This window comes from Adiantum capillus-veneris, chromosome 22 (genome assembly GCF_014529385.1).
Source record: "Adiantum capillus-veneris isolate H3 chromosome 22, ASM1452938v2, whole genome shotgun sequence".
Taxonomy (NCBI): Eukaryota; Viridiplantae; Streptophyta; class Polypodiopsida; order Polypodiales; family Pteridaceae; genus Adiantum; species Adiantum capillus-veneris.
The window spans coordinates 10,317,931-10,462,109 of record NC_140952.1 but is presented as its reverse complement, the minus strand read 5'-3'; the positions used below and the strand labels follow the sequence as shown (position 1 = coordinate 10,462,109).

Sequence of the window (144,179 nt, the reverse complement as noted above, 5' to 3'; positions counted from 1 at the left end):
TCAATTTTTATTTTGTAGAGCAATGTGCAACTATTGTAAAACAAACATTATAGGAAATACAAAATTCTCCATCCTAGCATAACTCTAGTTTACTTTCTCCTTTTGCACAGCAAAAGCTGATTCACTTACTCACATAGTATAGTGATGTATTCTCAAGTGATTTACCGTCGGGTTTACCCCATACACGTGATGTGCAGCATGGCATAGATGTCTTGCTAGGCACTAAACGGGTGAGTAAACCACCTTATCGTATGGGTGCTAAAGAAGCCAAGGAGATTGAGAGTCAGTTGACTGACTACCTCACCCGTGGTTTCATTAGACCTAGCACTTCGCCTTCGGCATCACCAATTCTATTGGTAAAAAAGAAAGATGGTACTATGCGCATGTGCGTAGATTGTCGCGGATTAAATGCCATAACCATCAAGAACAAGTATCCTCTTCCTTGAGTGGATGAGTTGTTTGATCAACTCCATGGGGCAAGATACTATACAAAGATAGATCTTTGTTCAGGATACCATTAGGTGCGTATCCTTTTGCAAGATATCTCCAAAACTGCCTTTAGAACACGGTTTGGGGATTTTGAATTTTTGGTTATGCCTTTTGGTCTAACCAATGCTCTAGCTACATTTATGACACTCATGAATAGTGTCTTACATCCCTATCTTGGAAAATTTGTTGTGGTTTTCCTTAATGACATTCTCTTTTACAGTAAGACTGAAGATGAATACATAGAACACTTATGATTAGTGTTCAAACACCTACGAGCTCACGTGTTGTATGCTAAGCAAAGCAAGTGCGATTTCTCTAAAATAGAGATACATTACCTCGGTCATGTGATCTCTTATTCTGGCATCAAAATGGACACTGACAAGGTCGCTGCCATTCTTTGATGGCCACATCCCAACACAATTGAGGAGCTTCAAATATTTTTAGGCATGGCTGGATTTTATCGACAGTATATCCATGATTATGCCAAAATTGTTGTTCCTATGACGGATCAACTTAAAGAAAAAGGTAAGACATTTTCTTGGGAAGAAGCACAGAAACACAGTCTCGAACAGCTCAAGGTAGCTATAACCACTGCTCCCATTCTAGCAATCTGTTTGGTGGCTAAGTCAACAATGATGGACCAGTCAAAGATGCTATTTACTATTTTTAGTAAATGCTAACAAAGCTAGATGATGCGGATGCGAAGTAAAGATGAAGATGAAGCAAATATAAGAAACACATGCAGAGAAGAGTTGGAATTGATGACTATCTATGGAGTTACGGTCACAATTGACAGTCACTTAAGTTTTAGGATTTTTTGTCAAATGACCGCAAATGCGGGTTGTAATTATGTTTTGGGCTCATCAAGAGTTCCAAGTTGTAAACATTCAGCTATATTTAGATCCTAGGCAGTGCAGATAGCAGATTAAGTGAGTTTGGCCAGTTGGGTGCCCCGCCACTTCTAAAAAGCCTAGTGAGTATATAACTCAAAACACACAATGTGAAAAGGGATTCTGACTCACTTGAGATAAGCTTTGTGAAGAAGGTGTTTTAGGGCAAACTACTCCCCTGTTCATGCTCACAAGCACGACACAGACAACATACTTATAATGCGATGACACGACTAACCCGTAGGTGCACAAAGGCAATCTCGTTAGCTTGTCAGGCTGAGACCAACCTACACATACGCACTTCTATGATGCATCAATCAATAACCCTTGTTGATTGCAACCCACTATATCCCTAAACGCTCATAACACCGTTTACACATCAACTGAACTCGAAATCGCTTTAAACTTGCTAGGCACCATCCTCTCACTAAGATATACTTACCTATAAGTCTAATCTCACCATATTTTAACCCTAGTTATCTCGAATACAGTCGGAATAGACTCACAGGTCATAATCTAAAAGTGTGTGAAACCTAAGTCTATGAGTATCTATGCGTAGCTAATCTCTCCCTCATTCCATAAAGTACTTGATTGTTGAAAACAGACACTGTTTGTGCTACTACAAGAAAAACAAGCTCGTGGAAGGATTGCTCGCGAACAGTGTGAAAATGCGAATGCGTGGCGTGGACTTGTAGCTCTCAGAGAGGCTACCGCGATGGTGTGGTTGCTTTGTGAATCCGGTGAAGGAGATGCGCGTAGCGAAGAGGATAAGGTCACTCTCTCTCTCTCTCTCTCTCTCTCTCTCTCTCTCTCTCTCTCTCTCTCTCTCTCTCTCTCTCTCTCTCTCTCTCTCTCTCTCTCTCTCTCTCTCTCTCTCTCTCAGACTCGTACGACACAGGATTAATCATTCAAATGTTATATCCCAAAAAATGGTTCTAAGGTGACCTTTATACTTCAGTCACCTTAGCTCAAAAAATGTACATGGGGTTCTACTCATCATAATTACAAAGTGGAAACGCATATGGGTCTCGGCTGACTAATTAATCTTTACATGACCCAGATAAGTGGATCAAAAGGATAAGACGTCTTTGACATAAAAATGGGAATTTGATAGGCTTTACAAGGTGGCTCATTACAAAAGTTGGACAAGTTGGGCTCCAACACTCCCCCCCTCCTAGTTCATGCCTACCACAACATGATTGGCTTTGTCTTCAATGTCTTTGTCTGTCTTCCTGGTTTATTTGATGTAGAAATGCATTGTATCGCATAGATTCGCTCGCCTTTAATGGGCCAAAATTTTTTGACTTGTACATGAAGAAGCCAGTGTAAAATGCTTCTTCAAATGTTTGGAAATGGTAGCTGGGCAAAAACATGAGCCGTCTGAAGTATGCATACAAAACTGGCTCTGTAGGTGGCCCACTTAGATCATATGATAGCTCTGATATGTTTCTTTTTGTATTCATGAACTCTGACTCCAGCTTTTTGAGAACACTGTGAGACAGGCCAAAAAGGTCCGAGCTATTTTACAAAGCATTTTGCAGGACAGTTCGGGAGAGCCTCCGAATTCCGCAATGGCGCCCTAAAGGGTTTTCACCATGTAAGAACCGGATATTCTCTCTCCTTCGGGGCCAGTCCTGGAAAAACTGGATAGTTCAGCCATGTGGGATTTCTACTTTGTAAGGCTTTATGTTGGCTATAAGTATAAGTTATGGGTGTTGGGCAAAAGGTTCTATCATCTCTGAGCTCAGGTGGTGCATTGACTAAGTGGATTAGGTTGTTAGGATGATCCAAAAGCCACTGACACCTCCACTTTGACTGGCTATCTACTATTCTGCTTTGCTGTTCTCGAACCTGTAATTCTCCTTCAAATAGTGGCACTTTTTCTTCCTTTGCGAGCTGTCGTTGATGTGTCAATGTTTCATATTTCAGCAGAGCATAGGGTAACATCAGGGCATTCCACTCTTCCCGTAGCTCTATTGTTGTCTTGCCTGATCTGGAGAGTCCTTGTAGCATCTCCTTCTCTAGTTTCATGGCCTTGTACCACATCATCTCTGATTGCTTTTCCATTTCTTCGGCCAGCTTCTGCTCTTCAAATTTTTTGACTGAATCTTCGTCTTCTTCTTGGTTGTTGGAGCTAGCTTAATCAGTCTGTGTATCTGGGGCCCCATGGTCCTCTGATCCTTCCTCATAGTCATCATCACCCCCATATAGTTCTGCCAGTCCAGCCAAATCCGTGGCCACTTGCACCAGGTGCACTCACACCTGCCCTTAGGGTTGCCTTGCAGTTTGGAGACTTGAATTTTGTGCAGCCATTGTTTGATTATTGATTTGGAGTGTTTGAAATTCCATCTCCTTTTGGGCTGTAGCCTCTTCTAACTCTTTTACCCTGATGTGAAAATTTTCATTTTCTTCCTTGATGGAGTTGGAAACAAGGCTTTCTATTTCACTGTCATGAGCTGGTCCTTGTTGTTGTTCACTTTGTAAGTCCGAGATTTTCCTTTGCAATTGATCCTCAACTCTAAGCGCACTTTCGGCTATCATTAATCTCTGTTTTCTTTCTAATTCCAGCTCTCTCTTCAGTGCCGCCCCCTCTTCTTGCGGTTGGACCACTGGTGTTGCTGGTAGCAATGTTTTTTGTTTCTTTGCTCTTTCTATCTCCCTTGCATGTATGTGTGTTATTTACTGCTCTCAAATCCTTCACTTCAATTTGTAAGTCATCAATTACGACTTGCAAATTTTTTACTGTCTCCAGGGAATCTTGCTTTTCTGCCATCAACCTCTGGATTTGTTCATCTCCGTCGTTGACATCTTCAAGAAACACATTGATCGTATCTTCACAAATGGCATTGAAACTTTCTAACTCCTGTAAATTTTCCTTGAGGAGGTTTAATCTGCTTTTGAGACCCAAGATCTCAGCATCTTTAATGCTGATCAGTTTAAGGTTGTCATCTCTTTGCTCCTGCAACTTCAGAACCTTTTGATGGGTTGTTTCCAATTTCCTTTTGTTTGCCCTGTTCTGATTGGCTAACAACCGACTGTGCAGTCTTGTTTGGTTTAGTAGAGTCTCCATTGACTCTAAATCCAGGTTTATAGTAGCTTCCAACTCAATTTCTTGAGAGGAGGAAGCTTTTTCTCTTGTCAGATCTACCTCTATGTTCTTGCCTTTATCAATGTTTGATATTGTTCCAGTGTTTAGATGGCCATCTGTCCTTTCTTCTTCTTCATTGGGTGCTGTAGGAACCCTCTCATCACGATGTGAGCTCTCTGAATGCGGAGGAGAGTCAGCAAGTGGAGTTGATTGCCTTTCACTTGTCTCTGGCCTTGGAGATGGAGGTGGTGTTTCCTCATCTCGTTTAGTTGGCCTCAATTGATCTCTCAAGGTTTGGAGATCCTCCTCTTCAAGTGGCAATTCTGGCTCATCCGTAGCATTCCTCTCTTGGATGTATCTCTCAAACCAGTCCAACTCAAAAGTTGGATTGTGTTTATTCTTTGTTCTTAATGTGTAAGTGCTACTAGAGGGTCTCCAAGTGGCGCCTACATCGCCTCGTAGAGATCTCTCTAGTACAAAGCCTTCTAGCATTCTTTCCATCTTTGCTACCTTATGCAATCTGGTGTTGTTCTCCATTTCCTCTTTCCGCTTCTTAATCTCAAATCTTCTTCTTCAGCTTTTCTTTCTTCTTCCATCTTTTCCTGTGTACTTCTGGTGACTCTTTCCAGCCTGCATCCTCCAATGGTGTTAGTAGAGGCCGGTACTCGCCTTTGTGATCAATCTTCAATATTCTCTCTTAACACCAGCCAGTCGTTTTGTTGAGGAGCAGGTGGTAGCTGATCTGCCGCGCCTATGGCCTGGTATATTATTCTGGTGAGGACTTCTCCTCCTGCAATGTAATTTGGCTTGTCCTGCCGTAGCTTTGTGACTTCCTCAAACAGTATGATGCATGATCTATATAGAACTCATGTGTCATTCCCATAGCCCAGGTCATTGTTGTTGAGATGACCCCATGTGGTGTAGTGTATCTAGGCGGTCTCTTGCTGTAGCTCAACAAACATTGACTGTATACCTGTGTCAGTTCTCTTACTTCCGGGCTTACTATGAGTTCAAAAGAAGGCAGTTTGGATCTTTGCAGGTAGACTGTGAGATTCTTCCTTCTTTCTCTAATGTTGGCTCCTTGATTAGACAATTTTAACGCTTCTTTGATGATTTCCTTGGTGATCTGAATCTCCATCATCTCATTATCCATGCCTGCAACCCTACAAGTTCCATCTTCTTGGATAGTCTCAATTAGTTGTTGTACCCTCTTGAAATCTATCCCCACTAGTGGTAGTGAAACAAAGTTCCACAAGCCAACTTTCTTTAGCCGTGACCTTTGCGGTGATCTTTTCAGGTAGTTTTCTGCCTCCTTGGGGATCATTACTGTATCCACTAAATTTCCTTATTGTCTAAGTGTATGAGCAATCCTATCGTGATAGACTCAACATCTAGTCATTTTTACAAGTTTTTTGATGTTAGTTGACCACAATGGTGTTAGTAGGATCTCCTAGACACACACATTAAGTTTTAACCAATTTGGAAAAGTGTACTCCCTATTTGCAGCACTTAGCTATTTCTGGAGTCGGAGTAGACCACTTAGGTGATGGTCGCCGTTCTTTTTGGTCATTGTATGACTCAGGCTGACTTTCCTTTCCTTTTGACCTTCCGTCAAAGCAGTCGGTTGTTCTTTTGGTGCTTACATCACCAAGAACAACCATTTGGACGTCTTTCTGGCATGTTGCTGGCGTTTGCCCTCGTGGAAGATCTTTTTCTTGAGTGGTCACATTCCACCTCGTAGTTGACCTCTTTTGGATGTACCTTGTCAAATTTGGTGTCATTTGGTCACTTGGTCGGCCCGTTAGAGTATCGTGACGCTTTGCGCAGTTTTTGTCAGATAGGGACTTTAGGCTCTATTTTGACTGACTTTTTCATGGTCTAACCATTCAGTTGGTTTGTCGAGGTTATTGGCTTGCTGCTTATGAGTTTTGGCTCATTTCCGATCACTTTGGGTTAGTTGTCCTTCTGCAGGCCCTATGAAATTAGGGTTTTCTGGGAGGCTTCCTTCGTGTTTTCCGAGGTCATAGGCTTGATCCCTAAGCTATAGGCATTGTGCCTTTCAATTTTGGTTCCATTTGGTGGCCTCTAGGTCTTCCTAACAACCGGTCTACAGTATGTGTGCACAGGTTGTGATGGTGGGGACACGATTTCTGGGCGAGCAATTTCTGGCGAGCGCTTTTTAAGAATCGGGCGAGCGGATTCCCAAAAGAAGGGACAATCTACCCATCTCTCTCTCTCTCTCTCTCTCTCTCTCTCTCTCTCTCTCTCTCTCTCTCTCTCTCTCTCTCTCTCTCTCTCTCTCTCTCTCTCCAGCTAAAATTTGATTGTCATTTCACAACCAACTTACGTTCAAACAAAAAACACCTTGGAATCATTCAATACACTATTCATAAGAGAAAGTTCCTTACACACAATTACAGTCTATTTCAAATAGCAAACCCCAAATCTATGAGTTCCACTGCATCCAAAGTAAATACATATGGGGGTTGATACATCATGGGTGACGTGGAGGAAAGAAGGGCGGTGGGGGGCCATATCCTCTGGGAGGAAACAAAGGTCGTGCCAACGGGGGCAGTGCACCAAATTGTGGGGGAACTACTCCAAATGGCAAAGGGTGTGAACTATATGTGGGGGGGGCTGCAGGTAGTGAAAGAGGCAATGGATCAACCCCGGGTGGGGCCTCATATGTGGAGGCAATGAATGCACTGGGAGACGGTCCAGCTGCACGCCATGCCAAAAATGGGGCTGTGAAAGTGGGATATGGTGCTGCTATTGCCCCGCCCTGACTGCTGAGTGGTGTCGGGAATGGTGGGTCAAGCGGATGAAGATGCTCGGACACCTACTGCGGTTGCTCAGTTACCTGAGCTCTGACACTCCTATAAAACATCAATGTCGAGCCTAAATCGGAAGGTAGGCGTTGAGCTGGCTCTAAACAAGCACTGAAAACTGCCCAATCCTTCTCACAACTGATGCAATGTCTACGTAGTAGTAAACATTGTGTTGCCAATGTCCCAACTCCTGCAAAACAATCCAACACAGCATCTCCCATGTCTGTGAAGGTACCTAGTAGCCATCTACACAAAAAAAGTTACCTTAAGATTTATTATACCTATAATTTTATAGGAACAATAAAAACAGCTAACAAAAAATTCTACCACCTGGCAAACGCTGGACTCCTCTCAACACCTCTACGAAAAGGCCGGCCCATACGATCAAGCATCCACTGTGTGGAATCTGATCCTGGTAACTTCTCCCACAACATGTCGTCATCTGCAGAGAAGCCACGTACATTTGCTGCAATCTCTCCATCCGCTCGATCGTACCTCAGAAGCTGACACCCACCAGTTCTAGGGGGTGAAAAAATGGCTAGCAACAAAGTACCAACCTGCGGGGAGCAAGTAAAACATTATTTTTTGACCCACGAACATCAAAGTTACTATTCATTATCAAAACAAAACAACAACATACCCCCTCTAAATAGTCCTGAACAGTCGTACAACTAGCATCCGGTAGCCGTAAGTACAATATCCTCAACAGCTAGAAACCAGCTCCCTCTGCCTTCGAAGTGACGATGGAAAGATGTTCTGCACGACATGTCAAAACTCTATGCTAAATTATTTTTTAATCTAAACACTTTTAACATTGGCAGGTTTCGGAGGTCAGTATCTATTTTACGTAGAGGGGTTGACAAAGAATCTTTTGGCATTGATGCACTCCTAAAACTGAAGCGAGACTGCACATATGAGTTTTTCCATGGAAGCCGGTTTCATGGTCAAGGTATGGAGGGGGAGAAATGTTATGTCTTCAAAATGTCCACAATTGGTCCGGCATCCGGTGTGGACCTAGTCAACCGAATGAGACAAGACCGGGATGGTGATCTTCGACGTGCGTAGATCCAATTTGATCACACCAGACGTGTTAACAATTGGGTGACTATGGCCTGTCATGTCTATGATCCAAGGTACATGGCCTATCTTAAGAGCTTTGTGGCTTTCCATTTACTCTCTCTAAAAAAATTTGTTTGCAGCATGCAAGACCTTTTGACTATTGCAACTTTGGAAATGAAACAGGAAGACATGGAAACGCAATGTTTGTTTTGGGAGTTCCTTAATGATGTAATGATATCATGTGGGTGTGACAAAGAAAATTTCTTTCGCTACATGGCTGATGAAGCTCAAGCAAATTGGAATGCAGTTCGAATTGTTTTCAATGGTGGTGACAAGACCAATACAATGAGAGGCCGAGAGAGTTCTTGTCTTTTCCATTGGAAGCAAAGCTTGAATCAACACACAATGAAGTATGTGGTGAAAGCTTCTCAATACACACACAAAAAAATGTGTGAGAAGTGGAGGCAAGCACCAACAAAAGAGGCTGCAGCAGCAGAGGCTCGTCTGATATGCCAATGGTGGCGTAACAGTCATTGCATAGACCGTAACATTCCATACATGGATTCATGGCTTAGTTGGTGGGAAATTCGTATTGCACATTGGGGTGGCATAAGGGATATCACAAACCCCAAAACACAGTATAGGTTCTAGTGGGTAGTATGTAGTTGAGCGCAAGGTCAATGAGGCAATGTGGGCCATACGTCGAACTCCACAAGGTAGTAGGGTCACATGTAGCGGCACACCAAGAGGCGGACCCAGGTGTGGATGCAGTATAGCAGGTTCTAGCCTTGGTATACTAGCCCCATCGTTTGAAGGATATCGAAAACATCCAAATGGTGTGGTGCGTCAATGGTTTTGGTTTTTTCCGGATCATTTCTTGCATTGTCATATAGTAGACCAGAACATTGAGCCACAGCCTCTTCATCCACCACACACTTGGCCCATGCATGTGGGCACCAACCTATCGGAGGATGAGGTGCAAATATTGCATGAAGGGGGGTATCAAGTGGAGCTAAGCAAAGAATGAGTATGTAATGTAACGCCAGTTGCTCAAGATCAAAATATGACAAACTCTCCTTTCAAGTCAAAAGATGCATCCACTCCTGAAGGCAGTGCAAGAGCCACAGTGCGAGATGGTCTACGTGTACGGTATCGGACTTCCATTTCCGAGGATTCTGCTCGCAAGATCAGTCTAGCGCTAGCCCTGAGAGCGAAGGTCATAGAAGAGATATGTGCAGCAGATGGTGTTAGTGAGGTCTTCAAACTAGAGACGAACAGTGAAGATGGTCATGTCGGGATGTACAAAGTTTGTATTAGCAACCAGCCATCGTGCACATGCCCAGACTTCATGGAACGGGTGTCAAAGCAAAAACCATATCTTGCATGTAAACATTTGTATTTTATTTATCTGCGTGTGCTAGGGCTAAGCCAAAATGAGAACATGTTTATCCATCAACTAATCCTGGCAGATGTTGATATCTTCAGGGCACTAAGTCGAAGCCAGACTTATCCAGGCATGGATGCATAGCATTTGACAATGCTCACTTCTTCTTAGTATGCTTTACCTAAACAATTGTACTACTTTCTAATTTTATCTTAGGATGGTCACATTGGGATACATTCATTTGCAACTTTTTTTCATGTTTGAGTACTGGTTGTTTATGTGTCAAATCATGTATAAAATAATATAATATTACCGCAGTGGCTATAAATTGCCATAACTTGAGTTATTTTTTGTGAAAGCGTCCACTAGCTTCCTAGCACACCTCTCCTTCTTTCACTATGTCCGACGATCTTGCGAGTAAAATAAAGTCTGCCTCGGATGCCATGGAAGCCATTCCAAATGGAGAGGCATTGTATGGAGCCGACTGGTTTCGTCAGGCTCTCAAGGCAACCATCAACGTGTATCGCCTCTATCAATGCCGCAAGGAACTCAATATGCGGAGCTTAATCAATTTGAACGAGACGGGACAACTAGCTTTCTCTTGCTGGAAGAAAATTGGGCTCATCACAGAGGAGGATGAGGAGGAAATGAGGCAGCAGCTAAGCAACGTGGTGAATCTTAATATGCCAATCGAAGGTAGCACATCAACTACTAAAACCGGGCCTTCCAACAGATGAACACTTCTTGTTTATGTAATGCAAGTTTAATAAAATGTAACTTTTTTATTTTTAATGGGAGTTCTTGTTTTAAGTACCCCTGTCTATATTGTTTTTGAAACAATTTGTCTAGCTTACATACCTATAGTTCTCTCTCTCTCTCTCTCTCTCTCTCTCTCTCTCTCTCTCTCTCTCTCTCTCTCTCTCTCTCTCTCTCTCTCTCTCTCTCTCTCTCTCTCTTTGAGAGAGAGAGAGATAGTCCACAAAGAGGAAGGGAGAATCTTTTTAGGAATGTGCTCACCTGATTCCTAAAAAGCGCTCGCCGAAAACTGCTCGCCCAGAAATATCCCCCTGATGGTGGTGCTGGCGAGATTTTGCGACTAACTGAAGTAAACAACACTTAGAGTCAGTGTTGACGAGCATACCTCTCATATCTGATGTTGATCTGGTGATCGTGCATGATGGATGAGCTCCTGGAAGTCTCATATGCTGTAGGGAGCTCTCTCTCTCTCACAATGGAAAATGACTCAAATGAGAGATTCCTTGCCTAGCCCCCCTATATGTAATCGAGACTCTGACACGAAATTTTCCCATCTTTTACCTGTGGCCATAACTTTTCGTGAAATGCGGTTTAGGCTCGCAAATTTCCTTATTTGGAACTCGTTTGCTCCAGTTCTACAATTTTTGCAGATTTCTCCTTTTGGTGGTCCCGTCATGACGGTGGCCATTTTTGCCCTGTCAAATTCGCACTCCATATTTTTTCTGTGTCTTCTTTACCTTGCTCTGATCAGGCGTCTCTTCTATTGTGTTTTTATTTGGATTATGGATTTTTTTCTAAATTTTTTGCTAGAAAATGGCTAAAATAAGGCAAATAAATCCCAAAATAACCCGAAAATAGCAATTCTAACTTGTAAAAATATCAATAAGTAGCAAAAACACTTTGAAGCTCACTTTTCTCTCGTCTATGTACATTCTCGCTCTCAATCGTCAAGCTTGGCCTATTTTTTGCTGTTTTTCGACGGTTTTTGGCCAGTTTTGACTCGCTTTATAGTATAGACACATCCCTAGGGGCTCATATATGTTGCCCTCTAATATATGACGTGAGTCCGCATTTTGAATGCCTCCCCCCCTCCTGGTTGGAGTCCTCCCGGACGACAGGGTATCGTCAAGGGTATGTGCTGTGCATGGGCGTTAACTCGTGCTAATGCAGGCCTTGTAAGGTAGCCCTATATGCATGCACAGTCAATGCATTTAGAAAAAATTTATGTTGTGTAAGAGGAAGGTATAAGCGATTCGCTTATTGGCATTCATCGTTGAGGTTTCCTGTAGTAGCCTGAGTTGGCTGGCAGATTTTCTTGGCGATAAGAAGTTGTAAATCTGCCGCTCTTTGTTTGATGGTTTTCCAAGGTTTTTGAACTTGTGTTTGTGGCTCCGTTGAAGTCAATATTGTTGTATTCTTCGTTGCATGTTCTGGTTGAACATTCTTTCGTTTCCATATCTTTTTGATGACTTTGGTTGTACAGATCCTTGTGGTTGTTGTTGTGGACGCTGCGTGTTTCCGTGTGATGGCTGTATGATCTAGCTTGTCATTGACAGTTGTAGACAATTGTTCGTTGGTCTTCTTGGGCATCCATACCTGTGTTGTTGGCTCGTTCTGAATTGGTAATTTTGGACGCCATACCAATATAGTCTGTTGTGGATTTTGTTTGTTAATAATTGTTCTTTGAAGCTTTGCTGGATTTTGGTGTTTTGTCCTTTCTTCTGTCAACTCGTTTACAGGAATTAAGCTGTCTTGCTTGAGCCAAACTTGATATTTCCGCCCTTGATGAAATTGTGCCTCGGCTAGATCTGTACGTCGCACCCAAACTTGCATGGTTCCCTGCATGATTGTTGGTTTTTTATAATACATTTCTTACCATGTAAACTTTGATTCTTGTTGATTAATGCTTTGCGGATGTATTGACTCATGTCTCCACGTTGACATATATTTAGCATATGATAAGAAGGGTTTTGAAGAGTTTTCATTTCTCAACAGTGCTTCATTAGTACCCTGTTATGTTTCATCCACGACACTGCTAAGATACACGGCGTTGCTGATCTAATTGGTGGCAGTACATGGAACTTATTAGTGTACGTGTGTCCCTACACTGTGACTGGTAACATAATAGACCACAACGTGGTCACCTCATCACTCGATGCTACTTTCAACCTGTGTTTATCTGGGAATTTCGTCATTGGTCCAAGTTTCTAAAAGAGCTCAAAGCTGATGACACTCAACTTTGCCCCAATGTCAAGCAATGCATAGATTTCGACTTGTTCTGTGCCTGCATATGCTTTTATGTAAGGACTACACCACGTATTTTCTAAATTGTCAATGGTGCTATCATCCTGAGCCATAAAGTCTGTTATTATCTTTGCTAATTCTTCACTTTGTAAATCCGCTTCGATTGTTTGGAATGTTGAAAGAGGATATTCTTCCGTCATCATTGGTGTGACCATGTTTATTCTCCTTAGAAATTGCTTTCGCTTAGCAATGCATTCCTTAGCTTCTTGTTGCGGTTGGTCCTGAATTTGTTGTTGTTCCTGTCTATAGGCTTTGTTGTAATGCAATTGAAACAACATTCCAGGAGTTAGAGGTAGATGATACTTTTTCAAACGACACCCACTAATCCAATTCGGCATTTCTTTTCCATCTAGTGTCGACAGTTTTACTGCTCCCCTAAACAAGATTTCTTGGATCAAATAAGGCCTCATTCCTCTTTTCTTTAGCTTCTTGGCATGCTATTTAAGGGTGTATACCAAGACATAGTCGCCCGTTCTAAAGTCCTTGTTTTTGACATGTTTGTCAAAAAATTCTTTCTTTTGTCTTTTTTTTTTGCATAAATGGCTGCTACTGCATTGAGTTGTAACTCATCTAATTTTTCAAGGTCATCTAACCATTCTGAAAGCTCATGGCCCGTCCAGCCCAAGTGTTTAGCTACCCTTAGTGTGGGAATCAAAAATTCAATAGGCAATATTTTATTTAACCCATACACCATATTAAACGGTGTAGCATTGAGTGTTGTTTTATATGCAACTCGATAAGCCCACAATGCTGAATATAGCATTTGATCCCAGTCCGTTCTTGTTTCACTGACCAGTTTCGTAAGAACTGTGCACAATATTTTGTTGGTCGCTTCTGCTTGGCCATTGGCTTGTGGATCGTAGGGTGCAGATTTACAATGAATTACCATAAACTCAGTCAAGAGATGTTCGATAACTTCATTTACAAAGTGTGTCCCTCTATCACTCACCAGCTCGATTGGAAGGCCATAACGTGTAAACACATATTCATATAATAATTGTGCCGTGGTTCTAGCGTCTGCTTTTGTTGTGGCTTTTGCTTCCACCCATTGGTCATATAATCAGTGGGGGCCACTATGATGTATTGTGCTTGTGAACGATAAGCTGGTGGAGTAATAGGACCAACAAAGTCCAATCCCCATTTAGCGAATGCTCGAGCACTCATCATTGGTCTTAAAGGCATGTCGTCTCTTTTAACTAGCACCTTAGTGCGTTGACATTCATCACACCTTTTCACGAATTCTGTTGCATCTTGAATCATGGTCGGCCACCATATGCCTGCAACCATAATGATTTTTACGGTTCTCTCCACTGAAAAATGAGCTCCTGCTATGCCTGCATGAGCTTGCTCCAATAATGGAAAGTAGTCATTTTCATGAGGAACTAACCTCAACTGGTCATCAGTTCCTCTTTTACACAATTGGTCATTAATGATGGTGTACCTATTCGCTTCGATTTGTAAAGCCTTTTGTCTGGCTTTAGACGAATCTCCTGGTAACTCCTTATTAGTCAAATATTCCACAATAGCATGACTCCATGCGGGTGCTATTGTCACTTGGTATAATGTGGCATAATCCACAGTGGTATTGGATGTGCAAAAGTTGCATTTCTTGATGTAATTAGCTACATCGCCTGCCATTCCAGGCCAATACACTCCAAGTCTTCTTAATCGTTCATAGGTCATTTGATTTCCTCGATGGAATCCCCCTGTCTGTGTATGGGCCTCCTCTAGATACGCGTCATACTCCTCTAGGCCTATACACAACCTTAGAATCCCATCGTTTCCATGATGATACATTCTTTCCGCAAGCATTGTGTAATTTTGTGTTTGTCTAACATCTTCCACCGTGTGTCTGTCGTCAAGATTCATTCCATATGTCAACAACGGAATAATCTGCTTTGACCATTTTGGCACCATCTCTATATTAAACAGGTATGCGTCTGGGAGATCATCATCTACACCAGTAGCCTTTTCGCCATGTAGTAATCGAGAAAGGTGGTCTGCTCTTTGATGAGTTTTTTCTTTCTTTACTACTACCGTAAAATCAAACTCCAGCAATACAATGAACCATCTTACAATTCGTCCCATGTTACAAGGTTTGTTTACTAAGTACAAAAGTGCCTGATGATCCACAAAAAATGTGAATTTGTTCGCAAGGAAATAATGACGAAATTTCTTTACCGCATATATCATACCCAATCCTTCTCTTTCAGTGGTGGTATAATTCTTCTCTGCACTATTGAATTTTCTACTAGCATAACTGATGGGAAAATCTGTATTACCCTCCCCTGGTTGTGCTATTGCAAATGCTGAAGCATCTACATGTACATGGAAAATCTTTGACCAATTTGGTGCTTTTAGAATTGGTGCAGATACCAGTGCATCTTCTAGTTTCTAGAATGACTCCTCACATTCGTCGGTCCATATGAAGATCGTGATTAGACTATACAAGGGTTTTGCTATTACAGCGTACATGTAGATAAAACGTCGATAGTATCCACAATGTCCCATAAATGATTGTACCTCTCGTACAGTGTTTGGTCTTGGCAATTCTATGATTACCTTTACCTTGTCTTCATCAGTGGTAATTCCATTAGCCGATACTATGTGACCTAGGATCTTACCTTGCCGTACAATGAATACACATTTTTCTGGGTTGAGGCAAATCCTATATGTTCTGCATTTTTCGAATACCTTTCTAAGATGATCTATATGGTCTTCTCTCAATAGAGGATAGACACACAAGTCATCCATGTAAATATCCAAGAATATTCGCAAGTATTCTTTAAAAGCGTGTGTCATTAATCTCTGAAATGTGGCTGGAGCATTGGTCAAGCCAAATGGCATTACCCTAAACGCATATATGCCCCATTCTGTTGCAAACGCTGTTTTGTATTGATCTTCTAGTTTGACCCCCAATTGGTTATAACCAGAGAATCTGCCCATAAAGCTATAGGCCTGCTTGCCTGCTACTCGTTCCAGGATGTGTTCCGTGATAGGAAGAGGATAGTTGTCCCTTATTGTTGTTGCATTCACCTTCTTGAGATTCACACACACTCGTAATTTCCCGTTTTTCTTAGGTACCACCACGATCGGCAACACCCAGTCTGTGTGCTCTATCTCATAAATAAATTCAGCCTCCATAAGTTTTTCTATCTCTTCCTTGATCCTTTTGGTGAATGTCTCATTGTACGTGTATGGGCGTTGTTTGCTTGGCTTTGCATCCGCCTTCAGAGGGATTGAATGTTCACAAATGTTAGGATCCACCCCTTCAGATCTTTGTATGACCAAGAAAATACATCATGAAATTCTTTAAGCGTTTTGATCAGTAAGTCCTCTTCTTCCTGGCTTAGATCAGTAGCAATGTAAGCAGGTCGAGGACTTTCTCCCGGCTCTGCTAGGTCTATTTTCTCGGCGTTCTCTGGCCCATCATAGGACTCGTTGGATTTAGGCTCTCTCATCGGTTGCTGGACCACCAATTTTCTTTCTTGAATGGTGTACTTACAATAGTGAGGAGGTACATCTATCTTTTTACTCCCATCACTAGCGTTCGATCCATCGCTACTTTCCATTTCAGTTGTCCATACATTTTTCAGCTTTTGTTTCAAATCATTGTATTTCTTTTTCCGCTCAACTTTCGTTATAATTGGATCTCCAAAGACATCCAATATTTCTGTTGCAACTCCTTTTTTTGCCTTGCTGGTTTTCTTAAGTTTCAACAGTCTTGCCTTAAAACCAGGGTCTTCAGCAACCTTAAGAAATCTCCCTAACACTTTATCCTTAGCACAATCAACAGCATGAATGTTCATAAGGAAATGTGTCTTACTCGTGAACTCAAGCATAGGTCTAAGCCTAGTTTCTAGATTGTTATGGTGTCGCCTACTCTTGTATCTTTTTTGGCATCTCACACTTTGGTTCGGGAAGTTGTAAAAGATGTCATTGTCTTGAACCTGATGGTTGTCTTCCTCCGTATTTTCCGACTTCTCGTCATCCACATTATCTTCATTTTCACATTGATCAAAAGAATCATAAATTCTTCTCCATCCTGCTCGATGTTTTTTGTGGGGATGTCCACATAACCCACTATCTTAATATCAAGTTTTGTTTCTGTTTGATTGACCCTTGTATTCTCGGTGTCTCCTTCGTTCTCGTCTTCCTCCACAATTTTGCTCAACATGTAGTATGGTATGATATCGTAGCCATTCTCGTCACAAAATTTTGTGGGAGTGACTTCATTGACGCATACATCTAATGTAGCCAAAATTTGAGACCATTCTAGGGGTTCGAGCTTCTCTTCAGGGAAGGGCTCTCGTATATAGGCATCGTCTTCCAATACCCTCTCTAGTGTCCTTTCATTGTGGTCGAATTCACTACATTGAGATGCTCCGCACATCCATATCTCCTTTTTCTTACAAAACCACGCTGGGACTTCTGATCCACTAATGGTGACTGAGTCGAATTCTTCCACAAGTGTTCTCGTGACATCATGGTAGCTATGATTCCTCATATTTACACGTGTAGTGGTTTCAACATGTCTTAGATACAAATAATCGTACCCCCAGTCCTGCACCATCTTGAGTTGCCTCATGAATGGCCTACCAAGGAGAATTTCATAATTGTTTTTCTTGCCGAAATCTACTATGGCAAATGTATGTTCGTACTCTATGCCACATGAAGATACCACAATTGTCTCAAGCAATCCTATAGGCCTTTCTATGTGCCCATCCGCTAGTTGCAATTTCATTCTAGTTGTTCGTATTGCCGGTTTTCCCCATTTTTCCCATAGTAATTTGGTAGCAATGGCAATGCCAGCTCCACTATCAAGTATGGCCTTAGTCTCTATGCCGTTATACTGGACTGGTAGAGTAGTGTTGCCGGCTGATTATGGTAAAAGTGCTCTAAAATGGTCGTTTGAAAGACGATTTGAGTGCTTGGTTTTGCATTGGAGACCTTAAGGTAGGGGGAAAACACAGATTTGGTCCAATCCCAAAAAAAAAAAAAAAAAAAACCTAAAAACCCCAAAAAACAAAAATCTGAAACCAAATCTGCAATTTTAAAAAAAAGCTTGACCTCAAGACCTTGTTTTGCATATGCTCTAGAGCTTGTATGTGAAATTTCAAAGCATTTGCATCAGTGCTTGTGCAACTAAGTGGGAATTTGCTTTTTTTGAGTGTAAGGAAGTGAACTGTGAAATGCTTGAATCCAAAGGAAAAGAAGTCCAAATTGAATGAAACTTTGGGGATAGGTTTCTAAGGGCATTGGGAACCAAACTGTCCAAAAACAGAGCAAAAAATACTTTCCAGTGGCTCTCTGCCTAGTCTATCCCGATAGACTAATGAATTGGAGATAGACTCACAATCAGGCAAAACCCCTCATACCACAAGTAAAACATATCAATACAAGGTTGCTCCTAAAAATTGAGTGTACTTGGACACCTGCTTGACCACTAAACCTCAAGTCTGGTGTTTAAAGTCAGACTTCAAAGACACATTGGGTAAAGGGACTTGACCAAATTTCCAAACCTTATGAAACTTGGTATACATGATCTACAGAAGGTAGGGAACACATCTGTGAAGAGAAAATTTGGAAAAAGTGTCATTTTGGCATACTTGGTGAGTCTATCGCGATAGACTCAGAACCCAGTGATAGAAACTGAATTTTTCAAAAACCTTTGTGGCATAGCTTGGAAAGGTGCTATCAAGGACACATAGAAATTTTGAAGTCATTTGGACATCAAAAAGTGGGTCTAAGACCATTTGAGAGGATTCAACTTGTAGAAAACACCGAATCTGGTCTAACTGACAAAGTAAAAATCCAAACCACTTGAAAATTGGCAGGAGGACTAAGGAGAGGTGTTGGAACACAATGGTATAGTCAAAGTTCAAGTTTGACCTATAAAAGGGGTACTGGTTGAGTCTATCGCAATAGACTCAAAGCAGGGCCAAAGAAATTGAAATTTTCAAAACCCTCTGGAGCATAGCTTGTTTAGCCTCTCAGGAGGTTACACACAAAATTTGGTGGATTTTGGACATTGGGAAGTCATCCTAAGTCTATTTTCTAGTGATCAGATAGACTCAAAATTCTAGAGTTGGAGTTAGAAACCTAAGAAAAAGTCCAAAACAAGTGGAAATTGGTGAGCAAGATGTACAGAGCATAGGGAACACAGTGGTGAAGAGAAATCTAGAAAATTTTCAAAACTGAAGAACTTGCTGAGTCTATCGCGATAGACTAGGGTTTTTTCACAAAAAATGAAATTTTTGAAAACTGACCTTAGAGCCTTGTTCTACATGCTGTTGTGAGCCTATGGTTAAAATTTGAGTAAATTTGGAGCATTGTAAAAGCATCTAAGTGGATTACTTCATACGATCAGAAAAGAGACAATTGTTTGATGCAAGTTACAAAGGAAAAGTATTCCAAATTGCTTGAAACTTGGTGAGTAGTATCTCAAGAGAAGGGGGAACTCAAATCTGTAAAAACAGTTGAAAAATTGTATCCCAGTAACACTCTGGTGAGTCTATCACGATAGACTTAGGAATTCACTGTAGAAAAATCAAAATTCAAATCTCACTTCAGAAGGCCCATTATACCCTGTACACAAAGTTTGAGTGCATTTGGACATCTGCAAGGGGTACTTGGTGAGTCTATCACGATAGACAACTGAGGAAAAAATTTGAGAAATTTTTTGAAACCAAGTATACCACTGGGTTTATCATTGCCTAAGGAGTGCACACACCAATTTTGGGCTCAAACTGGCCACTTTCAAAAACATCAGATAGAGCAACTTTCCAAATTACATCTCACTGTTTTGGTCATAACTTTCACATACGGACTCCGATTCCAAAACTTTTTTTATCAAAACGTAGCTTGAGAGCAGCACTACAGATCTTAGAGTAGACTGACCAAAATGGTTGCCATAGGCATCATTTTGGTCAGTTTTGAAAAAAATGATGTTTAAGGCCTCAAAATGCATCTGGAAGTCACGGGTGTCCAAAACCGACAATTTGAGAGAATTGTGAGAAAACGCTCACGGTTTTGGACATAGTTTTGGATTTTCCCTGACCAAAACACTTGAACACATTGAGAGAGGTATTACTACAGCAAGCTAGGTCTATTAAGCCTAGAATTCATGTCTACATCAGACTCAGACTCAGACTCAGCTTATACAAGCACATGGATTGCAGGGATAGATGAGCACCCGCCCAGAATAGATCTTCCAAACCTACAATAGATAAAGACAAATTTTGTGAAGAGAGTTTGGACGTATAACCATGAAAGTGAAGGACTATATAGGTATATTAATGGAAATCAATTCAACCTTTACAGTTGCTTAGAGCCTTACCCAGATGAGCTGACAGAGTACAAGCTCTTATATGTCTATACATATGAGGTCGACCGACAATGGACATCTTTATTTGTTGACAAGCATGGACGAGAATATAGAGCTATAGAAAGCACCAATCCGTGAACCAAATTAGAGATGAGTGGATATTTGGTCAATGAAGGACCTCAGATACATCCACCAAACACAGGAACCTCTAAGAGAATTCCAAAGAGGAGACCTGTTAAGTATGGAGCCTGATTTACCCTTGTAATTTTCTGTGGTAAAAGCGCACATTTGTAAGGCCCCCATTATGAGGAGAAGACATCGTGCGTGAAGGAAAATCACTCACCGGAAACCAAAATTTTCACGGACAGGAATCATGGGCAACTTTAGAGGCCTCGGGGGCGGAGGCCCCTGAGACTTTTTTTTCGCCGGAATATTATGGCCGGACGGAGGCCGGACGGAGGCCGGAAAGTGGTCGGAAAACAACCGGTCGGTTGGCCCGTGGCCGGTAGTCAATGGCCGATGGTCGGTGTTCGGAAGTCAATGGCCGGTGGCCGGTGGCCGAATTCAATGGCCGGTGGCCGAACTCAAAAGCGGACTTGTCTTCTCAAGGACGGCCACACATGGGCGGATTGGAGGGTCCAATTTGGACTTATTCGCACAAGGGCGGCTACACATGGCTGTCTCTCATAAGAGAGGGCAACCCTTTTGGCCTATAAAAGGAGGCCATTTCTACACACATTTCATAGTGTGAAGTTGATGCAACAAGGTGAGTGTGAGGTGGTGAGAGTGAAGCAAGGCGGGAGCTCCATTAAGGGTATAATCCCTTTGTAAACTACTTCTTGTTTTGAAGTACTAAAGCCATTGAGTGGCTGCTTTCCCGTGGACGTAGCCCACAATGGGTGAACCACGTATATCGTGTGTACTCTCTCTCTCTCTCTACTCTATAATCTCGTGTATGTAAATCTATCTCTCTCCATTAAGTAATCTACTTAATTATCTATTTAGCTACGTCTTATTTCCTAACAACTGGTATCAGAGCAAGGTTTGCTCGTAGCTAATTTATCTCAAGGAAAGGATTCCTTGAATTGAGTGGGAGTTATGGCGGAGGAAGGGAAGCTCAAGATTGAGAAGTTCAACGGCAAAAACTACCAACATTGGAAGATGCAGATTGAAGACTATCTCTACCAGAAGGACCTCTATTTGCCACTAGGCGGTCTTGCGAAGAAGCCCGCAACAATGGCAGATGAAGCATGGATTGTTCTTGATCGAAAGGCACTAGGAACAATCCGGTTAAGCTTGGCGTCTACGGTGGCCTTCAATGCTTCGGAGATGAATACCACGGAGGACTTGATGAAGTCACTTGACGACTTCTACGAGAAACCATCGGCATCCAATAAGGTATTTCTTATGAAGCGCTTGTTCAATCTAAAGATGGCAGAGAATGGTTCAGTTGTAGAACACCTAAATGACTTTAACACAAACATAAGTCAACTTCGATCGGTGAAAATCAATTTCGATGACGAAGTGTGAGCTCTCCTTATACTATCATCTCTACTAGATAGTTGGGACAGCCTTGTGATGGCTGTAAGTAATTCTATCTCTGGTACAAATACTCTTAAGTTTGATGATGTTGTGGGTGTTCTCCTAAGCGAGGAAATGCGAAGGAGAAGCACAGGAGAATCATCAAGTGCTGCACTATCATTGGAAACAAGAGGAAGGCCTAAGGAGAGGTTCAAAAACCAAAAGAGTCGTGATCGCTCAAGGCGGAGCAAGTCACGCACAAAGTTAGTTCTTGAATGTTGGAACTACAGCAAGAAGGGCCACGTCAAGAAGGATTGCTGGTCCAAGAAGAAGAAGGAGACAGAGTCTCAAGACAACAAGCCACCATCGGAGGCCAATGTGGCAGGTAAAGTAGAGCAAGATGCTCTAATTCTCTCATTAGACAATGTGTCTAATTCCTAGATAGTAGATTCCGGGGCTTCATTCCATGCGACACCACACAAGCAACATTTCCAAGACTACACCAAAGGTAATTTTGGGTATGTATAATTGGGAGATGATGAAGCTAGGTACAGTTTCTGTCAAAACTGCTAACAAAAATGAATGGAAGCTTAAAGATGTTAGGCATGTTCCTTCTCTTCGCAAAAATTTGATCTCTACAGGACAATTGGACGATGAAGGTCACAACATTGCATTCGGAAATAAACGGTGGAAGATCTCAAAGGGATCTTTGGTGGTTGCCAAGGGAGAAAAAGTCGGTACACTTTACTTGTGTACTGTTAGCACGCAACCTTCAGCTTGTGCAGCAACTACAAAAGTTGACAGTGCGGTGTGGCACTACCGACTTGGGCATATGAGTGCCAAAGGAATGCAAATCCTTCAAACAAAGAAGCTTCTACCAGGTTTGAAAGAAGTGGACTTAGAGTTCTGTGAAGATTGTGTTTATGGTAAACAAAAGAGGGTAAAATTTCAAAAATCAGGAAATGAAAGAAAAAATAAAAAACTTGAGTTGGTTCATTCTGATGTTTGGGGTCCTGCAAGTACACCATCACTTGGTGGCTCATTGTACTATGTAACATTCATAGACGATGCGACTAGAAAAACATGAGTTTATGTCATGAAGAATAAATCCGATGTATTTTCCATATTTCAAAGATGGAAAGCCTTTGTGGAGAATGAAACAGGAACCAAGGTTAAATGCCTCAGATCCGACAATGGAGGTGAATATTGCAGCCAAGCTTTTGAAAGCTTTTGTGCTAGCAATGGCATTCGGAGGCAAAGGACAACCCCAAGGACACCTCAACAAAATGGGATTTCGGAAAGGATGAACAGGACAATCATGGAGCGAGCACGAAGCATGCGTCTACATACAGGCCTACCGCTTGAGGTTTGGGCGGAAGCTGTAAGTACGTCTGTGTACTTAATCAACCGGTCACCCTCAACGGCATTGGATGGGGGAGTTCTAGAAGAGGCATGGACAAGTAAACCGGTGAATTATGCATTTCTCAAAGTGTTTGGGTGTGAGGCTTTCATGCACATAGATAGAAGCCTAAGATCAAAGCTAGACGCAAAGTCCAAAAAGTGTTTCTTCATTGGCTATGGAGAAGGTGACTTTGGGTATCGCCTATGGAATCCTGAAGATGGTAAAATCTTAAGGAGTAGGGATGTAATTTTTAACGAACAAAATATGTACAAATATTACTTGGAAAGAAAACAAACAAAAGAAATAGGTGATGAGTACATGGAGCTTGAGGATGGTGAAGACTCAAGGACTGCAAACGGTGACAATGTGCAACAACGTCAACCAAATGAGGAGCCTCAACCTATTCCCCGAAGATCTACAAGAGCAAGTAGACCTTCAGAAAGGTTTGTTCCTTCCTTCAACCATCTCTTGATCTCAGATTCTGGAGAGCCGGAATCATACGAAGAAGCTATGCAACATGAATCCAAAGAAGAATGGACGAAGAGCATGCAAGTGGAGATGGACTCACTACATCGCAACCAAACATGGGAGTTGGTTGAGTTGCCTAAAGGTAAGCGGGCACTTCAAAACAAATGGGTGTACAAGCTGAAGGAAGAAGAAGGTGGGAAGAAAAGGTACAAGTTTAGGTTTGTGGTAAAAGGGTTTTCTCAAAAGAAAGGTATTGACTTCAATGAAATATTTTCTCCTGTTGTAAAAATTAACTCAATTAGGCTTGTCTTAAGCCTTGTGGATGCTCATGATTTAAATCTCTAGCAAATGGATGTAAATACGGCATTCCCTCACGGTGACTTAGAGGAGGAAATCTACATGCTTCAACCAAAGGGGTATGAAGTAAAAGGTAAGAAGAAAATGGTTTGCAGATTAAAGAAGAGCTTGTATGGTTTAAAGCAAGCATCAAGACAATGGTACTTGAAGTTTGATCGATGGATGTTGGATCATGGATTCACAAGATGCAACTCGGATCACTGCGTCTACACGAAGAATTTGGGAGATGGGAAATTCATCATCCTAATGTTGTATGTTGATGACATGTTGATTGCAAGTGCTAACATGCAGGACATCAAAGACCTAAAAGAGGAGCTGTCCAAATCTTTTTCAATGAAAGATTTAGGTGCTACAAAGAGGATACTTGGTATGAAAATATCAAGGGACAGGACGAAGAAGACAATAAAGCTATCTCAAGAAGATTACATCAAGAAGGTACTAGAAAGGTTTGCAATGCAAAATGCAAAACCAGTTTCTACACCTTTGGCTGGTCATGTTAAACTAACAAAGGATATGTGTCCAAAGACACAAGAGGAGATAGCCTATATGTCTAAAGTTCCATATGCTGCAGCGGTAGGTTCTCTAATGTATGCTATGGTCTGGACAAGGCCAGACATTGCACATGCAGTGGGAGTTGTGAGTAGGTTCATGGACAACCCAGGTAAAGAGCATTGGCAAGCTGTGAAGTGGATACTTAGGTATCTAAAAGGGACAACAACAAATGCTTTGTATTTTGGAGGAACTGATATTTTTCTAGAAGGGTATGCTGATGCAGATATGGCAGGTGACAAAGATACTCGAAGGAGCACTACTGGCTATGTGTTCACGGTTGGAGGCACAGCAGTAAGCTGGGCTTCAAAGCTGCAGAAAGTGGTTTCACTTTCTACCACGGAAGCAGAGTATGTAGCAATGACGGAGGCAAGCAAAGAAATTCTGTGACTTCACAGATTCTTAGAAGAGCTTGAATTCAAACAAGACAATTGTGTCTTGTACAGTGATAGCCAAAGCGCTATCCATCTTGCGAAGAACTCAGCTTTTCATTCAAGGACAAAGCACATTGAGGTGAGATATCACTTCATACGCACTCTTGTGGAAGAGGGACAACTAAATCTAGGAAAGGTGCATACAAGTGAAAATCCTGCAGACATGTTTACAAAGGTGGTCAACAAGGAGAAGTTGAGCTTTTGCTCATCTTCAATCGGCATTCAAGGATAAGAAGCCATAATGGAAAGCAGTCACAGGTTTGGTTTGGAGATCAGTCTCCAAGTGGGAGATTGTTAAGTATGGAGTCTGATTTACCCTTGTAATTTTCTGTGGTAAAAGCGCACATTTGTAAGGCCCCCATTATGAGGAGAAGACATCGTGCGTGAAGGAAAATCACTCACCGGAAACCAAAATTTTCATGGACAAGAATCATGGGCAACTTTAAAGGCCTCGAGGGCGGAGGCCCCCGAGACATTTTTTTCGCCGAAATATTATGGGCGGACGGCGGCCGGAAAGTGGTTGGAAAACAACCGGTCGGTTGGCCGGTGGCTGGTAGTCAATGGCCGATGGCCGGTGGTCGGAAGTCAATGGCCGGTGGCTAGTGGTCAGAAGTCAATGGCCGATGGCCGGTGGTCGAACTCAAAAGCGGACTTGTCTTCTCAAGGGCGGTCACACATGTGCCGATTGGAGGGTCTGATTTGGACTTATTCGCAAAAGGGCAGCTACACATGGTTGTCTCTCATAAGAGAGGGCAGCCCTTTTGGCATATAAAAGGAGGCCATTTCTACACACATTTCATAGTGTGTAGTTGATGCAACAAGGTGAGTGTGAGGTGGTGAGAGTGAAGCAAGGCGGGAGCTCCATTAAGGGTATAATCCCTTTGTAAACTACTTCTTGTTTTGAAGTACTAAAGCCATTGAGTGGCTGCTTTCCCGTGGACGTAGCCCACATTGGGTGAACCACGTATATCGTGTGTACTCTCTCTCTCTCTCTCTCTCTCTCTCTCTCTCTCTCTCTCTCTCTCTCTACTCTATATTCTCGTGTATGTAAATCTGTCTCTCTCCATTAAGTAATCTACTTAATTATCTATTTAGCTACGTCTTATTTCCTAACACGACCACCACCTGGATTTCCTCCTAGAGCGATAACGAGAGATGAAACGATACCAGAGAGGAGTATGGTTCAATTCTTTGCACCCCAAAGTATAAGACCATCTCAGCTAAGAAAATGGGTAAATAGAAAGTACAATGGCATAGGAGACCCATACGCCCATGTCTCGGCTTTCAAGCAAGTCCTACGAGCAGAACGAGTAGAGGACTTCCACACGCAGTATGAGGGTTTTGGACTTACATTGGAGGACAATGCACAAGCATGGTTTGAACTATTGAACCGGAAAGATTTCACAACCATTGAGAAAATGTTGGATGAATTTGTTCAAGAATTCACCAAGAGGGGCATAAAACATAACACCCTTCCTAAGATTCAGGAATTTAAACAAGGCGAAACAGAAACATTGCGACATGCAATATTGCGTTTCAAGCAATATGTTGCTAGATGTCCTACCCAAGAGTTACCCACGCCAGAACGTCAGATCCTATGCTTCATCATAGGGCTTAGGAATGAGAATCTCCAAAAGGACCTATACATGAAAAGATACCAAACCTTGGAAGAGGTGACCAAAGCGGCGGTTGACCTAGTTGACAATTGCGAATTCTATGACGATGGTCAGAAGAAGATGAATGATGCGAGTGAGAAAAAGAAAACCGATGATCTTGAGGATCAAAGAGGGAATCTAGGACAAAACCAAGTAAATGTTGAGGAGCAAATCATAGAGAATGTGATGCAACGCATCAACCACTCTGACAGAGTACCAGCCTATAGAATTCCTCAACAACGAAGGTGCATGACATGTGGAGGGGACCATCCGATGCAACATTGTCCCGACTATAGACCTAAGACTCCACCGGGGTTTGAGCATGTTATGTATCAATCGCCTAGATATCATCCTGTAGCAGAACAAGTGTTCTTAAGTGAAAGACCCATAGCTGCTAGAAATGCATATGTGAGTCATGAGCTTCAAATAGAAAGAAATGTGGTAGATCAGAGGCCACTCCAAGGTCAATATCAATTATTGACACAACAACCAATACGTCCATGTGACAGATGTGGTAGTAGTGATCACTTGATTAAGGATTGTCCACACCATAATATAATGATAAATGTATATTGTAATGAGTGTGCAATCACACATATGATTTGGATTGTCCTAAGAATCCAAGAAAGAAAGGTAAAATGCAACCACATGTTACCTTTCCTTCTACCAGAAAATCAGAGAAAGAACGAGCCGCAACAAAAGGAGAGACGACAACAACAACAGAGCAAGAAACAATTGCAAAAGAACAGGTGCCTAAACAACAAGAAGATGAAAGTAAGCAAGTTGCTCCAGTAAACGTTGTCACAAGAGCACAAGCAAAAGTGCAAGAGCAGAAGCCTAGAGATGGAGAGACTAGTAAGAGTTCCAAAAGCCGTAGAAACTCTAGACAAGCAAGAAGGACTAGAATGAAAGCGAGACTAGAAAGGGAGAAAGGAGAAGAAAAGGCTGTTACAGCTGAGTTGGAAACAACTCAAGAGCAACAGACACAGCAAAGGGAAGCTGAAATCTTTAAACCGGTTGAAGCACCCAAGAGTGCTAGTTCAGGAGGATCTGTCCTAGTGGACAAAGTGAATGAGCCTTTAGACGCAATTTTACTGGCTTATGAGGCTAGATTGGCAAATATACAGACCTTAGAACAAAGATGGATGACCCATCCTTATCCCGAACTAGAGAAGCAGAGACTAGAAATGTGTAAGCAGCTCATTAAAACTGCTCAAGAATTGCTAGAACCACCTCCACCAGAATTGAAGGATAGGATAGTCACCCCAGTGCACAAAGATGAGAGCATTAAAGTAGACGAATTGCCTAGAGAAGAGGTAGATCATAGGGAAGAACCATTGCCAAGGTCGCAAGACTCAAGGGTAGTCCAAAATACAACAGATGAATCAATGAGGGATTTCCCACCCTATGTTCCTATAGTTGAGGAGCAGTGGCCAGAGGAGTTATAGAAGGTTGTCCAAGATGCCCAAAAAAGAGAAGAGGATGCTGGACCAACACCATTTCCTGAAATCACATTAAATAGACCACAAATGAGTGTTGATGTGAGGTCATATTATGGTGATGTAGGATCGATAGCCTCCGAAGACAGTAGACCTGCATCGTTAAAAACTTTGCCACAGTACATGGGAGATTTTGAGGCAAAGTCTGAGACTGTGAGAGTTCCATCACAGAGGCTAGGGGGGACAAAAGAATTGGACACAAAAATTTTGACTGACTTGCTATGCACTCCAGTGAAGTGCACAATTACGTTGGCATAACTTTTGAAAATCAGGCCAAGTATGTGGACGGATATAGGAAAATGCTTGGAAAAAATTGGGATCAAAAGCCCGTTAAGGTTCCTGGAAAAAGAGCTAGATGAGATCGAGAAGCCTAGATCAAATGTAAGACCGGTACCTCTGAACAAAGTAGGAGAGTACTTTGAAGGAGAAGATGGTAATGCCACTTTGCCGGTCGAGTACAATGGGATTGAAACAAAAGCTATACTTGACAACGGAGCAAGAATTGCCATAGCAACAAAACAAATATGGGAGAAATGGGGTTGGCCCGCCTTTAGAACAACCAGAATAAAATTAAAGTTAGCGGATGGGCATGTGGAAAGACCCATGGGATTGCTAGAAGCGATAGTGGTGTCTTCTTGTGGTATAGAGTATGCGCATACTTTTGCCATAGTTGACTTTGGCAAGAAAAATAACTATGAAATCATCCTTGGAAGACCATTCATGAGACAACTCAAGATGGTACAAGATTGGGGTTATGATTATCTATACTTGAGACATGATGAAACCACAACACGTGTAAATATGAAAAATCATAGTTACCAAGATGTAACTAGAATGCCCGTGGAAGATTTTGATTCTGCAACACAAAGTGGATCAACAGACCATCCGTGGATGGGTAAAAAGAAAGAAATCTGGATGTGCGGAGCATCGGAGTGTAGTGACTTTGGGAGAAATGAGAATGCCTTAGAGAGGGTCTTAGAAGATGATGCTTACATAAGAGAACCTTTTTCGGAAGAGGCATTAGAACCGCTAGAGTGGACCCAGATATTGGCTACTTTGGATGTCTGTGTTAATGAGACCACACCAACAAAATTTTACGATGAGAATGGGTATGACATAGTCCCCTACTACATGCTAAGGGTTATGGGTGAGACAGATGACGAATCTGAGTATGAGTTCGAAACAGGGTTATCAGCTATGGGGATAACACAAAACCAGATACCTAGCCCGAATACTGGTCATATAGAAATAGGTGCTCTTTGCGATCAATGTGCGATAACACACTTGATTACAAACTGTCCAACTCGAATGCATAGTACAAAGGAGGAGCCACAAGTCAACGAAGCAAAGTTGCAAGAAGAAGGACTAAGATCCAAAGAAGATGCTTCAGGTCCAGCGCCTACAAACGAGCAATATGAAGACTTGGAATCAATCAAAGAAGAGGTGCAGCAAGTGACAGGAAGTTCAGACACTATTAGTGACATTTCAACAGTTGAAGCCGAGGAAGAAGAGCCTATGACTCTACATGAACCAAATGCTGATTTTGTCTCTCCAAAAGACATATGAGAGGAAATGGTGGTCAAGCAGGAGCTAGAACACACAGATGAACTCAGAAGTGTGAACAATGAAGAAGAAGACGACAAGGAGTCCAGGCCAAAGATTGCTCAAGTCACTCAAGAGAACACAGGCAATCTAGTACCAAAGAAGATCGACTTTTTGCTAAGTGCACAAGATGGAGTCAAGATGAATTTTATGGCAGAAATTGATACAAATTCCACGAGTAATGTCATGTCATATGGCATGTGGTTACTTCTAGGTAAGCCAAAGCTTTATCATATTCAATTAAAGGTAAATCTCTCACCTGAAGTAGATGTTATAAGTATGGGGATTGCAGAAGCTACTCTCCAACTACACTCACAGAATGTCAAAGAAAAATTCTTGGTGGTAGACTCTCAACAAATGGGAACACACTTGATTTTGTCCAAGCCATGGGCACAAGTCTTTGAAGATGAGCGTGAATCTTCAACAATGGTCATCACGACAAGCTATCAAGTGGCAACAGAGGTCAAGCCTACAATAGTTCAAAGATTCTTGGCTATTGAAAAAGGCAAAGCTAAAGTAAGCCCACAGTCTCTAGCCCAGCCAATGCAAGTGCAAGACAAAGCCTCTATATCAAAAGCCAAACCATCAACAAAACAATGGAAACCCAAGAAAAAAGTCTATCAACCAAAGTTTCCATCGCCTGAACGTCTCCAAAGGAAGTCAAAACAGGTCAACCAAGTGCTAGTATCCAAGGCACAAATTAAATTTAATGATCCAATTTGGATACAATCACAGGAACAACCTCAACAAGCAAAGGTAACAGGATGGATCACATCAAGCGAGTCAATTATTGCACAAGGCTACAAGAAAGGAAATTCAGATGTTTGGGTCAACAAGCCCAAGATAACAGCCTGGCAATATCCATCCCATGCCAACCAATCAGTCAGGAATCAACAAAGCCGTCAACGTCAATCACATAACTCAACCAAGAGAAAGGACAAGTACAAAAAGCAAAAGAGAAGGTCTTCCACTGGACAAATTAACCATACGACAAGTCTGGGTAATGAAATCAGAATTCTACCAGACTACCCAACAAAGTCAAGTGAAGATCACCTCCAAGAAAGTCCAAAGATTCATTCCAGTCGAGTTACTCGAAGCATAAGGATTCTATGAGGGTAACTTTCAAATCTGGTTACCTAAGGTAGTAGCTTATCAAGGAATCACCAAGTAAAAGCAAGAAACATCAAGAAATGAAGAGTAGCCACCCGCTACACCCAAGAGTACTACAACCTATAGATGGATCCCTCGTCAATTACTACAAGAGCAAGGCTTTTACAAAAGTAACAGCCATATTTGGAAATTAAAGACAAGGTACCATCAAGTCAAACAAGAAACAAAGCAAGTGGCAAAGGAGATAACACCACGCCCAAGAACAATGTGGATTCCAAAATCCACGATTGAGGCTCAACAACAAGAAATATACACAACTCCTTTACAGCCTCTTAACAACAAAAAGAAAGCAACGGTAAATGTGGAGGTCACAGTTTTGAAGAACACTATCTGGAAGAAGAAGACTTCATCAACCATTGCTTCAACATCAATACCTGTCTCATCAAGCAACCACAATTTGCTACCAAGGAATGAAGAGCAGATATATGCCAATGTATTGGACAACATGGCATCTCAAACAGAAACTAACGAGAAAGGCCTAAACATCAAAAGCATATGGAATTGGATTTCAGGCCATGATTAGGTAAGTCCACGTCGCCATTAAACTTACGTGGCATAAGAGTCTAGAGTCGGGCAGCTAAGCCACTAAATGAGCAAAGTGTCAGACCCAAGCTTCAAGTTAATATTTTTCTGTGGTCTATGAGTCTAGCTAATAGGTATAAGCTCAAGCTGGAGAGTTGAGCATACATAAAGTCATGTCGCTAAGGCTGGAAGAGGTGAGCATAAGAGTCAAAGTCCATATAATATATATGGTGGAGAAGGCAAAGTAGTCCAAAACAAAAACACTCACGCACTTGACACAGTGAGGAAGAGTGGAGAAACCTCGACAGCAAAAACCCTTCTTGTGAGTAGTGAAAGCTTTTGAAGCACTCATGCTATATGTTTTGCTCGCTACACTAACTCCATGAAGAACCCATCAATACTCTTCTCTCGCACCACATCTTGTTTAATATGCATAACTCTGTGCAAGCATATAGATGTCCCATCATTGGACATATGCATTAGGCACTCTTTTTTATTCCACCCATGCACTTACACAAAAAAATGACGATGACCAAGCAAAAACAGGTTTTATAAGCCTTTGCTCAACAACAATGACTCTGACTTCAAGCTACTAACACTTATCCATGTATATCAAGTCCATACTAGTAGCCATATGGCCATATGTACTTTAACTCAGCATAACTCTATAACATCAGAACCTAAGTACGTATAGCCTTGCATTTAATTATGATTAAAGACATTTTTTCCCACTGGGTTTTTCCCTTTAGTCTTATCCAGGTATCTAAGACCTTCATTTTGTATATACGCTACATTTTACTTTTACTCTTTTATTTTTTATAACAACAAAAACAAGAAGAACCACGATATCCCCACACTACTAATTGCAATCTATTGACAAGTCAAAAGGGAGAGGCTAAAAAATAGCTTGACAAAGCTTCAAGTCAACTTACAGGTACAACTGCGAGATAACAACCACAGGAAAAGAAAATACTAGAGCTACAATGACAACGACCTGCTACACCAACAGGTCGATACAACCTCATGCAATTCAAGATACAACAACCAATCGGAGGGGGAGAGTTTCAGGCTTCAGATACACTACAGGTACAACTTCAAGGCAGCTTTAACATCACACAAAGAAACCAACTACAGAAGAGGCTGCCACAACAACTTCAACCAACACCAAGACATCAAGAACTCGTCAAGGCCAGCAAAGACATAGGGTCTTGTCGGGGACGACAAGAATTCGGAGGGGGAGAGTGTTGAAAGGACGCCCTTTCAACAACGTTTCCATAAATATTCCATTAAAGATTCCCCAAAGATTCTGTAAAGATTCCACATGAAGATGGTGATGAAGTAATGAAGATGAAGATGGATGCTGTAACATGAAGATACGAGTTCATGGACGTCATCAATATCCCGTTATTATTATTTTGAGCCATTACGGCCACTTTTGTAATGTTTACGGGAACCTCATATTTTAAATCGGCACTTGTATTTTGGCCACAGATGCTTGTATAATGAGTAAAGCCAACTCAGTTTCTTGTAATTAAGCTCTGTAGAAGCCTAGGGACAATTCAGGTCATTTGGCCGGACATTAGGTTTGAAGGCTTGGTATATAAGCTAAAACCTAAGGCTTTGTAAAGGACACATTACATTATCTCAATTAATATACAGTCGTGGGTTTTGCAACACACGGTAGTGAGCTTCACGCACACACACCGTCGCGCAGACTAATCACATTTCAGATATGAGAGGAGCGTGTTAGCATCGAGAAGCTCTCCGCGTCGACGCAAGCAATGCAAGCCGAGGACCACATCGCGAGCCCGCCTGCTACGAGCTATATTTGGTCGTAAGTACCTCAAACGACATCCGTTCTGAATGATCGAGTAGTCGTTAGAATCATGGCGAGAAACTCTTCGTGTTGATGTCTTTGTAGATCAGTTCCGGACACTTTGGAAATTTCTATTTTGAGTCTATCGCGACAGCGATTAGAGGTCTTACATGTATGGTTTTCAGGGTTTAGGTGTTTGGCCACATAGGATATGTCCTTGTGAGTCTTACCCTCCGATTTCGAGTCATTCCGATATGATTTGAAACTGTTTCGAGCTTGTAGTGTTTCGTAGGATGCGTTGTCTGTTTCTTTGCTTTATGGTAGTGTTATGGTAGGATTAGTGACTGTAGAGTGTTGTTCGTGTCTAGCTCAAGGTTGACAACCCAGAGATTGCCTCCATGCCCTAGTCGGGTCAGCTACGTCCTCGGATTGACAGTTTGTTGGTCTGTGTTCTCGTTGTGCTCCATCGTCCGTCACGGCGTACCCGCTAGCAGTCATTAAGCTTAGTTTCGAAGAACTTAAGAGGCGTCCTTATACCAAATTTTTCAAGACATTTTCCCACTTCCGTCGACATGCTTGGCCTAATTTTTAACAATTCTGCCAATGTGATTGTACACTTGACCGGAGTGGACAACAAGTCTGTCAAAATTTTAGTGTCCAATTGATTTGACCATCCTATCCTTTGAGAAGGTACCCTTAGAATTTTTGACCTTGCCTCATAGTCTCCCATGTATGGTGGCAGAGTGCTGAGTGATGCTAGTTTGCTATCTTCGGATGCAAATGAACCATTATCCCCTTGAAATGATTTAGCGTCTAAATCCCATGGAGGCTTATTCAAGCTCAACTCCGAGAAAGGCGCTCACTCGACTGTTTTTGTCTCATATTTTTCTTGAGATTTTCTCACCGTTTCCCATAGCTCTTTAGGCCAATTTTCTTCCACAATGGGCGTATATGGTGGAAAATCTTTCAGTGATTCATCGGTGCTATTAGGCACGATTCTTGCATCCTCTACATCAGGCAAGGATTTAACGTTTTCTATCTTGTCAGGTACCCTTTGTTTAGTTTTGATAGGTGTTTCATTGTTTGGTGGTTTGATTATTCTATCTCTCACTTCCATAGGTGGAGGCTCTAGTAAGGCTTTTGCAGTTTCAATCAACTTCTTGCACATCTCTAGTCTCTGTTTTTCTATCTCTGGATATGGATATGTCATCCACATTTGCTCTAGATTCTGTCTGTTCTTCAATCTTGCTTCATATGCTTGCAAGATTGCATCTAAGGGTTCATTGACCTTATCTACCAATACAGACCCTCCTGAGCTTGCGCTCCTTGGTCCCTCCGTTGATTTTAGAGAGTCAAACTCTCTTTGCTGTTTAAGTTGCTCTCAAGCTATTGTTAGCTCACTTCTACAGCTTTCTGTTTTCGCTCACGTCTAGCTTTCATTTTCGCTCTTCGTTCTTTCCAAGGATTATCACGACTGACGCTAGACTTGCCAGTCTTGATTTCCTCTTGATTTTCATCGTTACTCTTGGGCTGATTGTCATTTTTCCTTATTTGGGCTCTCGTCAAGACCTTGATAGGAATCGTAGTTTTGTTTTCTGACCCTCCACTGGAAGGCAGTGCTCCCAGCATATTCAAAGTAGTCTTTGCTCCTTTGCTTAGGTTCTTAGGGCAATCAGGAATCAAGTGAGTAATTCCACACTCGGTGCAATATGCGTTGACCCTGATGATTTCATCATGAGGACAGTCCCTCAGCCCATGGTCTCCACCACACTTGTAGCATGGTCTCTTAGGCTGTTGAGGTGCTCCTTGAGATCCTCTTTGTTGGTGTGCATGCCTCTGCCCGCTCATGCCTCCGTTGGCTATGAACAACAATGTTCGTTCATCCAAGCTATATCTTCCTTCTCCCGCTGCCTGTGCAGCAGTTGGTGGTCCTATATTTCCTATCATGCTCCATGGTTCTGGTGTGGAGGGTTCTTCCGGTGGATAATAGACAGGATTTGCATCATATCCATTGGGATCTTTGTAGTATGCATGCATAGGCACCAAATCCTTCTCTTCTGATTTGGTTACTATTGGTGTGTATCTTATGCTGACTGGTCGTAATCTTGGTAGGGGTGGTTTTTGTCCCAACAGTGGTTGTGGTCTTTCTACACCTATAGGTCCTAGTAGGTTTCCTATTTGATATCTAGGCATCGATGGAACTTGAGAAGATGTCACCTAAGCTTGGGGAGCATATGGTCGTTCTCTCACATATCCCTTGTTATAATAACATTCCTCCGTCCCATGGTTTGTCCATTTTCGTTCAATCACACACCATTTTGGCTGTTTAGCTTGTGGTTTGGCATACAAGTTAATCTTTTTTAGCACTTCTTCTACAAGATGCTCTCGGCTTACAGCTACTTCTCCTTTTGGTGTTGTCTTAGCAAACTTGCTTCCACTTTGTTGCGAGGAGGAATCATCGTCGAGATCCTTGAACTCACCCTCTTTGTAGACCGCACAATTGTCCACAAGGTAAAGAGCCTCCTTGGTTAACTCATTCAACGTCGTGCTCCTCTTCATATGTAAGTCTTTCTCGAGATCTGCATTCCTTAGTCCTTGGATAAATATAAGCATAAGTCTAAACTGAGTTGGCAGTTCTTCCACAGGGCAGATTTCAACATATCTTTTTAGTCGTAGGGCTGCCTTTCGCACAGATTCTCCATCTTTCTATTTGAATTTATGGATTTGTGAGACTGTATTATGAGCTATTTCCCTTTGTGAGAATTCCTCGATAAACTCGTCAAACACTTCTTCCATAGACTCAAAGTCTCTTTGCTCCACAGAGTCAAACCAAGTAGCAGCATCATCCTCTAAGGTTAATCCAAACCCTACAAATTGGGTAGGGAAGTCTAACACCTCTTCAGCTCTGATTACACGCACAAAGGCTGCTACATGATCTCTCGCATCCCTGTTTCCCGTGTATTTCTTGTTTACCCATTTTTGCACTTCAAAGGGTCTATTCTACGATGGTCTACAAATCTCATTATTGGATCTCCACTTCCTAGTCAATATACCTCCTCTGGTCTTCTGTAGTGGCCAGGTTCCTCTCCCAGTGGTGCTCCTAAGCCATAATTTCTAACAGTTTTTGCAAGAGATGGTTCATCTCTCCGAACTCGTTCTAGGGGTGCTCTTCCATGCTCTGTTGACCCTTGAGTCTTTGGCTTACTCTCTCCTTGATATTGTGAATAGAGTGGTGGTTCTTGTAAATCCCTTAGCCCTCGTGCAACTTGATAACCATCTCAATTTTGATCGTGTTCTAATGTAGCACTCTGTCGAAGCCATGCCTGCAACGATGGCTGGGTAGCTGGTTGGTCCTGGTAGTTGAACGTTGGTTGTCAGGTAGAATGTGAGGTCACGTCATACTCTTTTGAAAAGGGATTTGTCGACTTGCTAGGGGTGTAGGTGGCTCTTGGCACTTCGTCGGGGGCATATGTTGATGCTCTTGGAACTGTTGCCTTTTCTACCTCCTCTGGGAGAATGCGTTTGTATTCTCACCCGTACCTATCAACAAAAACAATATCCTTCCCCATAGCAGTTTCATAAGAGAATAAGTAAAGAACCTTGTCTTTGCTTAATTCGTTTGGGTAGGGTTCCTTGCATCGAAAGTAAGAGATTATTCCCTCGCTCTCATGCTTGTAAATCCTCACATTCTCATTATAGGTTGAGACCCTGGTTGTTTTCTTATCATACATAAAAAGCGCTCCAGGTCGATCAATGTTAGGAGGCGGTTCTTGGGTTTCTGAAACCATTTTCCCTTTTGCCACGTTATCTCCATATCTGTTATAATCCTCAGGGTTACTAACTATCAGATATTGGTTCCCCTTTTCGTCTCAGAATCTATCTCCATCATCATAGACTTAAATTATCTCCATTCTCTGAGCCGGTCTTTCTTCAATACAAATACACTTGCGTCCTCGATGGTCAGAATAAACTAAGGCTCCCCTCGAGTTTGTTCCTTCTAAGAAGATTATAGTGAACTTGGTATCGTTTAAAGGATTTAGGGAGGTGCTTCCCCCTGGCATTGGTCCTTCACCGTAGAAACCTCCTGGCTGTTGACTCCCCATCATGAAGAAGGACTTGTCCGACGAAGTGTCAGTATCACTACCCTCCTCAATGATCGGTGCTAATGGGTCTAGTCTTGTCTGAGTTACACTCTCTTCAGTGGATGTGGTGCTTACTTGACTTTTGACACTTTTAGCTCCTGACTTAAAAAAGGCTCCTGACCTTAAATACATAAGAATGAAAGCTGGGTTGCAAACTTAAAGCTTACCTGGACTCCTTCTTCCTTTGCGGCTCTGTGATGATCTCCTTCTGGGATCTACACAAGTATGGTTAGTCTGTTCACAAGGGTTTTCCTTGAACCAGGAAAAATCTTTCAATTATGTACAACAACCACATTTTCATGAAAACTAGTCAGTCTTCTGGTGGTCCAATTTCAAACGTGAAATGATGGTTGGGATCTATGTGAAGAGTATGCCTAGCAGTATAGTCACAACTGGCAAAAATTGTCTGAATCACCCCTTTTCGAGTCTATCGCGATAGACTGACAGATTACTCAGCATAAATTGTGACTTTACCTTTGAGTTCCCCTTACTCTCTAGAGTCTATTACTTAAGTTTTATGAAGTTTGGACACTTGGTTTGGGTTTTGGGCCAATTTTAGTGTTTTTGCAGAGCTTGATTCTCTATCTAGGCCTTAGATTCACTTTCAGTGATCTAAACACCTTGAAATTTGGTGTGTATGCTATTTAGGCTCTGCTTAAGCTCTCCCTAGGAGGAATTTGAAAAGTAAGGTCCTTAGCCCCTACTTCCCGAGTCTATCGCGATAGACTGAGCAAGTTCTCCGGTGTTGGCCTTTTTCACAAGTTATCTCCACAGCTGGTTCCCCCACTCCCTGTATAGTGCATTGACAAGTTTGTGCACTGCTTGGACATTTGGTCAAAGCCTTCTTGCCCCGGTCTCTGAATTCAGACTCTAAAACACCAGTTTTGAAGTTTTGTGGTCAACATGGTGTTCAAATTCACTCAATTTTTGTGAGCACCCTTGTATGATGTGTTAAACATGTGGTATGAAGGGTTTTTTCTAGTTGGTGGTCTATCTCAAAATTCACTAGTCTATCGCGATAGACTCGCCAGAGAGCAATTGGGATGTGATTTTTTTACTGTTTTTGGACAGTTGTGTTCTCTGTGCTCATATAAGTCTATCCCCTGAGTTTCACTGAATTTGGACTTATTTTGACCTTGGACTCAAGCACTTGACAAATTTCACTTTTCTATGGTAATTCACAACTCAAATGCACTTAAAGTGATGCAAATTTGATGACACTTCATCTTAGGCTTGTGAATATCAGTTGTACCGCATGACAGAATCAGTTTACCCCAGGCTAGTGGTTATATCTCTTCTTGGCCTCTCTAGGTTCACTTAGTGTTTTCTTATGACAATCACTTGTTTCTTTTTGTTGGTTTTGGTCGCAATTTTTACGTTTTCTCAAGCGTTGGATCATAAATTCAAATGTCTACTCTTTTCACCCCCCTTAAAGAGTATATGGTGTGGGTTTTGCTTTCAAGGCAAGCAAACAACCTTATTGTTTCTTCTTTTTGTTTGTTTTGCATTTTTACAGTGTTTTTCTACACTATTTCTACACAACCATAACAAGCACTCAAAACCATAAAGCCATAGCTCCACATTATCCTACCTAACTAAATCTAACGAGTCACAGACCCTCGGCAAGACACAGGCTTCCTGGCTATCCACTAGACCTCAGGATACCCTATCCTGGATCTTGTTCTAATAGTTTAATCTCTCTCTAGTCGAAACTAAAGTAAGCTAACCATCACACGAGTGACGTAGATCTCCCTACTTAAGGTCTTGTGTCCCCGGCAGCGGCGCCAATGTTTTAGGGCAAACTACTCCTCTGTTCATGCTCACAAGCACGACACAGACAACATACTTATCATCCGATGACACGACTAACCCGTAGGTGCACAGAGGCAATCTCGTTAGCTTGTCAGGCTAAGACCAACCTACACATACGCAATTCTATGATGCATCAATCAATAACCCTTGTTGAGTGCAACCCACTATATCCCTAAATGCTCATAACACCGTTTACACATCAATTGAACTCGGAATCACTTCAAACTTGCTATGCACCATCCTCTCACTAGGATATACTTACCTATAAGTCTAATCTCACCAGATTTTAACCCTAGTTATCTCGAATACAGTCGCGATAGACTCACACGTCATAATCTAAAAGTGTGCGAAACCTAAGTCTATGAGTATCTATGTGTAGCTAATCTCTCCCACATTCCATAAAGTCCTTGATTGTTGAAAACAGACACTGTTTGTGCTACTTACAAGCAAAACAAGCTCGTGGAAGGATCGCTCGCGAACAGCTCAAAAATGTAAATGCGTGGCGTGGGCACGTAGCTCTGGAAGAGGCTACCACGATGGTGTGGTGTCTTCGTGAATCCATTGAGGGAGATGCGTGTAGCGAAGAGGATAATGTCACTCTCTCTCTCTCTCTCTCTCTCTCTCTCTCACTCTCAGACTCGTACGACACAGGATTAATCATTCAAATGTTATATCCCAAAAAATGGTTCTAAGGTGACCTTTATACTTTAGTCACCTCAGCTCAAAAATGTACATGGGGTTCTACTCATCATAATTACAAAGTGGAAACGCATCTGGGTCCCGGCTGACTAATTAATCTTTACATAACCCAGACAAGTGGATCAAAATGATAAGACGTCTTTGACATAAAAATGGGAATTTGATAGTCTTTACAAGGTGGCTCATTACAAAAGTTGGACAAGTTGGGCTCTAACAGAAGGAGATGGCTACGGAGTTCTTGAGCTTTCTACGCGTGTACATGGACAATTCGGCGTCATGCCAATAGCTAAACTCTAACCTCTTCTCTCTCATTTGCTCATGGTGTAATCAATGCTTGATTAATCAAAGATTAGTGGCTGATTTGTTGATTAATCTCTCTCTTTTTCATATTTTCCTCTTGTTTAAGCATGCTACTAAGTGTGTGTAGGCTTGTGTAGAGTGTTGGTGCCCGGTGTGGTCATTCTATGCTATTTTATGCTCATTGTGTGCTTGATTAGAGTTGGATTAGTGATTGACTAGAGAGTAGTGTGTGATTAAGCTTGTGTGTGAGAGATTAGGCCGAATGGTAGAGTAAGTAGTGTGCTCACTCCTCGTAACAACATCATACCCACTCCGTAGATTTCTTTGTGTGTAGGTTTCACCTTCTAATCCTCCATTTGGCACGCACAAGCCACTTGTGTGTTTCCATGCCCTAGCCGGATCCTACTCCTCGGATTGACATTATGTTGATGTCATCCCTATGCTAGGATGACGTCCCAACATTGGCACCGTTGTCGGGGATCGATAGCCTAAGCTAGAGGTGCCATTGGTGTGATTAGGAGACACTAATTTCCCTAATTTTTTGTTAGTTTTTAGATTAGGTGTGTTGATTAATTGAGTGGTTTTTAGTGTGATTAGTGCTTGGGTTAGAATTGATTATGCTTAGAAAATCACAAAACAACCCACACACATCATTAGTTTTTGATTTTGATCACTAATTTTGACCATCAAATTCACTAATTTTCCCTAACTTTGATGGTAATTTCCTGTTGATTTATAAGTGTTTTTTGTGCTACACACAAGTAGAATGTGAGTTGGGTGTATGGAGAACATGCCTATGTGATCCACACACTCATATCCTACTCCATTTGTGCGCAGATCGTAGCCGAAATCACCTATTAATCACTAATTTTCACTAATTTCATTCACTAATTTTTTACTAATTATTTGGGCATTTTACAAAGTGCTGATTTGTATTGATTATTTGATGCACGTCCATGATGATTTGCCCTCGTGCTCACCATTTTTGACCATTGTCGTCGCAGCTTTGGGGAGATATGAAGTAGTTGTGGCCAAGTAATCTTTGGTCCTTGAGAACTCACATCAGCTGTCAAGTCATAAGGTTGTGTCCGAGATCCCATAGGGAAATCAGAGATGTCAATTTGAGACCTAGTACGGGTCTTTCTCTTCTTGGCTTCATCTTTAGTTGCCCGAGATGTACTTGCTTCATTACTTACATCCTTTCTTGTTTCTTTACTTACTTCATCTTGGACACGCACACGCTTGATAGGCATTGTAGCCACTTAATCTATTGAGGCGGTCCGGGGCGGGCAACAAGAGAGGCGACCTCTAAACACCCCTCAAGGCTCCCGTGCTGCTCAATTGGGGCTGGGGCAACCACAAGCACAACACAACAACAAACCCACAGCCAAACCCAAACAAGATAGGGGAACCACCTAGTTATGGTATGCGAACTAGGACGCAAGAGAGATTTTGGCACAACCAAGAAGATGCACCACACAACACACACAAGCAACCTCACACCAAGACACACATGAAATGGACCAGAGAGAGCTAGAGCAAAGGGAAGAGAGAGAGGAAAGGATCTTGCGTAATACCTTATTTGTGACTTGCAAATGGAGATGGTTCGTTATGATGCTATCGTAGAACTTGTACAAAACTCACTCAATGCTTAGTGATTGCTAATCATTGCCAAAACACACACACACACTGTCTTAGGGTGTGGGAGACCTCTCACCACAATACCCTCTTACAATGGACACAAAACTGGCAATGAAAAACACACTAAAACACTTTCTAAAATCAAGATCAACCGATAAAAACTCAAAATACACAAGTCACCTTGAATTCACCAAACCGTATTGCACAAATGGAAGGACGAAGATTTGAACGTCGAATCACGCCTTTGATGCACCCAACCTCAATTTATTGATGATGAAGGAGCATATACAATAGTGGTTTTTGAGGTTTGTGGAACTCACGCTCTCTCACTTGCAATGTGTAGCTTGAAGGCTTCTCTCACACCAAGAGTGAAGCTCACAAGTGGTTGCTACACCTAAGTCTCTCCTCAGGCATAAAGTGTTGGGGTGCTATGTGAGATGTTGGAGGTTGTTTTACAAGAAGGAGAGGGGCCTATTTATAGGTTGGAGACCCCTCATTAAGATTATTGGAAATCCTAATTTACAAGCTAACAAATCAGGATTATGATTTTTTTGAATATCAAAACATTGCGGGCCTTCTTTGTCTGCTTGAGTCATGGGTGTGGGCTCAAAAGAGAGGATTATTGATGGTAGATAAGGTGAAAGTAAGTAAGGAGAGAGAGAGAGAGAGACAGAGAGAGAGAGAGAGAGAGAGAGAGAGAGAGTTACTATACACATGTCTTGAGGTGAGGTGTCTTTTATGGTTAGGTCAATGCTATTTTGTGTTAGTATGTTAGTTGTTAGTAATCACTAGAAAGTTAATGATATATTTACAATGGGTAGAATGGGGTGGATGGTTGAAGTAAGATGGTTGAATGAAGTGAGCAAATCCTTTCGATGGTGAAGCTTGAAGAACTTTTGGACTTACTTGTGTAGGTTCTCAAAATGACTATCGATCTTCTTCGTCGTCTTCTCTTCTTTACGCCACCGCCGCCAAGGTTGATTATCACGATGAAAATGGTAATTCCATTGATGAGATATCTTGATTTGCAGAGGTTAAGCATGGTACACATGCTGAATTTATGTATATATATAAGGGTTAAGATGGAATTGTACTTTGGAGATAATAGAGAGAGGCATAGAGATGGTGTATGTACATGGAGAGCTCATATGAGAGCTATGGAAGTAAGAGGGGAGGTTAATGGTGAAGAAGGTGAGAGAAACCATTGAAGGTGCAGGTTTGAGTGAGGGATTGAGAGGAATGTGTGTGTGTGTGTGTGTATGTAGAAGTGTGGAAAGAGGTGAGAGAAGACTATGGGCTACTTGTGAGAAAAGTGGGCAAACTAGGGTCCACTCAAAAAATCATATCTCCCCTTTGGTAGCTCCAAAACTCATGAAAAAATTTGAGGTGATTATTCAGAGCGTGGGCTACATTTTCTATTTTGACCACTGCTCCAAATTCGGAGTGGAGATAGGTGCCAAAATTCTCACCAAAAAGCCTTTTTTTATGCCTGCAAAAGTCTTTTAGTGGCCCCCTCCTTTGTTGAATTTGTACAATGCATCCAAGAGTGAGCCCCTCCTTTGTCATATCATAATACAAAGCATCCAAGTTGTCCTTGACCCATGCATGGAGGAGGATTATTGGTGAATAAAGAAATATATACATGGTGAGACTAGTGTATGGACTATTCATGGACTTTAGCTCAATGAGCACATGGTGTTAGAATAATGAGTAAAAATAATAATAAAAATATGGAGGAGTTATGGATATGGAAGATATTGGAATCATATGATATGGTCCCTCTTTGAATTATTTTGGGTGAAAGAGGAAAAGTTATGCAAGTAAATAATATAATAAACGTGACCAATGAGTAGAAATCAATTTTTTGTTTTCACAAGGGTGAGGGTGAAAATGTGGGAGTGATTTGTATAAAGGAAAAATATGAGGTTAGAGTATGTACATATTGGCAAAAAATATAATTATGGTGTAAGAGGATGAAAGAAGGTGTACATAGGTTTAATAAAACACACACCTAAGTAGAAATATTTAAATAAAATACCAAAATAATTATAAAAAATCCCTATATTTAGGCCATATATACAATGAAATATTTACACACAAAGAGGCCATAATATACTTTTATTTGTTTTTTTTTTATTTTTTTTATTTTTTTGGCTCACTAGCCCAGTGACTAGCTAGCAGAGGGTTTTTAAGAAGATATGGGAAAAGCCCCCTAACTCACACACGCCTATGTACAGTGAAATGGTAGGGATAGCCATAGCGTTTGGGTGAATTTGGTAGGGTGGAGTAACTTACTATGGCAATTATGGAGAGCCAAAAAACGGCTATCATTAGCCCCCCCCCTTAGATAATGGTACATTCATGTACCATTTATCCGATCATACAACATGTATATTATGTAACGTCTATCTTTGTCTGCTCTTATCTTTGAAGAACCTTTGTTGTATGATTAAAAAACCTTGTGTGATATGGAAGGTTCTCCGAGCCAATAGCAAGATGAAATGAAGTGACGGAGTAAACCTCCTCCATTGAGAAAGTTTCCATAAGCACCCCCCAGGATCAAAGATCTTGAAATATCTTTCCCAAAGCGAGATGTATGGTATGGAATCACTTACTGATTTCCGTTGAAGAAACTTGTAGATTTTACTGTTGTCCATCATTTCATCTATCACTATGAATGTGATATAAAAGATTGGTTGCTCTTCCTCCTGTGTAAAGTTGATGTATCTGCTACGATCTTCAAGAGCTTGTATGAGAAAATTCTTGAACTGTAGCTCATAAAATTCATTCAACCTAGGTAGGCTCATCAACAAGTAAAAAATTCTATGACCTTCATGATTTAGGAAAGCTTGATTCATGCTTCCAGCTGCTATTGGAAGATATTGCAAATAGTTTACCACATAAGTAGATAATAGACAAAGGTTTCTATTGCTTCCAATACATTGGAAGAGAATAGATTTTGGTACTGATTGATGAAATATCCACATGTAGCAATCAACAAGTTTTTCATCTATGATGAAGACCAGAAGCATCACAATGTGCGACCTCCATACACCAAAGAACCAAATGAAGAAGGTTTGAAAACCTCCGTTCATCACCAAGTATTCATGTCCTCCTCCACTTAAGAAGGTATGGTGCCCTCGATGAAAGGTATATGTGAAGAGAGGAGAAGTTGACTTTGAAGAGGTGAAACCCAATGTGAAGATGATTGGGGCTTCCAAAGTTTGGATTTTCTTGCTAAGAGATTGTCCCATGAATGAAGAGCCACCCACTAAAACACCGTTGAAGAGAATGATACCCTTCTGACAGTTTCCTTTTATGATTTTATTTTTTACTACTCTCCCTTGTTCTTCATCCACTTCTAAGCCCCCCCTTTGGCAAGGTTGTAACTCCTCACATCGTACCACTTCAAAGGTTGATGGATTACTGTTTGATTTTGTGAAACATTTGGCTTCTTGCATGATAGGTTCCTCCAAGATTAACATACATGGGTCATACCAATGCTTTTCAACATCCTCAAACACTCCTTCAAGATTATCCTCACATGGATTCAACTCACACTCTTCTACTTTGTTTTGGAGTTGGCTTTCCATGTACACAATCATCTCTTTATGATCAATGTGGTCTATGATCTCTCCACCTATGATTTCATCTTCTTCTTCACTCTCTTCTTTTAGACAAGATACACTCTCAGAACATTCCATAAGATCAAGGTTACCTTCAAGGTCTTCATTCTCCATAGAGTCATGTTGCACAAAAGCTTCGTCTGCTCGGACTAAAATTGATCCTCCACCAAAGGGTTGGATATATCCATTATTGAATCATCAATGCCATTTGAGATATCTTGTGTCGATTTTCGCATGCTTGTGATAAAAGTAGAAGAAAGAGATTCCACATTTGAATCTTGGCCACACACTTTAGCACTTGAATAATCAGCTAGAATGTAAGTAACTTCTTCAACATTTGTCGGAGTAGAAGGAGACAAGTATGGCAAAGGAGATGAATCCTTGATAGAAACACTTTCATGATGGTTGGTTCTTCCAGCATGATGGAAACCATTTTTGATGTAGAAATACTTGTGAAACTTCCTTCGGGCAATAGTGACCGCTTCTTCAAAGGTAGAGGGTCCACTACAAGTAACCTTAGTCTTTAGGAAAGGAGACAAACCCGAAATAAATTGATCCATTTTTACATAATCTGGAAATGTAGAACTAAATCCACATCCTTCCCATTGACGAGAAAAAATATCCTCATAAGCATAGTAGTCTTCACCATGTTGTTGAAGTCTCCATAGTGAAGCCCATGCTTTCTCCATTGTTGGAACTTTAGAGAATCTGGCCTTCAAAGCTTTGGAAATTTGGGTATATCCATCTTCAATATGAGAAGACATACTCCAAAACCATTGCTCAGCGTTGCCTCTAAGGCATAGCAATAGAAAATCCCCTTTTTCAATGTCATCCCTTTTACCAAGGATATGACAAACCATTCTAAAATTAGCAAGAAAATCATCAACATCTTCTTCTGGATTTCCGAAGAAGATTGGGATATCATCAAAGGTATAGCGTTTCATAGTCTCTCAATGCTAGAACCACACAAAGATTAGTTCCAAACAATCATCAACTAACTACACAAAGTTTTGAAAGGTCTTTCAGCATGAATTCTAGATTCTTATGTGAAAATGTTTTTTTCCTTTCTTATGTTATGCATAATCCGAAACATATTCTAGATCAATTTTTGTTTCCTTGAAATTACTCTCGGTCATACATGTTTTCATGATTCATAAAATCTACTTGATTATGTTGAAATTCAAGCATTCATGCAATACAACAACACTAAGCACACAATCGCTCCTCCGTGGGGGCACCAAAATTGAGGTGGTCCGGGGCGGGCAACAAGAGAGGCGACCTCTAAACACCCCTCAAGGCTCCCGTGCTGCTCAATTGGGGCTGGGGCAACCACAAGCACAACACAACAACAAACCCACAGCCAAACCCAAACAAGATAGGGGAACCACCTAGTTATGGTATGCGAACTAGGACGCAAGAGAGATTTTGGCACAACCAAGAAGATGCACCACACAACACACACAAGCAACCTCACACCAAGACACACATGAAATGGACCAGAGAGAGCTAGAGCAAAGGGAAGAGAGAGAGGAAAGGATCTTGCGTAATACCTTATTTGTGACTTGCAAATGGAGATGGTTCGTTATGATGCTATCGTAGAACTTGTACAAAACTCACTCAATGCTTAGTGATTGCTAATCATTGCCAAAACACACACATACACTGTCTTAGGGTGTGGGAGACCTCTCACCACAATACCCTCTTACAATGGACACAAAACTGGCAATGAAAAACACACTAAAACACTTTCTAAAATCAAGATCAACCGATAAAAACTCAAAATACACAAGTCACCTTGAATTCACCAAACCGTATTGCACAAATGGAAGGACGAAGATTTGAACGTCGAATCACGCCTTTGATGCACCCAACCTCAATTTATTGATGATGAAGGAGCATATACAATAGTGGTTTTTGAGGTTTGTGGAACTCACGCTCTCTCACTTGCAATGTGTAGCTTGAAGGCTTCTCTCACACCAAGAGTGAAGCTCACAAGTGGTTGCTACACCTAAGTCTCTCCTCAGGCATAAAGTGTTGGGGTGCTATGTGAGATGTTGGAGGTTGTTTTACAAGAAGGAGAGGGGCCTATTTATAGGTTGGAGACCCCTCATTAAGATTATTGGAAATCCTAATTTACAATCTAACAAATCAGGATTATGATTTTTTTGAATATCAAAACATTGCGGGCCTTCTTTGTCTGCTTGAGTCATGGGTGTGGGCTCAAAAGAGAGGATTATTGATGGTAGATAAGGTGAAAGTAAGTAAGGAGAGAGAGAGAGAGAGAGAGAGAGAGAGAGAGAGAGAGAGAGTTACTATACACATGTCTTGAGGTGAGGTGTCTTTTATGGTTAGGTCAATGCTATTTTGTGTTAGTATGTTAGTTGTTAGTAATCACTAGAAAGTTAATGATATATTTACAATGGGTAGAATGGGGTGGATGGTTGAAGTAAGATGGTTGAATGAAGTGAGCAAATCCCTGCGATGGTGAAGCTTGAAGAACTTTTGGACTTACTTGTGTAGGTTCTCAAAATGACTATCGATCTTCTTCGTCGTCTTCTCTTCTTTACGCCACCGCCGCCAAGGTTGATTATCACGATGAAAATGGTAATTCCATTGATGAGATATCTTGATTTGCAGAGGTTAAGCATGGTACACATGCTGAATTTATGTATATATATAAGGGTTAAGATGGAATTGTACTTTGGAGATAATAGAGAGAGGCATAAAGATGGTGTATGTACATGGAGAGCTCATATGAGAGCTATGGAAGTAAGAGGGGAGGTTAATGGTGAAGAAGGTGAGAGAAACCATTGAAGGTGCAGGTTTGAGTGAGGGATTGAGAGGAATGTGTGTGTGTGTGTGTAGAAGTGTGGAAAGAGGTGAGAGAAGACTATGGGCTACTTGTGAGAAAAGTGGATAAATTAAGGTCCACTCAAAAAATCATATCTCCCCGCTGGTAGCTCCAAAAATCATGAAAAAATTTGAGGTGATTATTCAGAGCGTGGGCTACATTTTCTATTTTGACCACCGCTCCAAATTCTGAGTGGAGATAGGTGCCAAAATTCTCACCAAAAAGCCTTTTTTTATGCCTGCAAAAGTCTTTTAGTGGCCCCCTCCTTTGTTGAATTTGTACAATGCATCCAAGAGTGAGCCCCTCCTTTGTCATATCATAATACAAAGCATCCAAGTTGCCCTTGACCCATGCATGGAGGAGGATTATTGGTGAATAAAGAAATATATACATGGTGAGAGTAGTGTATGGACTATTCATGGACTTTAGCTCAATGAGCACATGGTGTTAGAATAATGAGTAAAAATAATAATAAAAATATGGAGGAGTTATGGATATGGAAGATATTGGAATCATATGATATGGTCCCTCTTTGAATTATTTTGGGTGAAAGAGGAAAAGGTATGCAAGTAAATAATATAATAAACGTGACCAATGAGTAGAAATCAATTTTTTGTTTTCACGAGGGTGAGGGTGAAAATGTGGGAGTGATTTGTATAAAGGAAAAATATGAGGTTAGAGTATGTACATATTGGCAAAAAATATAATTATGGTGTAAGAGGATGAAAGAAGGTGTACATAGGTTTAATAAAACACACACCTAAGTAGAAATATTTAAATAAAATACCAAAATAATTATAAAAAATCCCTATATTTAGGCCATATATACAATGAAATATTTACACACAAAGAGACCATAATATACTTTTATTTGTTTTTTTTTTGTTTTTTTTATTTTTTTGGCTCACTAGCCCAGTGACTAGCTAGCAGAGGGTTTTTAAGAAGATATGGGAAAAGCCCCCTAACTCACACACGCCTATGTACAGTGAAATGGTAGGGATAGCCATAGCGTTTGGGTGAATTTGGTAGGGTGGAGTAACTTACTATGGCAATTATGGAGAGCCGAAAAACGGCTATCATTAGCCCCCCCCCCTTAGATAATGGTACATTCATGTACCATTTATCCGATCATACAACATGTATATTATGTAACGTCTATCTTTGTCTGCTCTTATCTTTGAAGAACCTTTGTTGTATGATTAAAAAACCTTGTGTGATATGGAAGGTTCTCCGAGCCAATAGCAAGATGAAATGAAGTGACGGAGTAAACCTCCTCCATTGAGAAAGTTTCCATAAGCACCCCCCAGGATCAAAGATCTTGAAATATCTTTCCCAAAGCGAGATGTATGGTATGGAATCACTTACTAATTTCCGTTGAAGAAACTTGTAGATTTTACTGTTGTCCATCATTTCATCTATCACTATGAATGTGATATAAAAGATTGGTTGCTCTTCCTCCTGTGTAAAGTTGATATATCTGCTACGATCTTCAAGAGCTTGTATGAGAAAATTCTTGAACTGTAGCTCATAAAATTCATTCAACCTAGGTAGGCTCATCAACAAGTAAAAAATTCTATGACCTTCATGGTTTTTAAGAAGATATGGGAAAAGCCCCCTAACTCACACACGCCTATGTACAGTGAAATGGTAGGGATAGCCATAGCGTTTGGGTGAATTTGGTAGGGTGGAGTAACTTACTATGGCAATTATGGAGAGCCGAAAAACGGCTATCACTATCTTCATCTTCCCTTTAGCTATTTCTTCCTGGTTGCTTCTGCCCTTGACGACCTCCTCCATCCTTATGATGCTCACATTTGTTTGAGTAGTAGGGGCTTGAGCTTGAGCACGAGGTGGGTGCAAAATTTGAGGTTGCGGTTGCTCTTGTGCTTGAGCTCTAGCACGGGGAGGACTTACTTGTTGTCGAGGACCTCTGACAGGGTAGTCATATCTTCTGGGATGAGGGCAATTATACATGCCGTGGCCATTTTCCCCACAATTGTAACACAACATTTCCCTTGCTTGATGTCGCATTGGTGGCCGATTCCCACCATTCCCCTCAATAGGCCTTCTTGCACCCTGCACAAGATTTACTCTCAAACCCTCTAGCTGGTTTGTGAGATTTTTTATTTGTTGGAGCATATCTTCTTGTTGACCTCTATTGAGTCTGGTGCATTAGGCACATTTGGAGGTACGTGAGAAGCTTCCATAGTTGTGATATTGCCTCCCAAAGCTAGCTGGCCAGCTTGGGCTTGATAGAGAATCTTTCGATTCTTTTCCCTAGCAATTCTTAAGGCATCTTCAAAAGTATTTGAAAATTTGCTCTTTACCTTCTCCCTTAGCAAGGGGTACAAACCTGAGATAAATCGATCCTTTTGGAGGCAATTGGGAGCTCGCTCACCAGGGTTTAGTGAGTCTGACCATTGCCCCCAAAGTTTTACAAAACCTTCCTCATAGGTTGCATAACCATAAGGGTCAACTTGATGAAGGGCCAGAAGCCGTTGCCATAGTTCTTCTGTCGAATTGTCTTGTTGAAATCTTCGTAGGAAAGCCGCCTTCAATCCCTCCCAATCAGCTCTTTGGACTGGATCTAGAGCCTGGAACCATACCCCAGCTTCTTCTTTGAGCACCAAAGGAAAAGATCTCAATTTCAATGCTTCGTCATCCCTCCCAGAGACAAGGAAAGCCATCTCCAAGTTATCCAAAAAATCCCTAGCATTTTCCACACTATGCCCAAAACAATTAGGGAAAGCCATCATAAAATGGGTTGCCTTCCTCTCAATACAACACAAAGATGAAAACGTTTAGGCCCAAATCATATCTTATTAAGGGTAGAATAAATGGACTGATAGATGCATTAATCTCAGCTAGACGACGAGGGCCTAGTAAGTTCCTTATGATGTTTTGGAACCTAAGCTTTGTGCTAGCTATTATATGCACAGTTTGTCTAGCAAGAGGTTGGAAAGGTCCATATAAATCCCTATGATTCATGGAGTATGCTTAAAGCAAGATGAAGATGTGAACATCAAAAGATACATTATACTCCAAAATAGGAAATATTATAGGGTGAGGGGACAACAATATCTCTCTCAACCTCTCAGCTCCAAAATAAAAGAGAAATCTTTGTTTGGAAAAAAATATTTCTATCAATGCGCACATTCACCCTAATATTCTGAACTGATTGAAAGTTGTAGAAAATGGGATTATTCATTGGTGCATTAAATACAAACTTCCATGAAGCACTTCATTGAAGTTCAGCTCTCTTGGATCCCACCATTTGAGAGATGCGAAGAATTTGCTCACCAGTGATTAGCCTAGCTTTGGTGTGACCATCTTCAGCTTTGTAGAGTTCATAGGGTTCAATGGATACCCTCTCAACCACCTTGAGCCTTCTTGCTAGTAGTAGTTGGAGTGCATCACCATATGTAGCCTCTTGCCAATACCGCACACCATTGATGTGTAGCTCCCCCTCCAAAAACTTGTTAATACCCGAGTTTGAGAGTACTTTCACCACCTGAAGTCGAGGCTTCAAAGGAAGTGTCTTCACACTAGCCACGAAGCACTCAACACAATGCTTTGACCTAGGGACTTGATGACTACAAGATTTTCCTTGAAGCAAAGAAGGGTGTATGTAGTTAACTCTCTTTACCCACATGCGTGCCGTTTGTCGATAAAGACGCTTCTTTTCTCGAGCTTCTTGGGAAGACCATAGTGGAAGTCTTGGAGAATTTGATGGACCTTCCTTCATAGGATTGGCAGAGCGCTGCTTGAGAACTCCTCATTGGGGGCACCAATTTATGACGAAGGAAATTTGGAATGGCGGCCTCTACACCAAAACAAACTCCATTGCGCCACAAGGGAAATGAGATGAGGGCACCACCTAGTCTTGGAAGCATGGACTAGGACCGCCTCACACACACACACACACACACACACACACACACACACACACACACACACACACACACACAGAGAGAGAGAGAGAGAGAGAGAGAGAGAGAGAGAGAGAGAGAGCACTATCACTATGAATGAAGCATTAACCTTAGTGTGTGTACAAGGAATGGATAACTTCAAGCACTCCCAACACAAATAGCATGTAGATTACTAAACAACAACTCAAGAATTAGCCAAAATCACATCAAGCACTCTCACACACACATAAAAGATCTCTCTTAATTAACACAAGTAAGAGGAGGGAAGGTTACTAGCATAAAACAATTTGCACTCTAGAATGTGCAAGAGTAGAGTGAATGAATGAGCTTTATGGGCTCATGATGAGTGATACAAAGACTCAATGGGGCTGAGGGAGACTTGAAATTACAAAGGGGGGGGGGGGCTCTTTATATAGGAAAGAGAGTGATTAGGAGTGAGGTTAAGATCCAAGTGCAATTTGTACAAATGAAGCTTGATTAGGGACATTCAACCAATGAAGAAGCTCCTTCCAAGTGATTTGTTGACCAATTTGCAACTAATTGGCTCCATCATCACTTGTGTTGTCTTCACTCCTTCCTCCATAGCTTGAGTCCAAGAGCTTCCTTATTTTAAAATGTAAAGAATCTACATAAAATCAATGCATATCTAGTAATAATAGAAAGGGGTTGAATGAGAACTTATGAATTACAACAAGATTAAGCATGATTTGAGAGGTGATTAGAAGAGGAATTTGTGATGGTTTTTTGAGCTTGAGAGAGAGGAGGAAGGAGGGGAGGGTGAGAAGACTAATGGATGATTTTTAGAGAAGGACTCAATGTGGAAAAGGAAGGGTGTGTGTGTAAAGGTAATGGGGGTGGTCTCCACCACATTTGAAAAAACTGGCGTCCGCCATTTTGGCCATATCCCCTAGATCGTAGATGCAAAAATTATTAAAAAAATATGGTCGAAATCTCCAGCTCATCAGCTACAACTTGGATGAAGACAACTTTTCTTGGATCGGAGTGGAAGTATTTTTTTAAAATCCAGCAAAATAATGTGTCTGTTTCCTTCCTTTACCAAGTCTTCCACCTGGGTCCCATATGTTTGAATCATCATATGGCTCCAAAGCCATGATGATATGAGCCACTCATGACCCTTGAATCATGGGTGCATGGCTCCACAACCACATCATATCTTTTCTTTTCACATTTACATATTTTCCCTTCCCTTTACCACTAGGTTCTACCTTTCACCTCCGGTGAACTAGTCAAGGAAAAATTCCCATCAAATCATTTTTTGAATTTTTCCAAGAGGTTGTTCTCACTCTTTCTTTTATTGTAAACCTCTAGAAGCAAGGAAAACCAACAAAATATAGTAAGCAAAAATTTGTGATAGGCTCGGATCATCGTGATGGAAAGCAGTCATGTGTTTGGTGTGGAGATCAGTCTCCAAGTGGGAGATTGTTAAGTATGGAGTGTGATTCACCCCTTGTAATTTTTATTCTAAAAACGTACATTTGTAAGACCCCTATTATGAGGAGAAGCCATCGTGCATGAGAAAAATCACTCACCAAAAACCCAAAAAGTCACGCCCGATTGAGAGCTCAGAAATATTTCTTTTCATTCGAATATTATGACCGGATGGCGGCTGGAAAGTGACAATGATCAATCGGTTGGCCAGTTGTCCGGTGGCCGGTAGTCAATGGCCAGTGGTGGTTGGTAGTCTATGGTCAGTGGTCAAAAGTCTTTGGCCGATGGTTGAATTCAATGGCCGCTGGACGAGTTTGAGGTGGTCTACGGCTAAGAATGACCGATTTCTAGGTGGGCTTATCTACTCAAGGATGGGCACACATGTGTGCATGGAGGATTTCTACTTGGATTTCTCTGCACAAGGGTGGCTACACATGGTTGTCTCTCACGAGAGAGGACAATCCATTTTGGCCTATAAAAGAAGGTCTCTTCTACATACAAAATGGAGTGTGGAGTTGGTGAAGCAAGGAGTGTGCGAGGTGGTGAGAGTTACCTTTGTAGTCTACTTCAAGTTTGAAGTGCCAATCCATTGAGTGGGTGCTTTCCCGTGGATGTAACCCACATTGGGTGAACCACGTATATCATGTTCTCTCTCTCTCTCTCTCTCTCTCTCTCTCTCTCTCTCTCTCTCTCTCTCAAAATTCTCTCTCTTTTGTCTGAAAATTATGTCTCACGTTAAGTAAACCACTCGAGTCTCTACTTAGCTACGCCTTTTCCCAGGAGAAACAAGATGTAATATAATAGAAGAGGGCCCAGCTTGGGGAGAGATGAGGCTAGGTTGAGAGGAGAAAACATGGTAGGAATGTGGTCTTTCTTGGTGTGTTTTATGATTCACAATTTTGAGATGCCTTCTTCATCTCAATGTCCCTCACTTGTTCATAGACCTTAGGGAGAGCGACCTATTGGTATTAGTAGGGTATCCTTCAAGTTCTATGGTGTTTCGAGATTGTTTGATGGGTGTTCGGCTCTAGAAAGCGTTGTAGGAAGTTTCCTCTTGTGCACTCTTGAATGCTGTGACTTAAACAATTGGTAGAGACCTCTGTAGGAATTAGTTAGGAATCGGTCGAGTGTAGGTTGACACCTTATGCTTGCTTCCACGCGCTTGCGGGTCGAGCTTCGTCCTTAGCTGACATTACATGTTAGGTGAGTTCTCGCTGTGCTGACGTCCGTCACGGTGTATCCGTCCAACATACACTCAAATCTAGAATAATGAGAAAGGTGAAACTATCACAAGATTAAGGACCAACTTAATCAACCTAATTAGAGATGTTAAATATCGCAAATCGAATGCTCATAGAAGGATAGGAGTGGTCAATAAGCAAGAAGTCATCACACACACTCAAATCTAAAATGATGAGAAAGGTGAAAATACTTCATGACATAATGGAATATAGAAGAAGTAGACTAATGAAGAAAGTAAAGATTAGATTAAGAATGCTTCTCTAATTACAATGGATTAGCATTAGCCTCTTAATCATGGGCATTAAGCTCAAGGCTAGGCCATCCATAGAGTGAACACTCAAGAGAGAGAGAGAGAGAGAGCTCTCAAAAGCGGATCTTCAAGAGTGGATACTCAAGAATGAAGCCTCCTTGCATAAAGGCTTGCACCACAATCCCTTCTACTATGGGTTTAAGTTGAGCCCTCTAGCTAGCATATACAACTTTGGAACTTCCAATGAACCCAATAACTTAGACAAAGTGACTAGGAAATATTGTGCACATCCATAGCATATCTCTCGCTTGATGCATAATTGGTGTAGCCTGTGTTAGCCGTTGTTAACATTCCCCCCTTCCTAATTTGGTGCACGTCCTCGTGTGCCGGTGATGCAAAACATGGTGACATGGTAGAAAGTAAGTCCATGGAAGAAATGTTGAGCTGCAAATCATAAGAACAAGTAATGAGCATCAAAGGCCAACAAGAATGAATAAAACATGAAGTACATTGAACAATCATGCAAAGCGATTTTTGCTTCTAAAAGATAGGTGAGTCATAGTAAAAAACTAAACAACATGAAGCAAAAAAATGCATAGCTATCATGAAGATTAAACCACTTGAAATTTCAGTTTTATGCATGAAACACAAGCAATCAATTAAGACCCTAAGCTAATGCAAGTTCATAAACTTACTAGCCTAAAAACTATGTGTGACCAACTTAATAAATCATTCAAGTCTATCATGTCTATGGGCTATAAAAAAGCTCCTAATCTATAGTACATTGTCACAGCTTTTTGAAGCTCATGGAAGTTTGATTTTGTCATTCATAGAAAAAAGTAAAGCACATCGCAAGGCTACCACCCCAAGGCAAGTATAGGTTCAACTCTCGGCTTTTTGAACCCTCAAGAAGGTGTTCCAAAAGCCTACTAGCCTACCAAGGCGACAGCTAACCCTTATCAGCCCAGGGCATCGATTTAGGGCCTTGACCAAGCGAGCCAAGGTGGTTCCCCTCGCCTACCAAGTGCCAATAAGTCGCTAGGCCTCACATAGACATAACATAACATAGAAATCTTCTTTTCATGTGTCTAGTAGTATTTTTGCTACTTTTTCTTGACACTTTTTTGCTTCATTGTTTCATTTTTTAAGCACTATTTTATTACTTCCAACATGAGAGTATTTATGAAAATTGGACTAAGAGACTAAGTCTGATCATAGCTCTAGGTCATGTTAAAAATAAATGGAGTATTAAGACTATCACTAAGAGTCTAGAAGTAATGAGAAATGAACCTACATTAACCTAAGGTCAAGGCCAATTACCTATGATTAGCACACATAAAACCAAATTTTTTGATGAGTTAATATTCACAAAGCAAAGTGTTGAAACTTTAGGATGCCTAGCTTTTGAACATGAAAGAACCATAGCTTAGAAGCAAAAATTACTTAAGCCAAGCATAGAGAATGGAGAGATGAACAAAAGAGAAAAATCATGGAAGGATTTCACCTATTCATGCTCTTTTGAGCATCCTTGAGCAAGTATCCCCCTTTGTAGAGAAGTCTCTTGATCCTTTTATTTACAATCCAAGCTGATTGAAGCTAAGTGTAAACACAAGCTCCAAAGGCCTTTTATTGAAAGCCAAAAACACACAAAAAACATTAATGAAAACCTAAAGCTAGGGTCTTGCATACCCGAATTTGCCAAAGGGAAAAAACCCAAGGGAAAAAGTGCCTTTGGTTAAGCACATGGTGCTCTTTATAGCAAATTTTTGCGTACACATCAAAAATGAGAGAGAAAAATGCTTCTTCGTAAGCAAATTTTGCAATGTTCAACTCTCATGTATGATAAAAAGTTGAACATTCCTATGGCAACAAGGTTCAAGCTTATTTTTATGCTTTTAGCAACGGATTTGGCCAATCCTTGACTCCCTCTCCGACGTTTCACAATGCGAAGGACCCGATGATCAATTGGAATTCGTCATGAAGACAAATGTGACAGTCGAACTAGTCGGGGGCCCAAGTCGTATCCGGACAATCTTTAGTGGTTGTCGAAATTATTTCCATGGAGTTAAAAAAAAATCCATCTTATTCCATTACTACCTACACATACTCATAGTTATCCTGCTTGGATACCTAATCCTAGTACTTCTTCGCTATTATACATGTATTGCTTTCATATACCCTTAAACACAATCGAATGCTCATTGATGCATCAACTCAAATACAATTAGCTTTTACCCCTCATTTATTTAGCCACGCCTAGCTATAAATTATTCAAGTAGAAAAAAAACCTTGTCTCCTAGTGACGATAAAAAATCAAAAGTAGAAGAAAACAAAAACTACCAACATATTGTTAAAACACACTTAGCTTTGGTAGATTGATTCTAAAGTTCTTCGTATCTATACAAATTTGCAAATCCAAGAACGTATCCATGGCTCTGATACCACTGCTACAAACGGAATACGCGATGTCCATGCAAAAAACGTAAAATAACACGTTACAGACAATAAAACGATAGATTTGCATACCTGACGCATCGCATAACCATAATCGAGATTGCACATGACAAAGAGAGACAGAGAGCGAGAGACAGCGAGAGGGCACGTGTAGATGCACCTCCTAGAGTGGAGTGCTACACCAGCACGACGAGAGAGAAGAGAGGAGAGGGAGAAAAATAGACACAGGTGCTGGGTGCAATCTCCCCTCGTGCAAGAGTGAGCATTTTCCTCTTGCACGTATTTATTTATAGATTAGTGAATGCTCAAATGAATACATATTGATTGGCCGGGCAATAATTGGCCATGGCTCATAAAGAGCACTTAAATGATAAGATATATTATCCTTTCGCATAACCCTTAGCCTTTTCCACTTGTCAGCTGCACTAAACAATAAAATATCAATTCCATTACATTAAGTGCGGGAATAGTGTTGATTTGAACCCTTGGCTTGCATCCGCCAGATGAACCAATTTTCTCGGGTTCACTTGTGTTGTCGATGTGTCTGTGGCTTCCACCATTTCCTCGTCACGATCATTCTCCCCATGGGTCTTTTGGTTCCACCAATGTGGCATTCGGGTTATGTGGGATTGTCGTAGCCGCCTCATTGCCTTGGCGGAGTGGCAATGGGAGAAGGCGAACCATGAGACCTTGTCTGCCAAAACATTAAGTATTCAACGCCATGGACACCAACTCCATAGGTTCTACCGATTTGTGGTTGCTCGTGGTCACCAATGTTACAGGTGTGTCATATCAAAAAATTAAACAGAATACTTACAATATCACACACATGTATAATACAAAAGACCAAAAGAATCATTGCACACACAGAGACAATTGAAATAATATTGACATTCATTGGAGCATATAGAAATGATGATAATGATAATGATGATACATCACCCACAGGCCACGCCTATCTTTATAGATTCCATCCCGCATATAGGTGCGAACAATTACACTGTTTCCGATTAGACACATACACCCTTTCAATACTCGACTAAGCTTCCTTTGACCTAACAGTCCACGATTACTTACGTGCTTATAGTCATCATTATAGCCATGCTATAGATTCTAAAAGAAAAAGCACACAAAAGGAAAAGCACGTGCAAGCTCTTATGGATTAGGAGCTTTTTGTGACCATGGTACTGGAGCTCCTGGATTTTGACGGGATGTGAATTTTCTTACGTGCATGCGATCTTATACATGATTGCACAAATCCTAGGATATAGTTTTATCACTTTTTGTTATTGGTAAAAAGAGTAAATACATCACTAGAGCCTTTCCCATTTGGGTGTTAGTATACCTACAATGCCCACCTGTTAGTTTTGCCCACCACAATATATGTTGCACAATTTGTAAGGCCCCCATATGAGGAGAAGCCAATAGTGCACATATATTTGGTGGACTCCAGCTTGCACATTGATGAGGTCTTTATTTGTGATTGTAGGTGGTACGGAGGAAATTCAAGAGTCCAACCTAAATTTTCAAGAAAGACTAATTGAAATATGCTTTATTGTCAGAATACCTTGGTTGGACGGCGGCCGAAAAGTGATCGGAGACCAACCATTTGGCGGCAGGTGGCTGAATTTCAACGGCCATTCGTTGGCATTCAACGACCGGTGGCCGAGTTCTACTTGGACTTGTCTACATAAGGGGGGCTACACATGGGCGCATGGATTGCTGTCTTTTATGAGAGGGCAGCCCATAGAGTCTCCCTTACATCTATAAAAGGAGTCCATCTCCATGAGCCATTGTACACACACATCCTTATTGAAGGATAGCCATTCTCTTGTATTCCTACTTGCTCTAGTTGTCCATATCGCCATCTAAGCTCTACCTTGACAGCGCATGGGTGGATGATGCCATCACTTTGTAATAATGCTAATCTAAATTTTTGATTTGCTACTAATCTACTTTGCATCATATCTCTCTCTATTCTCCTTGCTACAAGATCCTGTTTTTATCTGCATTTCTTACATTGGATAGGCCAAAGAGCTAGGTAAGCTGTTAGGAAATAAGACGTAGCTAAATAGATAATTGAGTAGATTACTTAATGGAGAGAGACAGATTTATATACACGAGATTATAGAGTAGAGAGAGAGAGAGAGAGTACACACGATATACGTGGTTCACCCAATGTGGGCTACGTCCACGGGAGTATCCACTCAATGGCTTTGGTACTTCAAAACAAGAAGTAGTTTACAAAGGGATTATACCCTTAATGGAGCTCCCGCCTTGCTTCACTCTCACCACCTCACACTCACCTTGTTGCATCAACTTCACACTATGAAATGTGTGTAGAAATGGCCTCCTTTTATAGGCCAAAAGGGCTGCCCTCTCTTATGAGAGACAGCCATGTGTAGCCGCCCTTGTGCGAATAAGTCCAAATCGGACCCTCCAATCCGCCCATGTGTGGCCGCCCTTGAGAAGACAAGTCCACTTTTGAATTCGGCCACCGGCCACCGGCCATTGACTTCAGACCACCGGCCACCGGCCATTGACTTCCGACCACCGGCCATCGGCCATTGACTACCGGCCACCGGCCAACCGACCGGTTGTTTTCCGACCACTTTTCGACCACCGTCCGGTCATAATATTCCGGCGGAAAAAAAAAGTCTCGGGGGCCTCCGCCCCCGAGGCCTTTAAAGTTGCCCCTGATTCTTGTCCGTAAAAATTTTGGTTTCCGGTGAGTGATTTTCCTTCACGCACGATGGCTTCTCCTCATAATGGGGGCCTTACAAATGTGCGCTTTTACCACAGAAAATTACAAGGGTAAATCAGGCTCCATACTTAACAATCTCCCACTTGGAGACTGATCTCCAAACCAAACCTGTGACTGCTTTCCATTATGGCTTCTTATCCTTGAATGCCGATTGAAGATGAGCAAAAGCTCAACTTCTCCTTGTTGACCACCTTTGTAAACATGTCTGCAGGATTTTCACTTGTATGCACCTTTCCTAGATTTAGTTGTCCCTCTTCCACAAGAGTGCGTATGAAGTGATATCTCACCTCAATGTGCTTTGTCCTTGAATGAAAAGCTGAGTTCTTCGCAAGATGGATAGCGCTTTGGCTATCACTGTACAAGACACAATTGTCTTGTTTGAATTCAAGCTCTTCTAAGAATCTGTGAAGTCACAGAATTTCTTTGCTTGCCTCCGTCATTGCTACATACTCTGCTTCCGTGGTAGAAAGTGAAACCACTTTCTGCAGCTTTGAAGCCCAGCTTACTGCTGTGCCTCCAACCGTGAACACATAGCCAGTAGTGCTCCTTCGAGTATCTTTGTCACCTGCCATATCTGCATCAGCATACCCTTCTAGAAAAATATTAGTTCCTCCAAAATACAAAGCATTTGTTGTTGTCCCTTTTAGATACCTAAGTATCCACTTCACAGCTTGCCAATGCTCTTTACCTGGGTTGTCCATGAACCTACTCACAACTCCCACTGCATGTGCAATGTCTGGCCTTGTCCAGACCATAGCATACATTAGAGAACCTACCGCTGCAGCATATGGAACTTTAGACATATAGGCTATCTCCTCTTGTGTCTTTGGACACATATCCTTCGTTAGTTTAAAATGACCAGCCAAAGGTGTAGAAACTGGTTTTGCATTTTGCATTGCAAACCTTTCTAGTACCTTCTTGATGTAATCTTCTTGAGATAGCTTTATTGTCTTCTTCTACCTGTCCCTTGATATTTTCATACCAAGTATCCTCTTTGCAACACCTAAATCTTTCATTGAAAAAGATTTGGACAGCTCCTCTTTTAGGTGTTTGATGTCCTGCATGTTAGCACTTGCAATCAACATGTCATCAACATACAACATTAGGATGATGAATTTCCCATCTCCCAAATTCTCCGTGTAGACGCAGTGATCCGAGTTGCATCTTGTGAATCCATGATCCAACATCCATCGATCAAACTTCAAGTACCATTGTCTTGATGCTTGCTTTAAACCATACAAGCTCTTCTTTAATCTGCAAACCATTTTCTCCTTACCTTTTACTTCATACCCCTTTGGTTAAAGCATGTAGATTTCCTCCTCTAAGTCACCGTGAGGGAATGCCGTATTTACATCCATTTGCTCGAGATTTAGATCATGAGTAGCCACAAGGCTTAAGACAAGCCTAATTGAGTTCATTTTTACAACAGGAGAAAATATTTCATTGAAGTCAATACCTTTCTTTTGAGAAAAACCTTTTACCACAAGCCTAGACTTGTACCTTTTCTTCCCACCTTCTTCTTCCTTTACCTTGTACACCCATTTGTTTTGAAGTGCCCGCTTACCTTTAGGCAACTCAACCAACTCCCATGTTTGGTTGCGATGTAGTGAGTGCATCTCCACTTGCATGCTCTTCGTCCATCTTCTTTGGATTCATGTTGCATAGCTTCTTCATATGATTCCGGCTCTCCAGAATCTGAGATCAAGAGATGGTTGAAGGAAGGAACAAACCTTTCTGGAGGTCTACTTGCTCTTGTAGATCTTCGGGGAATAGGTTGAGGCTCCTCATTTGGTTGACGTTGTTGCACATTGTCACCGTTTGCAGTCCTTGAGTCTTCACCGTCCTCAAGCTCCATGTACTCATCACCTGTTTCTTTTGTTTGTTTTCTTTCCAAGTAATCTTTGTACATATTTTGTTCGTTAAAAATTACATCCCTACTCCTTAAGATTTTACCATCTTCAGGATTCCATAGGCGATACCCAAAGTCTCCTTCTCCATAGCCAATGAAAAAACACTTTTTGGACTTTGCATCTAACTTTGATCTTAGGCTTCTATCTATGTGCATGAAAGCCTCACACCCAAACACTTTGAGAAATGCATAATTCACCGATTTACCTGTCCATGCCTCTTCTGGAACTCCCCCATCCAATGCCGTTGAGGGTGACCGATTGATTAAGTACACAGACGTACTTACAGCTTCCGCCCAAAGCTCAAGTGGTAGGCCTGCATGTAGCCGCATGCTTCGTACTCGTTCCATGATTGTCCTGTTCATCCTTTCCAAAATCCCATTTTGTTGAGGTGTCCTTGGGGTTTTCCTTTGCCTCCGAATGCCATTGCTAGCACAAAAGCTTTCAAAAGCTTGGCTGCAATATTCGCCTCCATTGTCGGATCTGAGGCATTTAACCTTGGTACCTGTTTCATTCTCCACAAAGGCTTTCCACCTTTGAAATATGGAAAATACATCGGATTTATTCTTCATGACATAAACCCATGTTTTTCTAGTCGCATTGTCTATGAATGCTACATAGTACAATGAGCCACCAAGTGATGGTGTACTTGCAGGACCCCAAACATCAGAATGAACCAACTCAAGTTTTTTATTTTTTCTTTCATTTCCTGATTTTTGAAATTTTACCCTCTTTTGTTTACCATAAACACAATCTTCACAGAACTCTAAGTCCACTTCTTTCAAACCTGGTAGAAGCTTCTTTGTTTGAAGGATTTGCATCCCTTTGGCACTCATATGTCCAAGTCGGTAGTGCCACACCGCACTATCAACTTCTGTAGTTGCTGCACAACCTGAAGGTTGCGTGCTAACAGTACACAAGTAAAGTGTACCGACTTTTTCACCCTTGGCAACCACCAAAGATCCCTTTGAGATCTTCCACCGTTTGTTTCCGAATGCAATGTTGTGACCTTCATCGTCCAATTGTCCTGTAGAGATCAAATTTTTGCGAAGAGAAGGAACATGCCTAACATCTTTAAGCTTCCATTCATTTCCGTTAGCAGTTTTGACAGAAACTGTACCTTTGCCGACAATCTCACAAGCTTCATCATCTCCCAAGTATACATACCCAAAATTACCTTTGGTGTACTCTTGGAAATGTTTCTTGTGTGGTGTCGCATGGAATGAAGCCCCGGAATCTACTATCCAGGAATTAGACACATTGTCTAATGAGAGAATTAGAGCATCTTGCTCTACTTTACCTGCCACATTGGCCTCCGATGTTGGCTTGTTGTCTTGAGACTCTGTCTCCTTCTTCTTCTTGGACCAGCAATCCTTCTTGACGTGGCCCTTCTTGCTGCAGTTCCAACATTCAAGAACTGACTTTGTGCGTGACTTGCTCCGCCTTGAGCGATCACGACCCTTTTGGTTTTTGAACCTCTCCTTAAGCCTTCCTCTTGTTTCCACTGATAGTGCAGCACTTGATGATTCTCCTGTGCTTCTCCTTCGCATTTCCTCGCTTAGGAGAACACCCACAACATCATCAAACTTAAGAGTATTTGTGCCAGAGATAGAATTACTTACAGCCATCACAAGGCTGTCCCAACTATCCGGTAGAGATGATAGAATAAGGAGAGCTCGCACTTCGTCATCGAAATTGATTTTCACTGATCGAAGTTGACTTATGTTTGTGTTAAAGTCATTTAGGTGTTCTGCAATTGAACCATTCTCTGCCATCTTTAGATTGAACAAGCGCTTCATAAGAAATACCTTACTGGATGCCGATGGTTTCTCGTAGAAGTCGTCAAGTGACTTCATCAAGTCCTCCGTGGTCTTCATCTCCGAAACATTGAAGGCCACCGTTGACGCCAAGCTTAACCGGATTGTTCCCAGTGCCTTTCGATCAAGGACAATCCATGCTTCATCTGCCATTGTTGCGGGCTTCTTCGCAAGACCGCCTAGTGGCAAATAGAGGTCCTTCTGGTAGAGATAGTCTTCAATCTACATCTTCCAATGTTGGTAGTTTTTGCCGTTGAACTTCTCAATCTTGAGCTTCCCTTCCTCCGCCATAACTCCCACTCAATTCAAGGAATCCTTTCCTTGAGATAATTTAGCTACGAGCAAACCTTGCTCTGATACCAGTTGTTAGGAAATAAGATGTATCTAAATAGATAATTGAGTAGATTACTTAATGGAGAGAGACAGATTTATATACACGAGATTATAGAGTAGAGAGAGAGAGTACACACGATATACGTGGTTCACCCAATGTGGGCTACGTCCACGGGAAAGCAGCCACTCAATGGCTTTAGTACTTCAAAACAAGAAGTAGTTTACAAAGGGATTATACCCTTAATGGAGCTCCCGCCTTGCTTCACTCTCACCACCTCACACTCACCTTGTTGCATCAACTTCACACTATGAAATGTGTGTAGAAATGGCCTCCTTTTATAGGCCAAAAGGGCTGCCCTCTCTTATGAGAGACAGCCATGTGTAGCCGCCCTTGTGCAAATAAGTCCAAATCGGACCCTCCAATCCGCCCATGTGTGGCCACCCTTGAGAAGACAAGTCCGCTTTTGAATTCGGCCACCGGCCATTGACTTCCGACCACCGGCCATCGGCCATTGACTTCCGGCCACCGGCCAACTGACCGGTTGTTTTCCGACCACTTTCCGGCCGCCGTCCGGCCATAATATTCCGGCGAAAAAAAGTCTCGCGGGCCTCCGCCCCCGAGGCCTTTAAAGTTGCCCCTGATTCTTGTCCGTGAAAATTTTGGTTTCCGGTGAGTGATTTTCCTTCACGCACGATGACTTCTCCTCATAATGGGGGCCTTACAAATGTGCGCTTTTACCACAGAAAATTACAAAGGTAAATCAGGCTCCATACTCAACATAAACTAGTGCTCACATATCATATTTTGTATTATAACTTTCTTGATTGTTATTGAAAAGTCCTAGTTATGATTTCACCGGACCTTGAATTTCAAGAATGAATTTTGGGATTTTATTTAAAGATCTATGTAAATGTTTTTACAAATTAGCATCCCCGACCTACACATGAAAATTGAAAAACAATACTCTTAGGCTTAAGCTCCCTCAAAAATCCAGAATCACCTTATAGCCCATAAGCACGCAGCCCCCTAGCCTTATTCCTTGCCACACTTAGGACCACTAATCTCCCAAGAGCAATTGCTTCTAGCTTAAGGGTATAATCAAGACTTGCACAATGGGGGTCAGAATGACTCTATTATAGCTCCCTATTAGTACCTCTTCTGTAGACCCCTGAAGAGAGGTGGGCTTTAGCCAATCTATCAAGCCATAGTGAAACAAATTTTTTTGGGCCAATCATAGGACTCCACAATTTTTCAAGTGGCAATTATGTCGAGGAAAATTCTCTACAAAAAAATGCTTATGCCACTTGAAAAGGCGATATGTGGAGTTCCCCACCAACCATGATCCAATACTCAGTGCATGGAAAGCCATTTTGGGATCTTTGAACACCAAAAAAGAGTGGTTCTTGGGCAGGCAGGAGGGAGCCAATTGTTCCTAATCCATCCCCTAAGGATTTCAATTAGGGGGCGGGACCAATCAAGACAGCCTATTACGGTTGAATTTTCAAGAAAGTACTTCTCTTGCTTAATCTGAGCAGAAGGTAGGATGATGTGAGGCTTGCCCAAGATACCATGAGCTTGGTGTGTTTCAGTGCAAGAGTTGTCCTTTTCTTTGAGAAGGTCCATGGGAAGGGGATAGGCCGCACTAGCTCAAGGATGTTGGCTATTGTCCTCCTCACCTTCTAGGCTAGGCTCAGGGCTAGTGTAGCTGCTTGCTCCATGCGATTATCATGAAAGGATTTATTGAGGTTGCATAAGCGAGGGAGCCGTGAGAGGACTCCATGCATGTGAGGCGACTTGTCTTAAGTGGGGATTCATCATAGCTGAAAAAGGGGGCACCCTCAACGAGGAAGACATTAACAAGACCCTCAAGCATGGGCCATAGCTAGGGTGTCCATTCCATATTGGGATGAGTTCAACTATGTTGTTTCAATCCTTTAGCACTGGAGCTCTAGGTCATACTGACAATCAAATGAAGAGATTGGGTGCTTGGGCTAGGAAAGTTATGATGAAGGTCTCTCTCTAGCTAAAGGATTGAAGATGCAGAGCTTTTCTTGGAAAAACTTCAAGCTATTGTTTAAGAGGTCTCTGAGCACTAGGATCATCCTATCATATTTGAACATATGTATTTTGATCAACATATATGTACTTTGATAAGCTAGCAAAGTCCACTATGCATTTTGAACATCCCCAAATATGTATGTATACAGACAAGTATGCACAGTTGATGTACTTGTTGGAATTAGGGTTGCAGAGAAACACACACAGCTTGGAGAAGACGAAGGAAGCTCAAGGCACACAATAGAGAGTGTGTTACTTAGTGTACAATGGAAAGATAGATAGCCCTAGAGTGATGGGCGTATATACAATGCACGGGGAAAAAACCTCCTAAAGAGGGGAAAAATGCTCTGGCGGTCCTAGTGTGTTCACACACTAGGACATGTATATGGTAACAAATCCCCCCTGGAGTGATGCGGTGAATGAGAGCTGGCACATGAGTAAAGGGAAGTGCCATGCCCTGAGGACAGGATCAGTCCACAAAGGGGAGTAAGCCCAAACCTTTCGGAAAGCTTCAAGCTTCTCACGAGACAATGCCTTTGTGAAAAGATCTGCAAGGTTGTCCTGTGTTGGCACATAAGCCAAGCTGATCTTCCTACTGAGAGCCTCTCCTTGACATCGTGATAATGCACCTCAATGTGCTTTGTGCGAGCATGAAAAATTGGGTTCCTCGCAACTGCCAATGCGCTCTGACTGTCACTGTAGATAGTATTGGCACCTCAATGTGCTTTGTGCGAGCATGAAAAATTGGGTTCCTCGCAACTGCCAATGCGCTCTAACTGTCAGTGTAGATAGTATTGGCAGTGTCCTGTCCAACACCCAAATTAGCCATAAGGCGTCTGAGCCATACACACTCAACCGTAGCTGTGAAGACTGCCCTGTACTCAGCCTCACATCTCGAAGTGGCCACAGTAGGTTGCTTCTTGCTCAACCATGATATACATGAACTACCAAGCATGAAACAAAAACCACTCGTGGACACTCACATGTCAAAACAACCAGCCCAATCTGAGTCCGAAAAAGCATGTAAGTCTGGCGGCAATGATCCCCCCTTGGGATAAAACAAGCCAAGATGTAAAGTGCCACTAAGGTAGCGGAAAATCCTCTTGACAGCCTGCCAATGCTTAGACCCTGGGCTATGCATAAATCTGCTGACCTGTGAGACTGCAAACTGAATATCTGGCCTCGTGTTGCATACATAAATGAGGCAGCCAACAGCAGTTTGGTAAAGAGTGACATCAGCAGGATCGCCAGCATCATGTAGACTCAACTTCAAACCTGTTTCCATGGGAGTGGCAATAGGTTTGCAATCCTCGAGTCCAAACTTACATAGCAATGTCTCTATGTAACTTTTCTGACACAAGGCAATACCACCATCACACTGCTTAAACTGTATACCCAAGTAATGATGCAAGAGTCCCAAATCTTTCATCTTGAAAGTAGCATTCAAATCAGCCTTAAATTCAGCAATATGTCTCTCATTTGGTCCAGTGATCAGCAAATCATCAACATAAAGAACAACGATGAGAAATACATCACCCTCACGCTTTACATACAATGTGCTTTCTGTTGGACTGTTACGAAAGCCTTGTTTGACCAAATGAGTGTCAGCTTTCTCATACCAAGCACGAGGAGATTGCTTCAACCCATATAAAGCCTTGTTACATTTGCACACTTTGTGTTCTTGTCCTTTTATGACAAAACCGCGAGTCTGCGTTACATAAACTTTCTCAAATATGTCACCATTCAAGAAAGCAGTAACAATGTCTGATTGATGTACATCCCAACCAAAATGAGCTGCCAATGCACATAGAAAATGCACAGTAGTCATACGACAAGTGGGAGCAAAAGTTTCTTCATAATCTATGCCTTTTTGCTGTGCATAACCCTTTGCAACAAGTCGAGCCTTATGGCGATCAATCTCACCATCCGGCTTGCGTTTCAACTTGTAAACCAACTTCGTACCAATGGCCTTTTTGCCAGGAGGCAAATCACATAAAGTCCATGTGTCATTTTCTATAAGTGCATCATATTCTGATTGCATGGTAGCCATCCAATTTTCTGAATTCTGTGCTTCATCAAAAGACAGAGGCTCCTCAACATCATGTAAGCTAGACACAGCCAAAGCATAACAATCTGATGCATAAGATGCATGGCGAGAGCCTGAACGAGTACGACTAGACAAAGGTGCATCCAATTTACTGTCACGCAAAGTGTGCACCAGCCATTTTGGCATACCTCTAGCCTGCTCATTTTCAGCCCTTTCCTCATCAAGTACATCATGTGCATCTGCATCAGTAATAGGCTTATCAAAAACATTTTCAGAAACCCCCATAGGCTGTACATTTTCATCATTGGAACTTACATTCGTATTTCCACCACTGAAAAGAGGCAACAAAGTGTCATAAATGTCCTATGAGCTTACCTTACTGTCTCTAGTACATGACAGCAAGGGCTGAAGAGAATCTTCCACAAACACTACATCCCATGAAACCAGAATACATTTTTTTTGCGGATGATACAACCCGTAACCTTTGCTTTCAGCACTATAACCAACAAAAATACATTTGATAGCCTTATCATCCAATTTTCTACGCTGCACTTGTGGCACCAAAGCATATGCCAAACATCCAAAAACACCCATGTGCTCAATAGAGGGCTTTCTATCATGCCATGTTTCATATGGAGTAATAGACTGCAAAGCTTTCGTAGGACACCTGTTAAGTACATAAGTGGCACACATGATGGCCTCAAGCCAAAAAGAATGCGGCAAAGCTTGACTTTTGACCATACATCGTGCCATTTTCGTTAGTGACGTGTTTTTCCTCTCAGCAACACCATTTTGTTGAGGTGTATAAGGCACTGTACATTGGTGTTTTATCCCACGACTAGCCAGAAATGCATTGAATTCATGAGACATATACTCCCCCCCTCGATCGGAACGGAGGGTGCCCATAGTACATTTCGAGACATTTTCAGCCATAGACAGAAATTGTTTGAAGCACATAAAAACTTCGGACTTCGCTTTAAGCGGAAATACCCATGCATGCTTGGAGTAATCATCAATTAAAGTCCTGAAGTACAGGTAATTGCCCAAGGACGGAGTTTGCATGGGTCCACAAACATCAATATGCACAAGCTGCAACCTGCATGCGGCCCGAACTGAACCATCCTTTGGAAATTTAGAATGCTGCATCTTACCCAAAATACAGCCTTCACAAACATGTTTGACAGGTGCTTCAAGAGGTTCCAAAGAATCAACCATATCAGATTTCTACAAACGCAGCAAACTGGCAAAATTCAGAGGACCAAAACGTGCATGCCAAAGTTTTGCATATGAAATAGCCCTTGAATCTGCAACAGCATTTGCAAAATTTTGTCCACACTTGTCATACAAAGTGAGCTTATACAGCCCACGGCACAAAAGCCCAGATGCAACAATTTCATCACCAAAACTGAGATCATGAACTATACATCTGTCATCCACAAATTTGACTACAAGTCCAAGTTTAGCAAGTGTGGATACAGCCAAGAGATTCTTCTTGATCCCAGGTACATAAAGTGCATCAACAAGTGTGAAGGAACTGCCATTAGCAGCAGTGAGCACAATCTTTCCAACTCCCTGAACTGGATAAGAGGCGTTGTTGGCACAAGTGACTGAATTCCCATGAGGGACAAACTCGAGAGAGGTAAACAATCACGATGTGAGGTAATGTGCTTTGTAGCACCACTGTCGAAATACCACACATGTGAATCTGCAGCAACTGACAAGCATGCATCATGGATAGCAGGATTGTAAGTGCACTCTGCGCTAAAAGCCCATTCTGCATCAACATCAGCATTACAGTCTCCTTTCACAGAAGACTCAACAATGGCTGCATTTGTAGTGGAACCAGTATTTGCAGTGGAACCACCCTCTTTCTTCTTAGCCTCTTTGGCCTTCAACTTAGGACACGACTTGATCAAGTGATCATTGGCTTTACAATAATGGCAACGCATCTTCTTTTTGCCCTTATCACCAGAATTTCCAAACGAATTGCTGCCAGCAGAAGCATTAGGAACATAATTTTTGCCACTCGCAACAGAACCATAAGAAGTGGCTGCATTGTTGTTACCACCCTTTCTTTGAGAAGCAATAAAAGCCTGTTCAACTGCACGCTGTCTAGTCTTGTTTTTTCTGGAAAGTGACTCTTGCAACAGCAAGAGTCACATTGCAACAACAATGTGCATAACGCATCAAACTTGACAACTTCTGGATTTCCTTGGGTCATAAGTCTCCAAGTACTAGCAAAAGTCTGGTAAGAATATGGTAAGGCATCAAGAACAGTCTGCACAAGGGAACTGTCTGAAATAACTTCACCTGCAGAAATAAGTTGCTCATTGATATCCTTGACACTAGCAAGGAAAGTGTCCATATCATCTTCCTCATGCATAATGTTCGACTTCAGCTCTTTACGCAACAAAGCAATTTTAGCCTCATTGCGGCTTGCATAAAGAACTGCTAGAATATCCCAAGCCTGTTTTGCAGATTTTGTTGAACGGATGTGAGGAACAATGGTGCGCTTCACAGACAACACAATCAATGCATGAGCATGCACATCCTTAACATCCCAACGAGCTTGTTCTGCCGGAGGCAAAACAACTCTAACAGCTGCAATCCTTGCAGCAAGACCTGCAACATCCTCAACATCGCCTACATCCTCAGAACCAGGACGTACATCAATGCCCTGCACAATGTTCCAGACACCCTTTGACAAAAGAACATGTTGCATCATATAAGCCCACATAGGGTAGTTGTCCCCATCCAACATGTCCTCATCAACAAACATCTTGAACATATCTGTGTTGTTGTTGTCAGCCATGGTAAATGCTGTACCTGATGTGAAAACTGCCCGAAAATAGGAGAAACGGAGCGGGAACAACCTGTGCTATATAGCACAAACCGTAGAAGACTATAAGGCACCTGTTATACAGAAAACGGCACTGACAGAAATTCTGCACAAAATGACTAAATAGCCTCTGCAGTACTGCCTGTAGTGGAAACGGAGACCGAAATGAGCCCAAATCAAAATTCTGAGCAGACCGAGCTATTCGAGCTCTCCCAAAATATTTGTCGACCTGCGAACGCTTGCCAAAGCTCACCGAAATCTGAGAAAGTGAGCAGGCGTGTGCCGGAGCAGTTGGCGACTAAGCCCGGGAGGACATGACCTGCTCTGATACCAATTGTTGGAATTAGGGTTGCAGAGAAAGACACACAGCTTGGAGAAGACAAAGGAAGCTCAAGGCACACAATAGAGAGTGTGTTACTTTGTGTACAATGGAAAGATAGATAGCCCTAGAGTGATGGGCATATATACAATGCACGGGGGAAAAAACCTCCTAAAGAGGGGAAAAATGCCCGGGCGGTCCTAATGTGTTCACACACATCACTACCACATGTATATGGTAACAATACTCACTCCCTGCTTCCACGTAGGATTGGTTGTAACTTTTTGCTGTGTCTAATATATTCCAAAGCGCTTTACTCGTAAAATTACATAAAAATCTTATGAGAGTTGTGTACAAATCATGGCTGTCTAATGAGAAAACAAGGTTGCAATGTTTTTTGGCTTTCTAAAAGAAACCATTAGTGTTGGGCTGGGTTAGGGGGACTTTCTTTACTTTTTCTTGCATTCTAATGTTTTAGAATGCTAAAGTGAAGTTTCTTCACCTTACATAATTTTAATAAATCACACACACACACACACACACACACACACATATGTTTTTTGGCATGTGGAAGACCATAGGGTTCATTGTGCAAGGTTGTTGCAAGACTCAGTTCGTTGGATTCTTTGGCTAGATGAGCGCCACATGGCAAGGGTCTTTGTAAAATAACTTTGTTGTCCTTTTTGTTTCCTTACATCACCTTCTTTGAGAGACAAGTGTCCCTAAGGGATTCAAAAGTCTTCTGAATAGAAAGCTAAAACTTTGGAATAGAAAGCTATTCTCCAAGGCACCATTTACTTTCTCTGCATGCTTGAAAATGACTTTAGAGATCAAAACATTAAACAAAATATTCATAGGAGTTTGATCTTATGATGCAGTCCTTGAGAAAGTCCTTTTTGTCTAAGCGGCAAGTTTCCTCCTTAACAAATACAAAATGGAAATACTAGTAGAAATTTTTAAATTTGTAAAATATTCAAACTATATTCTAGTATATTTTATCGGATTTTTTCTCCTTTGCCATCCTTTGCAACTAGCTAATCTTGATTTTCAATCGGCTTAAGCCTAAGCTCAGACACATCTTTCTCAAATACTGAGGTATTGACAAACGATTCTCTCATTTGAGGATTTCAAAAAAAAAAATCACTTCACTAAATTGTTTAATTATTTTTTATGCTTATTTGAAAGCATTAAAATATTCTTTTGTTTTGATTTTTAATGTGTCTTTTTATTTTACTTCCTTTTTGTTTTATTTTGTTTCAAAATACTAATGTGCGATGTGCACCATTTACCTTATTATTGGGGCTCTTCCATAATATATAAGCCATTTGCGAATAGCGAGTACCGATTAGAAGAACATAAAAAATGGTCTGATTGAGACTTACCTTAAATGTTATTTAAATTTTATTTGTTTTCTCTCACATAGCCTTATGTAGACCATAATGAACTTTCATTGTTTTTTTGGGACTCCATAAGGCCATTGTAAAAGGGTTACATTTTGGGTGCAATTGTGGACCATTGGTTAAAAAGCTTGTTGATTACTGGCAACAAACTATCTTTTTTGGCTTTCTAAAAGAAGCCTTAGAGATGTGTTGGGTTAGGATACTTTCAATGTTTTCAGTAATGATTGAGTGGTTTTAAAGTATTAAATGGATATTTTTATTTCATCTTAATTCTAGTAAGTTCTATACTACATACATACATACACACACACACACACACACACACACATATATTAATTAGTTATATATATATATATATGAATGAGCAAACCATAATAAAGAGAAGAAAAACCGGTGCAATGATGTCAAAACTTAGCTGAAAAATCCTACAAATTTTCAAAAATTTACTAGTATATTTGGTTTGCTTCTTTGCGAGGAGGACACTCGATTGCTTAATAAAAGAGACATTCTTGAATAGTGCTTCACCTTATATAATTCTACTTAAACTCAACCTAAAGATTTTATTACTTTCTTATTGTTTTAGAAAGCCATCGTGATCCTTTCACTTGTTTTGGGAGCAATGAGTTGAAGCTTGACATTAAGTTCCACGTCACACATGGGTGCTCGACAGGCCCAAAAGGCTTATGCTCGGGCACTTGTGGTGTCACACCATGGACGGACACAAACATCACCCGGGTTGTGTGTGACTGAGACCTTAGGCTTTGCCCTTCCTAACAAAAGCTGAATTTTACACGTGCTACTCCAACAGAAAGACAATAACTAAAAGTATCTAGGCTAGGTGGGAGGGAGGTCCTCAACACTATCTCACATGGTCATGCTCAAATGGGGTCGATGACTGAGGTGATTTGGGCCGTCAGATATACATTTGTAAATTCAGGGAGAAAAGTAAATTCGGGTCAATCCACACCCCATGTCTTGAACCCCCGACCTCCCACCACGAGCCATGTGCACTAATCACTACGCCCTCATGCATAGGTTGAAATATAGGGGATTCGAGTATGTCATATTGTAAATGTGGACCGATTAGTAAATTCGTACAAACTAGTAAATTTGGGCAACGACAGATCTAATGGTCCATGATTGATGCACCCCGCGTTTTCCTCCTCCACCATCGATGCCATTTGAGCATACCCTTGTGATATAGTGATGAGGGTAAGAGGTAGGTATTTTGAAGAAAAGAAATTTTATGTGACTACGTAGAACTTAAACGACTCTTCTCCTCGCCCACGCACCCGAGACATGAAGCTGTCCTGAGTGTAAAACCAGGTATGGCAGCTCCATGCACGTCAACTCTGTAAGTGCTCACACAGCATAAATGGCGGAAATGGGCGCTCTCCCATTGCAGATTGCGGTTGTGGGCTGGTGAATAGTTAAACCCCCATTTGTGTGTGGGCATTATCGCATCCCAGAGGCTTGAACACACCTTCCTGCCAATCGAAGGATAAGACGATGATAGCTTGGCGATGGAGGTGGTTTCTTGTGGCCATCATACTGGCTGTGTTTGTGAGGTTCATGATCATGCCAAGCATTCCCGAGTTTCCCAGAGATTCTGACAACAAGTTACAAAAGGCTGAGGTGATCTTCATTCCTGACTTCTTAGGCCCTGAGAGCCTTGCCTTTGATGTACACGGGAAAGGCCCCTACACAGGAGTTGCAGATGGGCGGATTATGCGCTGGAATGGCCCCAAAGACGGCTGGACAGAATTTGCCCACACCTCCTCTAATCGGTTGGTCCCCCCCTCCAATTCTCTCCAACACACACACAAGAATTGCACGGTTCACTGAGAGAGAGAGAGAGAGAGAGAGAGAGAGAGAGAGAGAGAGAGAGAGAGAGAGAGAGAGAGAGAGTAAGTACACCAAGTTTATGAGAGCTCTGTGATTGTGACTATAATGCTTGTGAACATGGCCGTTGTTCTGCCTGGGAATATACATTCGGTTCTGCCCGACTAATCTCCCAGACAAGAGTTCTTCAACAGAGAATTGGGGAGATGGGTGAGGAGTAGGGATTTGGGAATCCTGAAAATTTATACACACACACACACACACAACAAAATACGTTTGTGTGCATTTATGTATGTTGCGCGCATACTCACATGTGTGTGCATGCTCTTAGTTTGAGCTCGTAGTGCTTGTCATGACATCATCTCAGGTTTTGGGTAAGGCAGTGCAGAAGCAAGTATGGGTTATCAGCCACCCTTAACGGTTCTGAGTGTGGGTTTGTGCTTTTGAATCGAGTCGGTATAATGAGGAGCTTTTAGTGAAGCCTTAGGCCAAGCCAGTCAAAACACAAAATACCAACTTATAGCAACTTTTCTGGTAAGGTTAAGACAATATGCTTTGGTGTTTGTCATTGCTCCTCTCACAAATTTCTCACAAGAATCGGGTTACTAGTTCAAGATGATTTGCTTTCTTGTCGAGCCCATCCACACTTCAGATGGTGGGAAACGGTTGAAAAGTCGAGCTGTGTTATGCTGATCCTCTGGCTGTTATCTACCTGAATTAGTGAAGAGTTGATGCACAGAGGTGAACATTACATTTGCAATTATTTGGAAAGTCGAAGTTTGGAGAACTCCGGAGTAGTATGGAAATACGTTTGGGTATGAGGGATAGAGACATGAGGTGGAAGAACACAGAACACCTGGTAAGTTGGGGGCACGTTTCTCTTGTAAACTCTCTCTATGCTTTCAAGCCGAGTCTTATTTTCCCGCAAAATTCGGGGTTGGCTCCCTCTGTATTACCTCACTCTTTCTCTATCTTTACCTCTCCCTCTTTCTATTCCTCTATTTCTATGTCTGCCCCTCTCTATCTTACCTATCTTTCTTTCCTGTCTATATCTATCTTTCACTTTTTCCTACCTCTATGACTTTAAGTTTTAACAGTCAGCACTTCTCTATGCTTGGAGAAGTGCTGGTTTTAGTTTTGACCGAGTTTATTTCGAACTTGCCCAAGTGTGTTTGAAATTTGAAGCAATTGCATGTCAGGTGCAACGGAAAGGTTTAAGGATTTAGCTCGGATCTAGTACTCCGCACAAACACGAGTTACTTTACTTCACTTGAAAGAGAAACTGAAACTGAAGACAATGAAGGAGAGAGACGTAAAGAGAGAGAAAAGAGACGACACCGAATGTCGGGTCCCAACCACCCTCAATGGCCCCCTTGCTCTGTTGCCAGAGCAAGTACTTGCTTTACTACTTGCACAAATGCTAATGCAATGACTAAATGTTGAGATACTAAATGGTACTGGATGGCGATGCTTGATACTACGAGGCTAAGTGTTGGGTAATACGGGTACTTTGATACTTGGTACTGTGGGGTACTTTGGGTATTGAAGGTACTTGGGTGCTAAGGGGTGCTGCTAGAGATACTTGGTACTGCGATGACGATGCCGACGACGTCGTGGGCTGATCTGCTATCGCTGGAGATGGGGATGGGCTGAAAATTAAATTGCTAAAGAGGCTATGGGCTGAAAACTGAAAACGCTGAGGGTACTGTGATGATGACGAATATGTGGGCTCATCTACTATAGCCGAGGATGGCGATGGTTGAAAGCGTTGGTTGAAAAACGCAAGATCTGCCGGTGCCTCTTGAGAGGCTCTGCAACTGCTCCTCTACCTTCTACTGGTGCTTAGAGGGTTTCTTTTATTATTTACAGGTCCTTTAGCCATTTGCCCTACTTACTTTTAATAAATGTCATGTCAAAGTCACTTATTAATAAATGACTGAAGCGACTGTTCATATGCTTAAGTGACTTAACTATGTAAGTGAGGGTATGCAACTATGACCGACATGGACATGCACATCCTGCTAGAGGCTCACAAGGGTGCCAAGCTAGGTCCTAAGCTAAGACTGATGCTAGACTGTAGTAGAAGCTTGTCCGTGTGGCGCAAGTGCAGTGCGCACGTGACATTGCATTTCAAGGCAATTGCTGACTGGATAAACGTGCTTTTCCTTGCTTCGAGAATATTTATGTAAAGCCATCCATCCATAATGTTCTTGATTTTTTCATTGAAGAGAACGGAATAAATTCTTATTCAGCAATGTGGTGTAATGGCAACATCCCGTCCGGGTGCCTCTAGAACTGCCTCCGCCTGTGGCCTCAGCCTGTCGGGCGTAATTCCAAGTCGACCCGCCAATTCAAGTGAAAAGAAGTTGGCCTTGGCTCCTCCATCAAAGAAAGGTGATGGCTTCCTGGTCTCGCACTTTGCCCCATGCTGTGCAAAGTTCGATATTTTCATTCATCCGATCAAGGTCGGCGATCCCCACAAAATATGGTACAAGTCTTGCTTTTGTCTTTCCTTTTCTTTTGCACTCGGCTACTGCTTTGTAACTCTCTGACTTATCTTATGGTGGTCCTCTTGTTCATCTTCTTTTCAAGAGTTTTTGTCCATCTCTTTTTGCGAGTACATGTTTCGCTTATTTGCACTCGTCTGTCCTTTCAGCTTTCCTCCTGACCTAAGAGGGGAATCAATGGCCCCACGTCTTCTCGAGTAAATCTCATTGATCAGGTAATTCTTCATGTGTTTCGCCAATCTCGGGTCCTAGAGTACTTGATCAATTTGTTTACACACATGTCAATCTGCAGTTGACGTTTGTCTCCGTTTTGGCAAACTTTTCCGCCGAAAAATTTGCCCAAATCTTCATTCTTTTCTTCAGTTCTTGCGTCGGATTTTCAACTTTTCTTTGCCTTCCCATTGAGAGGTGTTATCTCTATCGGATTCTCCACAAGAACCCATGTGTAATCTGGGATTCTTTATGGCTTTATGCCCTGTAAGACAGAGCGATGAAGACGGGAGCGTGCTCGATGCGCGATGTACGAAGGATGGGTGTAGCTATTAGGTCCGGGGTTGGGACACAAAGATTCTTTTACAGAAACCTGTGTGGTGCAAAAGGATCAAATTCTTCGTGGAAGAAGAATCTTTCTGTGCTTTGATACCACTGTAGCAAGCTTGGATACTCCAAGCGAGAAATCAATAGCAACACACGAATAGAAACTTCGTAATCACTGAACTTTAATAGAGAGAGTCGACACGGCCCAACGGAGTTCCGTGCCCAGAGGTATTGGCCCCAAAGTTTGACGCCCCTTTCGGTATTTCTTTTTCATTAATAATTGCGAAGTTCAACTTCCGAGGGACCTCTGCTCTCAAACTTTACGTCCAAATGCTCTGCAGAGTGAGGCCCCAAGGGCTCTTATAAATTTACAAGGGATGTCGAAAAGCAGAGCCCCAAAAGCTTCAAAATTAAAAGCAAATAGTCCCCAAAAGCAACTTGTCCCAAAACTGCAAGAAAAAGCAGCCAGCGTGATTTGCGAAGATCCGTACAGCACGCCAGCGCGAAATGCAGGCGTCCGTACAACTGCCACGTCATGAGCCAGTCAGCGCAATCTGCGGGCAATCCGTATAGAAAGCCACGTCATCATTTTGTCTGTAGTGTCTTCTCCTCTCAAGTGGTCCTGCCACATCATCAACTGTATCGTCCTCTGCTCTCGAGTGGTCATGCAACATCATCAATTGTACTGTCCTCTGCTCTCAGGTGGTCATGCCACATTATCAACTGTATTGTCTGCGGGTGGTCATGCCACGTCATCATTTTGTGACACATGGGGCAAACTCAGAAAGTGGTACCGCTCATTGGTGCTCTTTTAGTGACTATCCAAGATTATCATGGGAAAGCCGATTTCCAGAGTATGAAGTTGGGCAATTGCGACGTGCCTTGGCATGACAAGAATGATGCGACTCTCGAGGCTCGGAACCGAACCATGGAGAGTCATAAAGGGCAAGCCGGTTGTTCTCAAAGTTCGGTTGCTCGAACAAAACCATGAATGAACTCTCTAGTTGTTTTATAGTTAGATACTTTTGAACGTTGTTTGAGAAAGTATTGTTTGAAATTTGTTTGAAATGGATGCTATCTGTTTTAAACTTATCTTGGTGCCGATTTATGAACTATTTGACTCTGGTTTTAATACTGGTTTCATTGATTGGTGATTGACTCTAGTCTTCCGGGAGGAGTAGTGAGGAATGTTGTTTTGGTACTGTCTGAACCTCGGAACGATGCAGACGGCATATCCCGTCTGGGGAGCGTTTCATTGTATGCTAGAAACCTATGAACGACGTAGACTGGATGTCTAGGGAGCGTTTGGTTGTATGCTTGAACCTCCAAGCGACGCAAGCTGCGGTCTGGGTAGCGTTTGGTTGTACCAGTCCTTTGAACTCATGGCCCGTACCTTTTTAGGTTATTTGCGAGGGGAGTGACGAGGTAGTCGTTGAGTAGCTTCATACCGCAGACTGTCTGTCTCTGCGGAGTGCTCATCGGCGCTGTTCGTTGTGTCTTGTAAGTTGTAACATGCATATGTGAGCATTTGTGTTGCATTGTGATGTGCCAACCAGTGAAAGTTCCTAATTGGATGAGATACTTCTGGGAAGTCAACGACCCAGGATATCAAGAGTTCCCATCTGGAACAAGACTTCTTATTGGATGAGATTCTTCTGCGAATCCAACGACCCAGGAAATCAAGAGCTCTGATTTGGATTGTCCCTCAGAATGATCCTTCGAATTTTTTGAGCCAACTTTGAGTTTTTTTGTAGATATGCTGTAATCGTGGACGATTACTTTCTTTCAAGAAGGGGGGATGTCACAAACTGCTGACGTGTCAAGCCATTGAAGAGTGGAGCCAACTTGCAGATCCCAATCGAGGGGCCTAAACCCTAAGTGAAGAAGAAAAAGTAGCAGAAGAAGTTTTACCAACTTGCAAAGTCTTGCCGAGTGGCATATTTTTAAAGAGGAGTTCCCGCCAACTTATGGTACCCTGTCCGATGGGGCCCAAGTGACCTAAAGGGATCAAACAAAGCAAGACCACACACACACACACACACACACTCTCTCTCTCTCTCTCTATTTGCGTAGCAAGTGATGACGTGGCATACGTGTAAGGATTTTGGAATTTTGCGCTGATGACGTGGAAGCCTATACGGATTTACACGTTTTACGCTGACATTTGATGTGGTAGAGCTGTACGGATTTCTGCAAAACGCGCTGACAGCTTTTGGCGCTAGTGCTTTTGGGAGCAGTTGCTGCTTTTGAGTTTGATTGCTTTTCATGTAACTACTTTTCAAGGGCGTTTAAATCTGTGCAGAGGGCTCATTCTCTGGCATGCTTCAGTGTGAAGGTGCAGGGAACTGAGTATTGGCATTGTACTCAGTTGAAGCAATATAAAGAAATACCGAAAGGGGCGCCAAGGTTTGGGGCCAGGCATGGCTTTGGTGGATCTGGAAGAAGTGGGTGCCACGAGACATTGTAGAGAGACGATGCATATTGACCCCATACCTTTGTAGAAGTGATGATTGGTGGGGGTGAATGCCCACGGAAGAGTCACCATGCCTTGCTTGAATCTTGGCTCAAAAATAGTTGGTATAAATCCCGCTCTAATCGAGCTAGAAACGCCCTCTTCTTACCACTGTAACAGGGAACGGGGGGAACACAGCCCAAACGTTCCGAAACGGTGTTCCGGACAAGTCCCGTTCCCGAAATGGAGATGGGAACGGAACGCCGTTCCGGAACGGGGTGTAATCGAAACGGTGTTCCGGAATGGGTGGAACATGAGGCGGAACGGCGAAACGGACAAAAGTAGGCATTTGGGGGAAAAAAAGTGGGCTTTTGGGGACAGATTTGGGGTTGTTCGGGGAACATATTTGGGGCAGTTTGAGGACAGGTTAGGGGGCAGTTTTAAGGTTGTTTAGGAGTTTATTTGGGACTAAGTTGAATGGAGGTGATTCAATCCTTACTTTAGGTTGACCGTTCCAGCCCCGTTACCGTTCCGGCCCCCCCTCCTCCTCCTTGTTCCCGTCTTGTTCCAGACCCTTCCGTTCCCGTTCCTCGTTCCCGTTCCGAGCAACTATGCTTCTTACATTGCGCCAAACGTCGAGAAGCAATCTCTGATTGCCTGTGAGTGATGACTCCTAGAAGTACCTCCCTCTGAAGTCGGGCTCTCGTCTCTATGTACTCCTCATCATACCAGCTATTCTAGGGCATGCTTCCAGAACATCGTCGTTGCCTAGTCTCAGTGTGGGTATGCCTTTGTTGCTGCAATCCTGCAGTTTCTTTGTCGATATGTAAGTGAGCTCCTCAAGAGGTCCCCCCGGCTCCTTTATGCATAAGTCTTAGTTTATACCATCTATGTAGATAGAATTAGTTTCTGAAGTAGAAGTGTATCGGGTATGCGAAATGTCTGTGCCAGTCGAGCTGTGCTGAACTGGAATGAGACGGTAAATGTGAGGAGGGCATGATCTACTGCTACCCCAATAGGCATGGGCCCGACTGTAAATGTAAGGTGCAGCGGAAGTGAATGCTGAACTTTGCTCAAGATGAGTGCTCCGAACTGTGCTCAAGGGTTCCTTTTACTTACGGAAGGGAGAGTCTTTTGTTCCTTTAGTGAGAGAGTGCAACGGACACAAACAAAGTGGTGAACACTGTGAATGAAGGTGCATGAGACTGAGAGATAGAGAGAGAAGAATACGACACCAAATCATCATGCAATTCCTCATGTGTGTCATGCTTTGGAGAGAAGAGACTGAGAGAGTTTCCTTTTCCCGAATCTCTTGCATCTGTGCCTGCACTTGAGAAAAGAGTCGCAACATCTCTTTCATGTGTCGATCGTTCATTGCTTGTCTTTCTTTGTTCTTGCGATCAAATGTTGCTTGTCTTTCTTTGTTCTCGTGATCAAATTCTGCTTCTCTTTCTTTGTTCTCGCGATCCAACTTTGCTTCTCATGCTTTGGCTTCCAAGCGTGCTTGCTCGTGCTCACGCTCTATGGCTGCCATTCTTTCTTCGTATTCACGATCTATGACTGCCCTTCTTTCGGCGAATTCACGATCTATGGCTGCCATTCTTTTTGCTTTTCTTGCTTTGCGTTCTAACTCCTTGTCCATCATCACCTTGTCGAAAGCTTCCATAGGAGTTAGTGCAATCCTTGGCGTAGATGGGGAAGGGTCGGAAAAACCTCCCGGTGAGGAAAACTCTTCTTCGCCACTCCCATGCTCACCACCTCCAAGCGAAGTATCCATTCTACTTTGGGTGATGACGATCCAGTGAAGTCGTGGGTTCTTGTGGTCTTCGGTTCTGAAGCTCACGAGGAACTTGGGTTCTTGGGGGTCTTGGTTCTTGGGGTTCTTGAGGGTCTTGAGGGTCTTGAGGTCTTGCGGTTATTCTTTCGCTTGCAATCTGTGTTAGAGAAGGATCTTCTCTTGACTCGAGTTCTACTCTTTTCCGCGGGCGCACCCCTTGGCGGCCTTGCGTTCACACCAAGGTTGCTTTTTCTCACCTCAAGTTGATTGGCCGGCCGCTAAGTGCACGGTCCGCTCTCAATGAGTGAAAAGAGAACAAGGGGAGGCTGGACAAGCCCTTCTTTCTTGGGTTTCCTGTCACTCTTCAAAAACACGATTAGGAATCAACACGCCCAAGAGGTCTTGGGTTACGTGTGACCGCAACAAGCAAAAAAAATCTTGTGGTTCTTGTGGTTCTTTCCTTGAGTGATACATAACACTGCCAAAGCTCTGATACCAATGTAAGGTGTAGCGGAAGTGAATGTTGAACTTTGCTCAAGATGAGTGCTCTGAACTGTGCTCAAGGTTCCTTTTACTTGCGGAAGGGAGAGCCTTCCGTTCCTTTAGTGAGAGAGTGCAATGGACACAACAAAGTGGATAAACACTGTGAATGAAGGTGCTGAGACTGAGAGATAGAGAGAGAAGAGAATATGACACCAGAATGTTGTCAAACCCTCCTCCGAAGGCCCCACTCTCTATGGCGAGAGCGGTCTACTTATGATTGCACAAATCTCTACAATGCTTGGACTTGCCGACGATGTCGACGACAATGAGGATGACGACGAGACGGGCTGAAATCTGAGCTAAGGGCTGAAATCTGCAAATCTTTATTTGCTGAATTCTAACTCTATGTCGATGATGACGATGCAACGACGACGTGCTGAAAACGCAGATGCTGAAATCTGCGTTTTCCGGGCTGAAATTGGAAACCTTGATGAATCTCACGGAGCGGCGAGAATCTGCTACGGGAAGGTGAGATCTGCGAGGTTTGGGGCTTCCACTGCGGTGCTTGACTGCTGAAAACTGAAAACGCTGGTCTACTGGTTGATCTTGTCGCGATGGAACTGCAAAACGCTAAGGGCTGAACTGCAATCCAAAAATGCTAGGTTGAATTCTGCTTCCTGCGGTGGAAATCTGCTAACGCTGGGAATCTGCTAACGCTAGGGCTGATCTGCTGTCTACTGTCGCCGGGAATCTGCAATTGCAAAAACGCTGGCTGATCTGATGCAAAAGCACTAGGCCTTCTGGTGAGTGAAAACGCTAGAGTTGTCGCGGGGGGGGGAGTCTTGTTGAGAAGTTGCCTGATAAACACCGGGTTCCTGCTGCCTCTTCTGCCAGAAAGTGCTAGCGCTAGGTTTCTATATATACAAACTTAGCAAAATTGCCCTACCTAGTTCCCAAGAAAAGTCACTTAAAAATAATAAGTGGAAAATGTCAAAAATAGGGAAAATAGGTCTATGCACTGTAAAAATGCTCCTGATGGGTTCTGATGGAAATTTGATGATCATGCTGTGTGCAACCAGAGGATATGCATCTACTCTAAGTGTCTGGACATGCACGGTCTTCGAACAAACTCACAAAAGTGCCAGATCACTTCCTATTCTAGATTGACTTAACTGAACTGAACCCTGGTTATGTTGTAGCTGGTCCACAGACACATAGGGTTGGATGTGTCACGTGACACAGGACTTCTTCCTAAGAGACAGAAGGGTATCACAGGTGGGTCATCTGTCAACATAGAAGAAGTGAGTCTAGATCAAGAGGACGTGCGAGCTAGCCAAGGACCTTAAATGGGAACAACCCGAACACCTCAAAGTCCTTATACTTTTCCAGATGGTGCCATTGGAGGGATGGATGCAAGTCCCGAGACATCCAACAGAGCCGCTACGCCCGGGACTATACCCGCAACATTCGCTCAATAGGACATGCTCGAATTGCATCTAAAGTGGACACAAGCCTTCATGGCTTGTGGAATCCCATTTAATGTCATAAGAAATCCTATTTTCAAAGATGCACTAATGTCAAGTGCAAAAAAAAAGATTCATCTATCCTGATTATAATAAAATGCGAACAGAGTATATGGACAAAGTCGAGAGCAGTACAAAAGCGATTCTTAAGCGAACGGTGCTAGCGTTTGGCTGTACCATAGCGCTCGACGGATGGACCAACTGTCAGAAAAAACCATTGATTAATGTCATGGTAATTTGTCCCAAAGGTGCAATGTTTTTGGAGGCCATTGATACCTCAATGAAAGAGAAGACATCTCTCTACTTGACAAAGGTATATGAGCGAGCTATCGCTCGTTTGGGTGGACCGAAGAATGTGACAGCTATTGTTACAGATAATGCTTACAACTACAAAGGAGCGGGTTTAGCCTTTATGGAAAAGTACTCAGAAATTACATGGCTTGGATGTGTAGCAAACACCCTAAATTTACTCCTAAAGGATATAGGTAGATTATCATTTATAAAACAGGTCCTTATTGACGTCAATCACGTAGTCAAGTTTATACGGGAACGTCAGTTTACACATGCTTCACTTCGCTCCAAGTCTCCGAATAAAGCACTTCAAATTTTCTGTGCCACACGATTCGTTACAACATACTATGTTTTTGAATAATTTCATTGAAGTGCGAGCAGCCTTTACAGAAACTGTTGCAGATCGCCATTGAGTGGCTTGGCTTAGCAAGTATCCAAGCCACCGCGAAGAAGCTCAAAAATGTGCGTCCTTGGTGCAATCTTCGCTCTTTTGGCGGATTATTGACAAACTTGTTGGGGCTAGTAAGCCCTATGTGGAACTACTAAGGGTTGTCGACACAGATAAGTTTGTCATTGGTAAGGTTTATTGGATCATGTCTGAGGCGCTACGTCAAACCAAAGAATACAACCACTACAGTGCAAGGGAGAGAACACAGATCATGCAACTTGTGGAGAAACGATGGTTCAAATGCACACACCATTGCATGGTGCTGCATTTGTCTTGGATCCAAATTTTCAGATGAACGGACAAGCTTCCAACAAAGAGGTAATGAGAGACTTTAGAAACGTTTGCTTGCAGTTGTTGCCAAGGGACGATGGCATGGAGGCATTCCAGCAGAGGGTGGATTATGCCAATAGGGACGGAACTTTCGGAGATCCCTGGGTTCTTAATAGCGTAAAAAGGTTTTCAGGCCCAGTATGGTGGAAAGAATATGGAGGAGACGTAGTTAAGTTACAACACGTGGCGACCAGGGTGCCTTTGGTCGCGGCATCCAGCGCTGTGAGCGCAATTGGTCTTCTTATGACTTTGTGCACTCAAAGCGTAGAAATCGCTTAAGTCTTGCTCGTGCCGCAGACCTTGTGTACGTCTTTTGTAACATGCGTCTCATTCATGCACCCACGAAGATAGCCACACGGGCGACCGAAGTACACTTTGGAGTGCTTCAAACTCTTCGAACAATGAAGAGGTTGATGACCTGGTGTCTGTGATAGATTGCGAAATGTAAACATCTTTTCATGATAATGTATCTACTCTATCTCACTATTGAGCTATATATCTCACTTTTTTGGACAATGTATAAGTCTTCTCCATTAAGTTTTTTTCAAGTATTGAGGAGAGTTCGCATAAACATAAGTATTGAGGACATGATGTGGCAACCAAATAAATAACATTAACACATCTTAAACAAAATGACATCTACAAACCAAATTCTCAACAAAGTCATCAATTAGTAACTCCAAAACGAATTCATTGCCATAAACATAGAGAGAATACATTGCATTTCAAAAAAGGACGGAGTAATTTGCCATTATAATTTCCAACTACAGTTTACAATGTCTTCAAGAAACTATGATATCCACCGCTTCTTCAAGATCTGCGTTCAATGATTCCTCAAGCATATCCCCCGTTTCTTGAATATCTGCCTCGTGACTTGGTCCTGCCTCCTCAGGCAGGGGAGAGAGAGGACCATATCGCGCTTCGTATCTAGCAAGTTTTTGCGATAGAACAACTACTTCTGCTTCTTTGGCTGCCAACTTCTCTTGTAGCGAGAGAATGCTCGCTCCTTGGCTGGCTAGTGTAGTCCCTTGAGACACGATATTAACAATTTGTTTATACTCATCTGGTAGGAGCACCATTGGCCTCTTTTGTGCAGGTGGATCTGGCTCCCCATGACGTGCTTGTGCCCTTTCTTTAGCTCTTCCAAGTCCGACACCAGTGTTGAAAGGACGGTCTGTCCAAAGGACGCGCTTCTTTATTATATCTTGCACGAAGACTTGTTGGATGAAGTAATGGCAACTTGATTATTATTAGGTAGAATGCGGTCCTTTTGGATGAAGCGTAGAAGCAACACACGCACGAGCCCTTTGTGTTGCAAACCTGAGATTTTCAATGGTGCCGTTGCCTTGGCACGACTTGACCTCCTGAATAGTACATCTTTCACAAAAAAGGAGGGACATCACTTGCGTACGTCCTCTAATTTCATTGGTTTGCCCTCCAAACCCTCGGGCTCCGCGGCCTTGACAAAGAAAAGGAGAGGTCTTGAGTCCCGTAACGTAGGCTCTCCTCTCTGAGGATGCGTTGAGACTCCTCGTGGTCGAACTCACCGTCGACATTGGGAGGAGCGTATGGGGCTGCCATTTCCTGTCGAATCACACGATAATAAAATATTAGATCGAAACGATAGATACACATTGATTAAAAAACTACAATCGATGGTACAATCAATGTTCAACATACACAATTTTAAAATTCACATCTCTTCCATCACTTTGATACGAAATTTCAAGACAATGGACATGAGACAAGACAAAACTGTTTCATTGCAAAGTATAGACACATTCTCAAATTACAAGGTATGATTTCAATCATTGGATGGCCTCAAGCCTGCACTATCTGGGAGAGTGCGACCAACACGTTTATTGCCTTGTAACATGCTGAGGAGATCATGTGAGGACTTGCGTTGGGTGGGATTGGGAGATACACAAGTGCGCAGGACTTCTTGAAAGCGTCTGAGAAAGCGATATAATTAGTGTCATCATCCTTAGGTAAATATTTAAGGAGTTCTTGAATGAATTTACAAAGGGAGTAGATATCTTGGCTGCGTCTGTAGACTGAAGGATTAGGAGCCACCCACCAATATCGCTTGCTCCAGGTTTCCCTTGTCGATGGGAAAAGATCTGGCAACTTCGGAAATGTGTTCTCTGTGGGGAACAAGGTTGTTACCATATACATGTGGTAGTGATGTGTGTGAACACACTAGGACCGCCGGGGCATTTTTTCCCTCTTTAGGAGGTTTTTTCCCCCGTGCATTGTATATACGCCCATCACTCTAGGGCTATCCATCTTTCTATTGCACACTAAGTAACACACTCTCTATTGTGTGCCTTAAGCTTCCTTCGTCTTCTCCAAGCTGTGTGCGTTTCTCTGCAACCCTAATTCCAACAATTGGTATCAGAGCAGGTCACGTCCTCCCGGGCTTAGTCGCCAGCTGCTCCAGCACACGCTTGCTCACTTTCTCCAATTTCAGTGAGCTTTGGCAAGCGTTCGCAGGTCGACAAATATTTTGGGTAAGCTCAAAGAGCTTGGTCTGCTTAGAATTTTGATTTGGGCTCATTTCGGCCTTCGTTTCCACTACAGGCAGTACTGCACAGGCTATTTTGTCATTTTGTGCAGAATTTCTGTCAGTGCCGTTTTCTGCATAACAGGTGCCTTACAGTCTTCTACGGTTTGTGCTATATAGCACAGGTTGTTCCCGCTGCGTTTCTCCTATTTTCGGGCAGTTTTCACATCAGGTGCAGCATTTACCATGGCTGACAACAACAACACAAATGTGTTCAAGATGTTTGTTGCTGAGGACAGGTTGGATGGGGACAACTACCCTATGTGGGCTTATATGATGCAACATGTTCTTGTGTCAAAGGGTGTTTGGAACATTGTGCAGGGCATTGATGTACGTCCTGGTTCCGAGGATGTAGGCGATATTGAGGATGTTGCAGGTCTTGCTGCGAGGATTGCAGCTGTTAGAGTTGTTTTGCCTACGGCAGAACAAGCTCGTTGGGATGTTAAGGATGCGCAGGCTCATGCATTGATTGCGTTGTCTGTGAAGCGCATCATTGTTCCTCACATCCGTTCAGCAAAATCTGCAAAACAGGCTTGGGATATTCTAGCAGGTCTTTATGCAAGCCGCAATGAGGCTAAAATTGCTTTGCTGCGTAAAGAGCTGGAGTCGAAGATTATGCATGAGGAAGATGATATGGACACTTTCCTTGCTAGTGTCAAGGATATCAATGAGCAGCTTATTTCTGCAGGTGAAGTCATTTCAGATAGTTCCCTTGTGCAGATTATTCTCGATGCCTTACCAGATTCCTACCAGACTTTTGCTAGTACTTGGAGACTGATGACCCAAGGAAATCGTGAAGTTGTCAAGTTTGATGCATTATGCACATTGCTGTTGCAAGAGTCACTTTCTAGAAAAAACAGGACTAGGCAGCGTGTAGTTGAACAGGCTTTTATTGCTTCTCAAAGAAAGGGTGGTAACAACAATGCAGCCACTTCTTATGGTTCTGTTGCGAGTGGCAAAAATTATGTTCCTAATGCTTCTGCTGGCAGCAATTCGTTTGGAAATTCTGGTGATAAGGGCAAAAAGAAGATGCGTTGCCATTATTGTAAAGCCAATGATCACTTGATCAAGTCGTGTCCTAAGTTGAAGGCCAAAGAGGCTAAGAAGAAAGAGGGTGGTTCCACTGCAAATGCTGGTTCCACTACAAATGCAGCCATTGTTGAGTCTTCTGTGAAAGGAGACTGTAATGCTGATGTTGATGCAGAATGGGCTTTTAGCGCAGAGTGCACTTACAATCCTGCTATCCATGATGCATGCTTGTCAGTTGCTGCAGATTCACATGTGTGGTATTTCGACAGTGGTGCTACAAAGCACATTACCTCACATCGTGAATTGTTTACCTCTCTCGAGTTTGTCCCTCATGGGAATTTAGTCACTTGTGCCAGCAACGCCTCTTATCCAGTTCAGGGAGTTGGAAAGATTGTGCTCACTGCTGCTAATGGCAGTTCCTTCACACTTGTTGATGCACTTTATGTACCTGGGATCAAGAAGAATCTCTTGTCTGAAAACGTAACGTAACTGAGGTCTCGCTACTGCTGCACGCTCCCCCCTCCCCCCCTGCTACGCCTTCGCTGCCCCTCCTCCCCCCCCCTCGCCCTCGCGCTTCCTCCAGCCCCCGCACTACCCCCCCTCCCCTTTGCGCTGCCTCCTGCCACCCCGCGCTGCCCCCCCCTCGCCCTCACGCTGCCTCCCTCACCCTCGCGCTGCCTAGCCCAACCCGCCCCCCCCCCCCCCCCCCCCCCCCCCCCCCCCCCCCCCCCCCTTGTGCGCTGCTGCCAGCCGCCCTCGCCCCGTGCCGCCCCCCCCGCCCGTCCGCTGCCTTCCCCCCTTCCCTCCAGCTCGTCCGCTGCCCTCCCCCCCTCCCTGGCCACTTCTCCCCCACCCCGCCTGCAGCCTCTTGTCTCTCGCTCACCGCTCTCTCCATTCCCCCCCGTCGTCCTCACTGTTCCCGAAGGTCTTCTACACCTGGCTCTGTAGCATTTCTTCTTCGGACGAGTGCTTGGCGTACTCGCTTGTAGACTTCCTTCACCGTCCGCTTCTTCGACTCAGCAGTAGACACAGATGGAGGCTCCAGCTCCGCCACAGAGGGACTCGTCTGAAGCCCCCTCGCCCGACCTCGCTGAGCCCACATTCGACTTGCTCTTTCGCCGACAGAGCAAGCGAGCCTTGCCGCAGAGGTAGAGCGCTTGCAGGCGACTTCTGTCATCTGCAAGGTTCTCGGCACCCGTCCTAGCAGAGGAGAGCTGCGAGACCTTCTCCAGGCCCGCCTTCTCGCAGAGGTGGGCAAGATCTTGGATGTCTAGATTCTCGGACGAGGGTACTACCAGATCAAGTGTGAGACTTTCGAGATGGCCTCCAAGGTCATAGCTATGAGTCCAATGGCCATCCAAGCATCACGCGCCCACTTTCGACAGTGGCGACATGGTTTTGACCCGACTTCGGATGTGCTCATAGAGGAGGCAGACATCCCCATCTCAGTTTGCTTTCCGGGTTTACGAAGGGAGTACCTTCCACTTCTCTCCAGGATTGGCTCCGCCATCGGGATTGTCCTGGAGACACCTCGTACGGCAGCATCAGTAGCTGCCAAGGCGGCTGGCATCCCTTCAGTTCGAGTTTTGGTCAGAGATACCCACACGCTCCCGAAGGTCATCCTTCTGCCTCGGGTGAGTGGGGGTTGGTTTAGACAGAGTGTGGAGTACTCAGGCTGCTCCCGCTTACTCCCTTCCTCGCCCTCCTGTCTCTGTCGCCCCACCCCGCTTCTCTTCTCCTCCGCCCCCCCTAGCTCCTTCTCCCCCTCCTCCTGCCCCAGTACCACAGTCGACTCAGGAGACTGGTCCCTTGCCGGCGGCTAGGAGATCTCTTGGCAGCGCCTTTGCCACGAGTTACCTAGCGAGAGAGGGTCAGCCCTTCTTGCGGCCCCCTCTGCAGATTCAGACATCTTCCCTTGCAGCTATCCCTCGTGGTCTGACGAGCATTGACCTCCGACGCCGCTGGGATTTCTTCGACTACGGGTTCACTCGCTTCCTCGGCGATCCCGCAGCAAACCACGAGGCAGCCTGCTTCAGGGTCCACGCTTTGTTCCTCGCCGCTAGGGGAACAGAGGCCTTGGACTCAGCAGTTGGTTTCTCCTTCCCCCTCTGTGGGAGGACCGAGACAGAGTGGTCCCTAGACTCAGTGGTGGGATGGTTGCATACACAGGTTCTCGAGTTCTCTCACCACATGGGAGAACTTGGAGTTACAGATTTGCTGCAGACTTTGTGGCCATTGGCCAAGTTTGCGGTGACACCCCCAGACTCAGCAGGATGTAGGCACATTGTGGTGTACTTTTTTGCTGATACGCAGTGTTTGCCTTGCTATGTTTACATTCATGAGGACTCCTGGACAGAGGAGGTTGCTTTACGTACGGTTCGCTCTGCTTGGGCTTGGGCCAGGCACTCACTGCAGTCTCGCCTATCTAGAGGACGCTCGGATGCGGATTACTCCCCATCCAAGCCAGCCTCGAAGATAGCCCGTCTTGCTGCTGCGGCAGCATCTGTTCTCTCTCGCTCCCCATGAGGATCGTCTCGTGGAACGTGCAGGGACTAGGTGGGCCCCAGTTTCAGCGACAGCGGGGCTGATTGCGTCAGGAGCTTCAGCGTTGCCTTGTGGGAGGAGAGATTGATCTCCTTATGCTTCAGGAGCACCATTTGTCTGAGAGCCGCATTCGACGATGTGGTCAGATTTTGCGTGGACGGTACGATACCTTTTGGTCAGCTGCTTTTGGACCTGGAGGCATCCAGGGTGGGGTATGTATGACTATTGCGGACTCATTGCAGCAGGCCATTGTGGACAGAGGGATTATTGTACCAGGCACGGCTCAGTGGATTACTATGCAGCTTCAGGGTGGCCTTGTGGGCTTCCTGAACATCTATGCGCCCAATGTGGCAAGTGCTCGTGCAGAGTTTTGGTCACAGATTGTCGAGTCTTTGCCACAGGTTGACCATTGGTGTGTAGGAGGGGACTTCAACATGTTGGAGGACCCTTCTGACAGGATCGGAGGCAGCCATGCTACTGTGCATGGAGTCGAGTTAGCAGCTTGGGAGAGGTTGTGTATGACTTTGAGGATCTCGGATAAATGGCAGCATTCTGACTTTGTGAGGCCTCCAGAGAGTCTTGCCTTCTCTAGATCAGACCGCAGAGTGGGAGGAGTGAATCTATCGCGGATAGATCGCTTCTACACTAGTGACCACTTCAGTGACTTGGGGGGCTCACTGGGCATCTTGGTAGGGACATCCTTCTCGGACCATGCACCAATGATCCTCACAGTGGCAGACAGGCAGAGGAGTGGGAGCACGATGCTTCGCATCCCAGAGCGGGTCTTGTTGGACTCAGCACTCAGAGAGAGGGTAGAGGCTCTCTGGACAGAGGGCATGGACAGCCAGGCTCTACCTGTAGACAGAGTGGCCTTAGGTCTAGCTCAGCTTAGCCACTTTTTTCTACGGGAGTCTCTGGCTCGACGAGCTGCAGTGAGAGAGGAGGAGGAGTGTCTCAGACGAGGCATTGCTTCACTACAGAGGATGCAGGAGCAGCATCCAGACAGTCCATGGTTGGAGGAGCAATTACAGCAGGCTCGACAGGAGCTTGCTTGCACAGAGGAGAGGCGCCATGAGTTTGCCTTTCACCGACAGGCATCTCAGTGGACTCAGGTGGGTGACAGAGTGACAGGTGCTTTTTTTGAGACAGTGGGTACTCGGCACTCGCATGCCAAGATCAATCAGTTGAGGAGACCAGCTGGGTCAGTTGTTTGTGAGCCCGAGGATATGCGTGCAGTTGCTACTGACTTTTACCGTGAGTTACTGTCGGCTGAGCCCCAGTCAGAGAGACAGGATGCATGCAGGGAGCAAGTTTGGGCACAGATGCCTTGTCTTGTGACTGAGGAGATGCGCCAGAGACTAGAGATACCTCTTCAGCTTGAGGAGCTGCACACGGCTCTTAGGGCCCTCCCTAGTGGTAGCTGTCCAGGTGAGGATGGGCTGACTCCCAGTTTCTTCTTGGAGTACTGGGACCTGCTTGGCCCAAATCTGTGTAGTGCCTTTCAGTACATTCTGCTCACAGGAGTGATGCCGGATAGCATGAGTGAGGGCCTGATTTACCTCATTCCAAAGGAGGGTGGCTCCTTGGATGAGATTCGACAGTGGGGCCCCATCACCATCCTAAACTCAGCCTACAAAATTCTTGCCAAGGCTCTGAGTTTGAGGATTCAGCCACTTTTGGAGAGCCTTATACATGGGACTCAGACAGGTTTTGTCAAGGAACGCAGTATCCTTGACAACATCTTCACCTTCTGGGAGCCTTTTGCCCTGGCACGACTCCGTGGGGAGGACCTTGTGATTCTTCTTCTCGATTTTGAGAAGGCATACGACAGAGTTGACTGGGACTTTCTAGAGGGCACGCTACGCAGGATGGGCTTCTCAGATGCTTGGATCAGAGGGGTGTCAGCTTTGTACAGACAGGCTCACAGTCAGGTGCTTTTGGCAGGCGGTAGAGGTGAGCGCTTCATGCTCACACGATCGGTCAGACAGGGTTGTCCTCTTGCCCCCTTTCTCTTTTCGTTCTATGCGGAGGCGATGAGCAGATTTTTGGTGTCACAGCAGGTTGGTCTGAGGGGCTTAGCACTCCCTATACGGGGAGATGAGCTTCTGGATTCTGAGTTTGCCGACGACTCGGCCTTGTACTTAGAGGGCCAGGAGGCCAATTTACACAGATGTGAGCAGGCTTTGGAGACCTTCTGCTGTGCATTGGGCGCACTGATCAACTGGAGAAAGACAGTGGCTTTCTCGGTTGGCAGTGCTCCTGTGCCAGATTGGATGCCAGGAGAGGGTTTTAGGTGGATTCCTCGAGCGACTGCAGTTCGGTACTTGGGTTGTCAGGTTGGTTTGGACTTGTCCCCCGAGCAGCAGATTGCTCCTCTTCTCCTGTCCATCAGGAGAAAGCTGTTACATTGGAGCTCAGCACGACTTTTGCTGGCTGGTAGAGTAGTAGTTCCCAACCAGGTGTTGTTGGCGACTATGTGGTACATCACTTCTTGCTGGATCTTCTCGAGTTCTTGTATTAGCCAGGTAGAGAGGCTGATCAGGAACTTCCTTTGGTCAGGTCGCGACACTCAGATTGCCCGAGCCAAGGTGGCTTGGTCGGTCATCACACTTCCTTGTTCTCAGGGAGGGCTTGGGATCATTGATCCAGCACAGCAGAGCAGAGCCCTTCTTGGGAAGTTCGTCATCAGAGGACTTCTTCCAGGCGAGGAGCTCTGGAAGGAGTTCTTGCTGCAGAGGCTTCGTGCCAGGGTGCCTCAGTCAGGAGGCCCTTGGCAACCTTCGACTAGATGGATCTTTACAGAGCTACGCCGAGTTGGTTTGAGCAGGAGACTGGAGGACCGATTTGCTGTGAGTTTGCTTCGATCTTGGGAGCTCTTACGGCGTGGCCTAGAGCAGAGACCGCCGACGTGCACGAAGGAGCGCCTACGGCAGCCCCTCGTCTGGAACCCCATGGTTAGCACTCAGAGAGGCCACTTGGTTGGGAGTCGGCCTCATGTTTCTTGGGGTCCCATGGCAGCTGGTCCAGCGCGCTCTCTAGGTGACTGGCTAGAGTTCACAGGTTTGTCGGAGGAGGTGCAGGGTGTCCAGCTACAGGGCATGAGAGGGGTGCAGAGCATGTGTCAGGACATCTCAGAGTCAGTTCCAGCTGAGTGGCTCACGCCTCTCGAGCCAGTAGCACCCCGGTGGATGGGAGCCTTCACACGACTGGAGGTTCTCATTTCAGTCAGGGCTTGCTCAGAGACTGTCCAAGCCGTGTTCTTCGAGCTTCAGGGTGGGGGATGCTTATAGCGAGTTGCAGTAGAGGCCCCGCAGGTAGCAGAGTGCTGTTTCTAGAGGATCCGAGTTGTGGGCATCTGTGGGAGGACTTGCGTCTTAGACCCTGACCCAGCAGCTCTTGAGACAGGACACTGGAGGCTATGGGCTTGGGAGTGCTGTCCACTGGCACGAGTGCAGTGGGATCCTGGTGAGTGGCTATGGAGGGACCCCTTCTCTTCTGCAGACCGCCCAGGAGTCCCCTTCTTTCAGTACACTGTTCGGCTTGGACGTCATATACTTGCAGCACAGAGAGAGGCCCGCCCCGCTGCAGCGCGTCATTGGCAGGAGGAGGGCCTCACAGTCGAGTTCTTGGCAGCTTTTTGGCAAAGGCTGTGGGAATCCAGATAGCCGAGGCGAGTCACCTTGTTTCAGTGGCTGGTCGCACATAGAGCCACAGCAGTAGGGAGCTGGCTTGTGCATAGTGGTCTCTCGGCCACATGTGCAGCTTGTGACCATTTGGTGGAGAGTCAGCGTCACGTTCTTTGGGACTGTCCCTCGGCCCAGTAGGTGTGGCTACGAGTTCTTCGGCTGATGCTTGCTCTCTCCACGGCTCGACAGTACACTTGGGGGGCAGCGGCTTGGTCCACCCTCACGGGCCCGGCACTTCAGTTTGAGCTATCTTCCACCAGCAGGATGATAGTGATACAGGGGGGGCGACCTACACTTCAGCCTGCTACAGAGCTTACTTCACTGGAGTGGTGCAGTGAGAGAGAGGAGTGTTGGGAGCTCATCAGTGGCCTGACACTTTGGTTCATTTGGCGGGCCTGTTGTTTCCGCATCTTTGAGGCTCGCCCTGTGCCACCAGTAGAGACTGTTCGTGACTTTTGGCTAGAGCTGATCCATACTCTCAGAGGACAGCTTGAGGGACTACAGGGCAGCTCCGACCGCATGCGGGAGCGCCGCGAGGCTTTCCTTCGACTCTGGCGCCCTGGGCCTTTCTACACCATAGTCCAAGGGGTGCTCAGATGGCACTACTGTCCACCTGTGTGGCTTTTCCCTCCTCCCATCTCTTGATTTAGCCCCATTGTATATATGTTTTTTTTTCATTGGGAGAGTCTCCCCATCATGCTTGTTGTAGCCCTCTCTTGCAGAGGTGGTTGTAGCCCTATGGGCAGTTTTCATTAACTAATAGAGGGATCTTTTTCTCGGAAAAAAAAAAGAATCTCTTGTCTGTATCCGCACTTGCTAGACTTGGACTTGTAGTCAAATTTGTGGATGACAGATGTACAGTTCATGATCTCAGTTTTGGTGATGAAATTGTTGCATTTGGCCTTTTGTGCCGTGGGCTGTATAAGCTCACTTTGTATGACAAGTGTGGACAAAATTTTGCAAATGCTGTTGCAGATTCAAGGGCTATTTCAGATGCAAAACTTTGGCATGCACATTTTGGTCATCTGAATTTTGCCAGTTTGCTGCGTTTGCAGAAATCTGATATGGTTGCTTCTTTGCCGCCTCTTGAAGCACCTATCAAACATGTTTGTGAAGGCTGTATTTTGGGTAAGATGCAGTGTTCTAAATTTCCAAAGGATGGTTCAGTTCGGGCCACATGCAGGTTGCACCTTGTGCATAGTGATGTTTGTGGGCCCATGCAAACTCCGTCCTTGGGCAATTACTTGTACTTCGTGACTTTCATTGATGATTACTCCACGCATGCATGGGTATTTCCGCTTAACGCGAAGTCCGAAGTTTTTATGTGCTTCAAACAATTTCTGGCTATGGTTGAAAATGTCTCGAAATGTACTATGGGCACCCTCCGTTCTGATCGAGGGGGGGAGTATATGTCTCATGAATTTAATGCATTTCTGGCTAGTCGTGGGATAAAACACCAATGTACAGTGCCTTATACACCTCAGCAAAATGGTGTTGCTGAGAGGAAAAACAGGTCACTGACGGAAATGGCACGATGTATGGTCAAAAGTCAAGCTTTGCTGCATTCTTTTTGGCTTGAGGCCATTATGTGTGCCACTTATGTACTTAACAGGTGTCCTACGAAAGCTTTGCAGTCTATTACTCCATATGAAGCATGGCATGATAGAAAGCCTTCTATTGAGCACATGCGTGTTTTTGGCTGTTTGGCATATGCTTTGGTGCCACAAGTGCAGCGCAGAAAATTGGATGATAAGGCTGTCAAATGTATTTTTGTTGTTTATAGTGCTGAAAGCAAAGGTTACAGGTTGTATCATCCGCAAACAAAACGTATTTTGGTTTCTCGGGATGTAGTGTTTGTGGAAGATTCTGTTCAGCCCTTGCTGTCATGTACTAGAGACAGTAATGTAAGCTCATAGGACATTTATGACACTTTGTTGCCTCTTTTCAGTGGTGGAAATACGAATGTAAGTTCCAATAAGGCAAATGTACAGCCTATGGGGGTTTCTGAAAATGTTTTAGATCAGCCTATTACTGATGCAAATGTACATGATGTACTTGATGAGGAAAGGGCTGAAAATGTGCAGGCTAGAGGTATGCCAAAATGGTTGGTGCACACTTTCCGTGACAGTAAATTGGATGCACCTTTGTCTAGTCGTACACGTTCAGGCTCTCGCCATGCATCTTATGCATCAGATTGTTATGCTTTGGCTGTGTCTAGCTTTCATGATGTTGAGGAGCCTCTGACTTTTGATGAAGCACAGAATTCAGAAAATTGGATGGTTGCCATGCAATCAGAATATGACGCACTTATAGAGAATGACACATGGACTTTATGTGATTTGCCTCCTGGCAAAAAGGCCGTTGGTACGAATTTGGTTTACAAGTTGAAACGCAAGCCGAATGGTGCGATCGATCGCCATAAGGCTCGACTTGTTGCAAAGGGTTATGCACAGCAAAAAGGCATAGATTATGAAGAGACTTTTGCTCCCACTTGTCGTATGACTACTGTGCGTTTTCTATGTGCATTGGCAGCTCATTTTGGTTGGGATGTACATCAATCAGACATTGTTACTGCTTTCTTGAATGGTGACATATTTGAGGAAGTTTATGTAACGTAGCCTCGCGGTTTTGTCATAAAAGGACAAGAGGACAAAGTGTGCAGATGTAAGAAGGCTTTGTATGGGTTGAAGCAATCTCCTCGTGCTTGGTATGAGAAAGCTGACACTCATTTGGTTAAACGAGGCTTTCGTAACAGTCCAACAGAAAGCACGTTGTATGTAAAGCGTGAGGGTGATGTACTTCTCATTGTGGTTCTTTATGTTGATGATTTGCTGATCACTGGACCAAATGAGAGACATATTGCTGAATTTAAGGCTGATTTGAATGCTACTTTCAAGATGAAAGATTTGGGGCTGTTGCATCATTACTTGGGTATACAGTTTAAGCAGTGTGATGGTGGTATTGCCTTGTGTCAGAAAAGTTACATAGAGACATTGCTATGTAAGTTTGGACTTGAGGATTGCAAACCTATTGCCACTCCCGTGGAAACAGGTTTGAAGTTGAGTCTACATGATGCTGGCGATCCTGCTGATGTCACTCTTTACCAAACTGCTGTTGGCTGCCTCATTTATGTATGCAACACGAGGCCGGATATTCAGTTTGCAGTCTCACAAGTCAACAGATTTATGCATAGCCCAGGGTCTAAGCATTGGCAGGCTGTCAAGAGAATTTTCCGCTACCTTAGTGGCACTTCACATCTTGGCTTGTTTTATCCCAAGGGGGGATCATTGCCGCCAGACTTACATGCTTTTTCGGACTCAGATTGGGGTGGTTGTTTTGACACGCGAGTGTCCACAAGTGGTTTTGTTTCATGCTTGGCAGTTCATGTATATCATGGTTGAGCAAGAAGCAAACTACTGTGGCCACTTCGAGTTGTGAGGCTGAGTACAGGGCAGTCTTCACAGCTACGGTTGAGTGTGTATGGCTCAGACGCCTTATGGCTGATTTGGGTGTTGGATAGGACACTGCCAACACTATCTACACTGATAGTCAGAGCGCATTGGTAGTTGCGAGGAATCCAATTTTTCATGCTCGCACAAAGCACATTGAGGTGCATTACCACTATGTCAGGGAGAGGCTCTCAGCAGGAGAGATCAGTCTGGCTTATGTGCCAACACAGGACAACCTTGCAGATCTTTTCACAAAAGCATTTTCTCATGAGAAGCTTGAAGCTTTCCGCAAAGCTTTGGGCTTACTCCCCTTTGTGGACTAATCCTGTCCTCAGGGCATGGCACTTCCCTTTACTCATGTGCCAACTCTCGTTCACCGCATCACTCCAGGGGGGATTTGTTACCATATACATGTGGTAGTGATGTGTGTGAACACACTAGGACCGCCGGGGCATTTTTCCCCTCTTTAGGAGGTTTTTTCCCCCATTCATTGTATATACGCCCATCACTCTAGGGCTATCTATCTTTCTATTGCACACTAAGTAACACACTCTCTATTGTGTGCCTTGAGCTTCCTTCGTCTTCTCCAAGCTGTGTGCGTTTCTCTGCAACCCTAATTCCAACAAAGGTTGCACTACCGCAATCACATACGTCCACATATACTCCAACCCAACCAAAGTGCAGCAAGATATTACTTCCATGAACATCATTGTGAGTGATGTTATTCGTGTGCAAAAAGATGAAGGTTCGGAGCAATCCATTAGTGATAGGCCATATGTTCTTCTTGACGGCTTCAACGGTGCCCTCGATGTCTTTGAAACCCTTGCTCATGGCCACATTCTTCCCCTCCTTTTGGAGTCTCTCTAGCTAGTGGTCGAGGTTTCCACCATTCCACATCTTGAAGATGAGGGTGGAAGCTCGCGTGGCATGTCTTGCCATTCTAGAGCAGCAATGTTTCCATTATGAGTGATATTCATAATTGTGGCCTCATGCAGCGCTATGTCATTGGCACTCTTCTGGCCATCACCCTTGACTAGCTTGCCGGCGTAAAATTCATCTGTGAAGGTCTCATGATTGACTTTCACCTTCCTGACCATGCGATATCTACCTTCTCCAATGCTTGCAATTTGTGGAAATTCAATGCAAGCCATGCGCATGATGACGAGGTTGCATGGGTCTAAACTTCCCATGTTGGGCGGCATTGGGACATTGCTAGAGATTGGTACTTCCGAAGCGGTAGGCACTTCGGGTACATCCTTGGGCTCTTCTACGCGCGGTCTCTTTCCTTGTTGCTTCATGCTTCTATAGAGGACCTCTACTTCCTTCATGCGGTCCATGAAGCCATACTTCCTTTTAATTTGCTTGTCAAGGGTTTCTGCAACTCTGCAAACTTGCCCTATGATTCGACTCACGTGGTGGCCCAATTGACCACTTGTAAGGACGTCAATCCCACTTGAAGCACTATGAAATTTTGCAACTAGTGCTGCATATGTAGCACTACATAACTCATCCAAAAATGATTTGTATAAGGACTCTTGCATGACTTCCTGGAGGCAATCACTTGGTAATCCATAAAGACGAGTGCGTACGAATTCTTCGACATATTTGCGTTCAACTTTCGTTATCTTGCCTATAATACCCATGATGTGTGTAGAAGCTAAAACTAAGAAACAAAAAACAATAACTTCTCATCAATATAAGTAACATGTAATGCAACACATTCTAGTCATTCTTTGCAACCTATATACGCAACACAACCATGAAGCAATCACCCTAAACCCTAAACCACAGGTCCACATGAATGTAATTTATGATTAACATACACAAGAACGTCCACACGATTATGCATGATGTTAATTATGATTTTTCATATCATAAAAAAGTATGTAGCTATCAATAGGATTTTCCAAATCAAAAACCTCGCATGTATGAGATGCTATCAATAGGAATGTGGCGAAGTCATACAAATACACATTATTTTACAAATTACAAAGAACAATGTAAAGTGTGGTGTCACGTGTGTATCCCTCTCATTGTAAGGATCTAAGCAAATCCTAAGCACCAGATGCAGGGGTTTTATTCCCCTTGTAAGAGCAAGGGATAAACGTTCGATCCAGACGCCGAGAACGATCACACTTTAAAAATCAATAGCTCATCAGATAATGGTTTTTTTTCCACAAATTGTATCTGAGAGAAACTCCTCCCGTTGTAAGAACCGAAGATCGTGACCCGGGGAGTAGTTTAAAGATTACACTTTTCTCATTATACAGATCTACAATGTAGATCTACGAATCATGTGGTCCATGAATACGTATATTAAAAAGTGTATAGTTTAATGACTCTCTAGATAAAAAATTTATTCGCATAGATCGTGTCTAGGAGTAACTTCTCCTGTTGTAAGAACCAAGGCTGAGACGCAGGAAGAAGTATGATTTTTTGTAAGCTCACATTTCATTGGAGCTTATTTTACCTAAAGCATCGTACAAAGTAAGAGTGTCGTGAGACATATCAAACAAATGCACATGCTATCTAATGGTCTCCTAAAACACCGTACAAAGTATGAGTGCCGACAAGCATATCAAAACAATGTATGGTGTTATCTAAATTCCTAAAACATTGACTTAAGTAAGAGTGTTGTAAAGCATATGAGAACAAGAGTCAATTGTTTCTAAATTTTTTCTAGATTACTATGGGAGTGAGATATAAAATCATACAAACCCATAGTAATTTCTATATCCTAAATTTTAAACCGAATGCGTATCAAAGACACATACAGTTATATAATCACGTGAAAATAAAATATAAATTATTTTTTAAAGAAATGCGAACGTGAAGAGAAAAGATGCTCACCAATACGCGAGGTTGACCTGCTCGGAAATCGACTGCAACCTGTGTGAACTAAGGAGAGAGCTAGAGAGACTGTGAGCTACACACACACACACACACACACACACACACACACACACACACACACACACAGAGAGAGAGAGAGAGAGAGAGAGAGAGAGAGAGAGAGAGAGAGAGAGAGAGACTGCCGCGAATCCTACTGCCTGCATCCTGCCGCCGCCGCGTGCTTCCCTACCTGCAGCCTGCCGCTGCCGCGTCTCTTGTCTGCAGCCCGTCGCCACGCGCTCTGCTGCCTGCAGTCTGCCGCCACGCGCTCAGCTGCCCTGCGCGTCATGGCCTGGCAGTCCCCCTCCTCAACCCCTACTTTCGTGAACCCTAACCCTAACAGTCCCATCTGTCAACCCTAATTCTGTAAAACCCTAAAACCCTGAAACCCTAATTTCCCGAAACCCTAACAGTCCGCCAACCCTACCTGTTTCAAACCTTCACTGTGTGCATCTTTCTACTGCCTGCAAGGGAAGGAGAGAAAGAGAGAAAGAGAGAGAGCGAGAAAGAGTCCAATCTTCACTTCGGGTCTTGCTTTTCTCGTTTGCGAGTCTCGCCCATTCTTCATGGTGGCTTTGCCGGTCTTGAGTGCTACACACGGCGCTCCATCACCACTTGCATGTCGCGTGGATTGTACTGGTGACCTGTTGACACGCATTGACTCCAAAATTCAACACTTTGCACAGCATGCCTTGGTTGGCCGGATGATTGGATAGTCTCCACCTCGCTCTTCTATACGTGATTGGTGTCCGACTGCATTGGGCACTACTCACGGACTGGTCTCGGAACTTACATTACTTGGCAGAGGCATATTCATGGTACGTCTTTCAGATCCCGCCACTGCCTCAGCTCTCCTGGCTCGCTCTCCGATACTCTCTGATCGTAGAATGATATACTTGACGAGGTGGTATCCCGCGTTTACTATTGAGGAGTTTGACAGTCGGCATCTTATTCCCAGATTTCCTCTGATACTTTCCTTCCCGGATATGCCTCTCCATTTTATTGATGAGCATCTCCTTCAGATGATTGCTGCTCATTTTGGCACAGTAGTTCCAGGATCCTGTATCTTCTCATCTGGTCCACCTCGCATTCAGGTCCTGGTGTTTGGGGATACTTCATTACCAGATACAGTTACTGTGGCTGTGCGTGATCGAGACTATTCTTGCCGAATGGTAGTCACTGGCCGCCCAGGACAGTGCTTACGTTGTCACGAGATGGGACACTTGGCACGCGATTGCCCCACTCAGCCACACCATCGACGACAACAACAGCCGGCTCGTGGCACCCATGCTCAGCCACGTGGTCAGCATCCACAGCCGGTTCCTACTACTACTACTTGATCACCTCAGCAGCCTAAGGGTGCTCCCAGAGCTTCAACCCTCCATGTTCATCCCTCTGCTTCAGTTCCTACTGAGACTGCATGGTAGACAGTAGGTCGTAACCATTCCTTCCGTCCTCGTGAGCAACCCACCCCGCATGCAGCCCCCAATGTTAACTCTCTTGCTCCCTCTCAAGTTTCCGCCACTCCCTTACCCTCGACTTCTCCTCGCCATTCTTCTTCTTCAGCCCAGGATCACTTACCTCTGCTACCAGCTCCTCCTTCACTTGCCATTCCCCTGCCGGCTCCTTCCCCTATTCCCGAGGTCCCTATTCCCATGCAGATGGATCATTCACCGCTACTACCTCTCCCTTTTCCTCCTCTCCCTCTCACCCTTACTCCCCCCCCTCCACCTTCTGGTCCACCCCCTCCCTCAGCCGCTCATACTTACGTCCCACGCAGTTTTCTCAGCTCTTGCCCTCTTTCCTGGGGCACGCATCGGGCTGAAATGTGCGGTGACTCAGAAGGACCATTGCGGGTGCAGCTCTACCTTATGCATCACAAGCCAGGTTGTGTTCCCTCTTTAATAGGCAGTCGCTCTCAGCCTACCCATTGCTTTTTCCTTCCATTCCATGGAGCTCAGGAATGGTCCGAGTATCAGGTTCTGCATTTTGTGCATGCACAAACTATGGCTCAGCTTAATTTCTGGTTGTCTACTTCCGCTCCAGATGTATTGTCTCCACACTTCCCTTCCTGTATTGGTGCAATGGAATGGAGTGATGTTTATGCTTGCTATTCATTGCCTATGATCATTCATGTATCCTCAGATGTGGTGCTTCCTATGTCTATGCGCATTTGGGGTGTCAAAGCTGCAGCATCAGTAATGCAATGTAAACAAGCTGAGGTTCGCAGTTGGTGCAATGAAACACCATATTTAAGAGAGGGCTTGTGGGTTGCTTTCCTCCTGCCAGACGCTCCTCCCTTGGATGGCCCAGCTGCCTCCAAGAAGATGCGCAGTTAGTTAGATGCTTTACCAATTCTTTCATGCAGACTATGGATTTACATGTAGTTTCTTGGAATGCTAATGGTTTACAGACTTCTCGGGTATGCCTATCTACAGCAGTTTTGGTCAGCCATCTGGGATTTACATGTGGCTCGTCGTATTTCTTTTTTCCTGTGGATGATTGCACATGCAGGACTTCCAGTTGGGACTTGGTTAGCTTCTATGGGCCATGATCCGTTATGTACTCGCTGTTCTTTGCGCCTACCTGAGTCACCTGCACACTGTCTTTGGTCATGCTCGTCTTCTCATGTAGTGTGGCTAGCAGTTTGCTTTTTACTTAGCAGAGCTGGCGTTCAGCATGGATTTCTCACTTGGGGATCTCTCTCCTGGTTGATGCCGATGCCCGGACCGCATCTTATCTACGAGGGCTCAGCCACAGATCCAGCTCTTATGCTTAGCTCGACTGGTTACCGGCGAGGGACTTTGTCTATGTTACCACAGATTGCTTGGCAGGGGGATCCTCAGACACGTGATGAAATCTTCTCAGTCATCACTAGCATTGCACTCTGGCATGTTTGGAGAGCTCGTTGTATTCATGTTCTCAGTGCGGCTCCACAGCTCCTTCCTATACCCTCACTGCCATTTGGCTGGACATCATTCACACCCTCATTTGGCAGTGGGATTCTTCCTCAGGTACATCTAGAGCAGCCGAGGCTCGTCGATTTGACTGGTGTTCAGCATGGAGTTCTCACTTGGGGATCTGTCTCCTGGTTGATGCCGATGCCCGGACTGCATCTTTTCTACGAGGGCTCAGCCACAGATCCAGCTCTTATGCTTACCTCAATTGGTTATCGGCGAGGGACTTTGGCTATGTTACCACAGATTGCTTGGCAGGGGGATCCTCAGACACGTGATGAAATCTTCTCAGTCATCACTAGCATTGCACTTTGGCATGTTTGGAGAGCTCGTTGTCTTCACGTTCTTAGTGCGGCTCCACAGCTCCTTCCGGATACCCTCACTGCCATTTGGCTGGACATCATTCGCACCCTCATTTGGCAGTGGGATTCTTCCTTAGGTACATCTAGAGCAGCCGAGGCTCGTCGATTTGACTTCCTTCGGCGTTGGGCCCGATCTCCACTCTTCTTCACACTTACAGGTGGACAGATTACATGGCATTATGCACCTCCTCAATGGTTTCTCCTCCACTCATCATACAGACCACCATGAGATTGTTTTAGTCGAGTTGTCACTATAGTGGCTCTCAACCTTACATTCCGCTTGTACACCCCACGTGATAGGCTATTTTGGCATCGGCTGGGGATTATATTGTACTCAGTAATATACAGCCCTGATTTTTCCAAAAAAAAAAAGAAAAGAGAGAGAGAGAGAGAGAGAGAGAGAGAGAGAGAGAGAGAGAGAGAGAGAGAGAGAGAGAGAGAGAGAGAGAGAGAGAGAGAGAGAGAGAGCGAACGAGCTTTACAAGCGATCTTGATCGAAAAAGTGACGTTTTTTTTATGGACTACCGTATCGATCGATAGTCTTCCGATCGATTTCGGTATCGAATGATATAGTATCGATCGATAAACTATTGATCGATAAGCTATCAATTGAAAGAATAGAAATTATTCGAAAATACCACGTGTTCTACGAGAATACGCGAATAATGACGATTTATTCGGTATAAATTGCATTATTCGGTCGAATACATATAACCCTGCTACCGGTGATTGTCAAGGCTGAAAACGCCAGCAAGCCAGGCTGAAAACAGTGTCCAACCAAGGCTAAAACGCTGACAAGCTAGGGCTGAAAACGTTTTCTTGTATGCTGCAAAAACATTGGACCAAAGAGCTGATCTGCTACGGAAATGGTTGCTGAAAACGTTGTGCTTTACCTGTGAAAAACGCTAGGGTTTTGCAGGGGTTCTTGCTTGAGAAGTCTTCTAGAGGGCTTGCTGCAAGTAGATGCGTGTGCTCTCCTTTCATCTTCTGCCAGAATCCACTAGCGCTAGGTTTTCTTTTATACAAGCTGAGTCAAATTGCCCTACCTAGTTCCCAACAAAAGTCACTTAAAAATAATAAGTGAAAAATGGCTAAAATTAGGGAAAATAGGTTTTTTGCATTGTAAAATGCTCTTGATGGAATCTGATGGTAATGCTGATGATCATGCTGTGGCAACCAGAGGATATGCATCTACTCTAAGTGCTTGGACATGCACGGTCTGCGAACAGACTCACAAAAGTGCCAGAACAGTTCCTAATCTAGGCTAACTGTAACCGGCCTGTTAACTTCAAAAAGGGCGGTAGACTTTACTTCAAACCTTGATTTAGCTTTCACCCATTATTAGTCGTCTATTCTACCTGTGCTATAATGACACAAGAGAGGGGAATGGGATATAGATGCTAGAATGCATCTGTACGCGAGTCAGACACTAGACTGGCCCCTAAATTAGGCGCCCCTTTCGGTATATCTTTATTCTTTAGCAGAGGGAATAAAAGCTGTGGTTCCCTACAAGCTGGCCCGCACAATCTTGGCTGAATTTCAACTGTTCTGGTCTGATTTCGGCAGCATAACTGTACTAGGATCCTTCACAGTCAGTATTTCCACGCATTGGATGACTTTCCCGACGCATACGAGCACTTTGCAAAACCTGGCGAGAATCTGCAGCACGCTGAATTCTCTGTTTTCTGCCCCGAAAATGCGCCAGACCACCTCTACAGCGGTCCCTTGCGTCCCCGAACGTCTTGGGGGTATTAGGGTCCGTTTAGGGCCAAAACCCTAAACCTGAAAAAATACACAGCAGGCTGTAATTCACTGTTTCGGACTCCGTTTCGCGTGCCGGTCGCATCCGTAGCAAGTCCTCGAGCTCCCGCACCTGTAGGGCTACTTGCCCTTTGAATCGGACGAGATTTCGCACGTGAAACCTCTCCGAATCACCTGTACCTGCTGCAAGGGATTAGCCGCTAGCTAATCCAGTACCTGTGCAAGAAGCTCTTGCCTCGGCAATCGCGCATGAACCCACACAACTGTACATGGTCAATCTGATGAGCCCACTAGAGGGGCATAACCATAAAGAATAGGGGAGAGAGAGAGCAATGAGAGGTGTGCAGGTCATGACATTCTGCACCTCACTGTACATAGAGGGTAAGCCAACACTCCATTGAAGCTCTCCCACCTGTGACAGCACTCAAAAACGAGCTCACAACTGAAAATCACGTTTTTGCCTTCTCTTTAAGTAGTAAACTGGCCTCAGAGTGCCAAGTGTCACTCATTTGTGCATTTTCCCGCTTTAGATCCTCGGGTCTAAAAATATCTCTCCTGCAACCTCTGTTGACTTGGCCACAGAGTAACAAAATGATCCCCATGTCAAACTGCACGTAATGACGCGAAGACATTTTGCCGTCCAAAAATAGCAGTCCCTAAAATTTAGGAGTTTCTGCCATTACATTCTTCTAGGTCATCTGACCCTCTTTGTACACTGCAGCCACACCCAGAACTGAAATGTAGCCTATGTAGCAAAGGATTCCGCTTTGGCTGGCCAATGACCCCACTTTGGCTAACCATAGTCCTTGTCCAACCTTGTGCTCTTTAGCCCTCAGGCCTGGACTCTCTCTGAACAGTTCCACACTGGCTATGCAATGTAGGGCAGTTAGATTTCCAGAGGGGTGTTTCCAAAAGGTAAAACAAACGAAATTCCCCAAAGACAGAGAAAATAAACAAAAATGGAATTGCCACTGGCTGGTGACATATCCCCCTCTTGAAATCTCAAACGTCCTCGTTTGCACCTATGTCGTACATGCTTACAGTCAGCACTCAGGTGTCCGAACACCGTGTCGACACATGTACGACACATACATGCTCACAAGCAACACCTCGTTGACACATGTATTGCCTGCGTGTGAACCCTGTCCCAATGACATAGTGGAAGCGTCACACTCTGCCATTTCTTTGAGTCCATAACTTTCCAATGACAAAATGGAAGCGTCACATTTTGCCACCGTCTTTTAGTACACGTTGGATCCAGTAACCTTTCGAGCATACCCAAACCGACAGTTTAAGAATGCAGTTACACATGTACTCTTCAATAGAAATAATTGCTGTACCCTTGACAAACTGACAAGAAATACTCACTTTTATAGCACTAAACAAACTTTTGGACATTCCATAAGAGCAATTGCCAAACTGACAATCTGTACAGCTCTAACATTCATGTAACATGCACTTCATTTGAGCTCACTGTAAGTAACATGTACATCATTTCTTTCAGAAGCCATTGTCACACTGACAATCCATGTAGCTCTGAATCTCAAGGGGTCAAGGTAGGTTGCAAACCAAGGTTTTAAGTTTCCATACTTTTAGTGACTGTGCAAGTTCACTTTTTTCCATCCACTTGACATCCAGAGGTGAATAGCTTTTGAACTTTACCAAACAGCACCTTGCAACCTTGCCTTTTCTTTTCTTTCTTTATGTGCCAAAATCTGTTCCGGGACCAAGATCTCGTTAAGGTCCTCGACATCCGGCTGATCTTCAGCTGGCATATCTTCTGGCACATCACCCACATAGGGTCTGAGAAGACTCACGTGAAACGCATTGTGAATCTTCCTACTCTCAGGCAATTTCAGCCTTTATGCAATATCACCGATTTGCATATTGAGCATCGAAAACAATCTTTCTCTGCTCTTCATCTTGATCTTTGGAGATTAACCTGAGATCTATCCTTATGCTGTCACTTTTATTGGGCTGAGAATTCTCTTTTTGACCCAATTTTGGCAGCATAACCGTAGTAGAAACCTTCACAACCAAAAATCCACATATCCAAGTGATTATCCACGCATAATAGAGCACTTTTGCAAACCTGTCTTGGAAATTCAGCACGCTGAATTCTCTGTTTTTAGCTCCTAAAATGCTCCAGATCACTTGTATTACTGTCCTCTAGCTTCCCCGAAGCTCTTGGGACAAAAAGGCATCAAATAGGGTCAAAACCCTAAATCTGCAGAAAAATACAGCAAGCTGTATTTTCTTCTTTCGGGCTCTGTTTTGCGTGCCAATCGCACCAATTCGTAGCCTTTGATCTTCTGCATCAGTAGGACTACTTGCCCTTTGATTTACACGAGATTTCTCGCAAGAAATCTTGTTAAATCATCCTGTACCTGTTTTGAATTAGCCTTTAGCTAATTCGGTACCTGTATGAAATCATTCCAAGTGGAAGGAGTCTGTCCTTGTAACAACAATGTATTCCACCACTGACTTGCATTTTTTTTTCCTTCAGAAAGTGGCAGCTTTCTTGACTTTAAATGCTCCTTCCAACAAATGCTTTGTCAAACTGTTCGAGGAAAGAGAAAACCTTTGTCCTCTCATCAAAGCCATTGAATGTGTCAATGGACTCACTGATCATCTTCTTTGTATGGCTTTAGCTTATTTATTGACTCCAAATTGTCAAAAGAGACGGTTTGCATAATGGGTACACCTATGGGAGCCATCTGTACTCCCTGGCCAGTAACATGTTGATGTCCAGGTGTCGTATTCACTGATAGGATTGAAAAACCAGCCATACCCAAGTTGCCTTGTGACACCCCAAACTGACCTTGTGTGCCCTGAAATCTTGGGTGCAAACCAATGTTTGCATACATGGGGTTGGGCACCATGCCTTGCATACCCCTAAACACTGTTCCTGGCATGCCAAAACTGCCTTGAACTTGATGTGATATTGATGAAGATTGTATGAACTCCATAAATCTTGGATTCTCCATCAATTGCTTGAACATGGTCACAGCAGTAACAACCTGCAAAGCTTTCTCTGCTTGGCGTGAACTCTCGCCAATTTCATGTCCAGTTGGAATAGGTTGTCTATCCTCTGAAGAGGAACCCTCTTCCTTGTTGCCATCCATCCTATATCCAAAGAAAGATTCGTAGCCTTTCTCACCTGTATCCAAAGAAAGACTCTCGCAGCCTTTCTCACCTGTAAATCCAAAGAAAGACTAGCCTTTCTCACCTGTATCCAAAGAAAGACTCTCGTAGCCTTTCTCACCTGTAAATCCACTCGATCTACTTCCAAACTCTCTGTGTTTTCAAGGTCATCCCAAACTCTCTGTGTGTCTTTAACCCAAACTGACCAAGGCTCACTTTTTGAGGAAAAAGTGATTTAATCCCGTCGATGGAACCATGCAACCGGCCTGTTAACTTCAAAAAGAGCGGTAGACTTTACTTCAAACCTTGATTTAGCTTTCACCCATTATTAGTCGTCTATTCTACCTGTCCTATAATGACACAAGAGAGGGGAATGGGATACAGATGCTAGAATGCATCTGTATGCGAGTCAGATACCAGACTGGCCCCTAAATTAGGCGCCCCTTTCGGTATTTCTTTATTCTTTGGCAGAGGGAATAAAAGCTATGGTTCCCTACAAGCTGCCCCGCACAATCCTGGCTGAATTTCAATTGTTCTGGCCTGATTTCGGCAGCATAACTGTACTAGGACCCTTCACAGTCAGTATTCCCACGCATTGGATGACTTTCCCGACGCATACGGACACTTTGCAAAACCTGGCGAGAATCTGCAGCACGCTGAATTCTCTGTTTTCTGCCCCGAAAATGCGCCAGATCACCTCTACAGCGGTCCCCTTACGTCCCCGAACTTCCTGGGGGTATTAGGGTCCGTTTAGGGCCAAAACCCTAAACCTGCAAAAATACACAGCAGGCTGTAATTCACTGTTTCGGACTCCGTTTCGCGTGCCGGTCGCATCCGTAGCAAGTCCTCGAGCTCCCACACCTATAGGGCTACTTGCCCTTTGAATCGGACGAGATTTCGCACGTGAAACCTCTCCGAATCACCTTTACCTGCTGCAGGGGATTAGCCGCTAGCCAATCCAGTACCTGTGCAAGAGGCTCTTGTCTCGGCAATCGCGCATGAACCCACACAATTGTACATGGTCAATCTGATGAGCCCACTAGAGGGGCATAACCATAAAGAATAGGGGAGAGAGAGAGCAATGAGAGGTGTGCAGGTCATGACATCCTGCACCTCACTGTACATAGAGGGTAAGCCAGCACTCCATTGAAGCTCTCCCACCTGTGATAGCACTCAAAAACGAGCTCACAGCTGAAAATCACGTTTTTGCCTTCACTTTAAGTAGTAAACTGGCCTCAGAGTGCCAAGTGTCACTCATTTGTGCATTTTCCCGCTTTAGACCCTCGGGTCTAAAAATATCTCTCCTGCAACCTCTGTTGACTTGGCCACAGAGTAACAAAATGATCCCCATGTCAAACTGCATGTAATGACGCGAAGACATTTTGCCGTCCAAAAATAGCAGTCCCTAAAATTTAGGAGTTTCTGCCATTACATTCTTCTAGGTCATCTGACCCTCTTTGTACACTCCAGCCACACCCAGAATTGAAATGTAGCCTATGTAGCAAAGGATTCCGCTTTGGCTGGCCAATGACCCCACTTTGTCTAACCATAGTCCTTGTCCAACCTTAGTGCTCTTTAGCCCTCAGGCCTGGACTCTCTCTGAACAGTTCCACACTGGCTATGCAATGTAGGGCAGTTAGATTTCCAGAGGGGTGTTTCCAAAAGGTAAAACAAACGAAATTCCCCAAAGAAAGAGAAAATAAATAAAAATGGAATTGCCACTGGTTGGTGACACTAATTGAACCCTTGTGTTAGGTGCAGCGGAATGAATGTTTGGACTTTGCTCAAGATGAGTGCTCCGAACTGTGCTCAAGGTTCCTTTTACTTACGGAAGGGAGAGCCTTCCGGTCCTTTAGTGAGAGAGTGCAATGGACACAAACAAAGTGAATGGACATTGTGAATGGAAGTGCATGAGACTGAGTGATAGAGAGAGAAGAGAAATACGACACCAGAGACGACGTAAAATGGACTTGCCAACGATGTCGACGACGATGAGGACGACGACGAGACGGGCTGAAATCTGAGAATGCCAAGGGCTGAAATCTGCAAATCTTTATCTGCTGAATTTTGACTCTATGTTGGTGACGATGTCGATGGTGACGATGTCAGGACGACGCGCTGAAAACGCAGATGCTGAAATTTCCGGGCTGAAACTGTAAACCTTGTGGAAAGTGACCGTGCTGCGAGGAACTGCTGCGGGAAGGTGAGATCTACGAGGTTCGGGACTTGATCTGCGGCGTTCAAGTGCTGAAAACTGAAAACGCTGGTTCTTGTGGGCAATCTGTCGCGAAGATCTGCAAAAACACTGGACTGCCAGGGATATGCAAAAACGCTAGGGCTGGTTCCTGTCTTCTGCTACTGCCGGTGGCCTTGCAATGCAAAACGCTAGGCTGATCTGCTATGGTCTCGTCGCCAGGGATCTGCAAGAGCAAAACGCTGGCTGATCTGCTGTGGTCTTGTCCAAAAACGCTAGCGAAGCTGCTGTGGAGCAAAAACGCTAGAAGTCCTTGGGGTCCTGCTGAGAAGGTGCCTGTTGAGCGGTGCTCCTGCTACCTCTGCTACCAATTAGTGCTAGTCTAGGTTTGCTTATATACAAACTTACTCAATTTGCCCTACCTACTTTCCAACAAAAGTCACTTAAAAATAATAAGTGAAAAATGTCAAAAATAGGTAAAATAGGCTAAATGCACTGGAAAATTACCCTGAAGGATTCTGATGGGAATGCTTATGATCATGTTGTGTGCAACCAGAGGATATCCATCTACACTAAGTGTCCGGACATGCACGGTCTACGAATAGACTCACAAAAGTGCCAGATCACTTCTAAATCTAGACTGACTGGACTGACTGAACCCTTGTCGTGCTGTAGCTTGTCCACGGACACATTGGGTTGGATGTGTCACGTGACATCCCCTCCTTTTCAAAGTGAGGTACTGGTACCGAACTGTATGTCGTCGAGGGAGATCGCCAACAACTGCCGGAACCTTGGAAAAGACTCTTCGCCGGCCCACTCTGATGTGTGGGTCGTGCGATACTTGAACTTCATAAAGGTCTGCAACGCTTGCTTCTTTGGGCCGCGCCGAAAGCGACACAAAGTCTTCTGACTCTCCTTCCTTGCTTCAACTTCATCTAGAGTCATGCTTCTTTCTTCTTCAAGAATCTCCATGGCTGAAAATTCCTGAAACCACTTCCAACACAAAAACATGAACATACCTATTCCATTTAAAGTGACTAGGAAAAATCTTGTTTTCCTCAAAGACTGTGCATGCAATGTAGATGAACAAAGAGACGGAGTGCTAATCCGTTCACCACACACACACAAACAATGAGATCGAATGAAACACTCGAACAATGCGTGCATATCAATCATGCGAACACATAATACTTCCTGTGAGGGTTCTTTGGACCTCGGCTCAAGAGCCAAGATCGATCCTTCGTGATTGACCGAATCTGCAACGAGGTTAGCTTCGCTAGAAAAAGCATCAACTAACTCATCATCCTTGTGAACAATCACGTCTTCTTTATGCAACTCATCATGCTTGTGAGAAATCACATCTTGATCATGCAAATCATCATGCTCGTGAGAAATCACATCTTGATCATGCAAATCATCATGCTTGTCGTTGTCATCCAAATCATCATGCAAATCATTGGCATTCAAATCATCATGCTCATCATTATCATTCAATTCATCATGCAAATCAGTCATTCAAATGATCATCATGCTTCTCATAATCATGCAAGTCCTGTGTGTCATGCTTGGGAGAAGAAGGGACTGAGAGAGTCTCCTTTTCTCGAATCTCTTACATCTGTGCCTGAACTTGAGAAAAGAGTCACAAGAACTCTTTCATGCGTTGATTGCTCTTCTATTGTTGTGCTTTGGTCTCGCGGTCATATTCTGCTTCTCTTGCTTTGTTCTCGCGATCCAATTTGGCTTGTCTTTCTTTGTTCTCGCGATATATGGCTGCCACTCTTTTTGTGTGGTGACGCTCTATGGCTGCCATCTGGTCTTCGTGTTCGCGCTCTATTTCTGCTTTTCGGTCTAACTTCTTGTCCATAAACAACTGCGGCAACTCCTTCATAGGAGTTAGTGCAATCCTTGCCGTAGATGGGGAAGGGGGAGGGTCGGAAAAACCTCCTGGTGGGGAAAATTCTTCTTCGCCTCTCTCATGCTCATCACCTCCAAGCGAAGTATCCATTCCGCTTTGAGTGATGACCATCTATTGAAGTCGTGGGTTCTTGTGGGTTCTTGTGGTGTTGGGTTCTTAAGTTCACGAGGAACTTGGGTTCTTGGGTCTTGAGGTTCTTGAGGGTTTTCTTTCGCTTGCAATCTGTGTTTGAGAAGGATCTTCTCTTCACCCGAGTTCTGCTCTTTTCCGCGGGCGCACCCCTTGGCGGCCTTGCGCTCACACCAAGGTTGCTTTTTCCCACCTCACGTCGATTGGCCGGCCGCTAAGTTCACGGGGTCCGCTCTCAATGAGTGAAAAGAGACACAAGGGGAGGCTGGACAAGCCCTTCTTTCTTGGGATTCCTGTCACTCTTCAAAAACACGATTAGGAATTGACATGCCCAAGCGAACCTGGGTTCGTGCGACCTCAATAAGCAAAAAAAATTCTTGTGATTCTTGTGGTTCTTTCCTTGAGTGATACAAAACACTGCCAAAGCTCTGATACCAATGTTAGGTGCAGTGGAATGAATGTTTGAACTTTGCTCAAGATGAGTGCTCCGAACTGTGCTCAAGGTTCCTTTTACTCACGGAAGGGAGAGCCTTCCGTTCCTTTAGTGAGAGAGTGCAATGGACACAAACAAAGTGAATGGACACTGTGAATGGAAGTGCATAAGACTGAGAGATAGAGAGAGAAGAGAAATACGACACCAGAGACATTGTAAAACCCTCCTCTGAAGGCCCCATTCTCTATGGCGAGAGCGGTCTACGACGATGTCGACGACGACGAGACTGGCTGAAATTTGAGAATGCTAAGGGTTGAAATCTGCAAATCTTTATCTGCTGAATTTTGACTCTATGTTGGTGACGATGTCGATGGCGACGATGCGACAACGACGCGCTGAAAACGCAGATGCTGAAATCTGCGTTTTCCGGGCTGAAACTGTAAACCTTGTGGAAACTGACCGTGCGGCGAGGAACTACTGCGGGAAGGTGAGATCTGCGAGGTTCGGGGGTTCTACTGCGGGTACTGTTAGGTGCAGCGGAATGAATGTTGTATTTTCTCAAGATTAGTGATCTTTATTTGCTCAAGGTTCCTTTTAGTTCTTAGGGAAAGAGAGAGCTTTCCGTCTTGTAGAGTGCTGTGGTCACGAACAAAGTGAGTGGATTGTGCGTGCAAGTGAATGGGACTGAGAGAAGGAGAGAGAAGAGATACGACACTCGAGAGGTTGTGAAACTGATGGTCTTTACGGGCTGAATCTGCTACACTTCAGGTGAATGATGCCGGTCTTAATTTGTTGCTGAAATCCAAAAACGCTAGGGGCTGAAATTGGTCCTTCTGTCGCCGGGGTTCTACAAATGCAAAAACGCTAGGCTGATCTGCTGTGTCATGATGACGCCGGGGCTGATCTGCTGTGCACAAATCGCCAAGGCTGATCTGATGCAAAAACGCTAGGTCTTCTGTGGAGAAAACGCCAGAGTAGTCGTGGGGGTCGGTCTTGCTGAGAAGTTGCCTTTTGAGCAGTGTGCTCCTGCTGCCTCTTCTGCCATTTAGTGCTAACTTGGGTTTGCTTATATAGAAACTTAGTAAAATTGCCCTACCTACTTTTGTAGGAAAGTCACTTAAAAATAATAAGTGAAAATCCCAATAAATAGGAAAATAGGCTAAATGCACTGGAAAATTCCCTTAACTGATGCTAATGGATTGTGATGGGAATTCCGATGATCATGCTGTGTGCAACCGCATGATATGCATCTATGCTAAGTGACTGGGCATGCACGGTCTACGAATAGACTCACAAAAGTGCCAGATCACTGCTAATCTAAACTGACTGAATTGACAGGAACCCTGCTATGGTGTAGCTTGTCCACGGACACATAGGGTTGGGATGTGTCATGTGACATGCCCTCCTTTTCAAAGTGAGGTACTGGTACCGAACTGTATGGCGTCGAGGGAGATCGCCAACAGCATCCGGAATCTTGGAAGGGACTCTTCCTTGGCCCACTCTGATGTGTGGGTCATGCGGTACTTGAACTTCATAAAGGTCTGCAACGCTTCCTTCTTTGGGCCGCGTCGAAAGCGACACAAAGTCTTCTGAATCTCCTTTCTTGCTTCAACTTCGTCTAGAGTCTTGCTTCTTTCATCTTCAAGAATCTCCATGGCTGAAAATTCCTGAAACAATCTCCAACACAAACCCATGAACATACCCATTCCATGTATAGTGAAGGAAAACAATCTTGTCTTCTCTAAAGACTGTGTATGCAATGTAGATGAACATAGAGACAGAGGTACAACCCGTTCATCAAACACATGCAAACAATGCGGTCGAATCTTTTCTGTTTGATCAAAATCAATCAACTGTGGCAAATCACAATGGAAATGCCCATGCTTGGTGCTCATACTATCATGTGCTCGTTCGGAAACTGTGTCATGCCAAGGAAGAGACATGGAATGCGACTTCCTTACATACAAACTTTTCAGCTTTTCATGAACAATCCGCATATATTCGTGCTCATCCATGAGAGAAACGTGCTCAACATACAATATGGCATGCCTAGTAAAAGGGATCACATAACGATGCTGACTAAAATACAGGAAACCTTCACGAATGAAACACTCGAACAATGCGTGCGCATCAATCATGTGAACACATAATACTTCCTGTGATGGTTCTTTGGACCAAGGCTCGAGAGCCAAGATCGGTTCGTCCTGAATGATCGAATCGTCTTGTGGGGGTTCTTTGGACCTCGACTCGAAAGCCAAGATCGCTTTTTCGTGATTGATCGAATCGACAACAAGGTTAGCTTCGCTAGAAAAAGCATCAACTAACACATCATCCTTGTGAACAATCACATCTTCTTCATGCAACTCATCATGCTTGTGAGAAATTACATCTTGATCATGCAAATCATCATGCTTGTGAGAAATCACATCTTGATCATGCAAATCATCATGCTTGTCATTGTCATCCAAATCATTATGCGAATCATTGGCATCCAAATCATCATGCTTATCATTGTGCTTCAAATCATCATGCAAATCATTATCATTCAATGCATCATGCTTCTCATCATCATGCAAATCCTGTGTGTCATGCTGTGGAGAAAAAGAGACGAAGAGAGTCTCCTTTTTCTGAATTTCGTGCATCGGTGCCGGCACTTGAGAAAAGAGTTGCAACAAGGCGGCTTTCCTATTTTTGTACTCATGCTTTATGGCTACCATTCTTTCTTCGTGCTCACGCTCTCTTTCTGCTTTTCTTTCTGCATTTCTTGCTTCTCGTTCTAACTTCTATTTCAGAAAAAATTGCTGCAAAGCCTCGATAGGAGTTAGTGTAATCTTTGTCGTAGATGGGAAAGGGTCCGAAAAACCTCCTGGTAGGGAAAATTCTTCTTTGCCTCTCTCATGCTCATCACCTCCAAGCGAAGTATCCATTCCGCTTCGAGTGATGACCATTCTGCAATCGTGGGTTCTTGTGGGTTCTTAAGTTCACGAGGAACTTGGGTTTTTGCGGGTCTTGGGTTCATAAGTTCACAAGGAACTTGGGTTCTGAAGTTCCTTGATTCGTGAGAATCCTGGGTTCTTGAGGTTCTTGAGTCTTGAGGATCTTGGGTTCTTGGGGTTCTTGAGGTTTTCCTTCACTTGCAAATCGCGTTGGAGAAGGATCTTCTCTTCACCCGAGTTCTACTCCTTTCTACGGGCGCACCCCTTGGCGGCCTTGCGCTCAGACCGAGGTTGGTTTTTTCCACCTCACGTCAATTGGCCGGCCGCTAAGTGCACGGTCCGCTCTCAATGAGTGAAAAGAGACACAAGGGGAGGCTGGACAAGCCCTTCTTTATTGGGATTCCTGTCACTCTTCAACAAAACACGATTAGGAATCGCCACGCCCAAGTAAACTTGGGTTCGTGCGATCGCAACAAGCAAAAAAAATTCTTGTGGTTCTTTCCTTGAGTACTGCAGAACACTTCCAAAGCTCTGATACCAATGTAAGGTGTGCAGCGGAATGAATGTTGTATTTTCTCAAGATTAGTGATCTTTATTTGCTCAAGGTTCCTTTTAGTTCTTAGAGAAAGAGAGCTTTTCGTCTTGTAGAGTGCTGTGGTCACGAACAAAGTGAGTGGATTGTGCGTGCAAGTGAATGAGACTGAGAGAAGGAGAGAGAAGAGATAAGACACTCGAGAGGTTGTAAAACTGATGGTCTTTACGGGCTGAATCTGCTACACTTCAGGTGAATGATGCCGGTCTTAATTTGCTGCTGAAATCCAAAAACGCCAGGGGTTGAAATTGGTCCTTCTGTCGCCGGGGTTCTGCAAATGCAAAAACGCTAGGCTGATCTGCTGTGTCGTGATGACGCCGGGGCTGATTTGCTGTGCACAAATCGCCAAGGCTGATCTGATGCAAAAACGCTAGGTCTTCTGTGGAGAAAACGCCAGAGTAGTCGCGGGGGTTGGTCTTGCTGAGAAGTTGCCTATTGAGCAAGGTGCTCCTGCTGCCTCTTCTGCCATTTAGTGCTAACTTGGGTTTGCTTATATAGAAACTTAGCAAAATTGCCCTACCTACTTTTGTAGGAAAGTCACTTAAAAATAATAAGTGAAAATCCCAACAAATAGGAAAATAGGCTAAATGCACTGGAAAATTCCCCTAACTGATGCTAATGGATTCTGATGGGAATTCCGATGATCATGTTGTGTGCAACTGGAGGATATGCATCTATGCTAAGTGACTGGGCATGCACGATCTACGAATAGACTCACAAAAGTGCCAGATCACTGCTAATCTAAACTGACTGAATTGACGGGAACCCTGCTATGGTGTAGCTTGTCCACGGATATATAGGGTTGGGATGTGTCACGTGACAGGTACTGACTGCCGAAAACTCAAAACGCTGATGCTTAATGAGGTTCCGTCACGAAGATCTGCAAAAACGCTGAGTTGTCTTTTAGATGCAAAAATGCTAGGGCTGAAAATTGTTCTGCTATGGAAATCTGCTAACGCTAGGGCTGATCTGCTTCTTGCTATCGCCAGGAATCTGCATGATCCAAAAACGTTGGCTGATCTGGTCCAAAATGCTAGGTTGATGTTGTGGAGCAAAAACGCTAGGCCCCTTGGGGGTTCTGCTGAGAAGTTGCCTATTGGGCAAGGTGCTCCTGCTGCCTCTTCTGCCAATTAGTGCTAGTCTAGGTTTGCTTATATACAAACTTACTCAATTTGCCCTACCTACTTTTTAACAAAAGTCACTTAAAAATAATAAGTGAAAAATGTCAAAAATAGGGAAAATAGGCTAAATGCACTGGAAAATTCCCCTGAAGGATTCTGATGGATTTTGATGGGAATGCTTATGATCATGCTGTGTGCAACCAGAGGATATGCATTTACACTAAGTGTCTGGGCATGCACGGTCTGCGAACAGACTCACAAAAGTGCCAGATCACTTCTAAATCTAGACTGACTTGACTGACTGAACCCTGGTCATACTGTAGCTTATCCACGGACACATAGGGTTGGATGTGTCATGTGACACTGGCGCTAGGTTTGCTTATATGCAAACTTAGTAAATTTGCCCTACCTAGTTTCCAACAAAAGTCACTTAAAAATAATAAGTAAAAAATGTCAAAAATAGGAAAAATACGTCTATGCACTGTAAAAATGCTTCTGATGATGATCATGTTGTGTGCAACCGGAGGATATGCATCTAATGTAAGTGACTGGTCATGCACGGTATGCGAACAGACTCACAAAAGTGCCAGATCACTTCCTATTCTAGATTGACTTGGCTGACTGAACCCTGGTTGTGCTGTAGCTTGTCCACGGACACATAGGGTTGGATGTATCACGTGACATCCCCTCCTTTTCGAAGTGAGGTACTCGTACCCAACTGTATGGCGTCTAGGGAGATCGCCAACAGCGTTTGGAATCCTGGAAAGGACTCTTCGCCGGCCCACTCTGATGTGTGGGTCGTGCGATACTTGAACTTCATAAAGGTCTGCAAAGCTTGCTTCTTTGGGCCGTGCCGAAAGCGACACAAAATCTTTTGAGTCTCCTTCAATGCCTCCACTTCTTCTATGGACGTAGGTCCACCTTCTTCAAGAATCTTCGAGGCTGAAAATTCTTGAAACCACTTCCAACACAAAAACATGAACATACCCATTCCATGTAAAGTGACTGGAAAAAATCCTAAAAGAGTGTGCATGCAATGTAGATGAACAAATAGACGGAGTGCCAACCCGTTCACCACACACGCAAACAATAAGATCGAATCTTGTCTTGCTGATCTAAATCAATCAACTGTGGCAATTCACAATGGAAATGCCCATGCTTGGTGCTCATACTTTCTGGTGCTCTTTCTACAATTGTGTCGTGCCAAGCAAGAGACATGGCATGTGACTTCCTTGAATGCATACTTTTCAGCTTTTCATGAATAATCCGCATACATCCGTGCTCATTCATGAGTGAAACGTGCTCAACGTACAATATGTCATGCCTAGGAAAAGGGATCACATAAAGACGCTGACTAAAATACAGGAAACGATCACGAATGAAACACTCGAGCAATGCTTGCCGACTAATCATGCGAACACATAGTACTTCCTGTGGGGGTTCTTTGGACCTAGGCTCGAGAGCCAAGATCGCTTCTTTCTGAGGGGGGTCTTTGGACCTCGACTTGAGAGCCAAGATCGATTCTTCGTGATTGATTGAATCTGTTGTAACAGACTTGGACACTCCAAGTCAAGAATCAACCGCGACAGCACCAAATAACCACTTCAAAACAATTCACAGATCACAATAGATTTGCACTGGCCCCGCGGAGTTCCGTGCCTAGAGATATTGGCCCCAAAGATTGGCGCCCCTTTCGGTATTTCTTTTTATATTAATCAGTTCAAAGTACAAGAGAGTGGGTTGGGATTCACTCTCAGACTCTGTGTCCAGATGCTCTGAGAAGTGAGGCCCTCACCACTAATTTAAAGATTACAAGGGATGCCCAAAAGCAGAGCCCCAAAAGCTTGAAAGCAAAAGCAAATTCTCTCTCTCTCTCTCTCTCTCTCTCTCTCTCTCTCTCTCTCTCTCTCTCTCAATGAGAGTTAAAATAAAGCAATTCAACTCTTTCTCTCATCCAAAATCCTTGCGTAGCAAAAAGCTAGGATGGGTCGCTCATCATTAAAATTAAAAAAAAATAAAAAATAAAAAAAAAATTCGCCTCCACGATTTTCGAAAATTAGGGTTTCTGGCAAAAATTAGGGTTTGCAGGAATTCTAGGGTTTCTGCTATCCGCCACGTCATCACTTTGTGACATACCCCCCCTCTTGAAAGCATTGTAATCGACCACGATTACGCCTGCAAAACCGACAAAAGCCATAAACCGTCTTAGCAGACACTGACTGTTAGTACCTTCGTACTAGGAACACACATCTAGCACATGTACAAAATCGACAGTCACATCACATGACATCACAGGACATCACATGACATTCAACATTCATTCGGATCTTAGACCATGATTTATCGGCAATGTAGCTAGCAATCACATCTAGGTCCAATCGGGACCTCATCGATGTGCGATTGACTAACCCTTATTGCAACCATGTCTATTCGAGATCAAGTAGAGCAAAATGCTGTAGTCATTTCGTCTATCAGTTCCTGCACTCAAAAGAAGTCAAGAACAAATCAATATCATTATCAGGAATTCCATTTCATAAAGTCATCCAGCAGAATACTGTTAGCTCTCAGTATCCCTGAAGCTCAAAGAGACATTAGTGACTTTAGTATCAAAATCAAGGCATCTGTTGACAAAAGAGCGGAGTAACTCCCCTCTTGTGCATCCCACTGCACCAGATCTTCAGCCAAGCTGAATTTCTGGGTTCCGTTTGGAGTAGACTATGCTAAACCAAAACATCGAGGTAAAGTTTCACAATCCGAGGAGTATCTGCTAGGTCCTCCTCCTCCATCCACTTCGCATCAAATGCAGGAAAGTTCTTGAACTTAACCAAGAACCGCCTTCGGACTTTACCTTTCTTCGTATCCATATGTGCCAAAATCTGTTCAAGAACAAAGGTCTCCTCGTTTTCTTCCACTGCGGGTTGCTCATCAGGCTCCCCATCATCAGGCACATCACCCTTAACAGGTTTCAAGAGACTCACATGTAATGCACTGTGAATCCTCCAAGTATCTGGCAGTTTCAATCGGAAGGAGACATCATTTATCTTTTCAGTGATCCGGAAAGGTTCGTAGTATCGCATACTAAGCTTTGGAAAAAGCCTCTCCTTTCCCTTTCTCTTTTGTAGGCGTGCCTTCTCAAAACGTAAGAGCACCCAATTATCCTCCTTCAGTTTCAAGTCGCGACGATGGCAATCCGTTGCCTTTTTCTGTCGTTCTTGAGACTTCTGCAAAGTCTCGCGAACATTGGCAAAAGCCGTATCCAAATCTCGCGAATATTCATCCGCTTCAAAAATCTTATCTTTCGTGCTCAGGAAGGATGGAACCTTCGCAGCACTTTCAACAATCTCAAATGGCGTCTTCCCCGTCGAAGAGTGTATCTTGTTATTGTAGGCAAATTCCACCAAAGGTAAGTTCTTTTCCCATTGAGTCTTTTGATCCGAGATACAAGACTTCAATAAATCTAAAACCACTGAATTGGCAATCTCAGATTGCCCGTCAGTCTGCAAGTGGAATGATGACGAGAACTGCAACCGCGTGCCAATGTTCTCCCAAATTGCCTTCCAAAATAAACTCATAAACTTGGGGTCTCTGTCGGAGACAATCGTCTCAGACGTGCCATGTAATTGGAAAATCATCGTGATCATTCTGTGTTCTCGGGAGATCAAAAATGAAATCCATTCAATATTTTCCCAGGGGCGGGTGGGTATTGGTAAAGGCTGTAACAATTCCTGTGCCTTATGCCTGTCAAACTTGACCTTCTGGCATACTGCGCACAAACTCTTCCACATCCTTTTTGAGTCTCGGCCAAAAGAAGTATCTCTCTATCCCTTCATGGTGGTAGCAATGCCGCGGTGACCCGTAAAAGGTGGACAGTGGCATTCAGTCATAACCTTTTCCCGCAACGGCTGTGTAACGCACAACATAGTCTTTCTCATGAAGTAGCCTTCCCGAAAGGAGTATCCAGCTATTGTCTCCCCATCCCGTATCCGTGTGAAAATATCTGCAAAATCTGTATTTGTGGCATAATGATCGACCATATCCTCGAAGCTCCTATGATGTATCGCGGAAATAGCCAGAACCAACGACTTCTGAGACAAAACATCTGCCACCACATTCTTCTGTCCCTGCACATGGACAATCTGGAAGTGAAACTGTGACAAGATGTTCGCCCACCGTATCTGCTTTTCCGAAAGCTGCTTTTGTGACAAGAAGTAGCACAAACTGTGATTGTCTGTAAAGACAGTAAAATCCGCTCCGAGTAGGTAATGCCGCCACTGAGTAAGAGCATGGATAATCACCAAAAGCTCTTTCTCATAAATCTGTGTTGTCATCTCCGGCCTAGAGAACAATCGGCTCTCGTAAGCAATGACATGGCCTTCTTGCATCAAGACCGCACCCAGACTACAACCATAAGCATCACAAAATACTTCAAATGACTTCTGCAAGTCCGACAAAGTCAAATCTGGTCCTGTAGTCAATTTCTCTTTCAATGTCTGAAAGGTAGTCACCTGTGTGGATCCCCACGAGAAATGGACTCCTTTCTGTATCAAGATATGCAAAGGGGAAGCAACCTCTGCAAACTTTCGAATGAACCGTCTGTAGTACGAACACAGTCCCAAGAAGCTTTCAGCTTCATGGACATTCTTCAAATCGTGCCAATCATGGATAGTGTCTATCTTGGCCGGATCCATTTGCACTCCTGTTGCTGAGACAAAGTGTCCCAAAAAAAAAATGTATCTCTGAAGCATATGATCTCTGTGTTCTGCTTTATTCTTGGAGAAACCAATGATATCATCAAAGAAAGTGCCAACAAATAGCCTGTACTCTTGAAAAATCTTGTCCATCATCCGGTTAAATGTCGTAGGAGCATTGGTTAAGCCAAAAGGCATCACCAAAAACTCAAATAACCCAAAAGTCGTCCGAAAGGCTGTCTCGTAGACGTCTCCCGGCGCGATTCGGATCTGATGATATCTACTCTTCAAGTCAATCCTGCTAAAGCACGAGGATCCCTGTAACTTGTCGAGTATATCATCGATCCTAGAAATCGGAAATCTGTTCTTGATGGTGATTTTGTTGAGAGCTCTATAATCGATGCACATTCTCCAAGATCCGTCTTTCTTCAAATCCAACAACAGTGGAGAGCAATACGGTGAAGGACTATGCTGGACAAGACCCTTTTCCAAGAGGTCTTTCACTGGGTTCATAATCTTTTCATTCTGTACTCGGCTCACACGGTAAGGTGGCCGGTTCGGTGGTGTGCTTCCAGGTATCAGATCAATGGTATGATCTTCAGGCCCTCTGAAAAGCAATCGGCATGAGTGTGGAGAAAAATCTTGGCGTTCTTTTGATAAGGTCAAAACATATTCAACCTTTATCCATCATTTAGTTCTCTCCCCTAAAGAATGAGTAAGAAACTGAACTTCATCAAGTACAATCTCTAAGTCCTTTATTTATCAAAGTCGCTTTCTCGGCCCGGTAGTCAACCACTGCGTAGTTCTTGTGGTACCAAGGAATCCTGAGTAGAATGTCACTCGCGTGCCTTGAACACCCCTGTCATTGCAACTTTGCCAATGCTCGGTGTAATGGCAACATCCCATCCGGGTGCCAGTCGAACTACCTCCGCTTGTGGCGTCAGTCTGTCGGGTGTAATTCCAAATCGAGCCGCCAATTCCAAGTGAAAAGAAGTTGGCCTTGGCTCCTTCAAAAGAGCTTCCTGATCCTTCACTTTGCCCCAAAAGCGGCAAAGTTTGTACTTTCATTCATTAGATTCGTTGTAGATCCCGCGCCATGTGGTACCAGTTCTGCTTTTCTATCTGCCTTTTCTGCCATGTTCCTCAGCTGCTCTCGAACTCTCAGGCTTGTCGTCGTCTTTATCATTTTGTTCTTTCTGTGCCTTTTTAGGGCACTTCACGGAGATATGTCCATGTTCCCCGCATCCAAAGCACTTCCCCTCTCTGATGAAGCGAGCTCTCTCCTCAGGAGTAAGCTTGGGTCGTGCATCCTTTTTCTCTGGGTTGCTCTTTTTCTTTCTACTCTCATTCCCAGTAGTCTGTTCGGCTCGTTGTGTCATGGCCTCATCTGTGGGGTAGGTCAGATTGCCAGAGTGAATGGCAAAGCCCCGCTTCGCATGACTCATCAACTCCTGAATAGAAGCTGACTTCTGTTCCAAGCAGTGATCTCGGATCTCTGTAGGTAGACCCAAGGTGAACCACTCAATGTGTTCTCTGAACGTGATCTTCCAAGAAGAAAACAAAAGCTTTTTGAATTTCAGCCATTTAAATGGCGCAGTCTTGTTTAAAAGAATCGTGGACCACCAAGTATGAGCATTCCCCTTAAGGTAAGAGGTAGCTCTCCGAATCTTGGAGTGCTCTGAATAGCGTCCTCCCGCGAAAGCAATGTCAAAACTGCTGTATAGAAGACAAGTATGAGCATTCCCCTTAAGGTAAGAGGTAGCTCTCCGAATCTTGGAGTGCTCTGAATAGCGTCCTCCTGCGAAAGCAATGTCAATACTGCTGTATAAAAGACAAAGCCTTCGAAGCATCTGAATATCCTGAAAAAGTATCAAACTTGATCGAGTGGCCACCTTCCTTAAACTCTCGGACTTTCTTGCTTTTATCTTCGAGAAAGTTGTACCGGTTGACTTTGTAAAAATTCTTCTTGTTCGCATAAAAGTTTCCGTCATTCGAATCTGAGCTGTCTGTAGACGAGTCCTTAGTAGAACTGTCAGTCTCTGGGCGAGATTTATCCTTCTTTGCCTTTTTCTTGCCCTTTCCGAAGCTTTGTTTCTTGCTTCGCTTTTTAACTTTTCTGTCTTCTTCGCTCGAATTTGAAGAGCTAGAAGAACTGTCAGAAGAAGAACTGAGTACTCCTTCAAATCGAAGACGCTTCTTCTGTTTCTTTGCCTTGTCAAATGTCGACTGACGACCCAAATATCTCGGGAAGTCAGTGCCTTTCTTCTGCTTTTGGTGTGCTTTTTGGCTTTCTTTTGCGCGTCAAAAAGCTGAGCAATCCGTGCATCAACCACCTCTTGTAATTCCTTCTCTGAATACTGTGTGTGATAAGAAGGTTCCTTGAAAGCGGGTTTCAGTGGTGGTGTAGTGGTTTTCTGCCACTGTTCATGCACTTTCTGAAAAGAAGTCTCGCTCATATATTTTTCCAATTTCAGATCCTTCGCAAAACTGAGCATCATCTTTGTTGCATCGCCGATCAATTGACGACGTTTCATCTCTCTTTGCTCCGCCTGAGTAGGCTGAGCCGGGCCATACTCTCTGTCAGAATCTTCGTTGTGATCCCTGCCCGCATCTCCAGATGCAGAGGGAGTCGACTGATCCTTGCGTGAAGCCATAGGTGCCTCAGAAAAAAAATAGGTGTCGCTCTGATACCACTGTAATAGACTTGGACACTCCAAGTCAAGAATCAACCGCGACAACACCAAATAACCACTTCAAAACAATTCACAGATCACAATAGATTTGCACTGGCCCGGCCGAGTTCCGTGCCTAGAGATATTGGCCCCAAAGATTGGCGCCCCTTTCGGTATTTCTTTTTATATTAATCAGTTCAAAGTACAAGAGAGTGGGTCGGGATTCACTCTCAGACTCTGCGTCCAGATGCTCTAAGAAGTGAGGTCCTCACCACTAATTTAAAGATTACAAGGGATGCCCAAAAGCAGAGCCCCAAAAGCTTGAAAGCAAAAGCAAATTCTCTCTCTCTCTCTCTCTCAATGAGAGTTAAAATAAAGCAATTCAACTCTTTCTCTCATCCAAAATCCTTGCGTAGCAAAAAGCTAGGATTTGCGTCGCTCATCATTTAAAAAATAAAAATAAAAAAATATAAAAAAATTCGCCTCCGCGATTTCCGGAAATTAGGGTTTGCAGGAATTCTAGGGTTTCTGGCAGAAATAAGGGTTTTTGTTGTCCGCCACGTCATCACTTTGTGACATCTGCAATGAGGTTAGCTTCACTAGAACAATATCAACTAACCCATCATGCTTGTGAACAATTATATCTTCATGCAAATGATCATGCTCGTGAGAAATCACATCGTGATCATCAGGCAATTCATCATGCTTGTCATTGTCATTCAAATCATCATGCAAATCATGTGTGTCATGCTTTGGAGAAGAAGAGATTGAGAGAGTCTCCTTTTCCTGAATCTCTTGCATATGTGCCTGCACTTGAGAAAAGAGTCGCAACATCTCTTTCCCGTGTCGGTTGTTCATTTCTTTTCTTGCTTTGTTCTCGCGATCAAATTCTACTTTGCTTTCTTCGACTTCCAAGCGTGCTTGCTCGTGCTCACGCTCTATGGCTGCCATTCTTTCTTTGTGTTTTGCCTTTCTTTCTGCTTTTCATGCTTCGCGTTCTAACTTCATGTCCAACACCATCTTGTCGAAAAGCTTCATAGGATCTGGTGCAATCTTTGGTGTAGATGGGAAGGGTCGGAAAAACTGCTTGGTGGGGAAAATTCTTCTTCGCCTCTCTCATGCTCATCACCTCCAAGCGAAGTATCCATTCTGCTTCGAGTGATGACCATCCATTGAAGTCGAGGGTTCTTGTGGTCTTGGGTTCTTAAGTCCACGATGAACTTGGGTTCTTAGGGGTCTTGGTTCTTGGGGTTCTTGAGGTTCTTGCGGGTCTTGAGGTTCTTGAGGTTCTTCTTTCGCTTGCAATATCTGAGTTTGAGAAGGATCTTCTCTTCACCCGAGTTCTGCTCTTTTCCGCGGGCGCACCCCTTGGCGGCCTTGCGCTCACACCAAGGTTGCTTTTTCCCACCTCACGTCGATTGGCCGGCCGCTAAGTGCACGGTCCGCTCTCAATGAGTGAAAAGAGGCACAAGGGGAGGTTGGACAAGCCCTTCTTTCTTGGGTTTCCTGTCACGCTTCAAAAACACGATTAGGAATCGACACGCCCAAGAAAACTTGGGTTACGTGCGACCGCAACAAGCAAAAAAACAAATTCTTGTGGTTCTTTCCTTGAGTGATACAGAACATTGCCAAAACTTTGATACCAATGTAAGGTGCAGCGGAATGAATCTTGAACTTTGCTCAAGATGAGTGCTCCAAACTGTGCTCAAGGTTCCTTTTACTTAGGGAAGGGAGAGCCTTCCGTTCTTTAATGAGAGAATGCAGTGGACACAAACAAAGTGAATGGACACTGTGCGTGAAGGTATTGAGACTGAGAGATAGAGAGAGAAGAATACGACACCAGAATGTTGTCAAACCCTCCTCCAAGGGCCCCACTCTCATTGGTGAGAGCGGTCTACTTATGATTGCACAAATCTCTACAATGCTTGGAATTGCCGACGACAAGACGGACTGCAAATCTTTATCTGTTGAATTCTGACTCTATCTCGGTGACAATGTCGATGACGACGGTACGACGACGACGCGCTGAAAACGCACATGCTGAAATCTGCGATTTCCGGGCTGAAACTGCGAACTTCGCTAGATCTGACCGTGTGGCGAGGATCTGCTACGGGAAGGTGAGATCTACGAGGGTTGGGGGTTCTTCTGCGGGTACTGATTGCTGAAAACTGAAAACTCTGAGTCTAATGGAGGTTCTGTTGCGAAGGTTTGCAAAAAAGCTGATGGCTTCAGGTTGAGGCAAAACCACTAGGCTGAAAATGGTCCTGCTGCGGTGTATCTGCTAAAGCTGGGGCTTCTGCTTCTAGCTATCGCCAGGAATCTGCAAGATCCAAAAACGCTGGCTGATCCAGTCCAAAAACGCTAGGTTTATGCTGTGGAGCAAAAATGCTAGGCCTCTTGGGGGTTCTGTTCAGAAGTTGCCTATTGAGCGTGTGCTCCTGCTGCCTCTTCTGCTAGAAAGTGCTAGCGCTAGGTTTGCTTATATACAAACTTAGTAAATTTGCCCTACCTAGTTTCCAACAAAAGTCACTTAAAAATAATAAGTGAAAAATGTCAAAAATAGGGAAAATAGATCTATGCACTGTAAAAATACTTCTGATGGGATCTGATGGGAATCAGATGATCATGTTGTGTGCATGTAAGGTGTGCAGCGGAATGAATGTTGTATTTTCTCAAGATTAGTGATCTTTATTGCTCAAGGTTCCTTTTAGTTCTTAGGGAAAGAGAGAGCTTTCCGTCTTATGGAGAGTGCTATGATCACGAACAAAGTGAGTGGATATTGTGCGTGCAAGTGAATGAGACTGAGAGAAGGAGAGAGAAGAGATACGACACCCGAGAGGTTGTAAAACCCTCCTCCAAAGGCCCCACTCTCGTCGGCGAGAGTGGTCTACTTTGATTGCACAAAGGTGTACAATGCGAATGCAATGGACTGATGCAATGGGACTATGCCGATGACGACGACGACGACTCGATGGCTGAAAACTGTGGTCTTCTATCTGCTGAATTTCATGGCTGATTCTGGGGCTGAGAATGACTGTTTCTATCGATGGTTCTTGGCTGAAACAAAACGTTGATGTCCACGGAAGCTCCTGCTGCCTCTTCTGCCAGAAAGTGCTAACTTGGATTTGCTTATATATTAACTTAGCAAAATTGCCCTACCTACTTTTGTTGGAAAGTCACTTAAAAATAATAAGTGAAAATAACCAAAAATAGGAAAATAGGCTAAATGCACTGGAAAATTCCCTTGACTGAATCTGTTGGATTCTGAAGGGAATACTGATGATCATGCTGTGTGCAACCGGAGGATATGCATCTATGCTAAGTGGCTGGGCATGCACGGTCTACGAATAGACTCACAAAAGTGCCAGATCACTGCTAATCTAAACTGACTGGACTGACTGAACCGTGCTGTGGTATAACTTGTCCACGGACACATAGGGTTGGAATGTGTCACGTGACATTCCCACCTTTTCAAAGTGAGGTACTCGTACAGAACTGTATGGCATCGAGGGAGATCGCCAACAGCATCCGGAATCCTGGAAGGGACTCTTCGCCGGCCCACTCTGATGTGTGGTCGTGCGGTACTTGAACTTCATAAAGGTCTGCAACGCTTGCTTCTTTGGGCCGCGCCGAAAGCGACAGAAAATCTTTTGAATCTTCTTTCTTGCGTCAACTGCGTCTAGAGTCCTGCTTCTTCCGTCTTCAAGAATCTCCATGGCTGAAAATTCCTGAAACCATCTCCAACACAAAACCATGAACATACCCATTCAATGTAAAGTGAAGGAAAAAAATATTGTCTTCTCTAAAGACTGTGCATGCAATGTAGATGAACAAATAGATGGAGTGACAACCCGTTCATCAAACACATGCAAACAATGAGGTCGAATCTTTTCTGTTTGATCGAAATCAATCAACTGTGGAAAATCACAATGGAAATGCCCATGCTTGGTGCTCATACTATCATGTGCTCGTTCGGAAACTGTGTCATGCCAAGGAAGAGACATGGAATGTGACTTCCTTACATACATACTTTTCAGCTCTTTATGGACAATCCGCATACATTCGTGCTCATCCATGAGAGAAACGTGCTCAACATACAATATGTCATGCCTAGGAAAAGGGATCACATAACGATGCTGACTAAAATACAGGAAACCTTCACGAATGAAACACTTGAACAATGCGTGCGTATCAATCATGTGAACACATAATACTTCCTGTGAGGGTTCTTTGGACCAAGGCTCAAGAGCCAAGATCGGTTCGTCTTGAATGATCGAATCGTCCTGTGGGGGTTCTTTGGACCTTGACTCGAAAGCCAAGATCGATTCGTGGTGATTGATCGAATCTACAACAAGGTTAGCTTCGCTAGAAAAAGCATCAACTAACACATCATCCTTGTGAACAATCACATCTTCTTCCTGCAACTCATCATGCTTGTGAGAAATCACCTTTTGATCATGCAAATCATCATGCTTGTCATTGTCATCCAGATCATCATGCAAATCATTATCCTTCAAATAATCATGCTTCTTATAATCATGCAAATTCTGTGTGTCATGCTGTGGAGACAAAGAGACTGAGAGAGTCTCCTGCTCCTGAATTCTTTCAATCTTGTCCCGCATATTAGCAATGAGAGATGGAGAAGGAGCAGTGTCCACTCCATGAAAGACAATGGGAGAATCACTTTTGGCATTGAGAGTGAAAGTGTTAGCCTCCCAATCAACGAAAGGGTTCAGTTTACAAAACCATTTCATGCCTAAAATCATATCACATCCTGAGAGAGGAGAAACAACAAATCTTCTAGTGAAGGCAGTCTGTTGAATTGCAAACACATCAAGGCACTCCTCCGTGATGAGAGCGTCCATGCCGGGACGAAAGCCAGAGACCTAGATAGGAGATCTCGGACTAACTTCGAGGTGGGCTCTCTCAACAAGAGAGGGACTGATCACATCATGCATACTACCTGGGTCAAACAATATGACAAAACGGTGCCCTGACGTATGACCATAACATTTGATGAGAGAATCTTCAATGGGAGGGTCCTGAGAAACTGTGGGCACAATCGTGTTATCATTCATTGCATTGACAGATGTAGTGGGTGCTGTGGGTTCTTTAGATTCATTCGATTCAAGCTTAGAACATGTTCGTTTTATGTGACCCTTAATGTGACAATGAAAACGACGACCTTCTTTAGAATACGTGCTTTGTTCTTCCGACGTGATGTATCCTCCTACAATTCCTTGGTGCTACCTTTTTATCTGGAGTAAGCTTAGGTTTAGCAGTTCTGTTAGCCTTACCCTTAGATTCATTGGAAGAATTCTTTGATGTGGTTAGAAGAGTTATCATTCTTACCATTCTTACCGTTCTTACCGTTCTGAGAAGTCTGCGAGGTACTTGTGGAAGTCTTGTTCTCCTTAGGCTTTCCCTTGTTGTGCTTCATCTCCTAGGCGAGAGCAATCGCTACCGCCTTGTTGAGATCGATTGGATTGAATGCCTCGACATCGTACTTGATATACTCGTCCAATCCAAAGAGAAATGCCTCTTTGCGTTCATCATCCGACATGCGTAGTTGGGTACCTAGCTGCAAAACACGATTAGAAAAGGACATAACCGGCATACCATTTTGCTTGAGAGCGCGCCAATCGTCCTTTAATCGTGCAAGGTACTGAGGTGGCATAAACCGCGCCTTGAGCTTGTCTTGGAAATCAACCCAACTAAAAGAGAGGGGCGTGAAATCGTCGGGGTGCGCGGCTAGCTGTGCCTCTTGCCACGCGTGGTACCAATTGATGGCATCACCGGCAAGGTACATAGCTGCCGTCAAAACTTTGCTATTTCCTGTCTTCTTAGTTGTCGCAAAATAAGCATTAAATTGATGCAACCAAGAATGAATAATTGTAGCATCCATCTTACCGTCATACTTACTGAAAGTCAACTTTTCTGTAACTGAATGATTGGAATCCGCGTCGTGGCTTGCGCCACTTGACGAACTCCCACGATCTTTGGGTGGTTCGGTCTTCGAGGCTAGGACTTGGGCAATCAATTCTCGAGTGCGTAGCTTTTGTTGAGCTTCACGCTCGGTCTCCAAGGCTGCGGCTCTTGTTGCTGCTTCCTCCTTTCGTAGTTCTTTTCTTTCTTTTCTTGCGTCGCGTTCGCGTTCTAAAGCAATGCGATTTTCTTCTTGTTTGCGACCTTGGCTGGGTGGTCTGCGGCCATTTTTGCAATTCTGTCGTCGCGCTCAGGGTCCTGAGCAAAGCGCTCATGCTCTTGAGCAAGGCGATTTGCTTCTTGTCTATCCATCATGGCCATCATCTGGTTGACCATTGCCTCCATAGGGTTTGGTGCACTTGGTGGCGTAGATGGCGAAGGGGGAGGGTTGAAGAAATCATCTCCGGGTGGGGGCGAGTCTTCGTCGCCTCTCTCATGCTCATCACCTGTATGCGAAGTATCCATTCCGCTTCCGGTGACGACCATGCACTACGATCTTGGGGTCTTAAGCTCGCGAGGAACTTGGGTTCTTGAGGGTCTTGGTTCTTGGGTTCTTGAGGTTCTTGAGGTTTTCTTTTGCTTGCAAATCGCGTTAAGAAGGATCTTCTCTTCACCCGAGTTCTACTCCTTTCTGCGGGCGCACCCCTTGGCGGCCTTGCGCTCACACCAAGGTTGCTTTTTCCCACCTCACGTCGATTGGCCGGCCGCCAAGTACACGGTCCGCTCTCAATGAGTGAAAAGAGACAAGGGGAGGCTGGACAAGCCCTTCTTTCTTGGGATTCCTGTCACTCTTCAACAACACACGATTAGGAATCGCCACGCCCAAGTAAACTTGGGTTCGTGCGACCTCAACAAGCAAAAAAAATTCTTGTGGTTCTTTCCTTGAGTAATGCAGAACACTTCCAAAGCTCTGATACCAATGTAAGGTGTGCAGCGGAATGAATGTTGTATTTTCTCAAGATTAGTGATCTTTATTACTCAAGGTTCCTTTTTTAGTTCTTAGGGAAAGAGAGAGCTTTCCGTCTTATGGAGAGTGCTATGATCACGAACAAAGTGAGTGGATATTGTGTGTGCAAGTGAATGAGACTGAGAGAAGGAGAGAGAAGAGATACGACACCCGAGAGGTTGTAAAACCCTCCTCCGAAGGCCCCACTCTCGTCGGCGAGAGTGGTCTACTTTGATTGCACAAAGGTGTACAATGCGAATGCAATGGACTGATGCAATGGGACTATGCCGATGATGACGACGGTGATGACGACAACGACTCGATGGCTGAAAACTGTGGTCTTCTATCTGCTGAATTTCATGGCTGATTCTGGGGCTGAGAAAGACTGTTTTTGTCGATGGTTCTTGGCTGAAACAAAACGCTGATGTCCAGGGGGATCAGGCTGCGTTTTATATGGCTGCTGCAGGCTGGAAATGCTGTAGATCTGCAAGATAGGGCAGCGTTTTTAATGGGTTGCAAACCTGCTGTAAAAACGCCACCATAGGTTGTGTTTTCAGGGCTGAAGTGCAGATGAAAAACGCTGGTTTCTGTTGCTTATTGGCGATCCAAAAACGCTAGGGAATTGGGCTGCCTGAGGGGAAGAAAACGCGAGAAACAGAGGCTTTATGGCGATGGTTTACTGTGGTGGAAAAAACGCCAAGGAAAGGAATAGGATGGCGAGGCTAAGTGCTTGAAAACGCTAGGGTGCTGAGGGGGGGGGGGGGGTACTGCTGAGAAGTTGCCTGTTGAGCGGGAAGCTCCTGCTGCCTCTTCTGCCAGAAAGTGCTAACTTGGATTTGCTTATATATTAACTTAGCAAAATTGCCCTACCTACTTTTGTTGGAAAGTCACTTAAAAATAATAAGTGAAAATAACCAAAAATAGGAAAATAGGCTAAATGCACTGGAAAATTCCCTTGACTGAATCTGTTGGATTCTGAAGGGAATACTGATGATCATGCTGTGTGCAACCGGAGGATATGCATCTATGCTAAGTGGCTGGGCATGCACGGTCTACGAATAGACTCACAAAAGTGCCAGATCACTGCTAATCTAAACTGACTGGACTGACTGAACCGTGCTGTGGTATAGCTTGTCCACGGACACATAGGGTTGGGATGTGTCACGTGACAGTGCAACCGGAGGATATGCATGTAATCTAAGTGACTGGTCATGCACGACTCCGAACAGACTCACAAAAGTGCCAGATCACTTCCTATTCTTGACTGACTGAACCCTGGTTGTGCTGTAGCCTGTCCATGGACACATAGGGTTGGATGTGTCACGTGACACCGCTCTCATTCCGACCCACATATATCTCGCGTGCTCATCTCTCCGAACTATACAAATGAGGGGTTGAAGCTCCTCTTTGAATAGGACTGTCACACCTCCTAACCAAGGCCCTCTTTGCGTTGATCTCACATCCTGTCTACATCGTCTACAAGTAGTGTTCCAATGGTATCCCGTCACTCTAGGTAATGTGCCGCTAGGAGACTGATGCATCTCCAAGTAAAACATAATGTCTCTTCCCTTGAAGCTATCCATAAATGCGCCTACATCTAGCTTCATCGATCCATTACAATTCCATGTTGCCATTTTAAGGTTAGTCCCATAGGTCTCTCACCGTCATGCGGTGCGTCTTTCCAAAACCACTACTCTCCCTCCCCTGTAGAAAGCAATTTTCCCTCTCTCCCTTGCTATCTTGATCTCTGGCATCAGCTCTTGCATGTGTGCTAATTGTGTTAGAGTGAGGTCATCACCCAAAAACATATCAGTGTGCTTGAGTGTTGATCTCTTCTCCAAGAATTCCTTCCTAGCTTCCAACGTAGGGAAACGTATAATGAGTGCTCTTTTCTTGTCACTTCCATTCCTTCCCACTCTCCAAACCCTTGTGTGTGTGGGTTCAGAAATGTTCATGCGCTTCAAGAGTTCTTTCACTTCCTCTTCTAGTTTTTTAGTGTCTTTGAGACTTGTAACACGCACATGAGGGGCTCTAGTCTTCCTCTTTTGCTCCGGCCTCGAGGAGCCTATTTGGCCATGGAACAAAGTGAAAACCTGAGCTAAACATGGCTAAACAAAACCCGACATGAGAAAACAACCTTACACTGGCCGGGCACAGCCACAAAACAGCCCTCACTCCCTAACACCCACCCCTGAGAGAAACTGGGACCGACTATACGAATTCAGAGATGTCTGAACTCTAACAACCTAAAACCTAGAAGAAGAAGAAGACCCTAAAACCTAGATAAAAAAGAAGATTCCTAAAACTTGCGCAACATGTTGATGTGGCAGGGCTGTACGGAAATCCCGTAAAACCTTGAAGAGTGTTGACGTGGTAATACTGTACAAACAGATCCGCAAAATCACAGAACAGCCCTTTGGGCGGTTGCTTTTGGACAGGAAGCTTGTAGAGTTACTGCTTTTCATGTTAGTGGCTTTTAGGCCAAAGGCCTTCAAATATGTACATTGGGGGCTCCAACTGAAAAGAATAGACTGAAACAGGCTTTAGCACTTCAAAACAACTGAGCTGAGAGCGGGAGAAAGAATCCATGCGAGACATAGTGGCGGAGTTCCACTCTTAGAGTGCACTGGGCCCAAAACTCTCGCGCTCCTTTCCCCATTTTAGGTTCCTGCTGGGTAAGCCTGCTTAAGTGGAAGGAAGCCTTTGGCCATAACACTTGAAAAGTGGAGTACCCACCTAAAGAATACTTCAATCGAATGGTGCAATCAATGTCCATGCAGTACTAAATGGTTTGTTGAGATGTTCCTTGATGTATGACTGAAGCTTATTTGCTTTGTGAACGGAAACATGAATAATAGAGGTGTATCTACTTGCATTCTTATGTGTTTAGATGTCGTGGACATCCTTTTTTTGCATTGGCTGTACATATCTTGTCGAGTTTTTCTGGAACCGTAACTGCAACCATGCATACAGAAAATGCTTGCAGCAAGGGGCACCCATACAAACCATGCAATTATTTGAGAGATGCACAAATGTAAATTATTTGGGATGTCATTGACTTATTTTCTTTCTGTTGCGCCAGCAAAGCAAAGGCTAACATAGGTATCTTGAGCAATTCTGGGGTCAAGGCTTGATTTTGAGGATTTAGGCTATACATCATTTTAACATCAATAGATGGATAATCCAACGTGAAAACAAAGAGAAGGTTTGACTGAAACTTTCTGCCTGTGGGAGCAGGTCTGCGATTTGTAATCCTGGAATGCCTCCCGCCCTAAGGTTGGAGTTGGAACACATTTGCGGAAGACCTCTTGGAATGAGGTTCGACAAGCACGGAAATCTCTATATAGCTGATGCTTATTACGGGCTTCATGTAGTGGGTGTGGAGGGTGGTTTGGCAAAGACCCTGGTAACTGAAGCAGAGGGTGTGCCATTAGCATTTACTAATGATGTCGAGATTGCAGATGATGGCTTAGTGTATTTCACAGACAGCAGCTCCAAATATCACAGAAGGTTAGTTTAATCTCGTTGCTGGTCTTACCATCTCCTCATACGTCACTAGTCATCTTTCAGCATTTTCATTTCATGATTCACAGGGAATTTGTTCTGATGTTCATGGGTGGGGACGAAAGTGGAAGACTGCTTACCTTCAATCCTTCAACAGGTGAAACAATGGTGATTTTAAATGGACTTCAATTCCCAAACGGCATTGCGCTGAGTAAAGACAAATCATTCTTGGTCATGTCAGAGACTCTCACCTGCAGGTTCGTATTTCTTCTCCATGTGGTGCACTTCCCTTTCAGTTTACTATCATTCAAATATGTGTTTCTTGCGTCTTCATGCATCATATCCCTTTTGCCATCAGAAAGCTGTCTCACATTGCTTGTAGTACATTCTTGCAGGGTCATGCGACTATGGTTGAAGGGTCCAGAGAGGGGAAAACTTGAAGTCTTTGCCACGTTGCCGGGTTATCCAGACAATATTCGGAGAACTGAAAGTGGGGATTTCTGGGTTGCAATTCATTCACAACCGAACATGTTGTTGAAGTTGCCTTCAGGGATTCGAAGAGGACTCTTGAGGTTGCCCATATCTTTCACAAGTCTCTACACTAAAGTAGCTGGGAAGCTGGCCAAAGGAATGATAATAAAGCTCAGCCCGGATGGGGTGATTAAAGAAGTAATGGAAGATAATGAAGGGAAGGTGGTGAGGCTGGTCAGCGAAGTGGAGGAACATGATGGTAAGCTGTGGTTGGGAAGCGTCATTCTACCTCAAATTGGGGTTCTCCATGAAAGCTAGACCCTTTGGCTGTATGTGAATTACCGGCTGGACCTTTCAAATCAACTAAGAGAGTTTTTGAAGATTGAATCCTAACGGTGAAATGCTACAAATACGATTCATCAACACACACATTTGTTCGCTTTTATGTTCAATTGTGTTCGGGTACAAGACATTAGCATAGTGTTATCTCTTTTGAAAAGCCCAAGCACTTGATGCTGAATCGCTTCTCAGTTCAGGTGTCTCAAGTGCTCCAGCTTCACTGTTCAAATAGAACAAAAAGATTGGTGCTAATGTACTTCGTATGATTTTTGAGAGAAGTAGGTTTGGCTCTGTCTTCTGTCAGCTTCTCATTTCTTGCTTCATAGTAGCCATGAGCAAACTTGATTGCTGAGAGTCAAAAGAACTCCACGTGTGCCAAGCCTTTACACTGGTTCTTTTAAGTCTTTTGTTTTACTCTTTCAATGATTTCCGCCCCATCTCATCGAGAGCATGTGTGCTTGTAATATATCATATGTCAGTCTGTCCGAGGGTCACTTATCAATGTTCTAACATGCCTTTCACTCCATGGAGTGTACTGCCCGTATTTATAGCTGACGATATTTTCAATTGTGAGTGCATAGTCAGTCCTAGCAGCTATGCTGAACGTCGATGTTCAATTTTACGTTAGTTTCAAATGAAAATCAAGTGTGGAACCATGAATATGTGTACTGCTTAAGAGAGCTGCAAAGTTTTCTCTCCCTTTCGGCTGATTAAGTTTATTGTAATAATTTGTTCGTTCTGATTAAGTTTATTGTAATAATTTGTTCGTTCTAAAGAATCCAAGGAGGAAGACAATCTTACAATGCAGGGATGATTGCAAAGACGCTGATTTTTTGGCGAGCTTTTTTTAAAGCAAATGCTTGACTAGGCAGAACATTACATGATCATGTGGGCCTAGCTTCAATAACAAAGTTATCTTGACCATGCAAAGCTACTTCTCTGCCGTGCATGCTACTTAAATCAGTTCTATTTTGAGCAATGCCATAATTCCTAAGCATCATCTCTGTCCAAAGCAGATTGTCATCCTTTGAGGTGATTATGAAGGGTATATCTCTAATACATTTAACTGAGGAAAGATTGATTACGGGTACCGACAATCAGTAGTAAGGTTGCCTTTCTATGCTTTCATGTGAATAAGCTGCAGAGTTCTTTCTGGAAGGCTGACTCTTTACCTTGTAATTTGTTGACAATGTTGTCCATTAGCTAAGTTTGACAACTGATCAAGTCTACCATTTTAAAGACAGAAAATTTGAAAATTAACATTAACCCTGAGTTCCATGTAAATGGAATCCATGGTTACTAACAGAAACTGCTTGAAGACTTCGAGTTTGGCATGCCTTACATGGAAAATTTGATACATGCCTATGGCTGTGCCCTTGAAATATCAACAGTTAAATCGACTATTGATGACACTAGTCCGTTCTTGCGGAAAGAGTGTCTCATCATTGGCTTGAAGGGCAGCCCAAGGATGAGTAGCACATGAGACCATGGCCAATTGAAAATCTGGCTGTACCTCTTGCATGGCTTGCAATCCAAGTTTGTAAATCTCCTCTTCATTGCTCGGGTCATGGAGATATTTGTCACCATCCCATTGGAGGCTCTGCAATGCTTGCACCACTGACATGGAGTTGACAGAAAGCTTTGACAACTTGATTGACTTGAGAATGATTCCAAGAGCACGAACAAGGTTGTTTGCAAGCCGAGCTTGGTAAACCTCTTGCGCATGAGTGCATGTGCAGCTGAAGCTCTTATTAGCATACACTTTAAGAAGGTTTGCCTCTTCTCCTGCTTCTATGTTCACGCCTGCATCATCCACAAGAATAGCCCTGCTCAAATCGATACCATCTCTGAGATCAGCGAGGCGCTTCTTGCCATACATTCGGTCTGATACACTAAAGACAACAAATCCATGTGTCAAGGTATGGCCACTGCTTTTGATGGAGGCAGAAATGAGTTGGATTAGGGTTTCATTGCGAGCCTTTGCACCGCAGCTGTAGAAGCCAATGCGTACGCCAGGAATTCTGTCCAGGGCTATCAAGAACTCGAGGGCTCCATGCGCAAAGTGGTACGAGCACAAGAGCTCTGGTGCATACAAAATGCCATCTCCTGCATACACCAGAGTGTCGTCTATGTCCACCAGCACGTCGATCCATTTCTGCTGCTGCGGCCTTCGCCACGGGAAGAGGCACTGGAGCAGGCGCATCGTCTCTCTCTCTCTCTCTCTCTCTCTCTCTCTCTCTCAGACTCTATGTGCGTTCTGAAACGCAGAGTTCAAACTTCTAACCCTTAATATTGGTCGCCAAGCTTATTCCACAAGGGGTTCCACAATAAAGGAAATGCTTTCGGAGTATCTAAATTCAGTATTTTGCTTCATCCCACACCCTCCACTAATAGACAACTAACTAGCTTTTCTCTTGCACTTAACTTGCATGGCTCATCTTGATTGGATGAATAATATCTTACCCTTACTCTATCACTACCTAAATACTCGTGTCTTCCTCAAATAGTTTAACTCTTGGAATTTTCTCCTTGGGAAATCTTTAAGATCTTTACATTGGCATTGTTTTGGTGGGATATGCCCGTGTTCTTTATTCGGTTTCCTGACTTGCTGGTTACTTTGTTAGCAACCATATCCTGTGAGGGGGGAAACTTTGGACATTACTTGTGGAATTCACACTTAGCCTGGTTGATGTAGCTGCTTTGGCTACCATCTCCGTATAGTAAACTACCTCTAAGCTTACTTGGTTTATAACCTTGATACTATTGCTTATTTGATGGCTATTATTTTAACTCTCTATTCCCAGTGGGACTACCCCCATGGGACTTCTGTGACCCTCTTCAAAAATGCATGCCTTGGTGGGATTCTTCCCAACGAGGCATTAATTGCATTGTTGGCACTTTTTGTATCATTTTCTCCCCATCAAGCTTGATGCCTACAACGTGGCACTGGGTTGGCTGATGATGCCTTCCTTTTCCAGTTTCTTTTCTTGTGACCCGATTCTTGCTTACTAGATCTTTATATTACTTATCTCATAGCTCGACTGGACTTTGTTACTGATGGTGTTTAGTTTTTGGTTATATAAGGGTTAAAGCACTACTTAATTGGTATTACTCACACTTGAAGTTGTGGATCAATGGTACTAAACAAATCTTCTAAATGTACTGAAAGGAAATTTTCAGGTTCTTTTCTAGCTCTTGAGTCTAGAATATACCGATTAGTCTGCCTACACTTTGAAATTAATGGTTTTTGGTTCTTGGTCATATATAGTGGAAAGAAATTACCCAACCGATTGTGTTGCACTTGATATTGTATATAGACCATGCATAAGTTATAATTCTTCGAATGGTTTTAGTAACCTTTTTCTTTGACAAAACATGGTAATGTTCTTTATGTTGTGATGATGGGAAAAGCATGACTTGGCCTATTGACACGGCTTCGCATGTCTCCTTATTCTGCTTTCCTCAATACTTTAGGACATTTCCATGGCTATGCCAATACTCTATAATGGCCATTTTACTTTTGTTTTTTTAATAAATCAATGAGGAATTACAATGCTTGGATAAGTTTTGGTTCTTACACTCAAACTAGGAACTCTAAGTACTCTACTAGCTGGTTATGGCTACTCTAAATCTAAGTTGGCTCTTTAGATGCTTTATTTTTTAATTAGAAGATTTTTTGCTCTTACTGAGGATTAGAGATTGGACTGCCTATCTCTGATGTCTAAATGACTATCCCTAATGTCTAAAATCTACTTTCTCTTATGATATGTGTCCCTATAAGAAGGATGTTTCAACCTAGATTTTTGTTAGGATATGGTTTGATCCTAACATCTACTCCACTTAATGGATGGCCTGGCTATTTGTACATTGGAGTAAGTGTTAAAATCTTTCCTAGTTATGGTTTGATCTTGGTTTGGCATGATGTTGCTGGCTTGCTGAGATCTAAGGGTGGAAGATTGATATCTTATTGCAAAGTATCGTCTTGGCATAGCATATGCTAGATTCATAGATTGTACAACTCTTATTTTGTTGTAACATGTGAAGCATTTTTCTTGGGATCCTTTTATGATTCACTTAGTACTTATGGGTTGTTTAGAGCATCAAATGTAAGCTTTTTAATGGCTCTAATTTGGACTAGGAAACATGATTTTCTAGTTACTTAATTGTACATTGTAACAAAACTCTACATAATATTTTCCAAGACTTTTAATGTCCCTCTTCACTTAGTTTTATTGAGCAATATGATCTTTTGTGATCTCTGATCTGTATAGGGCAATACTGATAACATGGATTTTGTATTGCTCTTTCTCACGTTGATGTCTGGCTTCCTACGATTTCATATGGATTTGATGGGTCCTCCTAAGGGAGCTTGCATACAAGGAAGTAGCCTCACTATTACACTATCTACCAAGGCTCTCAATTTTTGTTTGTATTGTCCTTGGTCCAATCCAAAATTGTTTCTTTCTAGAAGGTTTGTTAATTTGGGGAGTATTGGTATGGATATCTACTAAATGCTATTGGTGCTATGATTTTTTTGATCTTTTGATACCTTTGACAGACCTCGTTCCTTTTGAATCATATTGATAGCACTATACTAGTTTTCATAATAATGATTATTTTTTTTTGAGATAGGAATGCACATTCTGGACTTAAAAGCTACTTTATTGAGGCTTTCTTACTTGTTTTAGATGCTCTTCGTGTGACTATTGATAGATTTGAGATTTTTGGAGTTTTTAACAAAACAAAATGGACTTGTTTGGATCCTAAGAGCTTAAAACAATGATTGAAAACAAGGATGGTTGTTGGACAATTAATGATCTTTGATGATTTTAAGTTACTTAAAAGTCTCTTATGTTTGTATTGCTACTACTATGACAATATGGGAGTTGGCTTTGTAATTTCATTCATGATTCTAAAACATATAGAGAATTTGTTTTTTTTTTAATGATTAAGATTCTATCCCTTGAATGTTTCCAAAATCTTACTGAATTTGCAAATGGTTTGGAGGGTTCAAACCCCCTCTACTCGATGTTGCATCGTGTGGCTTATACCCCTTTCCCCGTTGGTCTCCCTTTCTCTCTAATGGGATGAGGAGCTCATCCTCCTTGTGCACAAATTGTCCCTCCTCCTCCTAATCACAACAGTACTACCCTGGATGAGACTTGACTTGGTGGATGGTACTACATTGTTCTTCTCTATTCAAGGTATCACAATGTCTATTCTCTCTTTGATCGGAGTCCTGCCTTTAATGATATTAAATCACCTATGTAAGGATGGTTGACAACCACTCTTTATTCTCGTAGGTGATGAACATAAAACACTTATAAATGGGCTTGCCTTTGTTCACACATTGCTAGACCTTGGTTACTTACACTTGGGGCTTGATTGCCTTTTATCACTCTCTCTCTCTCTCTCTCTCTCTCTCTCTCTCTCTCTCTCTCTCTCTCTCTCTCTCTCTCTCTCTCTCGCACACACACACATACACACAGTAAGGATGGTGAATTTTCCCTCTCATCAATGCATTTTGTTGAACTCCAAAGGACTTTGATCATGTTGTTATGCATTCATGGATGTTCTGTGACTATTGAGAGGTTCGACATCACCTCTTTTGGTTTTGACATGCCTCAACACATCTGATGGGTTGGTGTTGTTGCTCTTTCTTTCATTCAACACTCTGGTTATTGATGATGGCAACACGAAGGCTTGGCACAAAGTGGATGTCAGTAATCTCAGTTCCCTGCTGATACCTAAGGTGAGGGTCCTCTACCCCTCACTTAGACTTGGGATGTTTTTATCATACTTTTCTTACAATTTAAAGAGAGAAAATGGAGCTTTTTCTAGTAATCATTTAAGGTGTTGAACTCTCCTAGCACATGGAAATAATGAACTTGAAAGATTTCCTCATTTGGCATGGGGCAAAAAAGAAAGGGTGAGAGAATCTGGAATTTGTTCGATAAAAAAAAGGAGTAGAAATGCTTCCTTTGGCTGCTGATTTGTTGTTGCGGTGGGCTTTTATTACATCATAGAACTAATGGAAGGATCATCCTCTTAGGTGCTTACTTGTATACATTAAATTTTGTGCTTCTTTGATAGTGATCTCTTCTTTGCTATAGTGACTTTCCTAATAAAAAAACACACATAACATGGAAGGCCTTATTTTGTGCAAATTTTTTGACTCTTTAAACTTTGGATTTATAGATTGAAACTTGGTGGTTCATATTTGACAAGTTAAACCATTTTTTTAATTCTAGCACTTTGATTCTAGCTGTACAGATGATGTTTGTTGTGCTTGAACATAACTGGAAATTGTTCTTAATCTATTATTTTTACCAAATAAACCCTACCCTAAATCATGTAACTCATGATATGTGACTAATAGGCTACCTTAACTGGTTGGCTTGGTGATCTGCTGGTTGTTTTTTCTTGATACTCATGTACATGGAATTAGATAAGGGTGGAATCATGCTCATTACCCTCGGCTAGGGGTTTTCTTCTGGCAATGGTTTTTTGGTGAAGAATTGTAGCACTACATCTCTTTAAAACCTTGATTGTTGTTCAGTCTTATAAACTATGCCTTATGGTCGTAATCAGATCTTGACTTGGGATTATTGGTTATGCTTGTATAGCTTATGTTGTTTTAGCTTTGGAAGATTGATTCTACTTGATCTGAAGCTATC

General features: G+C 43.5%; 2 protein-coding genes across 2 annotated transcripts; one reads left to right on the top strand and one right to left on the bottom strand.

The window, feature by feature from the left end:
• Positions 1–74,347: 74,347 nt before the first annotated feature.
• LOC147428902 (protein STRICTOSIDINE SYNTHASE-LIKE 10-like) lies at positions 74,348–137,683 on the top strand. Its single transcript, XM_086495549.1, has 4 exons — positions 74,348–74,787; positions 136,426–136,698; positions 136,782–136,949; positions 137,088–137,683. The coding sequence occupies exons 1-4, from the start codon at positions 74,510–74,512 to the stop codon at positions 137,479–137,481; spliced, it is 1,113 nt and encodes a 370-aa protein (XP_086351675.1). The 5' UTR covers positions 74,348–74,509; the 3' UTR covers positions 137,482–137,683.
• A 998-nt stretch (positions 137,684–138,681) lies between these two features.
• On the bottom strand, positions 138,682–139,798 carry LOC147428901 (uncharacterized). The gene has a single exon (XM_086495504.1). The coding sequence runs from the start codon at positions 139,703–139,705 to the stop codon at positions 138,887–138,889; it is 819 nt and encodes a 272-aa protein (XP_086351630.1). The 5' UTR covers positions 139,706–139,798; the 3' UTR covers positions 138,682–138,886.
• Positions 139,799–144,179: the final 4,381 nt, after the last annotated feature.

Excerpts from the sequence above, each read along its gene's own strand:
- LOC147428902 (XM_086495549.1), top strand. The coding sequence starts at position 74,510 with ATGATAGCTTGGCGATGGAGGTGGTTTCTTGTGGCCATCATACTGGCT. Across the intron at positions 74,788-136,425 it reads GCCCACACCTCCTCTAATCG|GTCTGCGATTTGTAATCCTG; the intron begins GTTGGTCCCCCC and ends CTGTGGGAGCAG. Across the intron at positions 136,950-137,087 it reads TCAGAGACTCTCACCTGCAG|GGTCATGCGACTATGGTTGA; the intron begins GTTCGTATTTCT and ends ACATTCTTGCAG.
- LOC147428901 (XM_086495504.1), bottom strand. The coding sequence starts at position 139,705 with ATGCGCCTGCTCCAGTGCCTCTTCCCGTGGCGAAGGCCGCAGCAGCAG.